Raw genomic sequence first — 114,053 nt, 5'->3', positions numbered from 1 at the left:
AGTGGAATCGCCGCCGCGCGTAGTAATGGCATCCGCCGCCATGGCCAGCCGAACATCATATAGCGCGTATGGACGATCCGCCTGCGTAGATCGCCGCCGTAGTAAGTGCATCGCCATAACGCGTGGCCGACGATGGGCCTCATAAGCGCTGGCCGTCTATACTTTGGCCGTCATATGGCAGCGAATCGCCGCGTATGGACGTTATCGCCTGCGCGTCGCAAAGTGCATCGCCATAGCGTGGCCAGATATCATCGCGGCCGCCGTATGGGCTCGCCGCAGCGCGATCACCGCCGCGTAGCCGTAGATATCGCCATAAGCGTAGATCGCCGCCGCGTGGCTGGCCGAATCGCCGCGTAGTAGATCGCCGCCGCGTAGATCGCCGCGTGGCCGTAGATCACCGCCGCGTGCATCATATAGCGCGTGGCAGCCAGATCGCCGCCGCGCCGTAGATCATATGGCGTGGCCGTGGGCCTCATATAGCGCCGTAGATCGCCTGCGTAGTAAGCCGTCGCCGCCGCGTGGCCGTGAATCGCCGCGCGTAGCCGTGATCATATGCGCGTGCCGTCACTGCTCGCGCGTGGCCGTGATCGCCGCCATGGCCATGCCGTGATCGCCGCCGTAGATCCGCCGCCGCGCGTGCACATCGCCGCCAGCGTGGCCGTGAATCGCCGCCGCGCGAGCCTGGCTCACCATCGCGCATGGCGTTCTCATATCGCGTGATGTCACTTGCCGCGCCGTCGATATCATATGGCGCCGCCGGCATCCACCACCGCGCCGCCGCCGGCGCTCCACCACCGCACGCCGCCGCCGGCGCTCCACCACCGCACGCCGCCGCCGGCGCTCCACCACCGCACGCCGCCGCCGGCGCTCCACCACCGCACGCCGCCGCCGGCGCTCCACCACCGCACGCCGCCGCCGGCATCCCAGTTGGTGGCCAGCAGCCAGGTGTGTGCCTGTATGAATGTGGGATGTCGACTGGCTGTAATATCTGACAGTTTGCTGGGTTTGCAACAACCTCCGCAGTAAATTTGGGCCTACGAAATCGGAAGACCGTCGTCGACTATGCCGTTTAATGTTGGTCGCCGCCGGCGCTCCACCACCGCACGCCGCCGCCGGCGCTCCACCACCGCACGCCGCCGCCGGCGCTCCACCACCGCACGCCGCCGCCGGCATCCCAGTTGGTGGCCAGCAGCCAGGTGTGTGCCTGTATGAATGTGTGGGATGTCGACTGGCTGGCCAATATCTGACAGTTTGCTGGGTTTGCAACAACCTCCCGCAGTAAATTTGGGCCTACGAAATCGGAAGACCGTCGTCGACTATGCCGTTTAATGTTGGTTTAACTTTTTTTTCATCAGTTGCTAATGTTGTGCGCATGCAGTAACGCAGCCGTGTTGTTGTGGATGTATTCTCGGTGGTGGGGCGTTTAAGGAGCGATTGTCTTTCGATGCAGCCTGTGTTCCATAGAGGTTTAGTTAATTAACATTATTTATTTTAGTATTTAGTGCTACATTTTCTATACGATCGCTAAATGCGGAAGACAACTAACAGCATACGCCAGTTATTAAAAAATGATAATACATTATATGATTATGGTCGGATAAGAGCGGCAAGAATACTCCATTATAATATTATTATAAGGAAGAAATGGCTTGGACATGGAAAGCAAAGTGCTAGTCGGAGACGATCGGGCTCATGCATTCCCTATAGGAAACCTAGGCCCAATCCTTAATGGTGGGCGCCGGACATAAGGAAGGCGCTGGTATACAGCTCTATCGCCAGCGTGGAGCTCCGCGAATCGCTTTCGTCGCCCTCGGGGTCGACAGAAGCGGCCGCCGCGGCGAGCTTTGCGTCCAGACGCACTAGCACTGTCACGATGTTATTGCTCGTTTAGTGTTTGGCAGTGGGGCCGGGCAGAAGCCGCGTTGCCAGCCGGCATGAGCGTGTAAGCGAGTGATCCGACAGCGAGCTGAACCAGCCAAAGCGCTGTTGTCCTTCGACTGGTTCCGGTAATACTGCTTGAAGAATGCTTTCCGAGCCGCATACTGCAGTACATGAAGTAGCCAGTTCTAGATAGAGCTCGGCATTTTGTGATTTTGCGCCACGGAATTACCGGCCAGGATATTCTCGCACATTCCGCGCTGATCCATAATTCGATCTGATACTTATCCGCCATGATCAATACTAGTACCTTCTCGGTGTATCCACGGTAACCTTTGCAATATCACACGCGTATACACATGAACTAACAGAATTTCCACGCACTCGATCCGTAATCCCGATCCATATCCATATCCGTCAGATCACAGCCGGCGTTCCAGTTCTGCTTCTCGAAGGAACCGCCAGCAGAAAACGATGCGCCGCGAAGCCGTTACTGTCGTATGGCGCGCAGGGTGAAATCCGCTGCTTCCCGGTACGGCGGTGCTCCGACTGCCAGGAGCCAGCCATAGCGGCGCTGGCGCTGCCAGCCGGAAAGCCATGTGGCACAACGACGTAGCCGCCAGCTCGGGGAGGCGGGACTCGGTATAGCGACGTTGGCCGGGTCGTACATCGTGATGTCCATGATGACTGCAATCTGCAGTCATGTCACTGGAGAGGCCGCAAGTCGGCCTCTGCCCACCCTAAGATCCTGGCGGATGAAACGATTACTGGACCAGAAATTGTTTTGTCTATAAGACACACGGCTGCTTCCCATGCTGGTGTTGAACGATGGTCATGGATTCGCCAGTAGTTGAACTACGAGCACAATGAATAATTTCTTAATGGCGTATATATACTTCGTATGAATAATTACTTTTATGTGAGGTTTCTTCTACTAAACCTTACCGAACGTCGAATTCGGCATACATCTGAAAGGGGGCCACTGTAATTGGCTTCATCGACCAATCTGATTGTCAGCACGATCCACAGCGGGCTTTTCCACGGACTGTGCCTCTACAGTTCTACTGTACAGATATGGGCCGGCATGCAGGGTGCGATGCCAGTTTTGCCAGCCCTTTTCAGGGGCTCACATTACCCTAGTTCAGCCATGGTGATGCCGTCATCATACAAAGCACCGGCGGAGCCATAATTGTAACTGCGTTACGCGGCGAAATGGCCGATGCATATGGTCCATTCCATTTCCGCCTTTCCGGGTGAAGTGTGCTGCGGTGTCCGTGTGTTGCCTGGTTTCTTAACTGATGACAATCTGCCTCTCCGTAACTCCGTTGTCATTTTGATGAGGACCATGGATTATCGGCGCTGAACGCGATACACGACAAAACTGGCTACATGTACAGTACACTGCAGAAATTGCTACGTAACGTTTAGCGTCAACACTGAAATAAAGTTTATGCAGCGGATAATCAGAATGTAAAGTGCACGGCGCAAAACACCAGCTTTATGAAATTATCCTTCGCCTCCGCAAGCAGTTTTTTTGCATCCGTACGCGTTATTCCGTTCGACGATAATCGGTGCTATCACTGCTATGTACGTACAAAGAAATTATTTTCTCCAGATCATCTAGGCTGACGGTGACATCGATATGATGCTGATGTCGAACAATGAGATAGGGAAAAGAATTATCATGGGCATGGGGAATCTCCATTCTGGGTATAAGAAGAAAAATAGCAAGTACTCGTATCACGAAAAGACCAGACAAGTCGTTCAGACATACGAGTATACAGTATTTGTATATCAGTCCAGTGGTGGCAATACAGATAAGTGGGATTAGATTCCGTGACCATGGTATGTATACATTATATAATTACGATGTACGAGCACCTCAGAGAACAGAATGTAACTTAACAACTCTTCATAACTCTTTAATAGTCTCTTCCAGAACATCATCACAAGAAAACCTAAAAACACGAGAAAAGAATACATCTTTCTGTGTCATGTAGCCGGCATTTCTCTTTCCGCGAAGTTAGACAAAACAATCTGGCAATGGGGTTTGAAGGTGCGACGGTTTGGCAATGAAATAGGCATTGAAATAGGCTGAGTTCCTCGGTATTCGCGTATTCGCAGAAAGGGCACACTCGGTCGCCGTTCGGAATCGCATTCCCTTCCCATCGTCCTGCATGTTTTTACCCGGAAATGGTGATCCGATAACAGCAAAGTCAACAGCGCCTTCTGAATTTGATAATCTGCCGAATCATGTTCTACTGATTGTCATTGGTAAATTGATGATGAATTAAGTGGGATTACGGTTGTCTGTTTCAAGCGGCAAGAGAAGATGGTGTGACGCACCATGCGGAAGCTGCGCAACGATGCGCGCAGGATGACATAATGCTGATAGCTTGTAGCTGTCTATGTGCATCGTCAATATATATGGGATAGGCCGTCGTAATGACAGACGCGCAAGTTGTTAATGACGATTGATGTGTTATTGTGTTTCACGATAGGTGCTGCTTAGTGGTTTCTTAATGGGCTCTTCATGGGATGAGCGCATGCACTAACTGGATCAGCGTCTTGGTGTCTTTTAAGTATTTAAGGAAATTGGTTTGCATGCTCTGTGGAGTCATTCGGTTATCTGACTTGTAAGATCGGTCTCTCAGTATCCTTGGACTAACACTTCCGCAAATGTTCATTAAGATGCAACTGAACTTTCGTGTTGCTATATAACTCGCACTTACACTGCGCCACCTCCGCTACAGGTACATAATCAACCCACCCAATGCATTTTCAGCGCAGCAATAAATGCGTCCCGTGGAACTGAACAGCGAGTCAAACGCGGGCTAGAGATGTACTGCGGGTTATCCTTGCCAGTCCGAAGCACCTGGCCTGTTGGATAAGGACAGCAAGCGGCCGGTGGGTATGACCTTGCTTTCTGTGCGCGATGGTAAGGCGACCGTGTGGAATACGGCGTGTTGAGACACTGTGACCCTGTCCCACCTGAGCGCTAGCTGGAAGAATTAAAGCCGGAAAAGAAGCGCAAGTGACTGACGACGGTAAGCGCCGGAAACATGCTTTCGTCAAGGATCTGGGGACATTTTTCTACCATTTGGCAGCTAGTCGAGAAGTTTGGTACGCTTGGCCCGGACGGCTTTTGCTGACTGGATCCGTTCCTGTTATTTCCGCCGACCAGAAGGCCCGCCAAACGCGCGTGCGTAGTAGCAAGCGAACGTTTCAACGATGCCGGGATGGACGCCGTCCATGATGGTCGTCGATCGGTGATGGTCGAGAAGGAGAAGAGGACGTCGGAGGAAGCCGATGTCGACTGGTTTACGGAACACGTGGACAAGCTGTTGAAGCGCGTTGTCTCTGGCTCGACTAAGAAAAGCACACCTCCACGTCCGGCGCAGTAAATTAATTTCGCTTATGCTCTCCATCTACACTGTCCTTTAACTGGAATGTCTAGTTTTCAACGACAGACGCCGTGCATACAACCGCACTGATGGTGAGGTCCGACAGCAAGTGCTGCAGCGCGTTACCTAACGTCGACAACTCGCCGAGCTGCGCAGCGCTGCGCACTGTGAGCGTGGTTTATTGTTTACTGTTTATTATTTATTGTAAATGTAGGCAGGTGACCCATTAAATGCTAGGATCGAAATCTAGCGTGGGCATCTAAACCTGGCTAAAACAGTAACAAAAATCAGGTTCATGAAATTTCAGCAAAAGCCACTCGAAAAACAGTATGTAGACTGTAGAGAACGAAGGTCATCAGTTAAGCAATGCTAACAAGCCTCAATGCATTACAAAAAACAGCAAGAGAACTGGGGATGGCAGCATTGCTTATTGCGCACACCCCTCCGGGCCGCAGTCCGCACGCAGGCACCGCGGTGGTGTGTCAAACCCAACGTAACGGTGCGTGTGCCGCTAGTCGACCCACCGCGCCGCCTGCGTGCGGACTGCGGCCCGGAGGGGTGTGCGCAATAAGCAATGCTGCCCTGCCATCCCCAGTGTCCGCGTGATCACAGGGCAATCGGCCGCAACTACTTAGCGTGACCTTTCCTGGTAAGGTGCTGCTGCCTGTGGGTTACCTACTAGTGGTGGAGAGAAAAAGGAAATTGAGACAATTTGAAGATTACTGATTGGTGTCGAAGTTATGGAGACTGATTCGGAAGGATATTTGTTTACGTCCTGGTTGCTTTTTCTGGAAAAAGGGCTACAGATTGGCGATCCTCGTTACTGGTATCGGTTACTCTAACCACAAGTGGGTTACGACGTGCATTACAGTTTTTTTGTCCGCTAGTCGCGATAAATTTTTCATGGAAATCACCGCAAATCCTTATGCAAAGTCTAAAATACACAAATCTCGGCAAAACTATGTCGCTCATTGAAGACAAATTTCGGAGATCTCGCTGGACGCGTGTGCGCCATTGCCTCGTCGCTCGGATCGGAGCGGTCGATTGTCCTCTCCGTTTCAGGTACGAGGCAAGCGACAACTCTTTCCCATCGCTTCAGTAAATTTTATCACTTTCCCTGCTGCATCTTACCCGTGTGCAGGCGCTCTCGTGATACTGATATCGTATCCATTGTAATCAGCGCTTACTGAGCCGGCGATAAAATCTCGCCTGCCATGCTATGTACTTTAATATGTTCTTTATCAGTTTGCACAATCAACTATAGCTGCAAACCGACTGAAACGGCTGAAATCAAGCATCACGTGAGCGCCTGCACACGGGTAAGATGCAGCAGGGAAAGTGATAAAATCTACTAAAGCGATGGGAAAGAGTTGTCGCTTGCCTCGTACTTGTATACGAGTTTTTCAGGTCTCGTACCGAGTCGTACGCCTCCCGCTCAACGTGCGGCAATAACGCCCTTACCATATGCACTGCCACTGCCCAGTGGCCCACATGCTGATACCCACTTGTCGGGCCTTACCGACTGTGGCCAGACTCTGGCCACCAGAGTCATGAGCAGTCGTCCGCTGCTATAACAGTGGGCGGGCGCTGCTGTCGCTAACCTGCCGATACAGTGGGCGGTTGGCTGCTACGGTCACACTGGGCGGGTGCCGTAGAGACGGTATAGTCGTAGCAAGTCGCTGTGAACTGCCTTCCCTCTTGCTACCAGCTGGAAGAGCAGCGCTAGCTAGCTGACGACCAGTAGTTTATGCCAACAGACTAGCACTTGTGCATCCGGGGGAGAGTCGTGTAGCCACATGGTTTTAGATTTTAGGAAGCTCGATAAGCTTCCTCTGAGTACGGTATTGTTTATCATCATAGCGGTTAGTTTAGTTTCAATACGATTATGATACGTACAGCACTGACAAATGTAATAGTGCTTATATTTATATTTTGTAATAACATTTTTTCTTATTTTTTTGTTGTCGAAATCTCGGCCACATACAAATTGTTGGCTATTTATTATTAATACGGTAAAGGCAAAGCAAGTTAATAATGCACGTCTTTATAACACGATTGTTAACTTGCCGAGGACATACTATAAAGTATTATACATAGTATAGATTATATGGGTTTCCAGGGATGGCGCCTGCTGTGGTATCACTTGTTGTTTTTGTTCACAGGAAGCCTGAGGTTTTTCCTGTCTCTTGAGACTGCTTCGCCTTACGAGAGCCAGACTAAGGTTTTCAATTTTCCGACTGGGTGAGTGAAAGTGGTTCGCAGTTCGCACTGCAATAGCCGAAGAAACTAGGAAATTTGATTAAGGCTCAATGCTCTACACTTGCCTGTGGTCTCGCAATCACTATAGCGATGTCCTATGTGTAACAATAATTGCTGTTACCTTATTCTGATTTTCGAGTTTTATGATTGGCAGTCATTAGCTGTTAAACCTTAGTTACGGCTGCTAAAAAATTAAATAGAGGATCCGAGAACTGGTGCTGAATAGCGCTAGCGCGAAGTATCTTCCTAGTATTTTTCTTCAGAAAGCAAACTCTTTTTCTAAACACAAACGTAAAATAATAATAAAATTTTGGTCCAGTTTTGACTACTGATTCGTGCACATAATATGGGTCGCTCTAACTTCCACGCTCACTTTAATACAGTAATTCGGGAGCTGGGGGGAGGCTATAGTAATATATTATCCTCACTCCACTAGTGTCTGGCCTGCTTGTGCGTAATGGGCAACCCCTGCAGCTTTGGTGTTTCTCAAACGTGTGCAGTTTAATCCGTTTGAAGTTTGACTAGTACTGAATATGTATATTTGTATTTCGATAAACGCATTACTATTGGAAACCTTTTCTTGCTTATTATAAAATACATAGTTACATAATGTCATGATTATTAATATTGGAAAGTTCCTGATTTCAGTGTGGTAAAAACGCTGAAACAGACCCTCTAGCAGTCTAGCGTGTTTGAATTTTGAAATTCAAGGCCACTGCCTTAGCTATAGACCTCCTCAGATGATAGTTAACTTTATTTTTATTCAGCTCGTTTGAGGGAAGTGGCCCGGTACATGGTACCAAATTCGTGTACATGTACGAAAACTTTCACTTTCGCGCACTCCCAAACACCTTTTTGCTTTGTTTTATGACATTTTGCAGCCAGATGATTTGTAGACACTGGCGTTAAAGCCGTTTGTGCGCGCAACATCCGGTTGGAAGGTTATAGGCGAATCAAAATTCCAAAAAGTTTAAATGCATTCCGGTGCACCAAAAGTCTCGATATCAACCGATCTTCTCCAAATTTTGACGCACATATGCATGAAGATAATTTTTCACCGAACCACGGTTCTAGCATTTTTTTTCAAATTTCAAAATAAATTTTAACATTTCTGAAATTTATTTGAAAAAAATGATGAAACTTTGGTGCAAGTGTAAAAACGATCTTCGTACTTACATGCTTTTATGTTCAAAATTTAGAGAAGGCCGGAACATAATGAGACTTTTGGTACACCGGAATGTATTTTAACTTTTTGGAATTTTCTTGCCGCCTTAACTCCCGAACCGGATGTTGCGCGCACAAACGGTTTTCACGCTTATATGTACTAATCATCTGGCTACAGAATGTCGTAAAACAAAGGAAAGAAGTGTTTGCGAGTGCGCGAAAGTGTTCGTGCACGCACATGAATTTGGTACCATGTACCGGGCCACTTCCCTTAACAAATGATAACTACACGTATAACGCCGTGCGTTCACATACCCCCAGAGTACAGAGTACAGATCAAGTAATGTGCAGCATCTCCTCCCCACAAATCTCTAGTTTAACGCGTGTACTTGGTATAATATCTGTAGGAAATTTGATACGGATAAGAAAGGCACTTATACGCGCGGAGTTCTAACATCTAACTGGAAATGGATTCGGTTAGTAATAGTGAAATGCAAAAGCAACTTCTTTCGCTGCTTTTCAAATCGTAACGACTTTATTCAGCTTGTTTACAATTAGCTGCGCCTAGGTGTAGACTTCATCTAATAAAAAAATCCATTACAGCTTTAACATGTCCAAAACACCAAAACCAAAACACTCGGGAATTATGATTGCAAATGAATTAAGGTCGATGTTGCGTGCACGGGTGTCGGGAATCGGTTTTGGCCGTCTGCACGGCTAGATTCTTTCTTTTTAAATCGCTTGAAATTTTAAAAAAATTCAAAGCCGATTTTTGGGTGGGAATATAGGGGCCAAACGAAGCGCCTGATTGATCATCTATCTGTAAAGTACTCTGTAGAGTAGTGAAATTAGATTAGAACTAAAGGGGCGGATATAGTGATTGTGGTCAGGAAGCGATGTCAAAAACAGAGGAGCGTCGAATACGGGTGTCCATGCTGCCATTGCCATGGCACTGGCCCCCGCATTTGTTTATGGGTTTACCCGGGAGTGGTAACATGAACCGGAAGTGATGCGAGGTTATCTGAAGGCCGCATTCGATGCCATCAAGACACCGGCAAAGTTGACAAAAACTTGACCAAGAAGACAAATTTTCTTTACTTACTGAATACCTGGATTGTGGTGTACCACAAAATACTGTTTTGCCGAGTCAACTTGGCCCTTTTTCGTACAGTAAGTCGTATCCTATTAGCATATCGCTGCTCACTGAACGAAAAAGGTGCAAATCTATAAAAATAGATTGTGAATTATAATTTCGCAAGTAAAATTCAAAAATACTTAATTGTAAATGTGAAATTCGTGCATACAGCCAAAACCCGTGCGGATCGGACCAAGAAATGTCACCCGTGCTGCGTGCACGCAGCCATAATGATAAATCAACTACTAACGGACGGTTTGTTGTCCTTGCAACAGAGCGCCTGCCCAGGCAAGCTCTTCCCCTACGAGTCATACCGCAAGCCTATTAGCACTTGCGTTCTGTATCAAACCTAAGAAACTTTTTAATTCAAGCAACTGGTAAGGACTGTGTGTTACAGATCAGGATGGTCGCCCCGGCCAGTCTGCCTCCATTTCAACGCGTGTTGCGTGGTTCGGATGGGTTCAGCTATCAGAACACAGTGGCTGTGTGGACCACGGACGGTGCTTGGTGGTTGGGATACATACAGGATATCGCTGCGGACGGCCAACATGCTTACATTGATTTCGACTCGTCGAAAACGGCTGCGTCGTGGGTCCCGACCGGTGCCATTTGGTCCCTGGCCTTCCTTTTTGACGATAGGTCACTGGCAGAAGGAGGTTGGGAGAATATGGCAGTGCAGGTGGCACTGCGCGACGAAATGGATGGACCCTTCCGATTTCGGCCAGCAACATTGCTGAACCGTGCATGTAAGGAATCTGCAGATGAGATCAGGCACCAGCTTCGGCAACCTAGACCTCGTCCCGGTTTCAAAGCGAATCTCGCTATGGTACGGTTGCTCAAGCGCACGAGGTGGCTGTATGCAGTGGCCACACGCCCACACCTACAGATACGCTACGCGAAGCCACCTCACGAGGCGGAGTTGCTGTATCGTAACGAAATGCGCTTCGAATTCGGGACGAGGCCCTAGTGACGAGTAGTGACGTCAGCAAAATGCGTACTCCGCGCAACTGCATTGTACGTCATTGCGCCCGCCCAGGCCCAAAGTGATGCGCAGCTGAGCGGTCTCCCGCGTACCATTTGAAAACTGAAGCCATCCCTCGAAATTATGTGTGAAGTACCGCGTTACCGCGCTGAAAGTGTTTATTATGCAGTACTGTTTACTGTACAGATATGTGCTTGTGTACTCTCCTGTCGTCATTCAAAGCGGTTCATTCAACCTGATATTCATCGTCAAAATTCGCTTCGAAACAAGGGTTATGTACAGTACAGTACAGTACATCGCAGTACTTATGTAGATACCTATACCTAGCCCAATAATACTGCTGTTTAACTGGGCTGTGCCTATACTGTGTAGATAAGTAGTAGATACCACTACTTGTATACGTACTGTCGGCTTGAGCTTTGATAACGCAACTTCAAAGCCGCCATGGCCGGTGGACAATACTCGAACTGCCAAGGATTTTGATTTTAAGACTGGAATAGAAGCTGTATTATAGAAATTGACATTCGTGCTAGATTTGGCAGACTGATTTTGTCCGTTAAGTTTATTCTTTCTTCACTGGAGTGGCCCGAGTCCCAGGCTACAGAATAATGCTACTTATTCATCACATTCACGTACGTACAGTCATTTGGGGCGGCTATCTCTCTCGCGCGAGCTGGGATGGACAACTTTTTATTTAAATTATTTTGTATAACATTAGCCAGGAATTATTTGGTAACGTCAAGTTGTGCACGTGCCACAAGGGGAGAGAGAATTCCCAGTCAACAGAATTTAACGTCAACTCCCCGTGTTTCCAAGCGGGTTGACATAATTGGGATTATGTTGTATGACTTTACTGTGCGCAAGTACGTGTGTTCCCTGATGTACTAGCGATGACGTACTGTATACGTGTTCTTATCGGTAGCCCCCGATCGGAAGCTGCGCTTCGTCGTCGGCTAGCATTCGGCAGTCTGTGTGTGACTTGGTCTGAGTGAACATCAATAAGATTAAAGTGAGTAAGATCATTGTAGTCCTGTTGGTGTTTGTGTTGTGAGTGGCCTTCGTTTAGGGAAAGCAGTAGTGTGTACCTAGGCGGAAGTTACTGTGTTGGCATTCCTGTAGTGTGGTAGTGAGTGTGGTGAGAGTGTGTTTGAGGCATCTGTTGTCTACGGAAGTAGGCAACAGAGCAACACCAATCTCCAGAGCTCCTTCTCTGCTGACTGCGGTCAGGTTGGTAGTAGTACACGCGGTGCGTGTATTACGTCAGGGTGAACTCCCGTTGACGACGAAAAAGAAGTAGTGTATGCAGGTCGCAGGAGTACAATATACAGAGTATGAAGGCAGATAGCGCGCTGATCGGGCACTGATTTTGTAGTCTGTCAAATATATTACGTGAGCACGGCGGTGCGTGGAACGGACAGTCAGGCTGGCTCATTCGCTGCCGTGGAAGTTGTGGACCGCTGCCAAATCGCCGCACAGCTGCCAACCGGCGAACTGCCTGTCCAGCATCTGAGCAGTGCGGTGACCTACACAAAGCACGTGATCGCGTTTCCGGGAGCAGCCTCTCTATTGGTGGAGGCAGCCGATGTTTCTCGCATCATCACGCACTTTCGACGGGCCTACCAACAACTGGATATAGACCCTTCAGCGAATTTCTTCTTGGATTCGTGGACGGATGACGACTCGTTGACGGACGGTTGCCGATTTCATCTGCGAATCGCCAAGGAAACGTGCGACTTTGTTATCGTTACGGGAAATAAGGACGCGCGTACGCGTACGCAGCAGCAGATATCATCGACTCTGAATGGAGTTCTGCATAGGCATTTACACAGCAGAGCACAACTGCCGCCGCTCCGCTGCAGGAACGTCGTCCATATCAGCAACGGAGGCCCGCATTCTGACAATGCAGGTAAGTACGTGTGCGTGCCGTTATTTTGCTGGTAATCTTATTATCAAAGTTAGACTATAGTCCGTGCGCCAACACGAATTACCTACAAAGTTTACCCTTTACCTACTTACATCGAAGCTCGAAAAGCGCCTGATTGGCTGGGCTTGGATGTAAGTCCATTTTTGCTCGAAGTCTGTCGCGGGGCGGCGACAAAAACCGTTACACAGATGGGCGTACCTTGTAACGGGTCTAAGCGACGCCCTGTTACTTACAAACTTCGCTTTTCTGCGCTTTTGATTGGAGGGCGAGCATTTTGAGTTAGATCGAGGCTGCCCACCGCCAATAGCAAAATTCGAAACCACGTGATCGTTTCTCCACACTTTAACTTTGCGGAGTGCGGACTTAACAGTTAACACAGTAGAATTACTAATGGGTTTGTTTTTCCAAAGTTGGTTTTTTTAAATCTACAACGATCACTTATTTACTCAAATTTTTAATTTTTAAAAAAATAGTATTATTGGCGATGTTGTGATTCACCAGGCAGCGAAACCTGTGTTGTGGTTCAAGCTGCGATTTGAAAGTCCTAATATTATGTGGTTCCTGCTTTCTACGTCTATCGTTATTTGTAAGAAACTGAGAATGCCAGTATCTTTTGCTTTGTGACTGCTGACAAGCGCATTGCAAATGGACAGAGAAAAGCCCATTGATGTCTAAATCTGCATTTGGGCTTTCTTTGGTAGTTTGTAATGTTCTTGTTATGAAATTATCCATTGATACCGTCGCAGGGAACCCTGCTTGCTGGCTATCCAGCTGTCAGTATTTTTAACGGGGTCCGGCGCTTGTTTTCGTGTTTTCGTTGTCGTTTTTTACTGTGTTCTGCGCTTGTTTTCGTTGGCATAACCAATGTTACTGGACAGTTTTGCATGGTGAGAATAAAGACTGGCTTAATTCAAGACGTAAAAGTAAAGATACAGTGCTCATGGTTAAATCAAAATTGAATGTTTTTTATATACTTAATTACTGTGAAGTCAATTTGCTGCTGTAGCAGAGTAGCGCAAATTTGTTTGCCTTTTCCCGTTTTACTGAAGCGGATTCCCGCATTAGTCTGGCTATCCAGAATGCAAGTTCTTCATCTATTATTTTAATTTAAATATTATTGTTTTTACAGTTAATTTTGTATGGTAGCGAGCAGCTCGGCGAGCGCGCTGCGTTAAATACAGTGCTCTCACTATAGTGCGAGAACTTGTGCTGAAAGTACATAAACTATACATCCGGTTGTATGTATGTGAGTACGTTGCACATATGCGCACGCGGTCCGATTTAGCTAGGACAAACTTACACAGAAACCGTGAAAACGGGCGCGGTTTTGCATACTTTGTATGTAAATGCACGCTGAAATCTTTGTAAGTAAGTCCCTGATGCGCCTATGCGCAATTACTATACTAATTCATCAACACGACTTACAAGACCGACAGGCTCTGAAGAGACCACAGAACCCGATGGCTTGGTTTTGAGCAGAGAAAATATAAATATTCGTGTGCTTAACTAATCAGTACTTACTCGTATGTATTATCAATTCGAGACTGCTTTCGTCCATAAGGAAACTATTGCTGCTTTATAGCGATCAACATTAACTTGTACATGGCTCCTGATTCTGAAGATTCCGAAGCCGGTACATGTATACGTATTTGCCATCTTCCGCAGTTAATCTTGATGGAAATATTTGCCAATTTGGATCTGCAAGCTCAAATGCTGATCAAACGGTAAGTTGCACATTTACCGTGATGCGCCGAAAATATTCCTTCACGTGATGCTACCAACTACAGTCTACAGATACTGTACCAATGCCATCCTGTACCTATACACAGCAGCGGCTTTCACCTTCACTGTCGAGTGTCGGCCGTTTTTGTACGACTGTAAGCGCGGACAGAATTTAATCATGTGCTACAGCCTACCGCACTGCTACGTTAACAACCACCCACGATAGGCTGTTAAGTCCACCGCCCATGGTTCGCAGCCAGCTTGCCTTGAGCAGCTATCAGCCTGCACCTCGTGGCTCGTACGAAACCTGTCGATCCTATTTAAACGGAGGTATTCACGGAGGCGGTGGTGGCCTCTGAAGGCTTACCGCAGCAGCTCCGGGATTCAATTTCTGACTCGCGGGCCGCTAGCTTGTCGAGTCGACACCCAACACTGGTCACCGAAGTGTCCGTAACACACACAGAAAAGTGCAAAGAAAAAACATTTTGGCAAAAAAACACGAGTTAGCCTTGCGCATACTGTGCTTTGTGCGCACCCCTTAATTCCTCGTAGCATGCACATCTGACACGAGCGCGACAAAGGCAACGAGGCTTGTCGTGTGTCTTCATAACGCGGATTCCTTCATCTGATCCAGTTGAAGAAAACCAGTATTAACAGCCCGCATGCAGTACACACGTACAGTCCAGATACCGATACCTATACTGGCTATACAGCTATCCTGTATTCGTGAATGCAGGATGTAGAAAATTGTACGCATAGCGCGTTAGTATAGTTTGAGCCGTTATTCTTTGCGTAGGGTGTGTTCCTTGTGGCATGCGATATTAAGCTGCAATCCTGGGACGCACAAGGATCACATCACAATCAGCTTGGAAGGTTGCTCTTTCAATACATGCCAGAACGATCATTGCTACAAAGTGGCGTCCATGTTGAATCGTGCAGTCAGCTGCAGCAGCCGGAGTCTGACTATAAATGGCAGTGGCCGAGGGCAGCAGCACGCCTTTTTCCTGGAGCCCTGGTTGCAAGTGACCAACGCGCAGCCCTAGTCGTCCTCCAAGACGCCTATTATACATCGGGCGGTACAACGAAGGCGCACTGCTCAAGCACCCCACAGTGTGGATGGCGCGGCGGTTCAAAGGTCACTGTCACACGCTGATACTGCACAGCTGCCGGTTGTCCCGACTCCTCCATGCACCGTTGAGGGAGGTGCTGTATCATGACCCGCATGAGCTGGGTCTGTTGTCGCTAGCCCAGCCCGCCTTAAGCTTACTGATCCCCGAGGCTGACCTTAGCCACAAGTTCCAGACAGCGGCAGCGACGCTGCTGTCGACGATGGAGGCCACCGAGATCACGCTGCGCCGGATCGTTCTGCGCTTTAGCACTAACGTCAGCAGCCGCTTTAACGAGCCGGCTGATGGCAGCAGTTCGCGCCTGCTGTCAGCGAGAAAGTGCGGGCCATCCACGCCCACTGGCTGGGCAACCTGCAGTATCCCGCGGAGTGGCAGCGCATCCGCCATCTACTGTCCATGTAATGATATTCGCGGCTCCTGCATAACATGTACAATACATGTACAGATATTGTATCTGTGCGCTGCATTAGGCATATCTCGATAAAGAGTGATTCCTTATATTTGCAGGCGTTAAGCAATAAACTCAAACGTAATAATTATGATGACACTGGATGGGACAGAGTGACTCTGACGTGCTCTCCTATGCATTGCAGATTCAGCGGATTCCAGGTGGATGGGACGCCGTTAGCGTGGGACGAGGTCGACCTCCGTGAGATGGATACTGGCCGGCTCAGCACGATGGCCTTGGTGGCTATAAGTGAGGCGTTCCAAGCGTCAGCGTAGCCTAAAAGCGCCGCGCTGCGGCTGCGGCTGCGGCTGCGGCTGCGGCTGCGGCTGCGGCTGCGGCTGCGGCTGCGGCTGCGGCTGCGGCTGCGGCTGGGCAGACCTTTCGCGAACGGCGCGAACGCTTTCGTCTAAGTTAGCGTTAACGTTACTGGGCCAGACAACAGCTGCCCGCAGCACTGCCGCCCGCAATAATTATATAGACGAGCATGCTGCACATACAATTACCCGCATCGGTTCCATCACTCGGTAATTTCCCAATAATGAGCAGCTGCGTATAGCTGTCCCGCCTCCGATTATCCGGGAGCATCGGTGTACATGTGCGGGTTTTGTAGTATAGATAGATTTTGTAGTATTAAGAGCTGCGTGAATCTGATTGGATCCGGCTGTCGGCTGGTTGTCATACACGGTAATTTCCACAGTGAAATCTAAGGACAATGAAAGACTGGGAAGGGGATGAGCCCCACGGTGTGCTGCTGCTTAGGGTAGATGTTGTCCTGCCCCTACGGCCCACGGGATGGCGGTTATCCCTGCCGTTCATGCCTTGACCTACTCTGCTACTCAGTACTTGTACAGATTCAGCGACTTGTGCTCTCCTCTGGCAGTCTGGCTGGCCTGGCCTCTCCACGCCCATAAATAAAACAAACGGATACTGAAGTTGGATACACGAAATTCAATAATGGCGTGCAAATTAGTGTACAATCAAGTCAAAATTATAAAGTCAAGCTCAGCACACCCGTCGCCGTAACACACAGCCACCTGCATAATATTATACGAGTGAGTATCTTCCCGTTGGCGCGTAGATCTAGTATTATTAAGCAGCCACTCGTATCGGTCAACAGAACTTTACAGATGCCGAAAAAAAGCTCTTGCCCCCATTGTGCTGCAGCTTGCCGGGAATGGAATGATTATTCTATTGTCTTGTATGCCTGACATGTCTACGGTCCCTGTCTTGGCAATAATCAGCGCAAAACTCCTCTTAATTCCTCACTTGCAGGACGTACGGGGATTCCTTTCCGGGCACGGGCACAGGCAGTATACCGTCGCCGGAAAGGCCATTTGGCAGTCCACATGCACAGCGCTAGCACCAACTCTCTACAAATTAAATTCCGCCTCCATTATTTCCTACCATAAGCACTCCACTTCTCCTACCAACTACTACTGTTAATCAACCACAGCACAAACGGTTTTCACGCGAATGTATACGAATCATGTAGCTACAGAATGGTGGTATTCGAAATTGAATACGCTGAATATTTTCGCCGCGATTATCAGCGGACGTGATTGTTGATGCATAAAAATATGAACCAGTAAACAAAAACTGATCATGCATCACACATTCCTTCACACACTTCCAAACACAAAATCATACAAAAATGTGTTGGGTCAGTTGGGAGTGCGCGAAAGTGAAAGTTTTCGTGCATGTACACGAATTCGGTATCATCACCGGGTCATTGCCCTTAATTAAGGTGTTATTTTGTGTATCGGCTACCGGTAAGGCTATTGGCATAAGCCAATAGCCTTACCGTGAGAGCATATCAGAACTACACAAAGACATCGGAATCGCACAAAAATCGTTTAAACCTTAACCTGACAAAGGCTAAAACATTATACGAAACTGATTACGAGAAGTTATTTTTCAAAATTTAACAAAATCTTATAATAAATTTTATTTTTCACATCGTTGCGAACTTGCGAGTGCCGGTAAAACTGCCGGAATAAGTATCGCAAGTGTCAACACTACCACTATTAGTACCATAACGTGATACCACTAACATAACCATGGCAATATAATATATCAGTAGATTCATATATCCTTAGCTTACGTCCTTATTTTTTGGAAGTTATCTCCTAAATGAAAATTGAGTTTTTCAATAAGTTTATAATTTTATAAAATTTTATAAAATAGAGCATCGCGCAAACGTTCCTACCTTTATCTTTAAAAAAATATTAAGTTTTGGAGAAGGTCTAAAAAAATTTTTAAAAGCTGTAGTACTTAAAGGTTGTTAGTAGTTAAAGGTTGTTAGTTTTGGAAATTATCTTCTAATTCGAGATTCCATTTGTGAAGCTTTTGATTATTTTATAAAATCCAGCATCTTCCAAAGCTTCCTACCTGCAGCTTGGAAAAAAATTTTGGTTCCGGAACGTTTTCAAAAACCCTTTCAAACTTCAAAAACCCTTTCCGGAAACCCTTTCCGGAAACCCTTTCCGTTTTCAAAAACCCTTTCCGGAATTTTCCGGAACGTTTTCAAAAACCCTTTCAAACTTTCAGCGCTTAGCGTTTAAAGTTCACAGAAATTTCCAGTAAATTCTAGAAACGTCTCGAATGAGCAAATACAAGTTTCGCAACTTAGCAACCTAAACTATGGTTATTTAAAATTGTCAATCCCATCAAACTTATAATTTTTTGTTAATTCTTGAAACCTTTAAGATGTTTTTAAATCTGTTTGGATACCTCAAAATAACTGTAAATTTTTCGAAAGCCGGCTCCAAAGCTTTTACATTTCAAGGATTTCTAAATATTTCTAAATATTTCGACTCGGCCCCGCGCAGCGGGGCCGTTACCTCTAATTTTTTTAGCCTCCAAAGTTTCGAATTTTAAAAATATCTAGAGATCTGAGTACCTCAATATCTCACGCTCTAAATTGTCTAATTTATATGTAATTTCTAAATATCTAAAAGCCAGCCCGCAGCCCGTTTACCGTATTCACTCAAATAGCGGCTCTGTGAAACTGATGGTAGCTTGGGTATTCACTAACCTCAAAATCTAATAAATATGTATTTATTTTATTTTTATAAATACTGAAGAGCTTGACTGAATGGCTGAAAATTCTTACAATTAGTAGCTTAGATGCAGCCTGCCAGGTCACTTTGGGCAACCGTTAATTGTTTCTCACAAGTTTCCATTAATTCTCGCTAAATGTCGGCTGAATGGTTTTTGTGGGCATTGTGTAAATGATCCCACTCCATTCATTTAATCACGGTTTAAATATTATCGGTCGTACAAAAAAATTCAAGTTTTCAGTTCGTTAGATCGGCAATATAAAGCTACATTAAAAACGTGAAAAAGAACCGTGAAAATTGCAAACAAAAAGAAAAATTGCGGAGGCTTTCACAGTTTTTATAATACTGGTCGAATTTAACCGGAAAGCTTGAAAACTGTCCGCATTTCTACATGTTAAAATATTTTCGTAGCTGGCCTCGCTGGGGTTTATATTTGAAATATTTCACAAAATCGTTTTTATTGCTGTACGAAGTATATTTTGTATTTTTTCATTCTTCCATACCTCGAACACAACTGGTCGCGCGCTAGCGCGACCGATACTTGTATTATTATTATTATTACGGCACAAGAGCAGACAACCCCAAGAGGACTTCAAGTCCGGTCGAACAAAAACAATTTTAAATGCAGGTAAAGAACTAAGACAGATCCACAGATTTGAGTATAAATTTAAAGACAGGTACAGAACTGGCATCGAGAATTTTAGAATGAACAGCAACAATTTTATCAAAAAAACGCATTAAACGCATTTCCAAAGTCCACCCTCCGATTATTTTCTTTGCTCGTGCAACCTCGATCCGTGCCGGCTTCCGCAGATTATGACGCATCGTGTTATCTTTTACTTGGACCATATCCAGGGGACCATGAGGTATGCCGGAAGTTGGAATTTATCTTTGTTCCAGATCTTGAATAGCCACACCGCAATGCTCTGACGCCATCGGTCGAATATGTGAAGAATACCCAACTTCTGATACTGTTCCGGAGTTACCGGCATCTTGTAATCAGTGTTGGTTTTCAGAGCTTTACGTTGCAGTCCGGCTAGCTGTAGCGCTCAGTCGAAGACGTTGCAGACCATACCGGCAACTGGTGCGCGATATGGCAACCGAAGCAGGCGTGATAAAGAGCTTGGCGCTGTGACATGGTGAGCCCTTGTTGTGCTCGCTTAATCATGGCAATGCCAAAATTCCCTTTCCGTTGTACCTTTCTGAACTGCTCATTCCACTTCAGGTGATTATCGATTTCAACACCAGATTTCCCGATGCCAGTTGCCGACCCGTTAATGACAACTTCTGGGTCCGGTTCTGTTTTTCGGTCAGAACATTTATACATCGCTTGGCACTTCTTTCCGTTAACGTGTAGCAGATTCTCTTCCATAACCTGATCAACCGGAACTAATCCACTGTTCAGCTTCGCAGTAAGCGAAATGGCCCGGTACATGCTGTCAAAAATGGGATACATACACTAAAACTTTTGCTTTCGCGCATTCCGAATCACTTTTTTGTAACACTTTATGTCTTTCTAAAGCTGAATGATTTGTATACATTGTTCGGAAAACCATTTGCGCGCGCAACATCCGGTTGCCGAAATATGGTGTATTACAATGGGACAAGACAAGGCAACTTTATTCCCCCAGATTTCTTCTGGCAGGGGCACACCATGCGTTGTGCCGTATGATAATTGAGGATAAGTTAAATCAGTGTTGGTTTTCAAAAGCTAAGCGCTCAGTCGAAGACGTTGCAGACCATAATATTGATAAAGAGCTTGGCGCTTATGAAATCATGGCAATGCCAAAAGTGAACTGCTCATTCCACTTCAGGTGATTATCGATTTCAACACCAGAAAGTTGCCACCCGATGACAATCAGATAAATAACGTGTAGCAGGATCTAATCCACTGTTCAAGTAAGCGAAATGGGTACATGCTGTCAAAAAATACATACACTTTTTTTTTCGCGCATCTGAATCACTTTTGTAACACTTTATGTCTTTCTAAAGCTGAATGATTTGTATACATTGTTCGGAAAACCATTTGCGCGCGCAACATCCGGTTGGCCGAAATATGGTGTATTACAATGGGACAAGACAAGGCAACTTTATTCCCCCAGATTTCTTTCTGTGTCGTTGTGCCGTATGATAATTGGAGTAAACAAGAAAATAAATCAGCAAAAGAATTTTAGATAACACATACCGAGTATGCTATGATAGTGAATGGGCGATGGTCGTTTATGAAACAGAAATAACATTTTCACAAAAGAATTTTTCTCATACGATTAAGATGTCGAGTACCGTTTTCTTGCAGATAAAATCAGTGACGAAAGCGTTTCAGCCACGCCACGACTGCCACTGCACTACGCTCAAATATTTGCAATCACCGCCATACAAGGGTGGCTGTACCATCGTCGTGTAAGAAGTTTATTTAAACCAAAATAAATTTAGTTTGAAGACACCAGCTTCAAAGAACGAAAAAAAAATCCGTTGAATATAAACTTACCTGAATTGAATTAACAGCCGCAAATGCGGTGATGGTACAGCCACCCTTGTATGGCGGTGATTGCAAATATTTGAGCGTAGTGCAGTGGCAGTCGTGGCGTGGCTAAAACGCTTTCGTCACTGATTTCTTTACGAGACATTTGCAAGAAAACGGTTCAAGCTTTTTTAAAAATTTCAAGTACTCTGTAAAGGGTACATTCTGTTTAATCGTATGAGAAAAAAATCCAAACGAAAATCGGTTTGTGGAAAATGTTATTTCGGGTGTTTCACTTAAACGACCATCGCCCATTCACTCATCATAGTGTTTCACTTAAACGACCATACGGGTAGTAGCAAAAACAGCACTTAATATAAAATAAAATTAACAAGTGACACAATTATGTTATACATGGAAGTCAGATTTAGTACATTCGGTTGCATTTGCATGTACGTTAAGGAGGAGGTAACAGTAACATTTCACCGCTAACGTACTTTGCGACCATCTTTCAAGATTTGGTTTAGAAAATTGCTTAAACAAAAGAACAAAGATTTCTTGTTCTCATTTGGTGTAGCTTTGCTTTGTAACACCTTTTTCATTGTTTCAGTTATCCCGCCGTCGGGTATCGTGAGGTCCAGCGCAGCTAGACGCTCCTTCAGCTTCTCTCGGTGTGGGAAATATGCCGGGCAATCGTTCAAAGCATGCTGCTCGTCTTCCACGATCTTGCAGAAGGTACATAATCGCTCCTCTCGTGGCAGATCGTTCCATCTTCCTTTCTCCACAGCAAGGTAGTGGTTTGAGGTCAGCAATTTTATCGAGTTTCCGCTGATGGTTACGGACGAGTCTTTTAGGAGGTCGACTTCTCTGCTTTCGGGTAGGCACTGAAACATAAACATCAACCTGCTGCTCTTGGCAGCATTATCCTGTACTGACTGAAATAAGTTCGTCCGGAATTCTTTCTCGAGTCTGGTCATGATGTCTACGGAATTAAATTTCCTTAATTGATTTCGAATGTCTTCAAGAGAATTCTTTAAGTTAATTTTTAAGTCTTCCGGTAATTGTTTAAGGGCGTTTGTAAGCCAACAACGTGATCTGCTTCTACCAACCAAACTACTTTCTTCAAATGCCGCTCGTAGAAGAGTGCCCTCATTAGCGTGACTGATCTTCTCGAGACAACGCATCTGCTGCCTTATTTGTCTAAGACTCAACGGTAACAGATTTAGGACGTACAAAATCGCCTGGGTGTTCGTTGTGTTTCTGAGACCAAAAACCCTTTTGGCATAGGAGATTTGCCCTTTGTCAGTTTCATTGTTTTTCCCGCATAGTTCCGACCCGTATATCGCAATGCTTCCCACGACCGCTTCAAAAATTGTTTGCGCAGTTTTCCATGTTTATCCGCTTTTCAAACCTGACAATTTCTGTCTGGCCGTGTTGTATCCCGTTTTCACTCGTTCTGTTAAATGGTTAGCCGATTTCTTAAGGTCACAGTGCTCATGCAGTATAAAGCCCAGATATCGGAACTCTCGCACCTGCTCTATTGTTCGCCCGTTACTAAATTTCGATACGACAAGGAATTACTTTTACAAGGAATTACTTTAGGTTCACTTTCGACTTTATGGCCATGTGTCTTTTACAGCAAAATTTCAAGAAGATCGGGTGATAACCAGACTTTTGGTGCACAACAATGCATTTAAACTTTTCACCTATTGCAATACGCCTTATCTCGGCAACCGGATGTTGCGCGCGCAAACGGTTTTCAGAATGATGTATACAAATCATTTGGCTTTAGAATAACATAAAGTATTACAAAACAGTGATTCGGAGTGCGCGAAAGCGAAAGTTTTAGTGTATGTATCCAATTTTTGACGCTACGTACCGGGCCATTGTCCTTAATTTGCCATGACATAACCAGTACCACTGCCAGTACCATTACATAGTATCACTACCGGTAACACTACCAGTATTAGTAACATTAATTAGTACTACTCTGCGGTACGAATCGCGGTTGGTCTACGCCTGGGAGCTCCAGTCATCACCCTCGATCACCGCTGTGTTTGCGATGATTGGGCGGATGTCCGTGGTTACCATGGCTTAAGCTGCAAGAAAAGCCGCGGACGAATCCCTACGCATAAATGTCCGAACGCTATTGTGAAGCGCAGTCTCACATCGGCTGGCTTCGAAAGCGAGTTAGAACCACAAGGTATTTTTCCAACAGACAACAAGCGCCCAGATGGCGCTACCTTGACACCATGGGAGAGAGGACGGATGTTGGCATGGGACGTCATTTGTGTCAGCACAATGGCTATATCGCACATCGTAGCGACATCCGCACGCGCAGGAGCTGCAGCAGCACAAGCCGAGCAGGCTGAGATCGAGAAATACCGTAATATCGGCCAGGACTACCTATTCCGTGCGCTGGGTTTTGAGACGCTCGGACCGCCCGGACCGGATGCTGCCCGCATGATTACGGAATTAGGACAGAAAATATGAAAGGAAACCGGCGAAAAACGAGCCACGGAATATCTTCGCCAGCGGATCAGTATCGAAATCCAACGTGGAAATGCGGCATCGATCTTGGGGACAGCGCCGATGGGAGCGAAATTAGATCAATTTTTCTCTGTGATTAGGCCGCCTCATGTCGATTGATGCTTAATCCTTAATGAGTGATCGATTATTGTAGCACACTGTGTACAATTACAATGAGATCGTACTACCCATTGTCCGGGTGCGTCTGCTGTACAGAGTACGCACAGTAACGCAATCGTACGTACAACACATACACCACAAATAGAAGCATACTTGAGTAACGCAAAGCATATACCATATTAATTTTTCTAGTGTGCAATTATGTACTTACTCTACTGTCGATCCTACAGCTCAGCTAGATGTAATTGAATACAGTTGATGTTTCATGAACTTTTTGTGAAATCAGTAAAATTTATTGTGAATCTGTTTTGTGGAATTAGTTTAAAATTTAATATTAATTTATTTATTGTGATAGTCTTGAGGATTTTGCAGTACAGTGTAAGCAACCGCGCATGCAAAGTTAGTTATTCCGGCGGCTCTACTGCTCTTTAAGTGATGGTAATTTTCTCATTGGAATTGGTCTCACCGTCTAACATGTGCACCTGTGGAGCATGTTAGCGCATATATATATATATATCTGTGGTATGTTTGTGTGCGTTGTGTTGTATATATACATATCATACATATTGTGTTGTTGCTGTAGAATAGGTTTTCCGATAGAAAACTTGATAGGTTGAGTGAGAGTGTATGCCAGCCGTATGGCAAGTAGAGTCCGTAAATCGTCACAATTTTGGCAGCGAAACGAAAAATTTTGTCGTACTGAGCAAACGTAACGAAACTTAACTGCACGCTTCCTGTCCCATAAAATAACGAACCTTGACGAATTTATAAAATATTTGAGCGCAACTTAACGATAACTTTCGATATTTTTCCGTAAAAAAAACTGAACGCAACGAAATCGCAAAATACAAATCACAGTAGTAAGCGTTCCTGGGATTAATTTTATTTATCTGAATTTTCTATGTCGTTCCACATCAAAAATAGTAGATCAGATCATCAAGCTTCTATGAAAATTGCAGCTTGCACTTTTGCAGTTCACTAGTGCCGTTATGATTTGCAGTGCTGTGAAGCTATAAACAACATGTGCTTGCGAAACACTAGTGCAGTGTCTAGAACTGGGAGTTTCGCAAAGCGTCAGATTCACTGTGTACAATAGGTTGCAGCTTCCAGTGTGCGCTTATGAAGGAGACCCTGTTCCGGGCGCCCAAAACACTGAATTATTTGTCCAGGCGCAAGAGACGCACGCACGAGTGCGGCTGGCGTACAATTGGAAAATAATTTATTTTATTTTCTAAATTCCACATCGGTATCTTTTTGACGAAGAGAAAGCGACTCCAAAATTTCAATATAACTTCGCGAAGCGAGAATACATTTTCTTATAACGAAACTTAACGAAGCGGTGCTCAGAAGTCCGTAAAACATGCGCGGGGCTTGACGATTCGTTTCGTTAACGTTCGTTAAGCTTCGTCAAAATGACGATTTACGGACTCTAATGGCAAGCAATGCCATCGATCGCTGTCACATATTACTGTACAATCTAGCGAAGAAATGTACGAGTACCACAATAATAATTGTGTATCGGTACAATGTGCTGTGCGTGTGCAGTGGAGCGTAGCGGCGGTGTTCGTTGGGAACTGGGGAGAGTGGGAATATAAGGCGGAAGGGCAAGCGGCTTGCATTAGGCATGTGCCCTGGGATACACGCCAAGCCGGGCCGGGGTATGCATGCAGTACATGTACAGCTAGTGTCTCCTGATATGTGTCCCGATTCCCGACCCGGGCCGAGCCGGCAACGTCATGGCAGCAGGCAGCGACACTGTCTCCATACAGCCACATCAGCTGTACATGGAACAGCTCAGCCGCGCCGGTCGGTTGTAGCATACTGTGTGTTTGCAGCGAGTGGAGCTGGTTATTAGCTGATGGCATACTTCCCTCATTATCATCCTAACTGCCGCTCTAATTTCCTCCCGGCCTCCCCGAAGACTTGCTCTCAGCGAGGCCGTGCGTCACTCGTACAAGTACGCCGCTGAGTACTGTATTATTCGTCGCCATGGGCCGGATCGACAAAATACGTGTGCCCGTGTCCCTTGCATATATATATGCAGATATACATAGTGTACTGTAGATATTCACCCGTTTATTGTACAGGCAGTATTACAGCGGGTACAGCTGCCCTGCCTCGGCATGAATAATACAGCCGCCCACTTCATATAGGCAATACGTCGTAATATTCTGCAGCGATGCAGCGGCGGGCGCAATTGCAAGTGGGACAGGACCGAACGGGACAGGATAGATATATGGAACAGGACAGGAAAGATGAATGATTTATAATCACACTACTGTACATGCCGGCTCGCTCCGCAGCGGATCGGATCCCTACAGCCTGCAAGTGCTACGTTGCAGCTGCTGTACAGGACAAACGTTAGCGCTCAGCAGCCGCGCAGCCCTCATCAACCTGTTCTCTTCCGCGAGTACCATTCAACCGACACAAGCATATGTGCATTGTGCAGCGCCGTAGCGTCAGGCTAGCCACTTCCGCCCGTTAGCGCTAGTGCCAGCGTTGCTGTTCCTATCATTCGCTGACGGCTATTGACGCTTCTGTCGATATAAAGGATTTATTATGTTTGCGGACGCTCACACGTGGATAAGGCGTTTGTATTTGTTTTCCTCAATATGACGTTGTTGAGGATGTTGTGGATATAGAGGATTGTCAGGAGCGGGCATGCAGCAGCAGTCGAGAGGCACGGCCGCGGCGGCGGCGGCGTCCAGCGCCCTGCTGGAGGTGGAGCTGCGGCGGGACTCCTTCCAGGAGAGCTTCGGCCTGGAGATCTCGGGGGGCCGCGACGCGGGCCCCGGCCGGCCGCTGCAGGTCTCCGACGTGTACGTCAACAGTCCCGCGCAACGTGCCGGCCTGCAGCCGCGCGACATCATCCTGGCCGTCGACGACATCGCCGCCCGCGGCCTCTCGCACGCCGACACCGTTGACGTAAGTCCCTAACCTTTTAATCTACCCTTGCACCGCCCGTTTAACGCGCTTTAAAGCTGACTGGCTTGACCTTTAACCGCTGTAATTAAGGGCCGCTCAGGTGACTGCACCAAAATTAAATTATATTTCCGTCGCTTCGTTAAGCAATAACCGGTTACTGCGTTCCTAGCATACAATTCCCACGCCGTAGTTAGCGTGGGAACGCGCTGATTATCGTGGCTAATTAGCTTCTTTGCACGGGCGTCGCGGCGGGTTAATTGCAGAGGGAAGACGCGTGTTAGTTTCTGTTGGATGGCTATATTGGGTAGATAAACGGGGTCCGTTTAGCATATGTGCTCTGCCGGCTGGTGATTAGCCGGATCCAATCGGGTCGGATCCAATCGATAGGAAGACAATGTTGGAAAGCCGTGTGTGTAGTGTGTTCGGTTGTGTACGGTATCCATGCGCGTTAGCGTCCGCGTCAGCGCTGCCTGCCGCTGGTCGCCTGCGCCGCGGGAAGCGAGAACGGCGAGAACGCCGGGAACGAGTGAAGAGGCCAATACAAACGTTGCCAGCACAAGCACGCGGGAAATTAAACCGCCTGTGCATGTGCAGAGCTACCGGGATGTACAGATATACATATGTTACGATATGTATATGCGCAGTATCGACCTGTTTCCATAATCAAGTGGCGTCCCCATTCAGCCGTCGCTGCCCGGGCCTGAATAATTAACCGCATATCTACCTGTCGGTTATATTAACGAGCGGCACCTGAACACGACAATGGGCCGCGCCAAGTGGCTCCTTGCGCTCTCGACTTAATCAAAACACGGCCATCGACGCCGCTCATTATGCCGCCGCTGCCGGCGTCAGCGCTGCCGTTCCCGCTTAAACAAGTGCAGGCAAAAAAACAGGAGTGTCTGGTTGTGTTGATCCTGACCAGGCATCATACCCATCCATCACGGATGGATAATGCGGCTAAATGAGCGTTTTATGTGGCGATTTGCCGCTTGGCAGGCTGCTGCGCTTCCGGCCGGCGTTTGACGCATCTGTCGCTGCCGCACACTCGGTATCTGTACACGTAACGAGGCAAACCGGGATGCAGCCTCAAACGAGACGGATGCGTAAATAGCCATTATAGACAATGCACAGCTGCTGCCAATTGGCGAATTGGCGAATGGCGGCTGTCAGGCAGCCTGGTGCACAACGCGCGTTACGACGCTGCAGCCAGCACAATCACTCATTTGCCGCAACGAGGATGAGTGGCCGTAATGAGCGGCGTATTGATTGCGCCCGTGACGACGCGGACGAACAACAGCGTCCGCGTCCTCATCGCATTTCCGCCCGGCGGATATTTGCCGTATTCGCCGTATTCGCCCTATTTGCGCACTCGGCCCGGCCGCGTTTTTTATCGGCGCCTAATTTCGCCAGACAATGTGTTTGCGCAAGGGAAAAAATCGTTATTGGATACGGGCTCTGTTCCGGCTGGCCGAATGCAACAGAGGAGAACAGGCCGTTTAATGCGCTGGCACTCTATCTGCTGCGCTGCAGCTGCATTATTCAGGAATCAGGATGTATCCAGTGCGCACTTATATAATATATACGCATGTATGCAGCGCCGGTACACAATGCCAGCCTGCGATATCGCTAATCCAATTAGGCGCCAGAGCACAATGCCCGCCCGCCACGGACACTGCTTCCGGACAATTAGATTAATCAGTCCGCGCATATGCATCCGCGTCCAATACATCCGCGGGCGCAGTGCAGCGTCGTTTCTTGTTCTGTGTGCAGTCACGCACTCCACGCTTCTTAGCGCCAGCTGCTCTACTTAATCCCGCGAATTACATGTGTGTATATATGCGTCTCTTGGCTAGATCATCCGCACCGCCCTCGACATCCGCCTGAAGATTGAGCGCCCCTTCCGCGGCCCCGACGACGACGACACCGAGGGTTTCGTCCACACCGACGCCGACATGACCGATCTGGAGGCGGCGGTGTCGCGGCGGCGGCGCACAAGCGAGCGCGGAAGACCGGCGCCGCGCCGCCATCGCCGCTGGCGCCGTCGGTGCCGCTGGTGGAGCCCATCGTCAACGGCACCCCGCGGGGCTCTTCGCGCGACGGCAGCGTGGCCGGCCGCGGGGCGACGACGCTGAACAACGGCTCCTACGCCTGGATCGACGTCCAACGCCAGCCCTGCTCGCCGCCGCCCGAGGAGGCCGACCTGCAGCTGGCCGACGACGCCGGGATGTATCCCACCCGCAAGGCGGCGCTCCTGGTGTCCGACGACGTGCATCTGGGACTACTGATCCGCGGGGGGTCCGAGTACGGACTGGGCGTGTACGTGACGGGACTGGATAAGGCTTCCGCGGCGGAAAATGCTCAACTCAAGGTAAGGCAGTTTTTGCCCACGCTAAACAACCATGGGAAACGTGACTATATTGTGCCAGGTCGGTGACCAAATTTTGACGGTGAATAACTACGACTTCCGCCACATCAGCCACAGCCGCGCCGTCCGCGTCCTGCGCACCCACCGCCACATGACCCTCACCGTCCGCCACGTCGGGAAGCTGCCGTACGCGCGCCGCCTCAGTCCGTCCACCACGACGCAGAGTCCCAACAAGCTGGTGGCCCCCGTGGCCTCCGCGCCCATCTCCGCCTCCCCGGTGACCCTGTCACCCAAGCCGGCACCCGCCGCCGGACCAGCCAACCCCTCCTTCGGCCACTTTTACGACTCCCTCCACGAGGAGATCATCCGACTGACGCGGGAAGCCAACCAGGACCTCCTGACCGAGTACCGCGAGCCGGATCCCACGTTGGAGCTGCTCCGGAGTCTGGGGCTGCACGATGTGGAGGTGGACGACTACAACCACGACATCCAGGCCCAGCTGGAGATGCTGGAGTCTGATTGGTCGGCGACGGCCATGACGGCTAACCGTCACGGGAGGACGAAGCAGCAGAGGGGTATAATGACGCCACTGGTGACCTTTGTGCCGGCTAACCTTGTCTCCGTTGCAGAGAAATCGGAGATTAATGAGCACTGGTTGCGGGTGGTGGAGAATAGTGCGGAGACGTTGTTGGACGACGACAGCCAGAAGGAAGCGTTGATGTACTTCCTGAACGAGTACATCAACGGGACGGTGGAGGTGGACGCCCTGGTGCTGTCGCTCTTCCACCTGATGGACTCCACGCATAAACTCCCCCTCCTCGACGACATCCGCGCCGTCATCGCCCCGCCGGACATTGCGCGCTTCGACTCCCTGACCTCCGGGATGAAGGCCGAGTGGATGATGTCGCCGGCGAAACTCTTCGCCAACATCACGCCCTCCACCTCGCAGCTGGCCTTCATCACGCCAACGGACACCACTCCACCGCCCGCACTCCCCTCTCAAATCCGCACTCAAATCGCCCAGTGTCTCCATGTCTTTCCCGGACACCCCGGTCAATCCCTACTTAATGGGACTACCGGCCATTCCCAGCAATAGTCAGGTCAACCTGGCGCCGCCCTCCCCAGCCAGTCGGGGCGCTCCTGGCCCCGTCCAACGGACTGGGCTGGCCCACCGAGACGCTCCTGACCCCGGCGCCGGTCACCCAAGTATTAGTGCACACGCCGGTGACGCCCACCGTCACCAAGTTCGTCTACGACGCGCCCAACATCGAGATGGACATGTTCGGCCAGCACAGCCACGCTCCGGTGATGACCAGCATCACCGCGCCCACGCCTACGCACATCCCTCCTCCTCACGGCAGTCCGCACCACCTCCCGGGAGCGTACATGGCGCCGGGTCCTTCCGTGCCGCCACTGATCCCGGGGCGGAAGAGCCACTCCACGGAGAACGTTCCCTCGCAGGGAATGACCAGCGCGTCGGCTTATGACTTCCGGGGCGACGGCTTCGGGCGGTACCACCACCCGCAGCGTCCGGGATACGCGGGAATGGCCGGCGGGAGTTCCTACAGCATCCACGATCCCTACATCCCGCCAGGTTCGCTGGAACTCCGCCGGTCACCACAACCGCCTCCCGGTAGACCAAAGCCCGACCGCGAATTTCCCGTTAACCGCGGACGACGAGCCTCGCACTTCCAGCCGGAAGGCATCGGCGGACGCGGCTCGGTGGCGCACCTGTACCCGCCGCAACTGTCGCACACCTCCCGCTGGCACAACGCCGCGGCCCACAGCCGGGAGCGGGACAGCTCGGAGGGCCACATCGAGTGGGAGCGGCGCCCGGCCAACGACGGGTCCATCTCGCCGGTGTACTCCTTCCGGAGTCGCAGCAACAGCGGCGATCTGCACTCCGAGCGCGACTACCCAGCGGGAACGCACCGCAAGTTCTCCTACGACGACGACATGATGTCGACGGTGGACATGCTGCCGTACGCGGCGGCCAAGCAGCGCCCCTTGACGCTGCAAGTGCCGGTAAATTCTGATTTAACTAGTACATAAAGGTCAACATGTAAAAAAAGGTGCTGTTTAGCTGGAGAACAAGATCGGGCCGGCGAAAGGCGACGCCAAGACGCCGGTGGTCATCGAGACGGTCACCGTCAAGAAGAACGCGCCGGTGCTGGGCATCGCCATCGAGGGCGGCACCGAGACAAAGCAGCCGCTGCCGCGCATTATCAACATTCAGGTAAGCGAATAATATGCGATAAATATTATCATTTCAATAAGGTCATCGTTTGTATTAAGAACCATCTGATATGTATAACGTTTTTAGCCGAAAGGGTGCGCCCATTTGAACGGACGGCTGAAAGTGGGTCACGTGATCCTGTCGGTGAACGGGAAGAAGCTGGACGGCCTAAACCACGCCCAGGCCGTCAATCTAATCACGGAGACCTTTTGGACAAGGCCATCGACAAGATGGAGTTTGTCGTCAAGGAGGTCAACAAGCTGGAGTCGTCCGGTTAATTGAATGTGTTTTTTGTACAGTGACTCATGTTGTGTTCCGCTGGAGCGGAAGAGCGCCACTGCGGCCCGCTCCCACACTGTCGAGGTGATCCCGTCATTCCCGTGGCGTTCAATTTATTTTGTGTTCATTTGCGTCGTTTCTGCTGTGATCGATTGCTCTCGTCTGGCTGGCGTATTACGCACGTACTGTAAAGTATACTCGCAGCGCGATTAATTTCACGGCCAGATGTGTACATTGGGTAACGTTTTATTGCGCGCGTTTTTTTTGCTGCTTGTATCCGCGATAACACGAGGAAATTGTCTTGTTGAGTAAACATGACGATACTGATGCTAACGGGCCTGGGCGCGCCACTCTGAATAATCACCCCATTCCCATGAATCCCATCGATCCGTATTACAGCTCTACCTACTCTGTATTATGGGAAAAAACTGTGCGCCATAAGCCACGCCTGCGGCTGCTTTCCATTGGCAACAAGGGACGTTATTGTATGTACATGATGCTTTATCGATTTGTTTTCATTACGGCAATCAGTTACAGTACAGTACTGTATCAGTTGTGGATTATAATATCTCACCGGTCAACCGTTTCAGTACTTTTAGTCAAAGCATAATTAATTAGTAAACTGAAAATTCTTACCAAGTTTAGTGATTAATAATAAAATAAACACTGAAGTTTATTAGCACCCTAGTACAACTACGTACTGTATAATGTATATCGCACGCAGAAGCAGGTACTGCAAAGTACTGTACAGCTGTTCGTATCTGTACACACAAAGTAAGATTATTGTACTGTACTGTAATCCAATCAGCGAAGCGGAAATGATTAGGCAGGAAAGACAGCCGTTCAGTGAGCACTGAGCAGCGTATGAATGAGAATTAATCATAATGAGCGGAATGATATTAATGTCGGGCTTCGGTAGAAACCTTGGCACTGTGCGAGGATCTGCTGCAATAGTGCCGCTTCGGAAAAGGCGGGTCGGGTCGGCTTAATTTCGCAGGTCACGTACAGTCCAGGTATCGACTTATTCCAGCTCTCATCGCAACGCTGGACGACGTGATCGGGAACTTTCATAGCCTTTACGCTGTTCTCCTCTTTGAGGTTGGGCTGCGCTAGTGCGCATGCGGCGCCATGCGCAGCGGAGGCCGAATGCGCAGTGCATAAAGGTGAAGCGCATCCAAGTTGAAAGCTGAGCCAACTGAGCCAATTAAGGCCGTGGAAGGGAGCTTCCGTTGTCGGCAAGGGATTTTCCAGCTGCGCCACCCACGCCCCTGCGGGCTGACTGGACGGGGGACATAGCTAATTAGTCAAATTACAATCGGATAAGTAAAAAGAGCAAATTACAGGAACAACAGAATGGATCAGAGGCGTTGCGAATCTGCGATACTGGAAGCTGCAGTTGCCTTGTTGACTGCTGCTGGATTCGAGCGACTGGATGACCTTGTGCGCTGCATACTGGTGTTAAGACTAAATTTTGCGGAATGCTAGGAGTTTGGGCGGTCGTTGGTGGCTGTCGCTGACAAAGGGATCATGCGCTAACGCGGGCAAGTTCGTGGCTGTTCAGTTTCGAGGCGAGCGTACTCAGCGTAGCGGGACAACTAGCCAGCCGCCCGCGGAGCCCGCAGTAACCGAGCCCCGCGCTGTCTCCCGTCCCGCTCGGTACATTACATCCAACAGATTCCTCAGTATTGAAGTGACTCGAATTCGATGTTGATGATCAATTTCCATTGGATACCTATTACCTACCGTACTCTATCCGTTCTGCAGTACAGAGTCGCGGTGCCAGCGGAAGACGCCGGCGGTGACAGCACGCCGGAAGCGGATGGCGCTGCGTTGAAGCGCGCCGAGCTGCAGCGGCTGGTGGAGCTGTATGAGAATCTCGGGACGACCGGTGTTGCTCCGCCGATGGATGCCTGGGAGCCGGCCGCGGTGGGTAATAGACTAATTGGTACCGCCATTGGCATAGCCGCATAGATGTCACATTGTCACTTCCTTTGGGCTACTCATCCTTTACTGGCTGCATTCCACATCGACAACATCATGACACTTTTTTCTGCATTACAGGGCGTTGAAATCAACATGTGGGACATCAAGCTGGCGTTTCGGGATCGTCGACTGGAGCAAATGCGGGCCGAGTGAGCGCCGTTCGGAATTCATTGCCTTGAACGTAGCGCATATCGATGCTGGCGCTTAATTGGTGCTGTTTGTAGGGAGACGGGAATTCTGACCCGGGCGGCGCGGCAGGGCCTCCAGCAGGCGGCCGACGCCTCCGGTCCGCTGCACTTGTCCGAGGCCTGGCGCACCGCGGTGCACAGCGTCCTGCGCATGGAAGCCGGCAACTGCTGCTACCTCGTCGAGCCCTGGAACAACGCCATCAACGAGGAGGCCGACGGGCTGCGCTGGCTGCGGCCTTTCGTCATGGTCTTCCAGTGCACCGCGGGCCGCGCCCCGGCTCGCAGCCTGCAGATCGTCCTCGTCGTGCTGGGCGGCCCGCGGTGCTCCCGGGAGACCTTCAGCGACATGGAGGCGACCCTGGGCGACGTGCACGCCTTCCTGGCCGCGAAGGAGCACGCCGCGGACCAGCTGGCCTACCTGCTGTACCGCGGTGCCCACTTCGTCTGGGGCCTCCATCGCCGCGGTCAGCCGCCGTCGCGCCGCTGCGACGAGCCGAGCTCGACGCCCGCCAACCCACTGCCGACGAGGCGCTGCAGCAACTCTACCAGCACATCACCGCCGTCACATTTTGATCGTTTTTGCAGCGACTCCTGTTGTGCGTTCGTTGGAATGGGAACGCGGCAGTGTCCACGTGATCCCGCCATTCTCGCGGCGTTCGATTAATTGTGTGCAGTTTACTTCCGTCGTTGCGGCTGTGATCGATTGCTCATCTGGTTGGCGTATTATGTACGTACAGTATTGTATACTCGCACTGCGATTAATTTTCACGGCCAGATGTGTACATTGCGTGTTTTATTGCGCGCCTTTTTTTGCTGCTTGTACCGGCTGATAACATGAGCCAAGTTTTGTTGAGTAAACATTACGCTCCTGAATCAGTCCTGATGATGCCGGGCCTGGGCGCATCACTCTGAATAATGCCAAATCGATCGGTTATTCGGTTTTATATAACCGTGCGCCACAGGCCACGCCTACTTCCCATTCGCCCCACAAAATGCTTGATCGATTTGTTTACTTGTTTTCATTATTGCTATCAATTCAGCGTATCTCACAATATCTGAATAGCTAAAATAAATGCAATAAAAATCTGTAAAAGATAATGAAATTTTAAAAAAAATTAAAAATATGGATAAAGTTATAAACTATTGTAACTTAAACACAAGCAGCAACTTTAACTTTTACAGCAAACGTGTGATTGTATTGCAGTACAGTAAATCGCTAATTTCAATAAATTTACTCTGACTGAATAACGTGACAAAACAAATTGCATAATAAAGTCACAAACAGCAAGAACAAAAGTGGTGTTTTCGTGGCGCCTGCTAAAGTTTCCAGTACCAGCCAACGCACTGGAAAGAGGCAGTGAGCCATTTACTGCGCCGTGGAAATGGAATCGGTCAACAATGGAATTGTCAGCAGCAGCCAATGGGCATTTCGCTGTGCCTCTGCCTGGCGCCCTGGCCTACTGCGGGTACAATACAAAATAACAGGGGATTTATTGGCGTGTTCATGTCGCAATGCATTTCCATTTGGCAGCGGCGTGTTGACGTTTATTTTGGCTGTTATCTGAATATCGATTCCCGTTGACGCGCTGCATGACTGCATCCATCTATCGCAAGACAAGAGCGTGTGCATCGATTTTCCAGCGAGTACTTGACTAGTGGGCGCAGTGTTTTCTTGCCGAGAGTACAGATAGAGTAGACTCTGTGTGTCAGTGTTCTGCGGCCGGGAATAGCTGAAGGAAGAGGGAATCCGGGATGACAGATGCCCGCGATGCAGATCCGGATGGGATTAATGCGTCGTCCACGCAGCGTATTCAGTGCCTGACACGCAGGCAGCCAGCGACAAAAGCCCTTCCTTTATTGATGAATCATGAGCAGGCAGGAATAGTTCTGCGCGCTCTCTCCTCTCATTCTCATCCGCAAAGTTAGTTGTAGCGCCCGCAGCTGAACACCAGCGTCAGCCTTTTTATTGCCGCTCTACTTCCGCGTTCCCTTTACGCTTTCCCTGCTGTATCTTGAACTGGTTGGCCCAATCCGGGCAATCCCGCCAAATCTGTTTCCCCTGTTTGACTGAGTACGGAGCTAATTGAAGGAGCTCTAATCTGAAGATGAATCGGTGAAGACGGTATTGAGCCGTGATATCTGTCTGTCAATCTCTCGATGGAGCAGAAGAAGGACGCGCTGTGTCCGCGCCTGCTGGACTACGTCGTCATCGCGGGCAACCGGGCCTGCAGCGCGGCGGCGGCGCACTTCCAGCCCAACATCACGCGGCCGCTGCTGCTGCGCCGGTGAGGAGCGACATGACACTGTCATGGCGCTGATCTGTAATCTAATGATGCTCGTTTGAAGGTATCCCGTGGAGGACCACCGCGACTTCCCGCTGCCCTTCGAGATCGGCTACTTCTGCCAGCCCGAGGGCAACGTCAGCTTCCGGCCCAAGCTGTCGCGCGACGTCCGCCGCACGGGCTCCTTCACCTTCACGCTGGTGGAGAAGGACTCGGCCAAGATCCGCTACGGCGTCTGCTTCAACTTCTACCGGCCCCTCACCACCAAGCAACCGCCCCGCCGCCGACCCAGGTATTTACACTTAATTTACCTACCCATCCTGCTTTAATTCCCAATCAGTTTATTTCTATTTATTTGCATTAAAATTTAATGGAATTCTTGTTTAATCGAATTAAAAGAAAATCTACAATGATTAAAATAATTAGAAAATTAAATTAGCTAAAAAAAGTGAATTTTAAATAAAATAATTGAAAATAAATTCAATAAATCGACGACCGATGAAAACTGACGCTGTGTGAATGAATGGCTTTGGCAGTCTGCTGGACGCGGAGCAGCGCGTGCAGCCGTCGCCGGGGTCGCTGTTCACGCTGACCTCGCTGTGCATCCTGAGCCACCACGCCTTCCTGGCCACCTTCCGCCAGTGCCTGGCCGTGCTGCACACGCTGATCGACGCCTGTGATTTCCGCGCCGCCCCCACCGGCTACCGGTATTTGAATTAAAACGATCTACAGTTGATTAATATTAGATAATAAGAGCTACATTTTAACATTGCGGCGTTATGTGCAGGGGCCAGGTGTGGGAGCTGCTGGCCGGCAACGTCACCTCGGAGCAGGTGGACGTGTCGGTGCTGCGCGAGATCCACGAGATCGAGACGTGGATCGTGCGCTTCCTCTGCGCGCCCGTGCCGGTGCCCGGACGCACGCGCCTGGAGGTACGTCTAATGATGACTGTCTGCCACGTCATACTTGTCCCGGTCAGGTCTCAGGTGTTGTTGACTTGGTCTAGGTGGAGCTGCTGCCGCTGCAGACGGCCCAGTCCATCGTCCACTTCGCCTTCCCCGACCGCACCCGCTTTCCCCTCGTCGACTTCCCGCTGCACCTGCCCTTCGAGCTGCTGGGCGTCGACAACGGCCTCAAAGTGCTGACCTGCATCCTCCTGGAAAACAAGGTGATTGAACGTGCGTCTTGCTGTAAATGGTCGCCCAGCTTAAGATGCGCATGGATTCGAACAGGTGCTGCTGCGCTCCAAGGACGTCAACGCCGTGTCCATGTCGGTGATGGCCTTCGTGGCCATGCTGTACCCCCTCGAGTACATGTTCCCCGTCATCCCGCTCCTGCCCGCCTGCATGCCCAACGCCGAGCAGCTCCTCCTGGCCCCGACGCCCTTCATCATCGGCATCCCGGAGAGCTTCCTCGTCATCAAGGGCGACATGGCGCTCCCGGAGGACGTCTGGCTGGTCGACCTCGACGCCAGCCGGGTACGTCCTCGGTCCTTTGTCAAAACATCACCGCTGCAGGGTTATGCTTTCGCAGATATATCCCCCCAACGGAGGGGCCGCGGCCGACGATCTCCCGCCGTTGCCGGGCGGCGAAGCCGGCACTCTGCGCACCCACATCGAACAGGTACGCTTTCGTGTTTATTTCTTCTTCCGGCTCTCGGTTAAACACGGACATCCCCGGTCAGGCCATGCACACGGTGAACACAGAGCCCAGCGCCAACGCGGCGGACACGGACGGCGCGGCGGTGGACGTGGCGACGCGCGTGGCCGTCGTGCAGTTCCTCAACTCGCCCAACGTCCTCGGCAACCTCACCGAGCACATCCGCACGCTGCGCCTCTACCCGCGCCCCGTCATCGCCTTCCAGGTCTACAGTTTCCTGCGCTCGCGCCCGGCGCGCTCCCAGTTCGTCGACCGCTTCGCCAAGACGCAGGTCAGTGCTTTCCGCCGTGATGACCCTCGTTCCATCCTGACCTCCTGTTTTGTCTGACTTACTGTGACCTTTTCCATTCAAATCAATTTGACTTTTTGCCGGACTGAACAGGCAGTAGAGTTCTTCGCGGAGTGGTCGCTGAGTCCGACGAACGTGGCGTTCCTGCGCGTGCAGACGGGCATCGCCGAGCCGGCGACGCTGGGCGACAAGCTCAAGTGGTTCGCCGACGAACTGCAGCCGGTCTACTTCCAGGTCTTCGACCCGCACTCCACGCTGAACCACGCCATCGCGCGCTCCCTGTCGGCCGACGACTACTCATACTTCAATCAAATCTCTTGTGGTAAGTACTTCCTGGTTATTCAACTAACAATAAACTAAAAATTTTAAAAGCTAATCAAAATAAAAATTAATAAAGCTATAATTACTATGTATGTATGTATAACTTTTTTAAAATTGTATAATTTTATCTACATATATTCTTATAAGCAATTTAAATAAGTAAATGAATGACTGGTAATAGATGTGCCGGATCTGGATCGTTTCTCCGACGAGGACTCGGTGGACCGGCAGCCGCTGCAGCACACGTACAGCAGCCTGGACTACGCCCGCGCCGACTTCCAAGACTCGCAGGGTGCCTTGTCCACGCCTTCGCTATCTCACTGTCTATGTATAATCGCTGGATCAATTTGCAGATGTGGAGCGGCTGACGTACCACATGATCAGCCGCGACCTGGAGAGCCAGCTGAAAAGCTACTACCAGCCGCCGCAGCAGCTGCACCTGCCCAGCGGCGGCGCGCCGGAGACGGCGCTGAGCCACAGCAGCTCGGCGCAGTCGCTCAACGACATGAACAGCGACGACGGGCTGTCCAGCAGCGGCGCCTCCTCGCCGGGTATGGGCGGCGGTCGGCATTCCGCCCAGGAGGTCATCTCCCCGCCGGAGTCGCTGCCCGCAGCGGATGTTGCCGCTCAGAAGATCCGCCCGCGTCTGGAGAGCCTCAAGGTCACCGGGTGTGATTTGCTTTGGTCGGGGATGGTTGGGTGATAAAAACGTGTATGTAGGTGGCGGAGAGCGAGCGGTTCCGCGGCGCGGAGGGTCCGCTGAGCGGGCCGCCGCTGTCGGCCAGCGCCAAGCCTTCGTTGATGAACTTCCGCTTCGGCTCCTCCGGCAGCACCGCCGACCTCTTCGACAAAATCAACCCCGAGCAGGTGGCCAAGTTCCAGCAGTCCGTCACCGAGTTCGCCGACAAGGGCAAGCAGAACTTCCAGAAGGCCGCCTCGCTCTTCAAGGTAACACTTCGTGACATAATAATCATAGTCTCTACAGGAATTATTTGAAGCGCTTAAGCTTGTTTAATATTGCACAATGCAGCGATTTCGCTCTCTACTAGCGTAATGTCGTGCGCGAATGTAGTAGAGTGGCCACTTCATAGCAAAACCGGATTAACCTTTAGAATAACGCCCATTGCTGCTAACGGAGCGACTGTAGTAATTTGGTGATATTTTTCTCGCAGCAGCCAATTTTTACTGTGTTTTGAACAGAGTCTGAGCACGAAGGACAACGGCATGGAGGGCATCCCGTCGTCCCTGCCGCTGAAGATCTCCATCACGGGCATGGGCACCTCCACGGAGACGGCGGGCACGGGCAGTCCGCCGCCGGCCAACGCCAACTTCGTCACGGACCTGGCCAGCAAGCTGCGGCAGGTGGGCAAGGAGCTGGAGCTGGCCAAGCACAGCAAGCCGCAGCCGTTCGGGCCCTTTCCCACCGGTACAGTTACCTGAGAATCAGCCCTCTCTTTTCATATACACATGTTGTTAATCAACAGGCCGGCTGAATCCGCTGGAGCGCAACAACTTGATCCGCCACGACAGCACCTCGGCGCCCTCGCCGCCCCTCCCGCGCCGCCCCATCCACATCCTCAACGGCGACGCGCCGGCCGAGAAGAACCGCGCCAAGCCGCCGGCGGTCAGCAGTGCGCCCGCCCCCGCGTCGGCGGCCAACAACCAGCTGAACGCGGACAACCAGAACTTCCTGAAGGAGGTGGTGGACAGCGTGATCGCCGGCGAGGCCATCAGCTGGCTGAAGTTGGGCCGGCTGAAGAAGCTGCTGGAGGACGAGAGCTACCGCAACTTTGCGCTGGCCCGCCTCAACGAGAACAACAGCAAGCAGATGCCGGACGACCAGTACATTGAGGACGTGGTCAGTTCCCGTTGCTTCCTTAACCCTCGTCGTTTTCGTTTCTTATGTTGTGGTTGACTTGCAGATGTTGTCGCGGGAGCAGTGGAAGGGCTATCTGAAGCTGCTGCAGCTCAGCGTCGCCGGTCTGGAGAAGACCTTCCAGAGCTGGGGTCTCGGCGGAATGGGCAGCGCGTCGCAGCTGTTTGAAATCGCCTACACGCACTACTGCGATTCGGCCAAGCCGGTGCCCGCCCCCGGACAGGCCGCCGGGTCCGCCTCGGCAAACTTCATGCAGCTCTTTCAACGGGTCAGTTCATAGGCCTTCGTCCAAAATAAAGAAAAATCAGTTTTTAAGTGAATATTGTACTAATAAGTTGCAATTTCTTTGCAGCCGGTGTCGGCATCGGCCACCTCCTCCCCGACCCCGACCGCCCGCCTGGGCGTCCACGAAGTGCCCTCCAGCGGACGCCTCCGCGCCTCGGACAGCGGCTCGACCTTCGCCGGCCTGAACACGGACCAGCTGGCGCTGGGCTTCCGCTCGGTGATGCACAGCGCGGTCAAGTCCTTCACCAACAACCCCACCTCCATCCTCATCAGCCACCACGACGAGCCGCCCACCCCACCGACGCTCCGACCGGCGGCGGCGGGTGGCGGCATCCCCCACAGTCCCCGCAGTTCCCCGACACCGCCTGGCGGCGACCTGCCCAGTCCGCTGGTGTCCCCGCGGGACATCCCAGAGTCCCCGCCCAGTTCGCCGGACACCGAGGGTCCAGGTGAGAGCGCGGCGTCCCCTCCGCCCGTTTCTTGCACTCCCTCTGATTTGTCCCCTGGTCACGCACTTTCTCCTGCAGATTCCCCTTCCCTCTCCCGCCGGAGTAGCCAGTGTAGGCTTTCCCGCTCCCGTTCATCCCTAAATGAATTTCCCGTCCAAAATGTCGTTTTATATTTGCAGCGGCCGATGGACCGTCGGCGTCCATGCTGCAGAAATCCTACGAGCGCGATCGGCTGTCGCTGACGGGGACGAACGCCGGGAATGGCGGCGGCGATGAGCAGCGGATGGGGATGATGTACCTGGACCCGGAAGTATGTCGCCTGATTTACCTTGCGTCAAGGAAAAGATATAAAAAACTATATAAAATTAATACGAAATTTAATTGCAGCGCTCGCCGTTCGCGTCGCCGAACAGCAGCCGGCGCAGCAGTCGCAGCACGGACGACGGGCACAGCTACACGGGCGGCGCCAGTCCGGGTTCGAGTCGCACGCGCAAACTGATCAGCCACCAGTCGATCACGTCGCAGAGCGCCGCCGTGACGCCGACGTTCAACGCGCACCGCAGCGTCCTCGACGATGTAGGCGACCGCCCTTCTCGCTGTCTACATGACACATTATTATATGATTGTGGTTTGTATTTATACAGAGCAGCGTGTCGGTGGCCGAGCTGGGAAACCTGAGCCGGAAGAGCAGTCTGAGCTCGGAGTTCCGCTACCGGCACGGCCACCTGCACCTGGTGTCCTCCTCGTCGGCCAGCAACCTGGCGGCGGCCGCCGGCGGCGAGCAGTGGGAGCTCGATTCGGTCAGTGTGCCGCCCACCGCGCACCGCAGCTACCTCTTTGAAGGGTTGTTAGGGAAAAGCCGCTCCAAGATCCTGGACCAGGCGCAGTTCTGGGACGACGCCTTCATCGACGCCGTGGCCATGGAGCGCGACCTCATCGGCATGGACCAGGGCACGTCCGAGCTGCTGGAGCGGTAGGTGGCGTTGCGGCTTACCTGGATTATCGTTAATTGAATGGAAATGACAGGTACCGGCACCTGACGGACGTGGACCGCAAGCGCATGGAGCACGACGAGGACCGGCTGCTGACGACGATGCTGTACAACTTCACGGCCTTCATGGTGGCCGTGCAGGTGCGCAAGCCGGAGCTGAGGAAGACCACGCGCCGCCTGTTAGGCAAATGCCACTTGGGCCTGGTCTACAGCCAGGAAATCCACAAACTCCTCGATCAGCTCGACGTCCTGGTAAGCGCCGTACTGCTACTATCTCACTGAACGTTGAGTTAAAATGTGTAATAACTGCAGAGCGGCAACGAGATCGACTTGAAGCCGCCGATCAGCCGGCAGTCGCGCAAGCAGTCCTTTACGGTGCACGCCGGCACCGACGGCTCCGGCGACATGTCCTTCATGGAGGCAAGCGTCTCCCTTTCCCAATTACCACAACAACCTGTTAACAAGGTTTCTGCAGGTGCGCGACAACGGCCTGGTGGTGCGGAGCGTCAACGGCGTGACGCTGGAGCGCATCTACTACAGCGCCCTCATCAACATGACCTACTCGCCCAAGACGCGTGTCCTGTGTCTCTGGCACCGCCAGGAGAAGCGCCGCGAGCGGGACCGGCGCGGGTCTAACCTGAGCCTGGCCAGCAGCAACGCCAGCGGGGCCTCCTATAGCCACCACCACGCAGGGGGCGCCCCCCTCCACGGTGGGCGGGGGCGGCGCGGCGGGGACGGCCAGCAGCACCAAGCTGAACCAGTACTACTGCAAGAAGAGCAAGGAGCTCTACCACTGCATCAAGGAGTCCATGGAGCGGGCGGCCGCGCGAGGGAAGGCGCCCGTCGCCGGTCAGTCGACGGTTTAGCGTGGTTGAGCATGTTGGTGACCTTTCCCCTGGTAGGTCCCGACGTGGGCGGCGACTTCCCGATCCAGGACATGAAGAGTGGAGAAGGCGGGCTGCTGCAGGTGACGATGGACGGCGTGGGCCTGCTGTTCGCCGACAGCAAGGTACAGGTACAGAGAAGACGCCTCCCGCTGCACCCCTTAACCAACTATCCCCGCGACATGTTCAATTAAACAGATCACTGCCTCTGTCTACTTGCAGTACTTTATGCCGCTGGGCCACATCCGCAAGTGCTTCACGCAGAAGGGCGGCATCTTCGTCATGGAGGAGTACAGTACGTGCTTCTGCTCTTCCACACCTTTAGCCTTCTTTCAGCGTGTTTTCTTACAGACCCGGACACGCAGCAGGTCATCCAGCGCAAGTACAAGTCGCTCATGGTCAGTAGCATCATGTCTTAACTAATCATTTTTGAATACTGAATCCTATCATCGGATGGATTGTAATTTGTAGGCGGACCAGATCTGCTACTCGGTGCTGTGCCTCTTCTCCTACATCGCCGCCGGCCGCGACTCCAACGCCGGCGCCAACATCGCCGCGCAGCCGGCCCCCGCGGGCGGCAGCGGCAGCACCAACAGCAAGGCCTCCAGCTGATGGACGATAGCTGTGCTGGTGTCCTTGTCGTGCTTATGTGCCGCTTCAATGCTGATCAAACCGGTGCCCAGCTCTGGTGCGCAAAAGCTAATACTGTATCCGTGGCTGCACTGTTTGTTGCTGCAAGCAAAGCATTCCCGTCGAATTCGGCGTTTGGTTGCATTGATGTTCTGAGCTGTGAGTCGCGTTGCGTCGAGTGTGTCTTGGCCCTGGTTTGCATTATTATATTATGTGGCTATTGTGGAGGAGAGAATGGAGCGAATGGACGTTATACAAGCGTCGCTATTAAATGTCACTGCTTTGCGTAAGGCGCATTCAGGCCATTCAGCGCCAGTCAGCCGTCCGCTCAACAGCGGCATTCACCGTCATTCGACTGCATCCACTTGTCTGATCAGATTGCCGTTTGCCGCGCGCATCCTTTGTCGCCCTCGGCGCATCACTCCACTGCAGCCACGACACTCCGTCAGCGTTTTTTTCAGCAAACACTCCGCGCCCGCACCGACCGCCAAACAGCGGCCGGTTTGCGTTGTTTGTGTTGTGTTGCACACACAGCATACAACGCCGGCCAATCGTGACGGGCATTTACACAGTGTCGTCCAGCCGACCAGAACCGCACCGCCGCCCCCGACCGGACCCGCGAGGGCGAGCAAACAGCCCGGAATAGCCGCCATCATAGTGACGATCTGTCCGTCAGCCAGCGCAAAACAATCGCCGAATGAACTTGATCTTTTTGCAAATTGGCCAAAGTGGCGATGGCTGTTGTGTCGGGCGGTAAAGTGATCCCGCAGAATGTCCCGTTCACAATCGCGCTGCTCGTCCTCAGTCCTCAGCGAGCATTTTCTTGAGCAGCGCTAGTGCACTGCGTGCTTAACATTCCGTGGCGCATCAAGTGATTTAAACAGTCGACACATTTCTTGTTGACACACTACAAAGTCAACGCAAAATCCAGCCAGCTCTCAGCTGTCTGCAGCCAGCAACTGCAAGCCTAAGCTCAAATATATACACTGCATACTTTTACAATTCCCCATAATCACTGTCTGCAGCTTCCAATTCGGCTGATGTTTCCTTTCGAATTTAGAAATGTTTGCGCATTCCCCTGAAACACAAAATCAGGGCATCTATTTGCACAGGAAGCCGGGGAATTTTCGCAAAGGTCACGGCGCTTTTCACTCACAGTTCGCAATGACAATTCGTTGTAGCGAGTTGCAGCGTGTGTGTTGTTGCGTTGTGGCAATGAAAAAGCTGGAAATGGAGCAGTCGCCGTCCATTGTGGCGGTTTGAATGGGATGGAGACGGTGTTTGCGGCCGGTGCGGTGAGACGCGTGGGATTGGGTTACCGGTGCGGCCGTAATTTCTAAGTGCCGTTGCACCGCATCTTCGTCTGTACAGTGACGAGGAATACGGCAGGTACAAGTATCCCCGGCTGCCGTCAAAGTCTGCAGCGACCAGTTCAACTGGTCGCCGAATGGACGGGACACGTTAGACACGTAGCCGCCACTTGATCCACTTACACCGCCACTTTCCCCACCTCAACATTGGCCACTATCTCTCCGGCTTCACTCACGCCGCACCGCTCCCCTCCGTCAAAACTGTACACGGCGTACAAGCACTTTGCCGCTGAATCATCGCTAGCTTCCTTTTGTCCACCAGACCGGCTCCATTAATCCCCAACAAACATCACATTGAAACATTACAAATACTCCCGTGTACAACTGCCGGACAAATTATTACACATAATTACTTGAGAAAATGACAGAAATTCTTATAATAAAATAAACAATAATGCGTATGTAATAAATAACGCGAGACATTGTAGAGTGTTTTTATAGCCAAATCATTACTTGTTTCGTCATTAAATCGTTTTGATGAAATTAGCCGATAAGATGATGGGTTGAGCCGGGAATATTGATTTCACTTGTGTCAGCCAGTCTGGCTCTGCTATTGCCTGTGCTGCGGCGGAGGTATTTACGCTTGGAAAATCAAATTGACATTGCTCGAAATGTATCGGATTCTAATGAGCAGGCAACCCGATCCGGGCTCAGTTGGCTCGGCCGCCGCATTAAGTGCTGTTGCTTCAGTGTGACTGCTGACCGGCCGGCAACAGCGCTGGTCTGCCTGTATCGCTTATTCAGCCGGCGCTGGTATGTACTATGTACGCTCATACGATGGTATCTTGTTGGTTTGAGTTTAAATTGTGCGACACAATTAAAATCTTGGCCCGTTTTCCGTATCAGATGATGCGGCTAATGATCCGCTTCCCATCCTGCTCTTCGCATGCCCCGCATTTTTCCTGCAGCGCGGCCTCTTTGAGCCGGCCGATGGGCATCGGGCTCTCACTGTCGCTTTAACCATTTTATATAATATAAGAAAATCAGATCGCTGCTTAAATAACGCCGCTGCCATTCATCAAACCGGCAACATTTCATTCTACACTGCGCTGTCGTGTCACACTTCCGCTCCTAACGGCGCCGTTAGGGGGAAGTGTCTCTGTACATTCTGTAATTGGCAACTAATTGGCCGGCGCGGAAAACAAAATAAATGGCGCAACGGCGAATTAGCGTTTAGCGGGATGATATTAACTGTAAGTATTGCGTGGATGGATACGCAAGAGCAGTTGGAACATGCGTAAAGCCGCTCATTAACATTACATACAGACACGCCTCGTTGGCTGGCTATCGCGCAGCACTAATCTCCGCAAAACACTGTACAGACGCGCGCGCTACAAAAAACCCGCGATCACATTGCCGCAGCTCGGATCGGATTCGGACGCCGCTAGTTGTTGCGTGTTATAGAGATCGACGCTGGCCAAGTTATGGAAAAATATGTGCTTAACGCGCTGATGCGCATCAATTCCCATACATACTTTCACTTTCAGGTACATTCTGCAGCGTGTATGCATTACCGTGTTATTCAACGGAGGAATACTAGTCAAAGATGTGTAGCAGTGGCAGCCGGTCGCATTGTTGTTGGCTTTTAAGTTAGTCAAGCGATGGCCAGAGTAAACAAAACAGATTCTAAGCCGATTACCTGCCAAATCGCTAATCTCCCGGCTGGACCACACTCGTACCTGCGCTATATGGCGGTCATCACCGCATTACACAGCGCAGACAGAGCGCTTCCATTCACAGCGCGCTGCCTCTGTCTGCGCCCTTCTACAGCATATCCGCTGTGCGTCTGTCTGCGCGGTGGCCCAGTGTCACACAGCATACGCTGGCTGACAGCTGACGCCGGCCAATGGAGATGGATGTTACACGGCGATGGGCGTGGGCTGCTTGCTCAGAGTGTGCTAACTGTTGACTGTTAACGGAATGGAGTAGCGTCTTGACTAATGCGGAAAGTGGATGGACAGCCGCGTTGTGCAGTTAAGAAAGTCAAGTAAAGCAGCAGCCGTTTGTTTCTACACTGCTCCGCAATCGGTGCCGCCGTTTCGATTACTCTTGTATCTGCATATTACTAGACAAATAATTAATCGAGGGCCACGACAGACTGCAGAGGCCCCGGTAAAGTGCAGCAGCAGCGGCAACACTCGAAAAATTATCCATTCTCAAGCCGCGCACAGTCGGCTCGCTGTTTTATCTCGGAAGACGGCTGCTTGAGCATTCCAACGTTAACATTAACATTAACGCTGTCCAATGGAGCCCATTCATTCCCGTCATCCGCAGTTGCAATTGTCTGTACCGGCCCGCGGCTAATTAACGCATCGATCATGTCCAACAGGATGGCTACTTTGTCGCACTCAGCGGCCTAATTGTGCCCTTTTACATGGAGCGACAATTAGTTTATTGACGGTTTCTGTAATCATTTATTTTCATTCACCTGTGTCCTTGATTTACCGCTTATTACTGGATTGTAAATGGGTAAGTAAAGCATTGTAGAAATCGACGCATATAAGGATAACTTGTTGCTTCGTTATGTTAAGCATAATTATTTCACGGCATGATCAGCGTGCCGATATATTGCATAAAATAAAGCGCACGGAAGAATTATACACTAATTTGAAATGTGGTTGCAATTAGCGTCTACGACGGCGAAATCATAGATGTACTAATTGCGCATAACTGCTTGCACATTAGCCTAGTGACAAGTGACGCATGCGGGCGTCGTTAACGTTATAACGCTTTTTGATCGCCGCGTTCAAACGTTGGCGCGTCTGTGAGTTAGTTGTGCGGGTGAAACAAATCGCTGGCTAATTCGCCCGATGTGTTTTTGTGTCGAGGCTATTCTTGGCCGGTCTAAATTTACCATCAACTCGCGGCGCAGCAGCGGCGTGCGCCGACGGTGGTGACCTTTGGTTTCTGCGGAAGCCGAAATTAATTGCGAGGGATTTGCGGTGGTGTTATGGTTATCAGTGGAACGACACTGCATTAACATTGGTTGAGGAAGCGGAAGGACGTTAACGTGCGGTAGCGGTGTGTTCGGACTGTGTTGCAGGCAGCGAAGCGTAGAGCGAAGATGGTTGCCTTGTCACAGCCCAACGCTATTTGCCCAACTAGCTGTGCAATTATGCTAATCAAGTATCTCTGCGCGCATGTCCCTGTTCATGTGCAACCGATTTACCGAATATCTTATGCTACGTCCGCATAACACGATGCGCCGTGTGCAGCACAACATGTGCGCCAGCGTTTTGATGCCCATCGTTTTCACAGTACCTGTTCCGATCTGAGTAAACACTGCTGGCAGAAGCAGCAGTTGCCAGCCTGAGAAGGATAAATACTTAGTTGCTGATTTCCTAATGCGCCTTTGATCGCCCGCGCATTGCATTTATGTCGCTGAATGCGGCCGATTTGAGTGTAGCGCCAGTACAAGTACAGTACACCAGTTGCGTCGTAAAGACAACGGCCATCGTCGTTTTCACTCTACGCGCCAATAATCGATTAAGTAATTAGTTAATCACTGTTCTTGCTTTGAAATTGCACATCTCCTTCGCTAGAGTGCAGCGCAGATAAGTAATGGATTTTAATAATTGGTGAATTGTGCTGTAATCGGCATCTTCGCAATGATTAACGGTGCGAAAGGCCGAAAGCCATAACGCCAATGCGCCAATGCGACTGCATGTGTACCGGTTTCCTTGTCGATAGCCGATAGCAGTCAATTAATTAACCAGTAATTAAAGCACTGAGTTATCCTAAGAGATGGGATAAATGGGAACCGGATCGCTGCCGGGAAAACCGTGCAGCGTATCAAATGAACAATGTACCTGATTGTCAGTTATAATAAGTGCAGTAATAACCGTTAACCAGTAGGCACATGATACCGACTGCAGACTAATGCATACAGACGTATATGCGGTAGTATGCGAATGTAGCCGGCCGCGGTGATTTTCGCTTGTACAAAAAATGAGGAGATACCGCACATACAGTAGGTTGACAGTATTAGTGGGGACACAATGGCTAAAAATTACTGTAAGTCAGGCCAACATAAATCGGGATAGCTGCGAAACATGTGTCTCTGCTCTGTTTTAGCGATTTTTGGCCAGCTACATAAACCATGTATGCATACGGAACGAAACTGTGTATCTGTATATGCTGGCAGTCGCTCTTAATTTTCCGGCGAATTGCGCACTGTGTTGAGAAGAAGCCCGAAACTGAGCAGTCGGATGAGGAGACGTGCACGAACGCTCAACGCGACTGGGCAAGTTTCTACGCTTATTCCAGCAACTGAACAACTGCTCGCGCTGATTAATAATTATTATTCACAAAGCCTACAAACATACATGTTTAATGGCTGAGGCATATGAATACTTCTATGTGCTTGTGCCTGCGTAAAGGTAAACAACATAATAAATAAAAATAGCTACCCTAGTAGTACATTCAGGAAAGAAACGGCTGTCGAATCGATCCAAGCGAACTAAATTAAAAGAAGAGCCCATGAAGATCTTCATTGCTAGCCTAATATCTACGAGTAAATCTACATAATTATATGATTATAATAATCACGTAATTTTCTACTCGTACCATTTGTATAATATGCCGATGAATGGCTGACCGGAAGTACTGTTATACACAACATGGTTGCCGGTGTGCCGTGTCGGCCTTTCGGCCCGCGCGCAACAAGTCGATCATTCTGTGTGGATTATTTATCCGGGTATACTTCCTTTGGCATAATTAATACTGGTATAGAATATTATTTACGAATACTATTATTATTATTCACGACTCGGTACGCACTGCGCAGTTACATCCCATCGCCATCGGCCCGCTCTGTCTGTAAATTAAAGCGTATTGCTTTGCATGTATTGTATGTATCGCAGTTGAACTGTTATACATTCAGTGCGTCTCCAGCGGGTCATGATTATTGTTGTATTCAATTTCCAATCGCAATTAATCAATTTATTTTGCTTGTATGTGTATTTGCGGCCTTCGTAGTTAGTTTCCACTCACCATTCGCTTGTTGGCGGCACAATTGCATAATACTTAATATATATACTCGTGCACAGCTGATTATGAGCGCGTCTCTTACTGTATACAGACATGTACAAATACAGTACTAATATAAAATAATGGCATTTATACTTCATAAGAAAACGCGCCAACCTGTATATTACTGGTTTTCAGCCTTTTCAGGCCAGTGCAGGTCTGCAGGACCACGCTACCCTAGGTGTGCGCTTTCCTTGCTGTACAGATAGATATGGCGAGTACATACTATATATGGCGTAATTAGGCGCAATTACGCGCAATCCATTAACCATTGATTACTCAACTGCCATCCAGAGTTTATAGCATTCGCTATATAATTAACGTGTCGCTGACGCTGCAGACGCCAACTGCAACCAGTCCAACTTCGGCGAGGTCAACCAGCTGGGCGGCCTCTTCGTCAACGGGCGCCCGCTGCCCAGCAGCACGCGCCTGCGTATCATCGAGATGGCGCAGTTGGGCGTGCGGCCGTGCGACATCTCGCGGCAGCTGCGCGTCAGCCACGGCTGCGTCAGCAAGATCCTGGCGCGCTTCCACGAGACCGGCAGCATCATGCCCGGCGCCATCGGCGGCTCCAAGCCGCGCGTCACCACGCCCAAGGTCGTGCAGCACATCCGCGACCTCAAGCAGCGCGACCCCGGCATCTTCGCCTGGGAGATCCGCGACCGGCTCATCGCCGACGGGGTCTGCGACAAGTACACGGTGCCCTCCGTCAGCAGCATCAGCCGCATCCTCCGCAACAAGATCGGCAACACCCTCCCGCTCGGCCTGCCGCTGCAGCTCAACGCCGTCACCGCCAGCCAAAGCGCCGACGCCGGTGAGTCTCCGAGACGGTCTTTCTTAACTTCGCGGTGGTGACCTTTCCGTTTTGCAGGGTACGGGACCGCCGCCGCCGCCCGGCCGCGCCCCTCCGACCTCCCGCCCCTCCCCAGCGCCCCCGACGACTCCCTGTACAGCTCCCTGTACGCCTACTCGGCCGCGGCGGCCGCCGTGCAGGCCATGCACTACGGTCCCGTGGCGCCCGCCCGCAGCAGTCACTCGGGCTGGATGGGGGCCTCGCCGGCCTCCCTGATGCAGCAGTACACGCAGTCGACATTCCCCTACCATTCCGCGCCGCCACCGGAAGTGGCCAGCTGCAAGCCCACCTACAGCGCGCCGTCCGCCCCGGGCGGCGGTGGCGGTGGTCAGTTCATGTCCTTGCCGGCGGGCAAAGCTTTCACCGGCTACAACGGCTTCGCGCCGCCCCACGCCCACCCGGGCCACGCCCACTTCCACGCGCACCAACAGGTGCTGCAGGAGGACAACGTCAGTGGGACTGCCAAGACGGCGGGCCTCGACGCCCTCATGTGACCGTCACGTTGATTGCCTTAACTCTGTACACGACCCGGACCGGATGGATTAAGTAGAGGAACTGTATTTTTCTTGCATTGTTCCAGTGCGCATGCGATTGGTTATAATGGTGTAAAAAGCGATAGAGCGGCTCTGATGCCACTGCTGTATTATCCCACATTGATGTATTCCATGCGTCGACTTCACTAATGATTAATAAAATAATACAAGTACAATAATTATCGAGTACAGATACCGAAAACAGCGCAATGTTTTACATTACATGAGGTACGAGTAGGTATCTACTGCACAGGTACATCTGCAGAAGCAAAAGTGACCTCAACAAATTACATTAATTCTGCAGTTGATGGACTATGTTACGAAGTGGTACATTTTTAATATTATGTAACTTTTTATACGAGTACACATCTGATCGTAATACTTATTACCATTTTTATATGCATATAATGTGGTGTACGTACACAGTCAGACTGTCATTATAACTGCCGGGCCGTTAAAAACCGTTAAAAACATCGTATTGCTTTCGCTGTACATTATTAATTTTGAATTTACGATTAGCAATCACAGCAGAGCGTATACGCGCATTAATTTAACTTGCAATACGAAGTAGTGGTACTGTAACATGTGCGCCAGAAATTGATACGGCATCCTGGATCCACCATAATGATTTGCAAATTAACAGGACAATGAAATAGACCATATACTTCCGGTTGTACTTGTAACTGGTAAAATAATAAGAAAATCTTTGCAGTAACCTTCATTAATTTTCATATGGACGTAATTGGCAGCGAAAGCGGACTGGTAATAATTAAGAAAACAAGTTTCACAAGCTTATTGCCGGCGGCGCTGCGATCGCCGCAGAAACAGATACGGCCAAGCACAGTTCAGTTCAGCGGAGCGGTCAGATCTTCCAGCGGATCCAGCGCCGCGGTGCTGCGCGCACTGTTCTGCCGGGACGCGCCGTTGCCGGTTCGTTTGCTGTACAACGGCAGCGTTTCCGGCGCCGCCGCCGCCGGGGGGTTGCTGGTGACGTAGGAGGACGAGCGCCGACGAATGCCGCTGTCCGGACGCCGGCGCAGCTTCAGACACACGTAGAACATGAAACTGAAGGCGAAATAGGAATGCCGCAGGAGATCGCGGAAGGGGTCACAGGCGTAGGTGATCTCGGTGGCCTTGTCGGTGAGGCACAGCGGATACATGCCCAACACCGAGACGAGGGACAAGGCCAGGTCCAGACTGTTGGTCACTAGGTAGAACACCGAGCTGCACAACAGGATAAGGTTGGCCGAGCGGGAGGTGCGGAAGGAGGCGCGGGAGGGGCCTCCGGGGGCCGCGGGGGCCACGGGCGTGGAGGCGGGGCCGTTGGCGGCAAAGTAGCTGCTGGAGCGCGGCAGGTGAACGCCGGTGGGGGTCCGCGGGGCGCCGGCGGCGGGGTGGCCGTTGGAGAAGGCGCAGCTGGTGCTCAGCGTGTAGTGGACGTCGCGCTCGGCGGGGTCCGTGACGGTCAGCTGCAGGTGGAAGGCGGGGACGACGCGCGGGCCGCAGTTGTAGGTGGGCGGGGCGCCGGCGCTGCTGAGCAGGCTGGGACTGTTGGACAGGCCCGGCAGCCGCCCTTGGGCGCCGCTCATGCGGGCGCTGCACTGCCGCAGTTTGAGGAAGATGAGCCGGTTCAAGACGATGATCACCAGCGCCGAGCCGAAGCGGATGATCACCTGTCGAGAAAAGATGCCGGTTATAATTGAACTGAACCGCCAGGGTTGTTGTTCAGTCGGACACGCACCTCGCCCCAGGCGTCGACGATGAGCCAGCGCAGAAAGACCTCGGGCAACGGCTGGAAGCTGCTCTCGTCCGGCAGGGGGTCGCCGGGCGCCGGGAACATGGGCCGGTGCGTCAGCGTCCAGTAGTAGAAGATGGGGATGATCGTGGAGCAGCCGGCGTTGCCGGCGTAGATGACGCCCACCACCAGGAAGCTGGCGGCGCGGCCCAGCGAGCGCTGCGTCTTGTGGCGCAGCGGGGAGGTCAGCGCGTAGTAGCGGTCCACGCAGAACGCCACCAGAATCCTATTCAACAGACACGCACTGTACCCAGAATACATGCTGCCTTGGAATTCTATTCTATTCGTACCGAGGAACGTGCTCCTGGATATATACCTAGCTCGCTGTATATACAGCGAAAACAGCAGAAAGGTCACAACACGCTTTTTCCCATAATTCTTTTATAAGCTGCACATAATAGAATTGACTAGAAGAAAAAGCGTGCGGTGACCTTTGTCTATGGTGTCTTAATTCTGAGTACAGATGAGTTTCGAGTACCCCTGCGAGGAGAAGCTGAGGAGCGCGTCGACGAAGCCGAAGAGGCCGTGCGTGTACAGCGCCAGCCAGGTCTCCCCGATGGTCCGGCTGCTCTCCGCCGGCGTCCACGCGTCCGTGATCAGCAGGAAGATCAGCCGATTCCACCTGGAAATACAGTAAATAACATTATTCCTGATATATCCAGCACGCAATTTGTCCTGGCCGCTATTCATAATTCCTCACTGCTTTATTGATCCCGTTCTTCCCGGTACTGTATCTGTACGTACCATCAAATCAAATTTCCTGCTCGAGGCATTATAATATTTTGATACGGTTAATACTTTATTGAGCGACATACGCTAGACCGGCAGAATAGCAATATTTATATGTGCGCGGTCACTGACAGACGTAATTAATCTTATAAAATCAATGCCGTAATCAATAAAGCATGCAATACCGTACTCGTACTGAAAAAGACACTGCTTCTTGAGCAGCACAATCGACAATTCACTCCATTAATATTTAGTTTTGTACCCGGTTGTTTGCAGTACTATATATACCAGTGTTGTATACTGTACATAGAATAATTGATAAAACTGTTGTTTGTCTCTGTAGTAATTAACCACAGCCATAGCCCTACTCAAGGGGCTTTCACTGTATTGTATACAGTGTGTGTGTACAGTGTGTGTATTGTCTGAAATACAATACAGTCAGAGAACCGCGTTGCCACAGCACTGCATTCCTTAATTTCCTTTACAGATAATACCGTACATAAGAAATACTGTAATATCTATAATAGATATATCTGTATTGTACACTAACTACAACCACACACACATAATATTATTACAATTACAAATGTATATTATAGTTATGTGTAATTATGACTTTTGTACCGCCAGTCTGAGTGTAAATTGCTTCTTACCTAAACAGCATAATGTGTACATAAAATATAGATAAGTTAAAATATATTGCACGAGTATAATATAATTATATCATCTTATTTTTTTTATTTATTATAGCTGTTTATTATTGATGAGCGAATACAAAATAATCTAACAGTCACAAGAAAAACATTACATTTCGAATTTAACAAACAGCGGAAACAGGCGGCCGAATTACAGAAAACATAATTATCATCTTATAGCTGCAGTTGTTATTTACTCAGCCCTCAGGCAAGTTACTGTACCACAAAATTGTAATTATATACCATAATTAGCAATTACTCGATGATTTTATCGAATATTCGAGGTATTTTTGTTTTCGTGGTTTACATATTTATATATGCGGGCCGTTGCGAGGCTAATAAAATTTAATATCGTATTGTACAGTAAAATAGTACGATGCCGCTGCGGCCCGATCATTCCCGGCGTGGCGGCCATGCAGCGACTAACTCGATTACAGAGTACTAACTGCGCAGCACGCGCATATAAACTACTTTTGCTTATTACGACTACTTCTGTGCATATTTATCTGTGTATGCCTTCACGCAAGTATCCAGGTGCAAATACAGAGTATCTTTCACGCAAGAAAAAAACCGCAGCACATGCACATGTAGTGCAAATCCGACTGTTGTGCGGATACAGTAGTTGGAGAAATTGATTAAGGAGCCAATGAAATTAGCTGGCCGGGGCGATGGCGATGCAGCGGGAGAGCTGGCGGTGCTCGGCCTGCGTCAAACGCCGTTTCCGGCATGATTATCTATCTATCTATCTATCGGATATCCTGCCTCTTTACCATACGAGTACGGGAAGGAATCCCGGGAGGGAACCAGAGGCCGTCGCGCTAATTGTTGACGAGGAAGCGGTACAACAAAGATCGTATAATATTATAGTATAAGACAAGACAGCTGATCTATACGCATAGGTGCTTTGTCCACAACAGGGTACGGTCACTGTGTATTAATTTCTGTGTTGGAGTAGCCGGCCAGCTGAACTGCGGCAGTACATGTACAAATGACAATGAACGCCCAATATTTTTGTGTCGGCATCCGCTGGGCGCTGGTGTGGCTCTGTTTACCGGTAAAAATGGCTGCACATACTCGCATAATCGTATACCGTATAGTGCAATTAAACGGGAAGAATAACGTGCAGGTGGACGGTCGTGCGCCACCGAGAACAACTGCCGTCGGCTGCACAATGCACGTATATATTATACAGCATTAGCGCCGGAAATGCCGAGAAGACAAGGAACCACAGCAACAACGCTCCCTCAGCGAGCAGCGCCGAGCCAACAACCGCTTTAACGCAATTAGGCTGTCTCACGCACTTAACTTCCGCCGCTAATAATAATCTACTCCAGGTAATTATTACTCTGTTTATTCCCGGGCAGGCATCGTACGGATCCCTTGTACGGCATCGCTGCTCGACATTTCCGCGGCCAAACAATGCCGGCAGGATCAGGCATCAGACGCGACGCACAAGCACGCTCATTTAGCACGTACAATTAATACGCCTTATTTCACAAATCACAATGCGCAATAATGAGAATTTGTCACGGTCACGATTATATTATAATTATTTTAACTAGAAACAAAATTGAAAAACCTCCGCATATATAGTCATTATCAATGATTTTCGAAGGAGTACTATCGAGGAAATAATTAATCCGGACTACTATCAGCGCTATCTGAGTTGGTTTTGAAATATTCTGCATGGATTTTTCCGCAACAAATTAAAAGTGCAATACGAGTACCATCTTGGTATGAACACCGGCACGACAACCTAACTACGAACCACGTTCTTCGTCACATTCACGCACGTGGCCGGAAGTGAGAGTGCGTTTAACCGTTTGGCTGAGTGCAGCAATAAAACACGTAATTACCCGGCAAGACGACACCACAAAGGCGGGCGGCAGTACCTTTTCTCGATAATTGTACTAATAATTCTACTGTGACTCACAGGTAGCAGAGATCGGAGCCGAAGAGCGCCAGCAGGAAGATCTTGCGGGCGCGCGAGCGGTCCAGCGGGCGACTGCCGCGACGGCGGCCGTGGCGGCGCTCCTTGAGGACCAGCCAGATGCCGAGGGAGTTGCCGAGGGTGCCGACGAGCAGCAGCACCGGGAAGGAGAGCCGCGTCAGCCAGATGGCCGCCTCGTTGGCGGACACGAAGGGCGTGGCCTGCGTGCGTCCGCAGCTGTCGTTCACCGCCGTCCCGCCCAGACTGGCCCACGTCCACTCCTCCGTACTATCGGCAACCGGTGGTAAGTCCGGGCTGGCGCGGCCGCCCAACCGGCTGCCGTTCACGTTAACGCCGCTCATTGTCCACGCAGGATAATCTTATTCAACAATAATTATCGCCAGTCAACAACTCGGCAATTATCGCAGTAAACGCTTGCAGAATGTTGCAGATTCACCACTTCCGGTGCGACTAGATTCTAACGCCGGCATATTCCTGGTTGACCGGTATATGTAAATAGTCAAGCGCACCTTATATGCTCAACGGCGCAACTGTATAGATAGATCTCTTCAACGCCGGCGGAAGTGCATTAAACTCACACAGGAATTGTCTCATCCTCCTTCACAATTCTCCCGTGGTTCCTTTCCTGGATTACATACTGCGTATGCCTGTATATGTACAGCGAAGCGTGACATATGCGTACACAGGCAAAAAAGAGCTATACTTCTAGCCATACAGACAGGCACGCCAACCTTAGCGCGGACGCAGCATGCTAACCCAATTAACAATAAATCCAATCCCGGCTGATGCAATAATACCGCATCGTCTTCAGTTCCGCCAATGAGAAGCAGCAAAAAACATCATCCTTCCTGTTCGGGCCGCACTGCACTTGGCCGACAAATTAAATAACCGTGTGCTCTCATATAGCCGTCTGTACATACATATAGACGGCGTTACCGGCATCGTACCGGCACTGCTAGCGCTGCGTGCAGTAATTTTATTACTGACACGAGTATGGTACACCGTAGCGCACTTGATCCAAATAACCATATAGTTTTATACACATATCCATGACACAGCAGATGCACTTGCGAAGGGCGACATTTTAATGATCCCCCCATCTCATCATTAATCGATCTGGGCAAATCTGCCGCCAGTTTCTTAGAGTTGCCTATTGCTCACGTACGACATATACCCGGCCTAACTTTCTCAGCTTTTACGACATAATCATGCAGCTGTCTATCAATACTCGTATATCAGCTGAGCCGGTGGTGGCATCATGGCAGTGGCGGGTCTTCGCCGAGTACAACAAAACAACACTGCCGGCTTTCTAAACAGTCGTGCCCTTTGCCAGAAATGCTAACGTACAGTATAGTACGCACTACGCAGCTAGTGAAAAATGGAAACGTTGCCGGTAATAAAGATTAACGAGCGGGAGGGTTTTACGGCTTCTTCAGAAGCTGGCCAGAGACAAACGCCGGCTCAACTACAGCTAGAGTAGACGAGCCTATCAAGTACGAGTAAAGTAATTGAGCTCCTGCAACGGAAGCCATAACACAACACAATGCACTAGGCTCTAAATTGTACATACATATCAAGGAAAAGATCCATATTACAACGGAAAACCCCGTACGATCTGGTCAGATCAAACCAAAAATTTAATCGAAAAACTGCTAACGCCATTCGATTCAGCATATTTGGAAACTGTGTCACATGCATTTTGATTTGATAATTATCCGCTCCGGGTCCCGTTCACAGACGCCGGTGCCGGTAGAGCTGAAAGCTCAAGGTGACCCTGAAACTAATTTCAGAGTTCGGTTGCATGGAATGATGGAGCCAAAATCAGTAAATTTAAACTGGCACCTTTTTAGATCAGCAAATTAAAAGGTTTAAACTTTTACTCACTTTTTATTAAAAGGTTTAAACTCACCTTTTAAAAGGTTTAAACAGCCACTCACTAGCCAGTTAGCTCAGAACTATACTCAGTACACAAACCATGCTGCTAGTGGATGGCTTCATTTCAACAAATCGTTGACAATTTAAAGCGCTCAAAAACATAACTTAGAATGATATAAGAACGCTCGTTAAAAGCCATTTAAAAGCAGCTGTAAAAGAAACTGACCATAGTAATCGCCAAACGGGCTGACCTTTCACAATCCGAGCAAAACTAAGGACAGTAATTAAGGCTAATTTTGTATATAATTATATTAATGATCAGAATCAATGCCAAATAGGCTGTTCACGTTGGAAATAACCATATATAGAAAACAAAAATATTAATTACATAAATTACAAAGTATTACCACTGCCACGCACATCGACTCAAAGTACAGTTTAGAAAAATAAAAATTGCATCATAAATACCTATCATTCCTCAGAAAACGGGTATTGATTTGGAGACTACGGTCACAGGGGTTCGCTTCTCTCCAGTGATCAGAGCTCGCTAGGTGAGTGGGTGAACAAACGAGTGGTAACCAACGAGTAACTGAGCTACCACTACTGGAACTGCACATAGTGAGTGACCGAAGAATCAGTATTCGCGGGTGCAGAGGCCGGTAGGCGAGTGGGTGACCAACTTACTGAAAAATAACCATTGCGCCGCTCGCTTGGTGGGTACGTAACGAAACGAGTGGTGGTGAGTAACTGAAGTACCACTACTGTTCACTTCACATAGTGAGTGACCAATTTTCATTACTGTCCAATGCGCAGAGCCGACTGAGAGTGTGAGCAACCAAATTACCGTTATTTTCTTGAGCGCAAATCGTGATAGGTGGTGAACAACTAAAGTAATACCACTGTTTAGTGCATATAGTGATCGCAAATAGTGCACGCAGCAGTACTAAATAAATCCTAATCAAAATCATTCGAGAAACCGACCGCAGACCACAAGAAACGCGGAGGCAAAGCCGAAGCCGTTTCTTGTTATTACATACTATAGATATATGTATATAATACAGTACAGTTTTGTTTATATCGATCAAAAGGCTTTTACCGACCCTGCACTTTTACCAAATGGCATCATTTGCAGGACTGTAAGCACATGTACGGCGCGTTACACGGTGCAAGAAACGAAGGAATCCACAGCGGAGGGCGGTCGCTCGGCGACTGTATGCGTTGCGCTTCTCTGGACTCTGGCATTTCGCCCATCCCGCTTTTGCCAGTCTGCCAGACACTGACCAGTGAGACACGGTCCACCGCCGGTGCTTCAGTGGCATCCATCCAGTTACTGCCCAACAGAACCACGGACTCGACCGATTTCCGCTCAAATATGATTATCCAGCAGATGCTGTATTCCCTGCACGAATACGAAAATTACGCATCTAAAAACTGGTACAGACGAAAGCAGAGCATACTATTACTGGGCGGTGCGCTGCAGCTCGAGTATAGTGCCAAAGTTGTCATGATTTTCTTAGCTGCTCATTGGTGTGCGACTGTACTCTAATAACTCTATAAGAATTTGCACATTTTTCCCGTATGACGCTACTTGTTTCTTGTTTCTGGACCAGGTGAAAATCTCATGCTAGACTGTCACCCTAACCGGAAGCCAGGCTAACTGCTCCGATGCGAAGTAGATTATAGTACTGTTTCCTTTCATTCGGAATATACGTTGTAATTTGTTGTATGCGTCTTAGCGTGTAAATATTTTATATAACTGGGACAAATGGATTCAGCTGTGCAAGTTCTGTAATAATTTTGTACAACAGTAAAAAAGACTGACAAGAAAGATGGAAAAAAGCTTGCAATTGGACGGTTGCACTGCTGAATACATGTAGCACAAATACTGGCTTGTCCAGCCCTCCCGAGCTGGCGGTTACCACTGCCGTGTAAACATGTCTTTGCATGCTTCTGTCAATGGCCATAGGCCAGTTGGCAACTGGCCTGAACCTTATCCGCTGTGCTGAGAAATTCCGAATTTGACTTTCTTCGTCGGCACTACTTTCCGTTTTCGCTTTTCCCTGGCAATTCTGCCTGTTATTCTAAGCAGACGTAATCGCCGTGCGTATTTCTGTTTCTGTAAATTTGTGCTAGTTGCGTTGGGTTGCACGATCAGCGCGAGCAAGCGTGTGACGGCGTTGGTTTGTGTGGTTGCTGGCTGGTGTGGACTGTGGAGGCTGTCAGTTGTGTCGCGTTCCCGTGGAGCCCGAAGTGCAACTGCATTTGCGCCATGCTGATTTACACAGACGCTGTGGCCGTGTGGAACGCCGTGGACGTGCAGCTGGACGACGGCCCGCTGCAGCACGGTTACGTCATCGGCGTGGTGGAGCAGGGCCTGATCGTGGATCTGCAGTGCAGCCGTCAGCGCTCGCAGTTCGTGGAGTACGGGCGCGTTTTCCGCTACACGGAGTACGAGCGCGCGCCCGTGCAGCGCGGGACAGCGAAGGCGCAGGTGCTGCTGCGCCGGCAGTTGAAGGCGGACGCGCCGTGGGTGTGGTACGCGGGCCGCGTCGTCCCCCACGTGGGCCAGTATGCCGACGGTGCGCTCCTCGTGCAAGTGCAGCTGCCGCACGGCACCGTCCAGGAACTCGTCCCGGCGTGGCAGGTGCGCGCGCCGCCCGCGGACGCCGATCTCAGCCAGCGGCGCGTCAAGAAGGATGATTTTGTGGTGCGCTGCTGCCCGCTGCCGGCCGCCTACTGGTCCGCCGGGATGCCGCAGCTGGAGAAGATCTTCAATGAGGAAATGGACGAGTCGTGCAGATTGTTCATCGCTCGGCTCCACCAGACTGTGCTTTATCTGCAGAAGGCCTATTACAGAGACCAACTGGACGCTGAGCAACTGGTAAGTACAGATACAGTACAGTCCGTACAGTACAAGTATTCATTCGATCAGTAATCTGCATGTTTAGATTTACTTCAATTAACTTCTAATTCTCACGGCTACTGCCAGACAGCACTACTGCAGTTATAGCAGGAAGCACTTGTCCTTACGTGTTTCGCAAAATTCGCATTACAAACATTTTTGCAATAGTAATAATAATTGGATTACTACGTACGCTATCGGGTCTGTACAGATGTGGGGCCCGGCTGCAGAATTGCGCTGGGAATTAAATCAAGCAGCACACCACTGCAATATAATGACGACCCAGTGTATGGTGGAATAACTGAAGACTGAAGTTGTCTTGCAGGAAAAGGTATGCCAGATGGCGACAGCGGAAGGCAGCAGCATCGCATCCCATTCCCAGCTGGGACCAGCGCAGCCGGTGTTGGCGGTGACGGTCAGCAGCGGGAGCAAACGGCGCAAGGTGCTGGACAGTAGCGCCGGGTGTCTGGCGCTGCCGGCGGTCGTGCTGCTGGAGATGTTCCGCGCGCTGGACTCCATCGAGCGCGTCCGCTGTCGGCGGGTCTGCGGACTGTGGAACGACCTCCTCACCACGGAGGCCCACTTCCCGGAGGTGCGCGTGTCGGCGGAAGTCGATGATTACGGGGATCAGGAGGCGTTCGATGAGGACAGCATGTACTGGGCGCTGGCCGGCATCCTCAAGGCTCTCAGTCGTCGCACGAAGCTGCTGGTCATCACGCGCCGGTTTCTGGGCAGCGTGGAGGCGCTCTTTCCCGCCATCAAGCTGCAACTGAACGGCGGCCGTCTGCCGCTGCTGGTCTTCTACCAGTGCGATTTCGGCAGCGACCGGCTGAGTTTCCTGGACGTTATCGAGCTGGCGGCGGGCGTGGCCGTCCAGTGTCCGTGCGAGCGACTGCTGTGGAAGGACTGCTACATGTACGATGGATTCCTGCAGGCTGACATTGCGCATCACGAGTTCAGCGTGCAGTCCCGAGACTCGCAACAGACCATGGAGCTGCAGCTGTGGGGGCTCTTCGAGGCCAATCTGGTCGTGGAGCAGCCGGTGGATCTGCCGGCCTTGCAGGCCGTGATCGCTGCCACCCATCCTCCGGCCGGCACGGGCCAATGCCAGCTGAGTAACCGCCGCGTCAACATTCTCTCGCAGGTACAGACAGATTCTGTATAATATATAGTACACACGTGATACACGTACTCACGGATGCGCACTGACGCACTGTATTTGTTCCATGTATTCCAACAGGGTTTGGACGCGGAGGACGGATACCAGGCGGCGGATCCGCGCCCGACCACGGCGCACTACCGCCACTGGAACTGGAGGTCCGACACCATGGCCGAGGTGGACGTGCACCAACTGAACAAGCTGTCGGCCGCCTTTCTGGCCAAAGTGTACCGCGAACCGCAGTCCGATGAGTGGAACGAGTAGTGACGCCAGCCAGATGACGCTGTTGACCTTAGCTGGCACTGTTGCAAGATATAACGCAGCGTCGGCACCGGCGGAGTACAGAATCGGTATGAGCCTGTTGTGCCGCGGAATTCCTCTTTACAGTCTGTAGTGTCTGTGTCGCAGATAAGCGGCTGTTGTTTGTTGTCGATTAGTTAATATTCTGGCGGAGTCGCTGTTCCCTGTGCAGAAAATTGATTCCATTTCCGTCAAATCTCCTTTGCCTCACGCTAATTGTTTCTGTTTTACCGGCGTCAGACTCGTGTCGCAGCCTTACTTTGCCTTTTGTAAGAGGTTACATGTTTCGCTACTTACCGAGGTGTTGCATTCGTACGTGTTGACAACTATTAATTATGTAAACTTGCGTATATTCACTTTGGATAGAAATTGTTGCTGCTCACTTTGAATAAACCCTCTTGCCAAGACGCACACGTCGGCGTGATAAGTCTCCCCGGCCGGAAGTGCAACCTCTTTCCTTTTCAACTTTTACAATGCAAACGTTTACACTGAATTTTATGGACGATTTGAAATACTGCAGAAATGTTACAAATCCGGCGTACCGATACTTGATTATCGTATTAATTTTATTATCCTACAGATAAGTACCTGGCATGAAAATCAATAACACCTCTTACTGACACCGGAAGTACGTTCTTTTCATTTTCAAAAGAACGCACAAGCATTTATCATTACAAACGCTTCACAGTTTTCTTTCAAAATGTTTTTTCTCAAACCGGATTAATGCTTGTAATGTTGTTTGAACCGTGCAAATTGTTACAGATTTTCAAAGTTATTGTTGGGGATTTGTTCCGATAAATGTTCTCTTGCTGTGCTGCAGTGACAGTGTGGCTGTGCAGTCACTTCGAGTGACTACTGTGCGGCCCGCACGGGATGGCGGCTGGCAGTGGCAAGTGGTTTTTAGCAGGCTGGTGGGCCGTACATTTCTTAATTTTCGAAACTGCGTTTCGAAAATTTCGCGTTGTTTTTGTTTTATTTCTCATGTTTCTGTTTTGTTATTGTTTGGCTTTTTGCTGATTGGCAGATTTTAGCGGAGAGTTCCTTACTTTCTTGGGAGAACTGGGTGGTTGTGGATCGTTGTGTTGTGTTTTTGTTAAGAATCCCAAAGTCTGGAGAGGAATGGTAAGTTGTGCATGTTGAAGCTCGCTGACTTTGAGTTGACTGTAGAGCATGAGCATCCATCATTCCCGATCGAACCTGTCATCCAGTTGTACCTGCAGTGGATTTTGTGTTGATTTGCAGGCGGAGAACCTGAAGATCTGTGAAATCGATCCTGATCTGAAGGTAAGCAGGAGCTGTGAAATGTCTAGCAGTAAGGCGGGATCTCGAACTTGGAACGAAGCTAGCTTTGGTGTGTTGCTTAACCGCACGAGGTGGCTGTATGCAGTGGCCGTGCCTACAGCCACGCTACACACAGCCACCTCACGCCGTGGAGTTGCTGGATTGTAACTCGATTCGCTGCGAATCCGAGACCGACCCTTACGAGTAGTTTTATCGTATCTGGATCTTGGCTAATGTACAACTATTAAACAACGCCACCAGACCTGTATACGATAGATACCTGTATATCGTATAGATACTCGTAATGGATTTTTACTACTGTGATTATGAATCGTGGTCATTTCACCGAGAGTTTGATGGTTTTTGTTTGACGGTGGTGATTTGAGTGATTTACTGGTTGACTGGTTGTTTATTTGCAGAAAAAGCTGAAAGATTTTCGGTGAGTGTTGGTTTGGTTGGTATTTGGCCTGTGCGTCTGCATGAGCTGAAATGCAGTTGAAAATGCACCCCGCGGGATGACTAATCACTAATGCATGGGTTGGTTGGATGTTGACAGGTTCCGCAAGGAGAAGAACAACGCGGCGCTGATCAGTAAGTGGTCAAGAGCACAGGATAGGGTAGGGTTGGCCTGGCCTGACCAGACACTATGGGTCCGGCCCCACGCCGAGAAAATAATGAACGCCGTTCAATGCTGATGAATGGAATAATTATGACGGTGCTGCATAATGCTGAATAATTGCCGTAATGAGTGATTATGGTTGTGTTGATGTTGCGCAGTGAAGATCAGTAAGGAGGCGCGACTGATCGAGTGCGAAGAAGAGCTGGCCGACTGCCAGCCGGAAGACGTGCGCGACGCCCTGCCCGAGCGCAATCCCCGGTACGTATCGGTATCTCAGTAGCTGACTCTGTACCGCTCCACGACCAGCATTTCAGCACCTGTGGCTGTAGCCGTCCTATAGCTGTTATTACTTGCAGGGCAGATCTCAGTATTGAGATCTGCCTTGTTACTTGTTAACTTGTCTTTATTCTGTATCCACTATCCAGTAATTTCTGTGCAGGTTCTTCTGCTACAGCTTCCGGCGCGAGCACGCGGACGGCCGCGTCTCCTACCCGCTGTGCTTCGTCTTCAGCTCGCCCCTCGGTGAGTCAGAGATAGACAGACCTGTCACGCGACCCGTCACCCTTCCCGTTCTGTGCTGCATTTCTTCCTTCCTCATGGCTGCTGTATCATTGTGTTTTGCAGACTGCAAGCCGGAGCTGAACATGCTGTACGCCGGCTCCAAGACGGCCCTCATCAACGAGCTCCACCTCACCAAGGTGACATCCGTTAGTCACACCACCTCGCCGTACCTACACAGACTACTCTCCTTCTTGTCTCTTGCAGACCTTCGAGCTGCGCGAAGTGCACGACTTCACCCAGGAGTGGCTGCTCGAGCAGCTCTCCCGCTACTGACCACGACAGAGCAGGCAGTCGGTCGGCAATGACATGACAGTACATCGCACTGCATTGGCCGGTACGATGCCATTCACTACTCCTTCCACAACGCCAGTCACAACAATTCCCCACGCATTTCCCTTTCCCTCTCTCAACACACACCAATAGAAGTAGTGATAGTGATTTGCTTGTTGATTTCTTATGCATGCCGTTTCTGCTCTCTTTCACACACTCCACAACTCCAACACTTTCCATTCCTAGACCTTTTTTTTAATTATTTTGTAATAATGTTATCCAAATTTTATTTATGTTTTTTGTCCCGTCAGTTGAACAGTATTGTCTATCTGTGTTGTATGCATTCAAATTCAGTAAAGGAATTCAGTCTGACTAAGTAACAAATTGCACGCTGAAAGTGAATGGATTATGCTAGTTGCGCCGACACAGCACAGCATATCGATACTAAGTACAGAAGGAAAACAAACGCAAAGGAAAGACCGAGCTATTTATCGGTGAAGGCTCTCATTTCTCAGCAACGCAACGGGTTCAACGCCGCTCCTCCACGGACGCGTTGACAGGGTGGAACAGTGGAAAACGGCGAATGTTTCCCCATATTATCTGACCATGTGCGGGTAGCGCCAGTCCTGCAGCGTCGTCAGGCCCTCCTTGATGCTGCGCGGCGACGTCCAGCGTAACAAATACGCCGGCGAGCCCGCCTTGTCGTTCGTGCCTGCAACATTGCCGCCAATCCATCATTTGAAGGCGAATCAACAAACTCCTCAACGCTGCTTAACGCACCCGAATGCCGCGCGCCGCCGAAGGGCTGCTGGCCGACGACGGCGCCGGTGGACTTGTCGTTGATGTAGAAGTTGCCGGCCGTGTGCAGCAGCCGCTTCTTCCAAATGTCCAACACCTCCCTGCAGCACAGCCACAGTCATCCAGGATTAATTCATTCACTAGACCTTTAACACACTAATAACAGCATTGACTGGCACACGTACTTCTCGCCGGCAAAGATGGCGCCGGTGAGGGCGTAGGGCGTCGTCCTGTCCACCAGCTGCTCCGCCTGGCTCGGCTCGGCGTGCTTGTACACGTACACCGTCAGCACCGGCCCGAAGATCTCCTCCTTCATCAGCCTGTCGCTGGGGTTCTCGCTCACCACGATCGTCGGCTCCACGAAGTAGCCCCGCCTACACAAACACATTCATCCCCTTCAGAGTGTCCACAGAACAAGGCAGCCATTCATTCGCTTACGACTTGTCCGTCTTGCCGCCGGCGATGACGTGCAGCGTCTTGGAGGCGTGCGCGTAGTCCACGTACTCCTTGATGCGATTGTACGACTATACAAAATATTTCTTTTTATTTTTTGAATATTTTAGGCTCTGTATAATTCATTTGAAAATTTAATGAGGCAATTAATTCCATTTAATGACCTTCTCGTCGATGACGGCGGACATGAAGGTGTCGAACTCCAGCGGGGATCCCAGCTTGATCTGGGCGTGCTGCTCCAGCAACTGCTGCTTGAACTCGGGCCAGATGTTGTCGGGGACGTACAAGCGCGAGCAAGCCGAGCACTTTTGGCCGCTGTACTCGAAGGCCGAGCGGATGGTGTTGTTGACGGCGTGCCGGATGTCGGCCGACTCGTGCACCAGGTGGTAGTTCTTCCCGCCCACCTCGCCCACGACGCGCGGGAAGTTCTTGAAGCAGGCCAGGTTCTCGCCCACCTTCCGCCACAACCACTGGAACGTCCTACAGCGGCATCCACAATATTAATTAAAAAAATAATAATAAATCAGAAGATGTAATCTTACGGGACGCTGCCGGTGAAGTTGATGGCGGCGAGGTGCGGCGAGTAGGTGATGGACTGCCCGAAGACCTTGCCCTCGGCCGGGACGAAGTTGATGACGCCGGGCGGGAGGCCGGCCTCGCGCAGCACCTTGTAGACGATGTAGCTGGACAGGGCCGCCGTCTCCGACGGCTTCCACACCACCACGTTGCCCTGTCCACCACATCAGCCGTTTTAACGTTAACACAATCCTCAATGGCAGAGCCACCGGAAACTGACCATTAACGCCGGCGCACACGCCAAATTCCCGCCGATGGCCGTGAAATTAAACGGCGAAATGGCCGCCACAAATCCCTGCGCAATATTTGTATTCAAGTAAACACATTTTAAAATAAATAATACTGGAAAAATGAAATTAAAATAAACGTGATGAAATAAAATAAAGCAGAATTAATTATAATTCAACAGACCTCGAGAGCGCGGTATTCCATGGAGTTTTTGGCGGTCTTGGTGGAGATGGGCTGGTAGCGCGTGACATCCTGCAAGAGTAGCACGTGAGCTGTCTCAGCAAACTGCCATTCAAAGCAGACAAAGCGCTGTTAGGCGTACAAAGGCGAACTGCACGTTGAAGCGGAGGAAATCGGCCAGCTCAGCCGCGGCGTCGATTTCCGCCTGGTACACCGTCTTGCCCTGGAGAAACAACAACAACACTGGTCTATTCAGCGGCGCGTCAACGGTGTTCAACTGTTCATTGTGAAACAGTCAAGCACCTGTCCGAGCATGGTGGCAGCGACGACGTCGGCGCGGTACTTGCCGGCGATCAAGTCGGCCGCCTTGAGGAAGATGCGGGCGCGCTCCTCCAGCGGCGTCGCTTCCCAGCGACTGCGCGCGTCCATCGCCGAGTCGATGGCCGTCTGCATAATGTCCTAAACGGCCAACCAACCTTTTCTTATTACCCTCATCAGGCCATTTTTCATTTTGCCATCCAGATTAATTGGATTAAACTGATTAACTGTACCGGCGAGGCGCAGTAGAACTTGGCCACTTTCGACTTGTGCTCGAACGGCTGCAACATAACAACACACATCCACGTCAATCATATTGACAGTACGAGTACTCGTACCATTATTACTTATTATTTTTAACCACATTTTTATTTTATTTTTTTACTTGTTGTTTGAATTCAGACCAGAAACGAGAAAGTTAAATATTCGATTGAATTTATATGATTACATTCAATAAATACATACTTGACAGGAAAACTGAATAAACTGTCAATATAACATTTGTCAAAGCGAAGCATCGCTAAATAATCCTGAAAAAGATTAGTAAGGACAGGAATTTGGGAGAGATAAGCTTAGCAGAACGTGTAGGAAGGCTAGTGCTGCAGCGGCAGACTGCGTGCAGTGTACACTAGGAATTGACGACATGGACGTACCATGGACTGGAAGCGGAAGAGCGCGTTGCCGCGGACCTCCTTGTCGCCGATGACGATGGGCACGTCGGTGATCTGGCCGCCCAGCCGGCGCAGCGAGGCCTCCACCTTCTTGCGCTCCTCACTGCCGGGCAGGTACTCCAGCAGGGGCTCGTTGACGGCCTGCCAGGCGCTGAGGGAGCCCGGCGGGGATTCCTCACTCTCCACGCTCTGACTGCTCTTCAGCTGCATGTGCAACTGCACACAGCGCTGCGACTGTCTGATGGCCCTGCTCACACCGCGCAACATTAACTAACCCACATCATCACCAGCTTCACTACAGATTGCAATCCCATCGGATTGGTATCGGATTCGGATTCGGGGTGTCAACAAAGCCTCAAAGCTTATCTTCCAAGCGATCAGCTGCGCTAACGTGGCCCACGGCGCTGTAAATTTGACTTGTCACTTGCCTCATGGAATTCCATGATAAACAGTTGGCTGCCACTGACTTTCTCCACCCGCGCGACAGCATTTTCACTTCAGGGATGAACCAACAAAACCCAAGGCAGCATCGATCCTCCCTGCTGATAAGACTCTTATCACCAACGATCAAACAATCAAACTTAAAACAGGCGAAGGCAACTGACAAGCAGTCACAAGTTAAAAAAAGGAAAATCACCGTCGCAGTCGAGCAGAGCAGAAATGTGGCGTAGGATGCCAACCACCCTCACGACGGCGTTTACGTTGACAGCAGTCGGCCTGAACGATTTTGCAATTTGGGATTTTTTGCCTTGCGTCAGCTTTTCAGTTTGAACGGTTTATTTTTCTTTCTGTTTTTCATCTTTCTGGATGGAGAAATTCCTTTTCCATTAAAAGTTAAGATTCCGTAGAAAAGTAGAGACCCAAAGAAGCGTTGTCAACCGTAAGAAGCCGCTGATAATCTTCGCAGCTACCTCATCAGCGTGGCGTGGCGAACCTGCGCGTCACTGCACATTGAGCTGCGCGAGCTGCCTTCCTTGCATTTTCTCTCTGCTGCTGGAGTAGGCCGTTGCACTTATCGGATCCGCCATGGGCAATCGGCTCGTCGTTGAGGCCAGCAGTGGCGCCGTCCCGCTGCCGCCCCCGCCGCTGCCCCCTAGCCCCGTCGCGGCAGGCAGCGCGAAGAACTCGGCGACGGCGTTGAGCAGCGCCAGTCCGCCATCGGGGACCCTTCAGCCTCCCGCGCCGCCCCGCTTCTCCCTCAACAACCCCGGCTCCTTCGAGGATCTGCACAAACGCGCCAAAGGTCGGTCTCGCTCTGGTTGCTGGCCCTTTTGCGTTGGGGCGGTGGGGGTTGCTGGAAGAAGCCTGTCGCCGTTGAATATTTGAGCTCTGTATCATTTTGATTGCAGATGTCTTCCCCAGCAACTTCGAGGGCTTCCGGTTCATGCTGAACAAGCCGCTGAGCAACCACTTCCAGGTGAGCCACACCGTCAACGTCGGCATGATGCAGTCCGGATACCGCTTCGGCGCCACCTACATCGGCCACAAAGTCCTCTCGCCCAGCGAGGTATGCATACCCAGCATTTACAAATTATTTGTTGATTTCCTTACGAGGGAAAATTAAAAAAAAATATTCCCAAATTACTCTGTTAAGTGAAACTTGGGTTGTATCAGGTTTCCTTCGTCAACGGTGATTTTGTAATTATTTTATCGATTTTTTCTTGTGATTGATGATTGATGGATGAATGTGGCAGGCGTACCCTGTGATGCTGGGGGAGATCGAGGCCAACGGCAACCTCAACGCTCAAATCATTCACATGTTCGGCACGCGGCTCCGTTCCAGGCTCATCGCGCAGGTACACTAATTAATCGAGTGTTAATAATTCCAGTCAAGACAATTTTAAATTAATTATTGCTGTAATTAATCGGTACCCGTTCAGTCGGGGGGAATAGTCAGAAGCGAATTGATTATGGATTGATTGATGTTGTCCTCGTTTGGCAGTACGACGAAGGGAAGCTGGCGGGTCTGCAGCTGAGCAACGACTACCGCGCGCGCGACTTCACGGCCTCGCTGACGCTGGGCCAGCTGGACATTGTGCGCGCCTCGGGCATCGTGGTGGGCCAGTACCTGCAGTCGGTGACGAAGGCGCTGGCCCTCGGCGCCGAGCTCATGTACCAGAAGGGCACGCAGATCCCCGGCGGCCACATCTCCATCCTCTCCCTCGGCGCCAAATACACCGGTAGGCAGTTAACGGCTCATCACCTTTACCTCCCATTAGTTGCCATTAAATCTCACAAATTATTATTGATTTATTCGCTGCTTCTCATTTCATCTTCAGTTGCTGCTATTGATTTCCCTGTTTGTTTAATTTATTATCAAATTTATAATTGTAACTTAATTTAAATTATGTATCTTTTAATCTGTAAATTATGGCCGTTGTATGTTTTGTTGTGTGCAGGCAGTGACTTCCAGGTGGGGGCCTCGCTGGGCCTGGCCGGCGTGCATCTGTCGTATCACCAGCGCTGCAGCGAGCAACTGCAGGTCGGCGTCGACTGGGACACCAGTCTGCGCAGCGGCGAGAGCGTGGCCAGCCTCGGCTACGCCGTCGAGATCCCCAAGGCCAACGCCACCTTTCGCGGTAAGATAACTATTCTTCTTTTTCATCTTTTCCCTGTCTGCAGCGATATCCTTGCCGTTGCAGGCTCCGTGGACACCAACGGCTCGGTGGGGGCCATCCTGGAGCGCCGGCTCTTCCCCCTGCCGGCCACCCTGGCGCTCAGTGCCTTGATCAACCACAAGAAGGCCGCCTCGCAGTTCGGCATCGGCCTGATGATCGGCGGATGAGCTCCGACTAATTCTGACTTGTTTTTGTATGTATTTCCGGGCGATGACGACAGTGACGGGCGCCGTTCGAATTTGATTGCTGTTAATTGTTTTACTTACTCGTATCGGACACTACACTGGCTTTCTGTCTGCATTTCCTTACAATAACTGACTAACGGTTGGCAATAAACACCAACAAACGAACAACACGAAAATACACAAATTCCCCCCTTATTAAATCCCTAAAAATCACCATGTAGGATCTAGTTGAAGCCGGGAATGAGGTGGCCCTTCTTGATGGCCTTCTGGCGCTTCTTGGCCTGCTTGGCCTCCTTGCGCTTGTCCAGATTCTTCTGGCGCTTGTCCTGCCGCTCCTTCTGCTCCTTGTGCACGTGCCCCGTGCGCTCCGTCCACTTCCGTTCCGAGCGTTTCTTGCGCTTCTTCTGCTCCTTCAGCGCCTTGCGCAGCTTGTCCGGGTCGTTCTTCAGCTTGACGCCCTGCGCCTTCAGCAGCGCCTCCTGCCAGGCCTTCTTCTGCCGCAGCTCCTTCCCCTTTTCCTCGTCCTCCGCCTGACAACATAAACAAATTAATAAAAATTAAAATCGATAATAATTCAACGCGGACCTCCGCTTGCTGCAGTTTGCGCTGGTCGGCCTCGGCCTTGTTGAGGAGGTGCGTCAGATTCTTGCCCTTGGCCTGCTTGGGGTGCACGGCGTCGGCGTCCGTCTGGAAGAAGTCGAAGCGGCTGAAGATCATGCGGCCCTCCTCGCTGACGATGCTGGAGGAGCGCTGCGAGCTGGGCGTGGCCGTGCCCGGCTGCGAATGCGAGGATCCGTCGGCCGGTTTCTTCTTCTTGTTCTGGCTCTTCTTCTCGCGCGTCTTCTCCTTCTTCTTCAGCTTGCGCAGTTTCCCGCGCAGCACGTGCGCCTCGTGCGACTCCTCGGGGCTCAGCAGGGCCTTGCGCTTCGCTGCAACAATTCACCAATCAAAATTTAATAAAAATTCGGCTCTATATTATCATTTTTATGAAAATATTTTTCGGCTGCGGGGTGTGTACCTTTGAAGGCGAGGAGTTTGTCGTGGAGGCGCTGCTTGAGCTGCAGCCGCGAGGCCTCCGCCGTGCTGATGGTCCCGTTCGCCAGCGATTCCTGAGCGCCGCCCGCCGCCGCGGCTTTCTTGGCCTTTTTGGAGGAATTGTGGTTGGCCGCCTGTTCCGGGCGGGAGCGCGGCGGGCTGAGGGGCCGCTTGAAGGCGTCGGCGCTGGGAGGCTTGGTCTTGGAGGTGGGCACCGGCGCGTGGTACAGGCCCGTCTGCAGATGGCGCAGCAGTTCGCTGGTGGGGCAGTGCTTCAACTGGCTCGCCTCCAAGTCATTGCGCTCTGCAAAAACAGACGCTTTTATTTTGGCAAAAATCTACAATGCACTGACGGCAGGAAACCACTTCGATTAATCGACACGCAAAAAACAATTATTACAGAATTTAAAAAATTTAAATCAATCATAAGACCTAAATTAATTTAAAGCGTAACACGAAGATGAATTAAACATAAAAATACAAACGAAGACAATTTAATTTAAAAATAAATACGAAAACAATTTAAAAAAATTCAACAATAAATACGAAGGCGGAAGGCAACTCTTGAAATAAAAAAATTTTAAGCCGATTATTTAGTAAAAAATTAACTGTAAAAATTAAAAACTGCAAACAGTAAAGTGGCAGAAGTTACGCAAGATTACAGTCGCGTGTTGTTGAATGTCAGTGTCAACTGTAAAAAGCGCGAACTCACCGGAGTAGTTTTGGAAGAGCGGATTGGCTAATGCGGGGGAAAGACTTTCGTCGGCGATGACGAGATCGCGCGGCAGCCGGTTGACCAGCGGCATGAAGGCGGTGAAGGCGCTCCTGCAGCGCTCCATCAGCTGCGTCTGCGCCTGCACGTCGCTCTTGGAAGGGTTCTTGGCGCGGGGACTCGCGCGCTTGCTCAAGGACCCCGCAGGCTCCACTGCGCTCTCCGCCTCCACCACCACCGGCGGCATGTCGCTAACATCTTTTTTCTTGCTATTTGACGCCTTTTTCTTGGCTTTCTTGTGGTTCTGCGCCGACTCCGGCGTTGTTCTGCTCAGCGCCGTCGCGGCTCTCTCTGATTTGGCCATTTTACGATTTTCGGTTAACTCTCAAACCACTGCAGCGTTTTTCACGAAAACCATCCCACGACAACTAGAATTCTCTTCTACAGAATAAATTTTCGAAACCGTTGGTAAAATTTCCAGCACAGCGATTTTTACGAACTCAAAACTTCAACTGAACTTTTCAAATAGAATAAAAACAAAATTATTATAAATTAAAATCGGATGAAATTCAAAAAATGCATCCTGGAAGAAGCCAAGACATGGTGGTGGACGGCAGGGGCCGTGTAGCGAGGCGAACCTCGTTAATCCTTCCGAAACTGAAACTTCGCCACTTGCAGTGCGAGAAGCGTGAATTCCTCAGCATCCCGCTTGATGTTTCTCTAATCGTGAAATTCATTAATTTATGCAAATACAAAATTTCTTAGCTGAAGATTTCTACCATGCAGGATTAAAATGTTAGCAGAATAGTCTGTCGCAGCAAGCAAGAAACCGATGTGGATCCGTATTCCGTAACAGCGTCGCCAGCCGTGCATCGTTGGCGGTGACCGGAATTTGCGTGCCAGACTGCAAGTGCAGTGCGTCTCGAGTTCGATGTGACTGCGCCAGTCAAAGTCACAGAGACAGTTCACTCGCTTGCAGTTGTCGCTGGCAGAGCACGCTGCGCTTCTGTTGATTCAGGTTGTTGTTGTTGTGCAGTTGTTCCGATTTGGGACTCGTTATCGGTTATCAGGGATGTTTGCACGACGAGTGATTTAATTAGGATTATTGCGTTCTACACTGTGCGGAGCAGACTAACGGGGAGCGTGTTGAGTTGTTGGTGGAAAGACTAAAGAGGAAGCAGCGAAATCGAAGCTGATGAAATTTGTGTTGCTGGCTGTGGAAAACCGGATAGAGCAGATTCGAAATTCAGCAGTTGTTGCGTTCTCCTTGTCGTTACGGTACGTTACCTGCTTTGAATTCTTCATTGTGTGTTGGTGGATAAAGCCTTCTTGTCGTTCCTGGATTGCTCATTTCTGAAAGCGCTTTGGTAAGAGTAAAAGGTTCTGCACTGTAAAATAAATGGAGAAATAATGAAATGGATGATTTAATACTTGCAGGCAGTTAATTAATTAATTATGGATTATTAAGGCTTAAGCAGTAATAATAATGTAATATTGGTAAAACCGCAATATAGGGATATGGCCAGTTTTGCAAAAAATGGGCTGATTATCGACGTATCCTACTCAGAATTTTTTTCTGAGTCGAATGGACCGGGACAACGATGGTTCCGAAGTCACGTGACCGAGCTATGGGCTAATTTGCATATGGGCGCCTTACCATAGTAAAGTAAGCAAATACCATACAAAAGACGGTGCATTACTTGTTTTGTTCAGAAAAATTCTGAGTCGAACAGTACCCATCTCAGGTGAATAATAAATCACGTGACCAAATTCTAAATTTTTTTAAATTTCGTCAATTTTCGGGCCTTTTAAACTAGTCATTCTCGTGCTATTTAACCACGGTGACGTACAAAATGGTAAAATGACCCACGAAAGCAGGACACGCTGATGACGTCATCGACTCCGTTCCTCTGAAATGAATCGTCGTGACCTTTGGAGTAAAGGTCATCTGAAGGTCACAAGCTAACATCTATTTTGGCGAATCACATTAAAAATAAAATCTAAGAAGTACAGGATATCGTAAAAACAACGAAATATAAGAATTACAAGAAGCATAAGACAACACAAAAATTATAAGAAATCATAAGAAATATAACGAGGAAACATAAGAAAGAGGTAACCTAAACTGCGAAACAGTGAACGAAACCAAATCAATTCTGGGGTGTCAGTTATTCATGTATCGTTTAGAGAAAGGAGTAGGCGTTGCGTTTGGTTGTTCCTTCTTCTGCCTTCTTCTGCGCATAACATTGCTGTGAGTTGTTACTTTTCCTGTCTCGTTTAAAAAAACGAGTAACATTGCTGTGGGGTGTTGTCACTTCTGTCTCGTTTAAAGAAAGAATTAACACTGCTTTGGGGTGTCACCAGTTCTTTCTCGTTTAAAGAAAGGAATAACATTGCTAATGGGTGTTATTAGTTCTGTCTCGTTTAAAGAAAGGAGTAACATTGCTGTGGGGTGTTACCACTTCTGTCTCGTTTAAAGAAAGGAGTGATACTGCTGTAAGGTGCTACTTCTTCTGTTTTGCTTAAGGAAAGGAGTAACGTTAGTTTGAGGTTCTACTTCCTCTGTTTCGTTAAAAAGAAAGGAGTAACACTGCTGTGGGGTGTTACCACTTCTGTCTCGTTTAAGAAAATTATGCACTGCTGTGAGGTGCTTCTTCTGTTTTTTGCTTAAAGGGAAGGTATAACATTGCTGTGAGTTATTACTTTTCCTGTCTCGTTTAAAAAAGGAGTAACATTACTGAGGGGTGTTACCACTTCTGTCTCGTTTGAAGAAAGGAGTAATACTGCTGTGAGGTGCTACTTCTTCACTTCTTCTGTTTTGCTTAAAGAAAGGAGTAACATTAGTTCGAAGTTCTACTTCCTGTCTCGTTTAAAGAAAGGAGTAACGCTGCTGGTAGCTGTAACCAACCCATATGTCTCTTTTAAAGAAACGAGTCACCTAGCTGTGAAAACACAAATTGTCTGAGAAATTACGCGAAAAAAGGTTGGCTAAATAATAGCATTACCGCTAAGCAACTATTATTTAATTGTAACTGTTTTCAGTATTTCAGTCAAGTGACCTTTGTGACCTAGTTTGACCTTTACGAGTGGAAAAAAATATGAGTCGAACGTGTCATTTATGACGTATATATGACGTCATCAGCAAGAAGGAGTATTAAACTCCTTAAATCCAGAAATGATTGAATAAATTCATAACTTGGTCATGCGATCTCTGATCGACGTGATTCACGTATCATTCGACTCAGAATTTTTTCTGAGTCGAATTTTTTTCATTCGACTCAAACTAGCTATAAAACGTGTGTTTATCACAGGTATTACATAAAAAACTATGACGAAGCACCTAATATGCAAATTGACCCATAGCTCAGTCACGTGACTTCGGATCTGCTCCTGTCCCGGCACATTCGATTCAGAAAAAAATTCTGAGTAAGGAGCATCATCAATCTTGCCATTTGAACCTTTTTTGGCCGTATCCCTATCTTGCGGTATTGCCTTTTAGGTTTTATAGTTTTATTTGTAGTTTAATAACTGTTTAAGTTACCTGCAACTATTCTATTTGTTATTGGTGGGCTTCTTCTTGGAGCTTCGTTATTTGAATTTATTTCTGATATTAAAATCATCAGTTAGGCAGCGAGCGAGTTGTGCATTTTTGTGGCTGGGGATGTTATGGAATGGCGGTGGCGGGAAATGGTTGTGGTAGCATTGTGTCGACCTTGGCATTTACGCGATGCACTCGTACAAATATTTATTACAAAGAGGCCCGCACCGTAATCGCATTGTTGTAGGACATTACAAACGGAAGAGAGTCGAGAGTTCTGGCAGCGTTGGCGCGCAGCTGTGATGTAGACTTTTCACGAGCAAATACTGCAAATTCTTTTTTTGGTAACGACTGTCAAGGTAAATTCCAATTTTAATATCATGCTCGTAGCAAATTAGCCATGTGTGTTTTCTCTGCCCGGTTCGGACGTTCGATCGGCGTCGAGTATTTGTTTTTCTTTGACAAAAAGAACATCTCGCCGTGACACATTTGGAGATTAGCTGTTTTTCGGTACGCTTCACTATCATTTTCTGTCAGAACAATAATTAGGTTTCGAATTTTAAATATTGATTATAATTGTCGTTATGCATGCGCCACGCCGGAATCAATATCCGCTGTGTTTTGATAAGTTCTGAAAAGCTCCTTGAAGGTAAGAAAATTAGATGACTGTTGAATAAAGCGAAAGATGGTTGTTTATGTTGATTAGACATAAATATGGCTGTTTAACTGTCGTTTCTATTTCTAACCGGAAGCAGATAAGACTCTGTTTGCTCGTCAGTTTGAGATTAGTGGATTAGCGCTTAATGTGTAATGCGTGAATCAGCGGCGCGGAATGGGCAGCGGGGGCGGGTCCATCGGTGGAGATTGCAGATTTCGCAGGTGGGGCGGTGCGCGGTTAATTTATGCAATGGCAGGCCTGGCATTAGCTATTTTTACTCTTTACTTTCCTGCAGTGATTTATCGCTCTCGCGTGGTAGCATATTACACTAAATTGTAAGAATACGCTGCTGACTGACTTTCCATTCCATCATAACCGCGACTCATCTCGGACTCGACCGACTGACCGCCACTGCTCAGTTGCACAGCGCCGACTCACTCGGCTGATAATCATAACTGTCTTTTATCGCGTCCACCGCGCGACACAATCAGCCCATTCATATTTGATATTGCCACTGTCCTGATTTGTGTGCCGGTTATTATTGTTATTGCCTTATTGCCTTGATCGATGGGCTACTTGTGATGGTCGTTGCAGGAGTAATGGCGTTTTTTGACGGGGGATGTTGAGCGGGAGAGGTGGCGCGAAGAAGGCGAAGGAGATGGCCCCCTCCGTCGTCAACGCCAATGGGAACGGCTGGAGCCGCGCCGGCTCGGAGGCCTCCTCCTCCACTTCCGGTCGCTCCCTGGCGCGCGGCATCAGCTTCGGCGGCCACGGACATGGACACGGACACGCCCCCCTCACCGTGGCGGCGCCGGCGCCCGCCCCGCCCGACGACGACGAGGTGGAGCGCCGGCTCAACGATATTCTGGTCAGTGCATCCCTTTTCTAACCCTTCTTCTTTAATTATCCTTTTTTTTTTAAAGAAATACGTTTTTTAATGAATTTTTTGTTGAGGAAAAAAATTGCATGTATTTTATTGGAAAATTTGTTGAACGCGTTGCCTGTGATTTGGATGAATTGGTTGTTGATGGTGAGATGAGTTGAGTGTTGAAGTGGCGTTGGGTTTCGTGTTTGAAGCGGACCAACCTTGAGGCTGAGCCGCATTCAGTTGAACGTTAGATGCCCCGGACTCGATAACATGACGCGTTGCGTAATGGCTGCTTCAAACGCCGATCGGATCGGATTTTATCTGGTTTAACTGCATTTTTGCCGCCTTCTTTTATCATTTTTGGAAAATCAGTAACGGTTTTCTTTTTCACATTTCTTCCGTGTTTTGGAAAATGGATTTTCAACGCTCGTTTCTTTGATCAAAAGATTTGTTTCGAAATAATCAGGCAATCAAGGAAAAATTAAAATAGAATAATATTTACAAAAAAATGTTAAAGCATCGCTATTTTGAAAAATTCTATATGCGTTAGTGGTTGAAATTAATTAGTTTGACTCTATCTGTCACATAAAAAAGGAATTAATACTGTATTTTGAAAATTTGTGGAAAAAGACTGTGTAATGGGTGAACTAATATTCCCGATAATTTTGTTTTGTTTCGGTGATTGAGTGAGCTTTTTATTTCTGTGCCAGATTTTGTAATAAAACTGGAAGCAAAACTCAATAAACGACATGGAATGTATAAAAATGATTGCGGAATTAGACCGCACAGATGGCTGTTTTTATAGGAATGTGGAATATTCAGGTTGCATTAAATCTGGTTATCGGTCGCGCATTGCCTGCTGGTTGGTGTAAATAGTGGTTAGTGATGGCGCACTCGTGACTCGGCTACCGGACAGTTATTGCTGTTATTGTCCAGCATTACAGCGTGCATCGTAAACCTTTGTTGGAATGTTTGCACGTCACTCACGATGGAAGAATTCAGCGACATGTTTTGTTAGCATTTATGATCTGAATGGCGCACGTGCAGCGAGAATAGTTTATAGCCCAGTTGTGCTCGATCTAGTTTGTGATATAAATAAATTATTATTAGTAAAAATTATTTTTGTATGTCCGGATGTGAAGAACAATGTGCTGATTGGTTTGTTGTTGCAGAAATTGATGGATCTCCCTCCGGACAAGGCCAAAATCCTGCGCAGTTACGACAGCAAGAAAAAGTGGGAATTGATCTGTGATCAGGTAGGTCTGCATTCTGCAATTGCGATGAAATTATCGTGCTTGTCGGTGAGCGCCTTGCCGGTTGGGCTGATGGGCTGGAAACGGTGCAGTTTTTTCGTTGCTCTAATTGCGTGCCATGCGTCTCTGTATTTGCGTCGGGGGGAAATTGTCGCGATGCGATCTGTCCAGTTTGATTTGATCGCGTCAGAATGGTGGATAATGGCGGCGCGTTTGCTTTCGCGTCGCGGCCCAGTGCGCCGCGCTCTTGTTCGTTGCTCGCTTGGATGGATGGACAGTTTGATACGATGGAGAGTTGAGTTGGACGCTTGGCGGCACAGTTAGCACGGGCGCTGAAGCGCAGCAAAGGCGGCGTTTGATCAGTGTTTGATGCTGCGATCAGTGCGATGCGGGATCACTCTCATCTCGCTCCGAGTTCAAGGTGCTCTCGCTCAACCTGTCGAAAGGCTGTCAGCGCCGCTCTCCTCGCCTTTCCTCTTCCCGATGCACCGCCCTTCCTCGTATCAATTTTAACCAATTCAGCAGCCACTTTTTTATTCGATGAATTTTCTTCTAGAACATTTTCTGGATTTTATTTTGCTTTTTTGAGATTGTTTTCATCGGAATCTAATTTTGTCCGTAGTTCAAAACATGCAGTTAAACTAGACTAATTTTTACAAATTATTGTAAGTCAAAACAAACGAACACGTTTGTAAAATTAATCGTTAATTTTTTTGAAAAATTTTTCTTTGTTTTTTGTCGAGTTATTTAGAATTTTCGCCAGGCTTTCTTTCCTCTTGGCTGCGGTGTTTACGCCGCGTTCCCATGGCCGCCAGTGGGCATTTGGGGTTGTTTGCGGTGTTGTGTTTGGCGATGATGACCGGTTTTTTGTTGTTGATACATCGCCGCGTTGGACTTAATGCAGCTAAGCGGATGTTTGCTGGTCAGCTTGCGCGGAATCGGCTTTCCGCAGATTGCCGGCACAGCACAGCACAGCGCAGCGTGCCTAATTGACGAGCAGTGTGTTGTCGCCGGTGGGAACTGGAAGCGGCGGCAGAAGAGAGTATCGCTGACAAAATAAGCATGCCGGCTGTGTTTTCATTAGCCTGTATCTCGAGCGCGAAATGCCGTGTGATGGCGGAGCAGTGAGCAGCGGCAGCTGTCTCGGCTGCTTGTTTGGCTTATTCATGCGCTGATCTACTTGAGCATCTGACTTTTATCGCCGCATTGCTTTCCGTCGGCGAATCGCGGCGCATCTAACCGATAACAGTAAATCGTTGACGGGTCTTCTCTCGTTAATCACGGCCGACGTGCGACATGTGGGTCAGGCACGAAGAACACGACAGCTAATTGATTAATCGCCGGACAAGCGATACAACACGGCGCTTTGTTTTTTCCCGATGACACCGCCTTGTCGACGATGTAGAAGAAGAATAAAAAAAGCAATTAACATGCAGATAACTGTGTAGGAGCGCGTGCCGCAGCAGGACGCTCCGGCGGTGTATCTCAACAAGCTGCGCCAGCTGATCGACCCCAAATTCCTCTCGGTCCGCGCCAAAGCCTTCACGCTGGGCTCCAAGAGCAAGTCCAAGAGCAGCAGCAACGCTTCCGGTCTGGCCACCTCCACGCACACCCTCCGCAACCTCGAGACCTCCCTGCGCACCAACAGCATCGAGTACGTCTCCCATTTCTCATCCTTTCCGCCAAAATAAATTCTAAATTTTCTAAAAAAAATGGAAAATTAAAAAAATTGTTTAGGTGGGTGCGGGAGTTTCTCAACGACGACAACTGCGGTCTGGACGTCCTGGTCGACTACCTCGCGTACCGGTTGCACCAGATTAAAAAGTAGGTTTCTTAGCACATATTGCAACGAAACACCGCGTTGATCCTTGTTTTTGCAGTGAAAACGGCGGCTCGGTGTCGGGCGGGAGTCTCAACGGGAACGGGCACGCCCCGGACGCGGCGGAGACCCCGGAGCGGCCGGCGCGGCACGGCAGTCTCAGCGGCTTCCACCTGGGCGGGCTGCAGCACAAATCGCTGCGCCTGAGCCGCTCCTCGGCGGCCAAGCGCCTCGGGCAGCCGCAGGACGACGTGCACGTGTGCATTCTGTGTCTGCGCGCCATCATGAACAACAAGGTGGGTTCTCCGACAGTTCTCCGAGGTCCTGACTGACGGAGAGTGTTTATACAGTTCGGATTCAACATGGTGATCTCGCGCGCCGACACCATCAACTACATCGCGCTCAGTCTGGTGCACCGCAGTCTGCGGACTAAAGCGCTGGTGCTGGAGCTCTTGGCGGCCATCTGCTTGGTCAAGGGCGGCCACGAGATGATTCTGGCGGCCTTCGACCACTTCCAGGAGGTCCATCACGAGCGCCACCGCTTCCAGACGCTGATGCGCTACTTCCGCGGCTACGAGGAGTTCAACATCGACTTCATGGTGGCCTGCATGCAGTTCATCAACATCCTCGTCCACTCCGTGGAGTGCATGAACTACCGCGTCTACCTGCAGTACGAGTTCACCATCATCGGGCTCGACGAGTACCTGGAGGTGCGTTCATTGGTGGGATGGGGATATTCAGGTTCAGAAATGAGAAGAAAGTGTTATTTTTCAGAAACTAAAGCACCACGACAGCGAGGAGCTGACCACGCAGATCGCCGCCTACCTCGACAACGTCTTCGACGTCACGGCGCTGATGAAGGACGCCGAGATCGGGCACGCGGCCATCGAGCACGTCGGCGAGCTGCAGGACCAGTTGTCGCATGTATGTCTTCTTGTGTCATTGTAAGTTGGGCTTCTGACATCGCTGTCGCTCCGTGCAGGCGCAGGAACGCGTCAAGAACACGGAGAACGCGGCGCTGGCCAAGATCGCCAGTCTGGAGAGCCGGCTGACGGATGTGGCGCGCGAGCGGGACGATCTGCGCAGCATGCACGAGCGCACCGACCACGAGCTGAACACGCTGCGCCGCACCATGTCGCAGAAGGAGGAGGAGGCGCGCCGCCTGCTCACCGTCAAGAACGGCGAGCTGGAGAACCTCCGCCTCCAAGGTACACCTCCCCGGTTCAAAAATTGTTGAATATTTTAAAAAATCGGTACATTGCAGCGAATGGTGCGGAGCCGCGCGGACTACTTCCGGCGTCATCCGCGCCCGCTCCCCCGCCGCCGCCACCCCCGCCCTTCGGGAAAATGGGCGGCGGCATCCCTCCGGCCCCGCCCGTGGGCATGGCCGTCAAGCGGACCGGCATGGCGCCGCCGCCACCCGCGCCGCCCGTTGCCGGGATGGCCGAAGCCCCGCCCGGAGGTAATTCGCTTCCTTTCTGCTTCTGCGACGGTGTCTAATGGATTTCTTGCAGCGCTGACCATCAAACGCAAAGTGAACACCAAACACAAGCTGCCGGTGCTGAACTGGGTGGTGCTGAAGCCCAACCAGGTCAAAGGGACCATCTTCAGCGAGCTGGACGACGAGAAGATTCTGGCGGTGAGCGTAATGTGATTAACGGTGAATAAAGCGTATTTAATGGGTTGTGATTGCAGTCGCTGGACTTCTCGGCGTTCGAGGAGCAGTTCAAGACGGGCAGCGGCAGCGGGAAGGCGCGGGAGTCGCTCGGGGAGCACCCGGAGGCCGGCGGGATGCTGCTGGCCAACGGGCACGCCGACGGCGTCGACGGCGGTGGTTTGCAGGCGCCGCCGCGCGGCCGCTTCAAGCGCGTGGAGAAGGTGTCGCTGCTGGAGCCCAACCGGCTGCGCAATCTCGGTAGGCAGAGGAAGAAACAGTCGAGGAAGGAAGAACTAAGAGCGGGGTGTGTGTTGCAGCGATCATGCGGCGGAACATCGAGCTGAGCACGGAGGAGGTGGTTATTGCGCTCAACGGGTTCGACATGCGCGCGCTGAGTCAGGACTACATCGAGGTGATGCTGCGCATCTCGCCCAGCGAGGAGGAGATCAAAAAGTATCGGGATTACCAGCGCGAGAAGCCGCCGCAGGAGCAGGAGATGTTGACGGACGAGGACAAGTTCCTGCTGCAGGTGCGCCGTATTTTTTGTCTAATTTTGGCTAGATTAATTTGTAATGGCGGTGTTGATGTTTGTAGTTGAGTTGCCAAGTGGAGCGGCTGGGCCCGAAGCTGCAGATCATGAACTTCATCAACACCTTCCAGTCCAGCGTCAGCAGCTTGACCCCGCAGCTGCAGGCCATCTTCACCGCCTCGCGCGCCGTCCGCAAGTCCGACAAGTTCGGCCGCGTGCTGGAGATCGTGTTGGCCTTCGGCAACTACCTCAACAGCAGCCGGCGCGGCCCGGCCTACGGCTTCCGGCTGCAGAGCCTCGAAGCGGTGCTTTTGCTTATTCCCTTTTGCGTATAGTTTTGTCGGGCTGCAGGTGCGTGTGTTGCAGCTGCTGGATCTCAAGTCGACCGACAAGAAATCCACGTTACTGCACTACATCGTGCAGACAGTGGAGGACAAGTATCCGCAGCTGCTCGACTTTGACGCCGAGCTCATCTTCATCGACAAGGCCGCCGACGGTGAGGCAGTTCAGTGAAAAATCAGAAAAAAATACAGTCAAAATTGGGGACGGTTGCGGAAATTGGATTGAAAACTGCCCAAAATATTCACCGAACTTAATGGAAAAAATGCAGTAAAATGAGTAGAAATTGGGTGTTGAATTATAGTGGCGCTGGAGAACGTGGTGACGGACATTCACGAGCTGGAGAAGGGCATGGAGATGACGCGACGCGAGGCGGAGATCAAGAAGCCGTCGGGGCCGACGCTGCTGGCGCGCTTCCTGGAGGAGCAGGAGGCGCGGCTGGGGCAGCTGCAGAAGGAGAAGAAGATCGCCGAGGACGCCTTCGTCGAGGCCGTGGAGTACTTTGGCGAGTCGCGGCGCACCATCCAGCCCAAGGACTTCTTCAGCAGCGTTCTGCGCTTCGCCAAGGCCTTCCGCGCGGCGCTGGAGGAGAACACGCTCAAACGCTTGAGGATGCTGGAGGCCGCCCACGCCGCCGGTGAGAAGCAGACCTCGCCCAACGGACTCCTCAAGACGCGCGCCAAGAAGACCCAGGTGAACATACATCACACCAAAAAAAGAAAAAATTGTCCCGAAATATTTTTAAATTTTTTTGCCCGTCAAAACAATGGCTGGAATTATTTGCAAAAAATATTCCCTTTAGAAAATGATTGAAAAGTTGTAAAGAATGAATAATTGAATGTGCAGTGTGTTGTTTGGTTAGGATGCGGTGCTGAACGAGCTGAAGAACAAGGCGGGCAGCATCAAGGAGAAGAAGCTGATCCCGCAGGAGGACGTGTACCACGGCGTCCTGGAGGACATTCTCCTGGGTACGCCCACTGTCAAATGATTAATTTTATCGGGAATTAATTAGCCTTACGTGAATATTGCATGATTTATTTGGCGGTAATAATGGGAATAATGTTTTGATTGCAGGACTGAAGAGCGAGCCGTACCGGCGGGCGGACGCGCTGCGCCGCTCGCAGCGCCGCAAGGACGGCGCGGCGCTGTCGCAGGTGATCACGGAGCTGGAGCTGTGAGACGAGAGCGGGAAGGGGGAAAAGGGCGGGACTAGTCAGGCAAAGGCTTCTCGGTGCGGAATGGAATTGCAGATGGATAGGATACTCGCTTCTGGACGAATTAATCTGGCCGTTGATTGTTGCTCACGCGGAATTCAAATCAAAAATGCGGGACCCGTTTTCGGTGGACCATTTTGTTAACGTAACGTAACACACCCTCACTCGTGCCGTTGGATGCTCACTTTTGTACACTCTCACTCGCTAATCTTGTTAATGAGGAGCCGGTTCCGTTTAGTCAGGTAAAGTTGCTGTTTTTTTGTGGACTGATTTTGTGCATGCGAAGAGTTGGTGTTATGTTTTTTCTAAGCGATGTTTCTTACAAATTTAATCTTGATCTCCGTTGAATTTGGATTACGCGGCAGTCTGGGCGAATTGCAGCGGGCGACATACAGATAATTATTTATCGCAATTACATATTATTAATTTTTTGGTCCGTATATTGCTATAATGAAATCATTGAAAAAAGAAAAAACTCTGCAAAAAGGATTTTAATGTGAAAAATCGGAAAAGCATTTGAGACGGCAATTGAAGTTTTCATCGGTTTCTTGTTGACTGCATTCCAAATTTAATGGAAACCGGTATTGAAAAGCAGCCCGCAGATAAGGCCCGCGGCCGGTCGACTCATCTGCGGCTATTCGGCGGATTACATATATTCACAGCGCCAATTTGCTCTGAATTGAATGCCGGTGAAATCACTGAAATGGATGATGCGGCGCATAAACGCGGTGTGCCAAACCGCAGACAACTTGTTCACCGTCGTCTGCTTTTGTTTCGATCGTTCTCGAAAAATTTTTATCCGCTCAGCCGCAATTACGATGCCTCGCGGCGAAACACAGAGCTGCTCGAATTTTTACACTGGCTTCAGCAGAAAATATCCGATAAAGTTCAGTGCGGGCGTTTGCGATTACAGCGTGCTTTAATTTAGGCCAGTTTTGATCGGCGCCGGAAACGCGTTAGTATCGTCGTTGTATAAACTACAGATAGTGGTAGAAATGGTGGGTCACGGGCACGGCGAGAAGATCGAGGCCGGGACGACGTTCGCCCGCGAGACGCTGAACGGGCGCGGCTGCGAGTACAACTACAACGACGAGTACTTCCACGACTTCCTGCAGTTCGCCGCGCAGTGCGGCGGCACCGTCGCCGATCTGGGCTGCGCCTACGGGGCCTCCACGAAGCGCCTGCTGGACGCCGGCGCCACCAAGGTCATCGCCAACGACATCTGCAAGGAGCACCTCGACATCTTCTACGACTCGCTCAACGAGATGGAGAAGAAGCGCGTCCAGTGCATTCCCGGTACAGTAACGGCATAGTTGTTAATCAGCTGAAAGCGTTTAAGTTAACCTTTGATACTTGTACTTTAATAAGGATCGTGATGCGAGTACAAACTATGTACATACCAAAGATAACGGCATTTATAACAGAAAGACTTTCTCTGTGCTATCCTGATCGGGGATCGTACCCATTACACAAATCGCGTTTCCCCGTTGTATTTGCACAGACAATCGCTGCTTAAAAAGCTCTTTCGCGCGCTTGTGGCCAGTGCAAGTCATTAGCCGGCTAATTACTTATAGTTATTAGCCGGCATAAATAAATTAATAATTATTAGCCAATTTTCCTTACTTTACCGGCATTTTAGCAATAAAACCACAAATTTTGTTGAATTATTTTTGGAATTTTCCGGTGTTTTTCTAAGAATAAACTGTTTACCTCAATTTACTTGATTTTGAAAAACTTATGAAAACTTGCTAATGGATTTTTGTTTAACTAACCGGGATTTTTAAGATTAGAAGATATTTTGTAGGAAACATATTTTTCCAGAAATTAAAAATAAATGCTTATATAGAGATAAATGAGTAATTCTTGGTAAATTTTTCCTGATTTACCGGCGTTTCTTGTCTGAATTCTGTGGATGTCATGATCAGGTGACGCGTTGGAGCTGGAGAAGTACATCCCGGCGGGCTCGTTGGCCGGCATCATCGCGGCCAGCTGGCTGAACTTTCTGACGCCGGAGCAGATCAAGGCCGTCTTTGGCGTCTTCTACAATTTACTGCAGCCGGGCGGGAAGCTGTGCATTTTAGCGGCCAGTTGCTACAGCGACCTGATGGAGAGCCAGCACGCGCAGGACGTCGTGGCCAAGCGGAAGGCCGCCGGCGACCAGTGGCCGGGGCTGTGGAACAAGGCCGAGCTGTATAAAGGCCCCTTTGCGCACCACCTGCCCGACTTCATGCACTGCCTGGACCCCGACGTGCTGTCGCGCGAGGCCACCGCCCGCGGCTTCAAAGTCGACAAGGCCGGCCACTTCGACTTCGGGAGTGTCTTCCAGGCGCTGAAGGTGGACGGCCGCGAGTGGACCGGCATCATCGCCACCAAGCCCAAATAAATCAACGCAGGTCGGAGGACAAGGCGAAAACACCAACGTTGACGTCCACTTCCGTTGTGCCTGTATGAATGTATCGCGTCTATATCAAGTCACAATGTCACATCACAATCCCTATCCCACCGACACCGACAGTACACTGGCGCCATGACAATCTTGCCATGCAGTACAGTTACTGTAATAGTGCTCATTAGTCTACAAATTATGTACACGTAGGCATAATGCCTGTACAACAAATTAAATCAGGGAATCTGCTACCTCTGTTGACAAATAGTTCACCTGCTGCGCTGAATTGCGCTGCATATATGATATATCCCTTTGTCAGTCGCTTTCGTCTGCTTTAACAGGAAGTACAATATATAGTTACAGATAGTTAATCATTATACGAGTACAGTATTCTGTATACCTAAACGGCAAACGCGGTTGTCACTGTACGAATTCCGCAGCAAATATAGATATTCAACAAACTTACGAATACTTAAGTACATATACATATTATATGCGTTGCTGCGCCAAGTTGGACATTTACTCCTAATTATAAATATAAAATTTTAGATACGTATATCAGAATAACTGCTAACTGTTTGCGTCGTAAGCTTGTTGGCTTACGACGCAATTGTTCGTCGGGCAGCTTGTAATTTGTTGTCGTTTACTTGGTAGTTTATCCAATCAGCTGGCAAACCACAAGTCGAATCAGTATCATAGGAAGCAGGAAGCATAAGACTTAAGAAGATTACCAGAGATTTGCAGATCTCAGTGAAGACAGGTAATCATTTCCTTAACACTTCGTTGACTAGCAGTTTTGAGCAACGCGGCTGACTTTCTTGGTGGAAGTCACCAGAAGCATCCTATTGGTCATTAAGATCTTCTAACCAGTCATTCTTTTTGTTTTAAAGAGGTTTGACCAATAACATCGAGCATTAAGACAAAAGAAATACACTCGCATCTGCGCCAGATTTACTGGCGATGAAAGAACTTGGGAACATCTTTTAATGAGATGTTCTGCTTATCTGCTAATTGATCGCATGGCTCCGCAGCTATTGTCTTTGCTTGGTCTACGCTGACCCGGATTCAACCTTTTATTGCCCTAGCGGTATGCGCGCGCACCTGATTGTTAGCTGCTCTGGTCGTTTTCCATGTATGCCTATCAGTCGAACAGCGGCATCATTGGGCAGTCTTCCCAAACCTCCCAATGCGCCCGAATTTTTTGTAAGCCATCGGCAACACATACATCGCTCAAAATTTTACAGTAGCGTGCTAATAGTGTTCAGTACATGGCCTGAATTTTTCGACATCTTTCATTTGCGCAATCGAGCGCTGTAACAGCTTGAATGTGAGTGTCCCAAAAAGATGGTGACTTCCACCATCCCAGTTCTGGACTTCCGGCTGCATTGGGTGTGTTGTAAAGAGTACCATTGGAAACTAGACGTTTTTTCACTCACACAGCCCAAAATTTGCTGTAAAATTATTTTTTTGAAATTAGTTAGTGATTTAATAAGGCCGGTTGTGGTGTGAGTAACCATGCTAGTCAACGAAGTGTTAAGGGAATTATAAGTGGCCCGGTACATAACAATTTAACATGGCAGTTGGCACCAAAGTCCTGTGTGTGCACGAACACTCAAATTCGCACACTCCCAGACAGCTTTTTGCTTTGTTTTATGACAAATTCTGTAGCCAGATGATTTCTACACGCAGGCGTGAAAATCGTTTGTGCGCGCAACATCAGCTTAGGGAGTTATGGCTGCAAGAAAATTCCACAAAGTTTAAATGCATTCAGGTGCACCAAAAGTCTCGTTATCAACGGATCTTCTTCAACCTTTGAATGGAAAGGCACATATGCATGGACATGGTTTTTACACTGAACCAAAGGTTCACCATTTTGTCCAAATTGTAAAAAGAAGACATTTAAACTCGTTCGATAATAACTGTACTTGTGTAATTATATTATTATAACCCGGTATGCAAGATATAAATTTTATAATAATTATTATGCTGATAAGTGTGAGTCTGTTACAACTGGCAATGGTGATATCGCACTCTGTATAAAAGCGTTGTATTAAAACGATACAGTAGTTGCTGTCAAATATACTACGTGTTGGGACTCTGATGCGAATTGTATCCAGGTCAAAACTCTCGAGTGCGCAACAATTCACGCACTGATTTGTGAGTCAAGCAGATTCATTGATAACGCCGCGCGCATTGGTCAGATGGAGAATCAGTTGCTGAATTAGAAAACCGAGCTGTTGAGCTCGGTTTTATAATTCGCGCTCACATTCATGAACGCTTGTCAACTCTTTTAAATTATCCTGCGCTGCTAATAAACGTTCGTAGTGATCCAGGCTGCATTAAATTAAACTGTATGTAATAACGCTGTACTTACTGTTCGTCATTAAGTTTAAGGTTTAAGATAATAAGGTTTAATTAATTAACCTAGTAATTAGTAATTGAGCGAAAATTTGATGAACTAACTAGAGTCATTGACGCCTAATTATAATTGGCACATTTAGCAGCTAATTAATTAGCGAATCTGCATCTGATTAGTAATTTCGCACCTGGTTTTTTTAGCGCCTAATTAGCAAATTTATTAAACATGAAAAAAAAAATAATTACATGTCATTAAGCTATGTGAAGTTAGTTTTCTTAATAAGTTTGCGCTTGTTGTGTTGCGTTGTCCATGGTAGTGAATGGCACTGAAGGCAGATTTAATGCAGAATTCACGGTGCTGTCGGATTTGGTGTTTATTTCTACGAGTGTACGAGTGTACGAGTATGCGTTATCAGTGGTGGGGAAATGTTTCAATTTTTTTCTCTTAGTCATAGCGGAAAAATGAGTTACCGATACGTGCGCAGCAGTCGTGCCGCAGATACAAGCGGGCTGCTGATATTTGACAGTCCTAAGTATCTGCCTGACAAGCAACGCTGATATCTTAGAATCGATCACTTCATAATTAATTAATTGACCGTTGACTGTACGCGTACGGTTCATGTATTGTACGTATGGTACGAGCAGTGCTATGAAAAGTACTGCACAAGGTATCTGTACGCATTACTATCAGATTCTATAAAAGTACTGTAGTCTTATGAATGATTTGACGAGATACTTGTAGAATTCGCGCATGCTTCCGACGGCTCGCAATCGCCGGCAACTGGCAAGCGTGTACCGCACAATACAGCCAGTCAGCCGCTGGTTGTAAACTTGCAGGAACGAAGCTGTAGACTTGACTATTCACAATCATATTAATTTTTAGTGGGCTCCCCGTGACGTGATCTTCCAAGTGCGCAGTCTGATGATACTGTAATGACTGTCTGTGTCTGTGACTGATGAACGGAGCGAAATTAGCTGACCACGAAGCAGCTGTGTAACTATTCCGCCATTAGCACGTTGCATGGGAAGCGGACGTTTCTGCAAGACTGGCAACACCAACATTAATTTAATGTAATGTCGATGCCACGGCACAGCGTGCGATTTGGCAGCACATGTCAGTATCGGTACGATGACAGTGGCTTCATCGGACAAGGCAGCTTCGGCAACACTTGCACCGCCAAGATTACGCAGCGCGGTAATTATGTCGGGGCGGACGTTGTGGCTGTGAGGTGCTTCAGTGTCATGGAGCAGGCATTTCTCGACAACCCGGACAACTACGCCAAGCTGCAGGAGAGATTCCACACGATGCTCCAGCTCAAACACAACCACTTGGTGGACTACCATCAAATCACCATCATTCCCAATATTGGAGCGGCGACCATTGAATTCATGATGGACTATTATCCTGGTAAGACCTGAAGACCACCTAGGAATATTAGCGATAATCAAGTGATCGAGTGTTTTTGTTGGGTTACACAAATGATGGTTTAAATTCGGTTTAAGCCAGGTTTAAATTCCCATGCTAGATTTCGATCCTAGCTTTTAATGGGTTACCTGCCTGCCGTTCAATAAACAATAAATAAATAAACAACATTGGTTAAAAGCTAAATCACGCAGTACATTATTTTAGCATATAATAGTGATAACACACTTCATCCAGCCTCCTCCCGATTAAGTAACTGGGATGTTGTATACGACAATACTCTGTGTCGGACCTGGGCCCGACACACCATGCATGGTCTGCTTGTCTGATCTTTGGTTTGGAGAAACTGAAACATGCTATACAAGTCTTTAACCTACTCTACTGACAAATCAAAAATGGATTTTTTTTTTTTGCTTACTTGTATGCTATTCTGTTATTCTGTAGTCTGTAGTGGTACTCGGTAGTTGCAGACGGGATAGAGTCGTAACAACTAAGATACAAGAAGACTTGATAAGATCTCAACGAAACTTTCGATGGAATTCTGGATGGATGTAATAAACTGGATGAGGCTTTGTTGTTCTTCATACGTAGTTACAAGTTACGCATTACTCGTGCCGCTCTACAGATACAATGCTTACTTCGAAGTACAGATAGTGCAGTTTACTGTTTACTGGCGTATATCTAAATAGATATTGTAACAGCAGCCGATCTGGCTGCTGTTCTAGAGTGGGTTGGCGTGTTGACCGTACCACGATGTTGTGTGGGCTCTTGGGATAAAAGATGGCACGGCCGGCAACGATGCTGGCCGAGGACGCTCTTTCTGACGTAACACAATTACTGACCGTAAGGTCCGTAACAACGGAAGTTAACGTTCACGGCATGTTTAATGACAAGAACAATGCCAGACAGGGAGCAAGTTTGGGCAAGAGTTTAACAAGCGGATCCCAGCTATAGCAATCTGAGACAAGAATTGAATTGTAAAAAATGTAAAGAAGGACAGCTAGCCGGTAAAGTAAAGAGAATTCATAGCGTAATGATGAATCATACAATAATTATAACTGGATGGTCTTATTACTCTTATGCCTGTACACTTCTATCGCTGCAATATAAAGGTACTCAAAGTCGACTTACTGTATAATTATAGGCGCAAAGCACATCCGTGCAGATTAATCAAAACTCAACCCGAAATAACCGAAAACGTTCTAGAAAGTAAAAGGATCCGAAACTAGCATTTTCGCGCAAAGCCTGCGAACACTTAGAAGTTAGAATTAATATTTTAATTAACATTTTATTTCTCCTTTCTCCCGTTTTTCATCAAAACAACTTGATTCTTATTTTCCTGGTTAGTTTACATAATTGCTTATTTAACAAAAAATATAACAGTTGTATATTACAGGCCTGCTACTCCAAGTTGGGACACTTTAGAAAATAAATTCTAAAATATTCTTTTTTGTCGTCTAGTGTCGCTTTTCGCACTTTTCTAGTATAACTTTTTGTTGCGCTTTTCTGGCAGTACCAAAATCGGAATCTCATGGCACGCCGGTAGGGACTAGGGAGACAGGGGCAAATTAAGGGGATGGGGTAAGGGTCACTTGTGAACTGCTAATATCGGCAACTCTCGTAAAATCCCCAATCATTATTTTTGTGCGAACCTTTTTTAAATCTTTTCAGTGACCGACAAGGTATCTGGGACGGTTAAACGAAAGAGCCTTACGCGATCAGTCCGCTGGGTGAGCTCGAAGGAAGATCTGTCACCCATAGACTTGTATGTTAAAAGGTACCTAGTAACTACCTACCGAAGAATGTGGTTGCCTAGTGCGCGGATCGCTTTGGGGAAGATGTTACTGCTTAGACAGATGTTAGGAAGGGACCATTAGTAAATCGTAATACCAATTGGAAGTTTTCAATTATCCAGAATATTTAAACTATTATTGATTGAACATGATAATTTTTTTAGTAAGCAGTGCGTGTTTTTTGGAAAAATTGAAGGTGAAACTTTTGCACCCGTTCCCGGCATGGTAGCTTTTTGCATAGAAACATATTTTAGAAAGTTTCTACTGATCATAATCTATCATAAAAAAATTACATTAAAAGTTTTGATATCAACGGCCGTAGATGACAAATTTTTGTTACTGTCCCAACTTGGCGTAGCAGGGCTGTACTTCAGATTGCAGGGAGGCAAAATACGAAACTTACTTTTGGAGCGTCCCTTGTCGTTCGCACGTGACCTTCGTGGCGGACGGTTTTGCCGTTCCCACTTTCTGGTCATTAACTAATGCTGTTGAAGAAAATTGTACAATTGATCTGGTAATGGATTGTAGGTGGGAACTTGCAGACGAAGCTGGAGAGGGTGAAGGACAGCGGAATCCTTCTGGATGTGCGCAGTGCCATCAGCCACGCCCTGGACTTCGCTGACGGACTGGCGTTCCTGCATGAGAAGGGCATAACGCACGGCGATTTGAAGCCGGAAAACGTGCTCGTCGATGTGTCCAGCGCCCAGGACCAGAGCGAGACTAGTCTGCGTATTGCCGACTGGGACAGTCTGGCGACCGTGCAACGCTGCAGTGTCAGTTCGCTGAGCGGCAAACATTCCCGCGGCAGCGAGCGCTACATGTCGCCGGAAATGCTGGCGGCCAGGGGACCGATGGTGACGCGCTTCACGTGGCCGCGGCTGCCCGGCCCCGCCACGGACCTGTGGAGTGCGGGCTGTATCCTGCTGCAGCTGGTGCGCGCTGTAACGGGCGACTACTGCGAAATACTGCGGCATCCGGTCAGCGGACAAGTACGCGGTGCGGATCGAAGCCTCAAGAATATGGCTTTCTCAGCGGCGGTTATGCAGGGCTTCATTCCCGTCGACCCTACTTGCGCGTCGATATATATACCTGCCGAGCTAACTGCCGGCATTCGCCAATGCCTGTGCACCGCCGCTGACCAAAGAATAACCGCAGCGCAGTTGTTGGATCACTTGTCGTCAGCCAGCGGAAACTGTACGTCTTCGACGCGGTAACGTTGTGTTGGCAACTTATCTTGATACAGCAGATATCCATGCCAGATGTGTCGCTGAAAATTGTGCAACGGCTGCATGCGTGCGAGTACGCGTACCAAGCAGGAAATAATCCATTTTCAATGTAGATAGCTGTGTTAAGGATTTGGCTGTGAGGATAATAACTCCTCGTGTTGTGAGAAAATCATTAAAATTCTTTTTATAAATTACAGCCCTGCTCAGTCCAGCTGGGGGAGGTTTGTTAAATAAGTCATAAAATAACTGTGTACACTGTTTTGTTTTCTTTCTTTTGCAGTTGCCTACCAAGTGCAACGTTTTACTGCGAATTTATGAGTGTCATAACCGGTACCCCTTGATGTGCCAGTATAATGAACCGAGCACTGGTTAAGGCAAGGGGATAATTATAAGAATCTCTTCAGACTTCGATTAGATAATAATTATTATGTACTCGTACATATATATTTTTATTATATATATATTATACAAAGCTAACTGAGCCGTTTTTTCGGCCAACTTCTCCTCCTACACCCTTCGACAATAATTTTTACACGATAACTCAAAAAATCCCTAAAATCAATTAGTTTGCGGCAACGACTTTCGTTTTTCAATCTTTTTATCCTCCGATTTACGAAACGGCTGTAAAACGAATTTCGCTGATTGGTCGATAACTAGAAAGTAACAGATGATTGGCGGAAATTCGTAAGCTAACTGAGCCGTTTTTTCAGCCAACATCTCCTCCTACAACGTTTCATACTTATGTTTACACGATAGATCGAAAAACGCCTAAAAGCATGTAGTTTGCGTCTTTTGGTTTTCGATCTTTTCGTTCTCCGATTTACGAAACGCGTTCAAAACGAATTTCGCTGATTGGCTTATTTTTAGAAATTAAAATAGGATTGGCGGAAAAACGGAAATTTCGAACGAAAACCGCTGAATAACGACATGCCGTACAATAATACGTTTGGTCAGGAGCACTTATCGCATTACCGTGCTGATGAATCGAAATGTACAGAAACTAGAAAGCTATCAAGTATTATACTCTTATTATTTTGTGTTATTGTCATTATTATTATTATGTACAAAGCTAACTTCGCGGTTACTTTCTCCCGTTTCTCCTTCGCCGTTCGGCTCTAAATTTCGTACGACAGCTTGAAAAAACGACTAAAAACCTGTATTTTGTCCCATCAACTTTAGTTTTTCGATCTTCTCGTCCTTCGAATTACGAAACATGACTAAAACAAAATTCGCTGATTGGTTTATCATAAAGTAATTACTGGATTGGCGGAAATGTATATATTGTCGAACGAAAACTGCTGACACAGCATAGCATATAACTAAATAACAGTTCTACTGTATCGATAATTTTAATAACCAATAATTTTAACATAAATATTATTCCTATAACACAAAATAAAGTTCTTCACTCAGTTTTGAAAACAAAAAGGTAATACTCAGAAATAAGGAATAGTAAATACTACCATTAGAAATAAACAAATTATAATAATAATGAATAACAATATTTATAGTAATAAAATTCAGTATTTATAATAATTGGCTCGAAAACCGGTTATTCAGTTAACACGCGTGATCATCAAATAAAAACAAACCATGCCCACTTAATAACATTTTAGTAAGCGGACGCATTTAGTCATTGTTACAGACGGAAATTTCCGCATTCTGATGGTTTTTTAAAATAAAATCATTTCGGTAAGAAAAAATTTAGCAAACGGACACAGCAACACAGAATTTTGGCCGGTTAAACAGAGTTTTAGGTATTTTCGCCGGTCACGCAGAGGGGGAGGGATTTCCGCCAGTCGGGCAAAAGGGCAGGGATTTTTGCCGGTTAGACAAAGGGGAAGCGAATTTCGCTGGTTAAAACTCGCACAATTTCACGTTCGATTTACATCGGCTTTTCCTGTGCGCCGGCCGGGCAGCACCAATCACGATCTCGCAATACGCCCATTTCCGGCTGTATTACAAGACATCAAGCCACTTGCGCCAAATTTTAAATTCAAATTCGAATTTCTATTTTGCAATATCTTCGCTATTTGAATTTTCATGTTGGACTTGGCTGATCATTACGATTCTAACTTTTATTAGATTCCAATAAAAATTTAAAAATGCTTGGGTCGACCCGATTTGATTTCAACGCATTCTGATCATTGACACCATCGGTAAACTACAATTCCAATGCTGCAGCACGTTCAATGCAATGACAAGCGATTTAGCAGCCCCAGCAGTTTCGAAGTGTGTTCAGGTTCTTTCTTTTGATAGCAGCTATGATGTCGTGCTATCTGGAGACTGGAGTCGACTCCCAGATCTGCAAGAAAGGTTTCGAGGTCTGCTGATAACTGAAGGCAGTCCAGGATAATGTGGGGAAAATTGAGGTAACAACAAGGTATCGACACAGCAGTCTAGCCCAGGTTAATCCTCGAACCCAGCAGAAGCTGGGATTAGAAAATAGAAAGGGGTCGACTTCAACGCTATGGCAGTCGACAATATGATGTCTTTTCAAAAAAGTGAGATACTCTCGTGAAAATCTGGAGCCAACTAGAGAGCATAATCGTAACGAAGGATTCCACTGTGCTGTTAGGGCGAAGTAACCGTGATAAACGCGAAAATCGTCATCCAGTTATTATGCCACATGAGCCAGATCACAATCATTACATTATGTAGTGGTTCCGAGGTCGACCTCGCGAGTAGTTGAAAATTTCCAAACGTAAAATGACTGAAATCTTAAAACTAACCAGAGGAAATGTAAGTATGCGAAACAGCGAAACTTAATCAAAAACTGAGCAACGTAGAAAAACCGAACGATGAAATGCTGTTGCAACAAGCGATTTAGCGCATTCAGTGACAAAATCTGTTCGGAGAGACGAATGCTGCTCGGAACAAGTGTTTTTTTACAGTCACCCTCTTTCGGGACTTCCCTTCCAGTTTTCAAAGAAAATTTATCCCAACGCTTCTATAGGAATCAATTTGTGTAGGATAACAAAAACTAACATCGTACGTCGACAGAATACGAAAACAAAATCCTGTTCTTCCGTAAATGCAAGAAACAGGATTACGGTGCGATTCTACACGGTTCCCTTTTTTGTTTTCTAACGTCACAACGCCAACGTTTTCAAGGAATTCTCTTACGCTGTTTTGTAGCCAATAAAATTCCCTTGGAATACATAGGTAGTTAAAGAAGGTAGGATAAAAACTGAACTTTCTGTGAATTTTTTAAGCATTTATTGCGCCTGCGCGGCAGTAGAAATTGTGCGAGTGTTAAACAGAGGGTAGTAGTTCATTATATTACAGTAGAGTTTGATAAACAATAGTTCAATAATCATTATTATCCTTTAAAATAATTAAACAATAATAAAAATTCAATCCTACATTCTCCCAACCGAGGCCGTAGGCCGAGGGTGGGCTTGTATATACAAGTGCAAGAGGAGCAGAAGCTGTGGTCACAGGCCGCCATGCCGCTGTTACAATTGTGATTGGTGAGTAGCCAGGAGCCTAGGACTCTGCTATACTGTGATGTACATAATACATATTTTGCACCGAGCGCGAAGCGCGAGGTGCTGCAATAAGTCTTCGTCAAGAGCATAAAATTTGTCTGAAGCCACGAAGAGCGACGTCACGCTTTTCCATTTCCACAATCCCAATACCATTTTTCAGTGGTGTTGGCGCTCGCGCTCGTGCAATAATGTGGTTCGCAACCACCGCTAGTATTGCTTATGCAGGCGAATTTTAACTCATTGATTTCGTACTTCCTTCCCATAGAGATCGCTGTTCAGCACGGCGCTGCTGTACAGATACAACCTTCTCACACCCATGGCGACAACGTACCTTGCAGGCCACAGGATGGGGACTCTTACAGCAGTCTCCCTTTTGTTGTTCTTCGATCAGGAAAATACCTGCATAGTGCATACGTACACTGGTCGGAAGTACGATACTTACGATTAAAATAATAGGACCGCTTTACTACGGTACGAGTATGTACTACTGCCATATCACACTCTTGGAATTGTTTAATCCGCGCTCAGAGGAATCATTCAGTTTTATGGGGAACGAACGCAAGGTTAACCTACGCAGCTGCGATTTCCGCTTGCAAAGATCAAGAAAAAGCGGGCATGACGGAAGCACATATTATATTATTGCACATCTCCGCGTAATGCTTAATTGTATTAAACCGCATAAGGGCCAGAAAACTTGAAGAAAACTGAGAATTACATAAGAAAGAATAACCTAAGAAACCTAAGAAACCCAAGAAACCTAAGAAAACCTGAAACCTGAGAAGACCTAACATGACCGAAATGTCCACTTGCCCAAATGAATGTTGGCCGAAATGATTCTGTAACGGTTGCAAGCAATGCCAGTATATATACTTGATACTTCTATGCACGCAGTACACAGCCAAACGACATTACGGGACTGCAGCAAGTCGCCATCAATAAAGCTTCGTGTCCTGTGCAATAAGCTGTTCTGTCTTGTATGACAAGTCCATCTGGTACTGCCGTACTGGTATTCGCGGTGGCCGGATGACCCAGGTGAATCGTGCTCCCGTTTTCTACAATACTGCAAATCGCGAATCCGATTCGGTGATCAGTGCTGTTAACGTTTAAGAATGCCTTGAGAATCACAGTACACATGTTTAGTTTATGAATACAACGTTGTTAACGTGTGTTTTGCGCTCACAATTGACACTATGTTCGGTGATGACCATGATTAGAATCTGGTTGGACGGTACATATTTTGCCCGATAGCGTTTGAAACAATGGGCCCGTGGGGACCTTCTGCCATAGCCATCGTTAAAGAATTGGGTAAGCGCTTACAGCAATACACTGGTGAACCTCGCTCTCACGAATATTTGCGTCAGCGGCTGTCGCTGGAAATTCAACGCGGAAATGCAGCTTCTGTTCTTGGCACGATGGAAGGAGCGAATAAATTCAATGAAATATTGTTTTTGTGATAATTACTGCCCATGTTATAACTGTTCCATTCCCATTGCTGTAAAGTGCGTGTTGGTAAAATCCAATAAAAAGCGATATACCAGGAAAAAAATGGTTGGAATGGTTTCTCGTCGTTCATAGAATGTTTCTGCCACGCAGGTGTGTGGTCAGTCCAAAAAGAAACAATCAAGCAAGCCTCGTTTTCTCCTGTTGTGTGCGAACAGTGCTGTATTTTAATTGCACAGCATGGGATTGGCCCGAACATACAGTAGTACGTTACTTACAAAATGATTACGACTTCCAGTACACAACACAAAGGTACGTGACGTACTGTGAGGAGAATAACTTCCTATTAACAGTTATATTACAAAAAGCTAAACACAACACGGCTTAGAACTACCGGCTACATAATTATAGCAGCAAGTAAAAGTGCAGTATCGGTACTGCTGCTGTGCCATACTTATACAGTACTGAGTGAGTACTAGCCTACAGTAGGCGGTTGGCCACGTGAAGTAAACATGTTGACGCAAACGTTAGTCGTAGGTAACTAGGCCGTGTGAAACGTATTTGCTGTGACAATCTGCAGCACCTGGTTAGCCGAGATGCGCTGATGCGGGTCAAAAGTTAGGCACTGATGGAGCAGTTGTTGGATAGGGAGCGGAAGGGAATCCGGTACAACGAGGAGGTATCCCTCTGCCACTAACAGGGCGCAACCGCGATCACCCGGCCTCCATATTCTCCGGCTCCGTCGAGCGGAAGTCGCCCTTTTCGTTGGTCAGCAGCTCCACGTGCTGCGGAGCATAAAAAAGCACCGCCAGTCGGAGGACAATGCAGGCAAAACTGAAAATATCCGTCATCTGGTCCGGCTTGCGCAGCACCAGTTCGTCGTCGCCCGGCCGCACGTCCATGGCGTGGCGCAGCAGCTCGGGACTGGCCCACCGGCGAGTTCCTTCTCGGCGCCCGACGTCCGCCACCGCGGCCGGAGGATCCCCCAGGAACAGGCTGTCATCCAGATCGCCGATGACCAGCACCTCCTGGCTTCCCGCTTGAATTGCCCCCTGGACCTGGATGAACACGTTGGCAGGCTTCAAGTCGCAGTGAACGAAATGGTTCTCGTGCAGGAAGAGCAGGCCAGTGGCCAGTTGCCGGACGTATCCGTATAGACGCTCCGTATCCCCGCTCGTCCCGCTCTTCTGCAGGTCACGCATTTTACACGCAGGTCTCCTCCTAGCAAACGAGCAGCATCGTTTCACCACACCGGCATTTACGCTCCATCGCGTTCAGTACGCGTGCAATATACTACATTATAGTTATTATTATGTACAGTACGTGATTCTTCGCACAGCCAGCGCCTTCGTACACCTACCGCTGCAAAAGGGCATGGCGAACTCCACGGAAAGAGCATCCGGCCCTTCAGCTTGGGCGGTGATCTTCCAGTAGCGGACGATGTTGGTGTGCTGCAGTTGCAGCAGCGCGGTGTAGCGCTGAGCGTTGGCCGCCGGTAGGCCCTGATTGGCATTCCGCGTGCGAATCCTGGTCTTCTTCACCACCATCCCATCGGCCACCGCCGGCCCGTCTCCAGCCAGGTCCGGCACGGTTATCCGGGCTCGGAAGACTGTGCCAAAGCCCCCACGACCGATTTGGTCGGCGCTCGTGTATGCATACACAAACTCGGCTCCCCCATGCCACACGACGTCCATGTCCAGGCAAATTAATCCAGCCGGGCTCGCGGCGAATCAACCTTCCAGTTCTCAACGAACGGCATTAATCCTCAAAGAATCTCCGTGTGTACGCAGCGGACGGATTATAATATTATTTTGCGTCGTTTAACCGATCCTGCACTAATATTATTAGTGCTGGTGGACAGCTCACTGATCGCCGAGCGCAGATCTGCCGTGAAGTAGCGCGCCCGCGACGGCGAGACGGCGAACAATACAAAGGCGGATGGATTGCGCAGTCGGCTCAGCAGTCCGCTGTCGCGTTCCGGGGTCATCGCTGGTGCGTACTACCGAGTACGCTCCAGTTGGAGTACAAGACCACGCCCCATGGTATATGCATGCGGCGCAGTGATGCCGGATACAGTCATTAGCGTGCCGGCACTGGCAGACGGCAGTGCTATCAACGCACACTATTCATCGTTTCGCTGCACTCTACCGTCGTACAGATACTGCAGTTGTTCAGTGGCTGTGCTGCAACTTCGCGGGCTACTCTGTACTTCGTCTTCAGCCAATGGTGTGTTAAATTCCGCGGTCAACGGCTGTGTCGTTGCGGCTTTATCTGTACACACGGCAGCGCTGGTCTTACTTGGATGCCTGACTAGTGACTTTAGTTGTGCAGTTACAATAATTAATAACTATTGTAACTGCAAAATTGACAGTCAAAAACTGCAAAATTGACAGTCACTAGTCACTACAGATGACCCTTTGTACGTGTACAAATGCAGCATGCAAACGCCAGCAACGCGACACTGCAATGTGGCAATGTAGCGTAACTAGCGTACCCAGTGAAAACGTTACGTTACGTTGCTAGTCAAGTATGTCGGTGCGATAGTAGAGATAAAGGAAAGCTACATTGTTATACAACTAAATAGTTGCAACAGGTTGCACTATAACACCTGAAATGAAGCTAAGTGCAGCACGTTGCTAGCACCATTTAGGACACCTAGCTTTTTACGTACAATAACCTTATATCCAGTTCACCTACTCCGTGTCCACTAGCTATAGTGAGGACTTGTACATGTTTCATAACCAAACTGATTGTTTACGGAAATTAAAGCGGAGAAAGCAGCGACCAGCTAGCTTGTAGTCTTTGAGTGCCGCGAACTCGGTTGGCCGGCTCGCGATCGTCTGCCGATGAGCAACAACTCGGCTTGACGCCAGCAGTGTTAGTGGCTCGTCAGACGAGCCGAAGCTCGGCTTTGACGAATGGACCGGGAATGGGATCGAACGAAGGAGTCTGCGAAGTTCAGGGCTGGAGTAAAATATCGGTAATGTCGGTGCCAGCTAAGTTTTTCCGTTCGATGCAGTATGTTGAGTTGGACAGGCATCACGCAGACCCGGGGGTCACGGGTACTCCCCGTCACAAAAAACCTCAATGTCATCAAGGAAAAACACCGGCTAGCTTCGCTCGCCCACATAAAGAAACCATAAAAATTCCCCTCCCTCTTCCTGACCGCTCAGAATCCCTTCCTTTAATTTTCCCTCCCCCGTTTCGACCCTGGCCAGGCCGTCGCTGAAGCATCCCCACACTGAATATGGAATGACTACTATCGCCATCGCGTAGAAGTACACGTAATCCAGTCCTGGTTTTGTGGATCATGGGCGAGTGACTCGCATGTAGTGAAGGTTATCATTGGCATGCAGGGAAACGCCAGCGACTTGGTTCCCGGGACGCCAGTTCGCCAGTTTAGTCTACAGGTCAAAGGCGCTTGCTGGATGATTTCATTTGTTAATTGGAGTAAATTTACAGTGTGCTCAGTCAATAGAATTCAACTCTGCAGATTCTGGAAGCCTACCAAACCACAGTGAATGGTATTCGTGGTAGATTCTTCTACAACAACCAGCCCCTTTTCTGGTTTATATATTGCGTCTACTTTCGGTGACCTTATTGATTCCAAGTTGCTTGTGTGTGCTTTCTTCATGTTTTTCCATACATTTTCTCTACTATGTCAGGCACATGAGCCTGTGCGTGGTGCGTACGGCTCAACATAGAGCGTACTTGCACCCACTTACATGCCATATTGCCTCTCTCGTGTACGTATGTGTGACGCTGCACTGCACTCATCCACTGAAGTGGATATACCGCACAGCGCACACACTGAGCGTACTTGCTCTCTCGTTCCTCTTTCGCAGTACTACTCAGCGTTCATACGCTCGCGTTGGGTAGAGTCCAGTCTGCGCATCACACAGCTGATTCACGTCTTGGCCTGCATCACCACGCACGTGTTTGCCGCCAGGATCAATTGACACTTACTCGCCAACGAGACGCATCAAGAACCCTTTTTAGCACACACTTGCTATTTGGCCAGACGTGCCTTTGTTCTTTCTTCCTGCTATTACGCAGCATTGTCAGCCTTTATAGTCTAATAAAGACGCATCGTTAGCTCCTCGCCATAGTCTGTTACATGGTAGCAGACCTATAAGGTTTTCCTTCCTACGGACCCTTTGAGGAGACGGTGGAGGCTTCATTTTCGGAGAACTCGACAGGAGTCCTTTTCAGTCACTGTCAGGAGACTGCTGAAGCAGCCACTGCTTTGACTGTCGATCCAACTGATCGCATCGTCTTACAGCTGTGGTGAAACGGAGATCACTGAAGTGATTTCTGCCCAGCTGGTGAGCACAGTTTTCTTGTCTCTTCCACACTGAAGAGCGCCCGAACGCACGGCTACTTTCTCTCCCAACTGACGGATCAGACTCGAACGAGAGTCTGCAGCGCGAACGGATTACTCCTTTATACGGGGACCATCGGTTTGAACACCGACCCGCAACTTTACTCGCGGATTTCCATCGAGAAACGACGGATATCCGACCTCGGACGGAGTGCAACCGACCATAACCGACACCGACACCGAGACAACTCGCCGATGTGGAAAAGGAACTGGCCGACACACAAACGGCCTTGGTCGCCTCGGAACAAGCCGCGGGACATTTCCACGAAATTCTCAACCGAGCTAACGAAGAAGCTGAAGTGTACCGGAACAAAGTGGACCGGTACATAGTCGAACTACGGCAGGCCGACAACGAGGTCGACCAGCTTCGACTATTAGCCGACCGACTCCAAACCGAGTTGGAAGTGCTAACGAGTTGGAAAAGTATATTTATATGTATACGTAGATGTACAATGTAGACCATTGTATATTATATAGACACATGTAGGTGAGTACATGCTCATCCACTGTGCCGTCTGTGCGTACGAATAAGCGTTGATCAGTTAGCGGAAAAGGATAAAACAGCAAAGGCAGGCAGGCACTGTTTGGCCCAAGTCCAGTTAGAGCTAGGCCTAGGTCTGACGCATGCATGCTGGTGCAGCACATGTGCGCGTCAGCGCGCATGAGTTGTCCGCGTGTGAGTCGCATCATCAGCAATAAACAGCTCCGTCGTTTGCAGAATCCATTCGTGCACGGCTGGATGCGGTCGGAGGAAGCACTCCACATAGCCAGCATGTTCCGGGGTGACGGATGCAAAGGTGAACGTGATGGGGTGCAGCATTCCGGGGCGGTTGTCGGGCGGTTGGCGGTGACGCTCGCCGCGCGGACTGGCATGCGCCAGGCCCTCGCCGGGCAGCAGCGGACCGTAAGGCGGCTCCGTGGGCCCGTGCAGCAGACGCCCTTTGTGGCGCCACAGGACGTGGTTGAGGATGTTGTGCAGGATGGCGTCCGGCAGGGGCAGGCGGAGGTCCAGCGTCAGCGTGACGCTCTGGCCCGGGGCGGCGGTCAGGTGGGTGGCGTTGGGCGGGGCGAAGACGTCGGTGCGGCGCGTGACCAGCGGCAGCAGCATGTACCGCTGCAGGACGCGGCGGTCCGGGGTGTAGGCGGGGCCGGAGGGGGCGGCGGCGCACTGCACGGAGCCCCCCGAGCGCAGGGTGACCTTTAGGACGGTGAGGAAGAGGGTGTCGTGCGAGCGGGTGAACTGGTACTCCTGTCCCGACACGTCGTCCGCCGGCAACGGAACTGCTTGGTCCGCTTCGTAGACGGTGCGGTCCTGGTGCAGCCAGAGCACGTCGCGCCCGTCACTGCCGGCCGGCACGACGCAGCGGAAGGTCACATTCTCCCCGAGCCGGGGCCGGGATACCACGCTGTCCCTCACGGCCTCACTCACTGCCAGCCGCGTCAAAATGATCCGGTCGTCCTGGAGGTGGTGCTTCAGCGCTTCCGACACCATGTCGTTCACTAATCAGGAAAAGAACATAAGTAAATAACAACAACTGTACTGGGCTTCTGTCAGCGGAAGATCGATATACTATATATCGATATCCTCGTATACATATACTCGTATATAGATATAGATATGCATAATTATATCGAATATAATAATTATTATGTCTATAACGCAGTTGCATGTAGGTACGGTACTGTATTAGGATTGTGACTGGCCCACGCGTACCCTTTCCAGCTACTCACAGTCACAGACTCACAATCGGGAGAGTTCACTGGCGATAATGTGGTGGCCCGCGCTGTCGACCGATCAGATGTCGATGGTGGTCTATTCGGACATCCCGCACATAGCTGTGCTTGCCGCAACATCCCGATCCAGCCGGCACAACAGAGCCAAACACTGGCCAACCGCCGTACAGCTGGCGCGTGCATCGTCAACCGCTAGTGCCACTGCTAGCATAGCATCGTTAACGATCAATATTATTAATCTATTAATATTATTAATATTATAATATTATAATAATATAATATTATTATATAATAATATATTATATTATAATATATTAATATATTAATATATTAATATACAAATATATATATATATACATATATATATATATATATATATATATATATATATATATATATATATATATATATATATATATATATATATATATATATATATATATATATATATATATATATATATATATTAATATATATTAATATATTTATATTAATATATATTAATATATTAATACTATATTATTAATATTATTATATTATAATAATATAATATTATTATATTTTATAATATTATTAATATTATTATATTATTAATCTTTACATGCATCCCACCACCCTTTTGGCAATGCAAATGTGCAATTGCTAAACTTACTGTAATTATTCACAGTGCGACAAATTCATCGGTGGATCGTTGCATGCGCAGGAGCTAAGCAACCGCAGCTCACGTTGCTCAACCACTTAGTCTTAGGCAATCAAAACCAGTTAAGGACCGCGATGTGCGGCCTAGCTGTGCGTGTCTTCACTTACCATTAATTTAATGTATAAATACCAAAAAATCATCAAATAACAATTTAAATACTGTATTTCGTACGGGAAAAAAAGTGACACCTGATTCTAAAGTTTGCGAGCTGGGGCAAAATAAATTTTCTAGTGGTTAGGTTCTTCTGAATTTTCTAGCTTAGCAGAACGCGTTCTTTCGAGGTGACCTTTAGCCTGTCTAATCGGATTGCCATTGCCGTACGTATCGTGTTAACACGTACATTGTGCTGCCGTTACTATTAGTAAGCATACCTGACGGAAACAGTGCGGCGGGGCGGGCCGTGGTATGGCTGGAGTTTAAGTTAACCCATGAGTTTGTATTTCACGCTGTATCTTTACGTAGGAACGAAATTATTCACCGGTCAATATATCTGAGGTGTAACAACGGACTGATCACAATTTTAAACCTTTACTTGTACACGTTTTAAGAACACTTAAAGAAACAAGAGCTCATTAAACATTTCCGCTCTCTCAACGGTACCCATAACAGAAGCGGCATGACCCCGTTGTATCTCTAGAGACAGTCGCTGGCGAAGAAATTCGTGTGAGCGGGCTTCTCCTGAACGAGCCCGTAGATGCTTTCTCAATTCTTTTATGATGGCAATGGCCGAAGGTCCCCACGGGCCCATAGTCTCAAAAGCATAAGGTGCGGAAATGTACCGGCCGTTTAAGTAAAAGTATAACCTCGTCTCCTTTTCTTCTGCCTGAGTGGCGGCCGATCCGGCGTGTGCCGAAGTAGCTTGGATATGGGAAGCGCAACTTTTAACGGTATCGACGCATATATGTGACATCCCAAGCCAAACACATCTTCCTCTGCCGCGCGAACGTTGGACATCCGTCTGGATGTACAACTGATCCCAACTGAAGATGCACTTGTACAATTTGGACTGGACTTGTCACCGAGTTCAGTTGATGCGTGACAAACACTCGCACAACTGCCGTGCCGTAATTCGCTGGTCAGCGGCGGTGCACAGGCAGTGCCGAATGCACCCGCTGAGCTCCGGTGGCACGGCTGCGGCATCCGGGACCAGGGGCACGTAGCCCTGCAGGACCGCGGCGGCGACCGCCGCATCCTTGAGGCGGCGCTCGGCGCCCCGTACTGCGCCGCTGACCGGATGCCGCAGCAGTTCGCGGTAGTCTCCCGTCACGCCGCGGACCAACAGCAGCAGGATGCAGCCCGCGCTCCACACGTCCGTGGCGCAGCCGGGCAGCCGCGGCCAGGTGTGCCGGCTCTCCATCGGTCCGCTGGCCGCCAGCATTTCCGGCGACATGCAACGGGCACTGTTGCGGGAATGCTCCCCGCTCAGCGAACTGAGGGTGTTGCGTTGAATGGTCGCCAGACTGTCCCAGTCGGCAATACGCAGCGTCTCGCCTTGAGCGTCGGAGCTATCGACCAGCACGTTTTCCGGTTTCAGGTCGCCGTGGGTTATGCCGTTCTCATGCAGGAAGGCCAGGCCATCAGCCAGGTCCCGGGCGTGGCTGAGAGCGCCTCCACAGGTCAGGAGGATTCCGCTGTCTTCCAGACGTTCAGTTTTGCCTTCACGTTGCCACCTACCATCAGTTACTCCATCATTATTTTTCATTTTGTCAAACATTCCGCGATTTGCGCTGGTAATTGTATGGCATACAACTAAGGATCTATCTATACAAGTTGCTCTAAACCGGCATTAGATGAGATGTTCTGTTTTATTAGGCCGCCTGTTTCTGCTGTCGGTTAAGGCTGTGGAATTAGTACATCCTTATTATGGTAGGATAGAAAAAACAGTTTTGGTAGGATAGAAAAAACAGTTACAATAAAATTATAACGTACAGAATTAAAACATCAGATACAGAATGGAAGCCTGCCAAGTTTGCGCGCAACATTGATCGCACCAAAACGACTACAACCGAAGACTAAGCACAATCAATAAGTTCTTATTTTAATAAATTATTTAATTTTCATTATTTTAATCATATTTTTATTTTATTTTATTTTTTTTTATTTAATAATTGTATAAAGTTTTTAGCATTTTATAAAGTAAGTACCATCACTCCCATTTAAGTGCTCGTCATCGTTATAAAAATGCCATGTATGTGCTCTTCGTGAACTCTGTTTGGGCGGTGCCCTTGAGAGCAGGGGTCACGCGCAAATGAAGTTTCCCCTTGTAATTACATATTAATGTACCCATTAATGTTATGACCTTTCTCCGGCTTTTCATAGCTTCCTAGATTCCCTGTTTTTTTCTATGTTTTCACGAAACGCAGTAACCGCCAGCCAGAGTTGAACAATATGGTAATATAACAAGAATAGTGTGCTGTGCGCATCAGGATTAAATCATCGCCTATCTGTGTATAAATCTACAATTCGTTGTCGGGTGAACTTACTAGGATAATAATCCATCATAAATTCGATTGTCGCAGCCCCGTAAGTTGGAAGGATGGTGATTTGATGATAGTCCACCAGATGGGGGTGTTTTAGCTGGAGCATGACTTCCAAGCGCTCCTGCAGCTTGGCATAGTTGTCCGGGTTTTCCAGAAAGCTCTTTTGTTTTACACTGAAGTTTCGCACGGCAACAACGTCATGACCAACGTAACTGCCTCGCTCCGTAATGCGGGCTGTAAAGACTTCGCCAAAGCTTCCTGACCCAATCAAGTTACTGTCATCGTAGTGATACTGGCATGTGCTGCCCAACTGCTGCCACACAATTTGACGTTGTACGGACATTAGGCCGTACAGACTGACAAAAAAACGGGATACTCAATAAGGCAATCGTTGGCCATGGTTAGCTTAATTGTGTCGGTAGTTCAGTTATCCGTTAAGCACACGATGCCATAATATAATTCCCATTCTCCCGTTCGTCAGCGTTTGCATTAATTAAACTGCGTACTGGTCAACACAACAATCACGAGGTACCCGTTCGATTTCTCCACAGTTTCATTCGTGAAAATGTTTGACTCGCTACAGTATGTACATACTATGCAGCTGTGTAGCAATTACCGGCGTTACCGCAAGCTTGTTGACAAGCCGCCGGCGGCATGCGTGAAATGAATGCGATGGGCTGGCAATCATAATGACGTACAATAATCTCGTATCATCGTGCTGTAGCTGCGCTCTGTACGATACTTGTCGAAAGTACTGTAGTAGTATCAGTGCTCACTGAGTCAACAGATAACGGACTAACCGGTAAGGAGTGCCGTACGGGCAGATTATAAAGTTAAACTACAGCAAAAGAAAAAATAATGATACGAATAGGTCTTATTGGCTGTCATATGAGTTAAGTTGTTAACCATATTCCATAATTGTAGTACTTGATGCACTTTACAAATGCTTATGCTTCTCGTATGTTAGTGTTACGATGATTGTAGTCGCTGTAAATAATTTAAATCACGATAAAACTAACGTAGTGGCTGTTTGCCGCAGTCATAAATTCATAATCATGCACTGAAAGCGCCCTTATAATTGTTGTTTTGTAAAAACGATCTCAAGAGCGCCATTGAATCAAACGGAATCTCACATATGCCACAATTACTGTAATGGAACCAGTCCCGTGTTGCGGGACGGAATTAAGGACACAAATGTGCATTCCGTTTCCTTCACTGCACAGTAGCCAGGACGTTTATAGCTTGCTAGAAGTGACCTTTATGACGGAGTGAAGTGCTTCGCTGTTCGAGGTTGTTCGCCATATCCCGGTGCGTTGGTGAAAGACAAATATGCCTGCCTGCGAAGGAGCTTTTACCAGCTTCGCCACGCGTGAAACAGGACAGGACAGCTTAAGACTGGTTTTTTGAGAGGGACTTCGGCACTTCCCTTAGGCGACGTGTCTGCACCCCGCATAGAACACACACAAATTAAATTTGTGTTTCCCGTCCGAGCTGATTTAAACAGGTTATAGATGTTAAACGAACTACGGACAGCACGATACTACAAGATCTAGAACGAAACTAAATTTCCGGAAGAAGAACTGTCCACGTATTTGCTTGCATTTTTGAAGCTGCATAGGCTGTTTTCAAACTTTTCCTTCTTCTCACGGCGTGTTCTGCAGTGCAGCTACGTAGTATGAAACGTTTGGATCGGGCAGCTTTTATATCGGCATTTGAGTAAGTACTTACTTTTTTAAGGGAAGTTGATGCAGGCAACCAGCAACCTGCAGGCTGCGGCTGCATATGATAGGAAACCGATGAGTGAATCGGCAGACGGCAAACAGCACTTATACATGCACAGCGTAAACTTATCATACATACAGTAGTATTGCACGCAATAGATAGGGATATAAAATCCCGTATTAAACATCAATAATAATTTAATGTCCTTATGAAGAAACAGCCCTTCCAATGCCGTGATAGTCTGTAATATTGTCGCTGATTCTAGTACAGTATATAAATAAAACTTCGTCAATGTATGCAATTGTGTACTCGAACTGATTGCAGCGCAAAAGGAACTAATTGTCAACCATCAGTCCTACTGTTAATGAAGTTTTAACGCCTTAGTTTTGGCAGTACAAAGCCCTGTTATACAGCTCCATTTCATGATGCAACCGGACGTGCCGGCTTGCGCTCAACAATTAAAGATATCAAGTTAGACATCCATTGTTGCGCCGGACCGGTTCGGCTAATCTAATGGACTTCCTGTAGACAACACATTGGGTCGGGTCGGCAGATGTATGGGAGGAAATCCACTTTCCTGCCGGGCCGGGCTCGCCAGCAGTCAACCGGCCAGTAGATCTGCCGGCTACAAGCGCGCACGTACGAGTTGTCCTCGTATTATCAGAAATTAACACAGCTCCGTCGTTTGCAGAATCCCGACCTGCGAAGGCGAAGGTCGGGCGGTGCAGCTTCCCGGGGCGGTTGTCGGGCGGTTGGCGATGATGGTCGGCGTCGGCGGACCGGGCAGGAGCGGAGCGGAGCGTCGGTTGAAACCCGTCACCAGTGCAGTCCGCAGTCCGCACTCGTTACGCGTTTCTAACGATCGCCACAACGAATCCACGATGATCTTGGATGAGCCGGGACGTTGGCAAGTTGAGACAGGCCGGACTGGCCGAAATCATTCAACGCCATTTCAACAAATACCGCTAGTGGGCGGAAAAACAAACTGTGCTGTACATGTTTACGAAATCGGCACATTTACAAAAACAACGTGAGGACCGACGACGAGATGCCCAGGTGGCCGTATTGTCGCTCCGCAGGATCCAGGCCAAGCAACGTATAATTGTCGCAGCGACAATTATACGCAGTCCTTCTGCAGAAAGAACAAAACTGGCATCTGTCGGACTGCCATTTCTACATGTAATGCCACCACTACGCGTTAGAATTTCTTGGGTTATAGTTATACTCGTACATACGCCGTTATACAGACGTTATACATACGCCGGGTTATAGTGTTTGCTGTGCTTCTAGTCAGCGACTCAGCGTGTAGAAAATAAATGTCAGCACTGCCGCGGAAATTAAATGCTGAATCAAACGGGTACGTACGCGATTTCACAAGTGTTATTATCTCAACAATTACTTAGTGCTGACATCGCACTGCATTAATATTCTGCTGCTGTACGTTCACTACGTTGCCGCCTCTAACTGCCTGGGCCCTGTTTTCATTTCCTCGCACGTCGCTGACTGGCAGTGGCGGCACGGTGGTAAGCTTAAGTGGTTTTCTTAGTCACCAGGTCGTCCATGCAGCCGGAGAACTGCGTTGGCCAGTTTTCTCCCAGTCTTGGACAGCTTTTACACTTTTACAGCTGCTTCGTAGGACATAAACAAGCTCCAGTTCCAAGCAGGGTCCATTCCATTTAAGAGGAGTAAATAGCACTTACAAAATTAACAAGTATAACCGAATACCGGGATATGAAGGTAGCCTAACTGTGCCGGCGTGTATCACAAAATTATGCCGTATGTGCACACTACACAATACCGGTGTATTACAAGTATATGCAAGAAATTATTATTTATAATAGGACAATTTCGTAGTAAAATATTTGATCTCAGTTGTTATGGACCTTATGGCATATTCGTGCTGCGGACCCGTCAGTACATGTATTGCTGAGTTAATTCTCTCATCATCAGCAATAAAATGCTGGTTCCCAAATCGATAATTAATTTTCTAATTGGATAACCCTCGAGCGTAGTGAGTTATTTAATGGCAGGAGTTATTTTTAATAGTCTCTCATTTTTGTTGATCTTTTATGCGTTGTGCAGATTATAACTTTATAAGGAGCATGCCCTGTCGGCTAAATGTTCCGCGACGATATCTCGCGCAGCGAGATGACCTTGCGGCAAAATGTCTGCGACCGAATGTCCCGCGACTAATTGTCTGTCCTCGGCGTGATGTCGCGGTGCCGATTTCTTTATATGCCCACCCTGTTAATAAGGGTCTTCCGAGTGCAGATATGCAGACATGCAGTGCGCACTATACGTACTCGCACCCGGCTTCTGGAACGCTGTCATAGCTTGCCACTTCGAAAATCACGGTGTTTGAACTACAGTACCGTGTAGCTCGTTGTAGACGGCAATCTGGAAGCTGATGCCGCTGGAAATTGAAAGCGGGAGCAGCGCAGCGCTGACGAAAGTGACTAGTTTTAGTGTGAACAAACAAACAGGAAGTAAACAACAGCAAAGCACCAATCTGGCGCTTGAATCTGAAGAAATCTTGTCAAGTGGTAATGAGGAAACGCGTACCCACTACTTTGGCTCCCAACAACAGGCCGACGCTTATGCGGTATCACTGATCGTCTAGTCAATTTCCAACAATATTTTTTGAAGGTAGAGCGTTTAACCCCGCGCCGGCATACCTGCAGCTAATGGCGTTAAGGCGCGCTTTACTTCGGTAATCGTTGCCTGTCGCTCTCCAAATTTTCTTTTGTATCGTTTTCCAGACTGCGTGGTCCCAAACACACTGGTGTACACGAGCGGGTTGTGCGTGGTGGTATATCCGTCTGACGTCTGTACAGATATGTGATATTTATGTTGAATATCTAGCAGCGATTCGCTAAGGGATTCCACTGGAGTGTGACTCGTATGCCCTGTCCACGATCCGGCAAAACATGGGAATGCCATGCCGCCGACGTGGCGTGAACAGGGTGTACATATAAGCTGACTGCCGGGCCAGCTGGCGGCGGTGTTGTCCTCAATAAAATGGACGTTTGCAGACAAAATAGATCCCACTGGTTACAAGCAGGTGATCATTGTCCACCGCTGAACGGCGCATCGCACCGGACACTGAGGATCGCTGTACAGTTTGAACCAATCTAAGATGCACCGGAATGACCTTTGTATATATTATGTGCTATATTATTGTGCGCTCAGCTGCGCGCATACTGGTCGACGGAGCAGGAAGTGAAACGACTTCCAAATTCATCGGCATCGGTTGCTGTTGACTAACGGCCACGGGTGTTGTCTTTGATGCTGATGACCTATTGTAACAGTATTTCGACGAATAGTGATCCCATTGCCTTTGACTTTTGTGGGACCATCTATAAAGGAAGCACGAAAAGACTCATGGGAGGAACGCGAGTTTCGACGAGGCCGGCCAGTTTAATTTGGCGAAACAGCTATTCCGCATCGGCATACAGATACAGGCCGACTTCCGACATCGCATTTCTTATACGAGCA

At 49.0% G+C, this 114,053-nt stretch overlaps 16 protein-coding genes, 1 long non-coding RNA gene and 1 pseudogene across 28 annotated transcripts; 13 read left to right on the top strand and 5 right to left on the bottom strand.

Annotated features, from left to right (window-relative positions):
- Window positions 1–7,042: 7,042 nt before the first annotated feature.
- On the top strand, window positions 7,043–15,850 carry LOC129598300 (uncharacterized). 9 transcript variants are annotated; one of them, XM_055496130.1, is made up of 7 exons: window positions 7,043–7,144; window positions 7,445–7,523; window positions 9,113–9,181; window positions 10,238–10,586; window positions 12,195–12,728; window positions 14,329–14,470; window positions 15,265–15,850. In XM_055496130.1, the coding sequence occupies exons 3-7, from the start codon at window positions 9,173–9,175 to the stop codon at window positions 15,509–15,511; spliced, it is 1,281 nt and encodes a 426-aa protein (XP_055352105.1). In that variant the 5' UTR covers window positions 7,043–7,144; window positions 7,445–7,523; window positions 9,113–9,172; the 3' UTR covers window positions 15,512–15,850. The 9 variants fall into 9 exon arrangements, with proteins under 9 accessions (XP_055352105.1, XP_055352112.1, XP_055352110.1 ...); XM_055496133.1 differs by having other exon boundaries at window positions 7,056–7,118; XM_055496131.1 differs by having other exon boundaries at window positions 7,056–7,191.
- A 48-nt stretch (window positions 15,851–15,898) lies between these two features.
- LOC129598314 (uncharacterized) lies at window positions 15,899–18,053 on the top strand. Of its 2 annotated transcripts, none has more exons than XR_008691683.1 (3): window positions 15,899–15,993; window positions 16,189–17,095; window positions 17,171–18,053. It is a non-coding gene; the product is annotated as an uncharacterized LOC129598314 (long non-coding RNA). The 2 variants fall into 2 exon arrangements; XR_008691682.1 differs by having other exon boundaries at window positions 17,161–18,053.
- A 7,761-nt stretch (window positions 18,054–25,814) lies between these two features.
- Window positions 25,815–32,536, top strand: LOC129598284 (uncharacterized; annotated as a pseudogene).
- Window positions 32,537–33,493: 957 nt separating this feature from the next.
- Window positions 33,494–35,042, top strand: LOC129598320 (uncharacterized). Its single transcript, XM_055496161.1, has 4 exons — window positions 33,494–33,673; window positions 33,787–33,943; window positions 34,079–34,149; window positions 34,225–35,042. The coding sequence occupies exons 2-4, from the start codon at window positions 33,920–33,922 to the stop codon at window positions 34,850–34,852; spliced, it is 723 nt and encodes a 240-aa protein (XP_055352136.1). The 5' UTR covers window positions 33,494–33,673; window positions 33,787–33,919; the 3' UTR covers window positions 34,853–35,042.
- A 677-nt stretch (window positions 35,043–35,719) lies between these two features.
- Window positions 35,720–43,963, top strand: LOC129598334 (MAP kinase-activating death domain protein-like). Its single transcript, XM_055496189.1, is given in 28 exon segments — window positions 35,720–36,473; window positions 36,535–36,762; window positions 37,007–37,177; window positions 37,258–37,402; window positions 37,477–37,638; window positions 37,703–37,948; window positions 38,004–38,110; window positions 38,112–38,400; window positions 38,512–38,740; window positions 38,921–39,031; window positions 39,093–39,400; window positions 39,460–39,687; window positions 39,940–40,165; window positions 40,224–40,597; window positions 40,662–40,883; window positions 40,968–41,349; window positions 41,428–41,460; window positions 41,529–41,659; window positions 41,737–41,925; window positions 41,994–42,322; window positions 42,376–42,592; window positions 42,653–42,760; window positions 42,816–42,986; window positions 43,033–43,189; window positions 43,243–43,349; window positions 43,447–43,519; window positions 43,576–43,622; window positions 43,696–43,963. Coding segments are annotated over 28 exon segments (5,259 nt in total). The 5' UTR covers window positions 35,720–36,345; the 3' UTR covers window positions 43,837–43,963.
- On the top strand, window positions 43,946–45,584 carry LOC129598333 (uncharacterized). The gene has a single exon (XM_055496188.1). It carries the CDS (start codon window positions 44,089–44,091, stop codon window positions 44,614–44,616), a length of 528 nt encoding a protein of 175 aa, XP_055352163.1. The 5' UTR covers window positions 43,946–44,088; the 3' UTR covers window positions 44,617–45,584.
- A 1,602-nt stretch (window positions 45,585–47,186) lies between these two features.
- Window positions 47,187–51,764, top strand: LOC129598289 (paired box protein Pax-1-like). The gene is made up of 3 exons (XM_055496112.1): window positions 47,187–47,693; window positions 50,593–51,066; window positions 51,124–51,764. The coding sequence occupies exons 1-3, from the start codon at window positions 47,690–47,692 to the stop codon at window positions 51,597–51,599; spliced, it is 954 nt and encodes a 317-aa protein (XP_055352087.1). The 5' UTR covers window positions 47,187–47,689; the 3' UTR covers window positions 51,600–51,764.
- Window positions 51,765–52,119: 355 nt separating this feature from the next.
- On the bottom strand, window positions 52,120–57,777 carry LOC129598288 (uncharacterized). 2 transcript variants are annotated; one of them, XM_055496111.1, is made up of 5 exons: window positions 57,540–57,777; window positions 56,791–57,455; window positions 53,912–54,055; window positions 53,380–53,659; window positions 52,120–53,311 (listed from the first exon to the last, which is right to left on the bottom strand). In XM_055496111.1, the coding sequence occupies exons 2-5, from the start codon at window positions 57,147–57,149 to the stop codon at window positions 52,484–52,486; spliced, it is 1,611 nt and encodes a 536-aa protein (XP_055352086.1). In that variant the 5' UTR covers window positions 57,150–57,455; window positions 57,540–57,777; the 3' UTR covers window positions 52,120–52,483. The 2 variants fall into 2 exon arrangements, with proteins under 2 accessions (XP_055352086.1, XP_055352085.1); XM_055496110.1 differs by having other exon boundaries at window positions 56,791–57,777.
- A 2,918-nt stretch (window positions 57,778–60,695) lies between these two features.
- LOC129598307 (uncharacterized) lies at window positions 60,696–63,328 on the top strand. Its single transcript, XM_055496145.1, has 3 exons — window positions 60,696–61,564; window positions 61,911–62,729; window positions 62,826–63,328. Exons 1-3 carry the CDS (start codon window positions 60,953–60,955, stop codon window positions 63,006–63,008), a joined length of 1,614 nt encoding a protein of 537 aa, XP_055352120.1. The 5' UTR covers window positions 60,696–60,952; the 3' UTR covers window positions 63,009–63,328.
- A 642-nt stretch (window positions 63,329–63,970) lies between these two features.
- LOC129598337 (glia maturation factor gamma-like) lies at window positions 63,971–66,069 on the top strand. The gene is made up of 8 exons (XM_055496191.1): window positions 63,971–64,166; window positions 64,287–64,328; window positions 64,745–64,764; window positions 64,882–64,916; window positions 65,103–65,202; window positions 65,384–65,466; window positions 65,569–65,642; window positions 65,710–66,069. The coding sequence occupies exons 1-8, from the start codon at window positions 64,164–64,166 to the stop codon at window positions 65,776–65,778; spliced, it is 426 nt and encodes a 141-aa protein (XP_055352166.1). The 5' UTR covers window positions 63,971–64,163; the 3' UTR covers window positions 65,779–66,069.
- On the bottom strand, window positions 66,065–69,629 carry LOC129598336 (delta-1-pyrroline-5-carboxylate dehydrogenase, mitochondrial-like). Its single transcript, XM_055496190.1, has 13 exons — window positions 69,428–69,629; window positions 68,982–69,246; window positions 68,562–68,609; window positions 68,314–68,469; window positions 68,153–68,233; window positions 68,014–68,082; window positions 67,823–67,897; window positions 67,569–67,756; window positions 67,191–67,506; window positions 67,012–67,097; window positions 66,759–66,947; window positions 66,556–66,674; window positions 66,065–66,487 (listed from the first exon to the last, which is right to left on the bottom strand). Exons 1-13 carry the CDS (start codon window positions 69,487–69,489, stop codon window positions 66,372–66,374), a joined length of 1,770 nt encoding a protein of 589 aa, XP_055352165.1. The 5' UTR covers window positions 69,490–69,629; the 3' UTR covers window positions 66,065–66,371.
- A 116-nt stretch (window positions 69,630–69,745) lies between these two features.
- Window positions 69,746–71,972, top strand: LOC129598317 (mitochondrial import receptor subunit TOM40 homolog). The gene is made up of 6 exons (XM_055496158.1): window positions 69,746–70,242; window positions 70,349–70,506; window positions 70,694–70,795; window positions 70,942–71,179; window positions 71,399–71,578; window positions 71,642–71,972. The coding sequence occupies exons 1-6, from the start codon at window positions 70,026–70,028 to the stop codon at window positions 71,782–71,784; spliced, it is 1,038 nt and encodes a 345-aa protein (XP_055352133.1). The 5' UTR covers window positions 69,746–70,025; the 3' UTR covers window positions 71,785–71,972.
- Window positions 71,894–74,757, bottom strand: LOC129598316 (surfeit locus protein 6-like). Its single transcript, XM_055496157.1, has 5 exons — window positions 74,329–74,757; window positions 73,550–74,269; window positions 72,821–73,141; window positions 72,388–72,731; window positions 71,894–72,332 (listed from the first exon to the last, which is right to left on the bottom strand). Exons 2-5 carry the CDS (start codon window positions 73,911–73,913, stop codon window positions 72,027–72,029), a joined length of 1,335 nt encoding a protein of 444 aa, XP_055352132.1. The 5' UTR covers window positions 73,914–74,269; window positions 74,329–74,757; the 3' UTR covers window positions 71,894–72,026.
- Window positions 74,501–85,957, top strand: LOC129598315 (formin-like protein). Of its 2 annotated transcripts, XM_055496155.1 has the most exons (19): window positions 74,501–74,827; window positions 74,892–74,916; window positions 78,340–78,613; window positions 79,786–79,869; window positions 81,315–81,520; window positions 81,604–81,690; window positions 81,747–81,981; window positions 82,036–82,395; window positions 82,460–82,609; window positions 82,668–82,893; window positions 82,950–83,147; window positions 83,200–83,324; window positions 83,381–83,600; window positions 83,660–83,871; window positions 83,937–84,176; window positions 84,238–84,367; window positions 84,515–84,903; window positions 85,073–85,178; window positions 85,285–85,957. In XM_055496155.1, the coding sequence occupies exons 3-19, from the start codon at window positions 78,365–78,367 to the stop codon at window positions 85,386–85,388; spliced, it is 3,321 nt and encodes a 1,106-aa protein (XP_055352130.1). In that variant the 5' UTR covers window positions 74,501–74,827; window positions 74,892–74,916; window positions 78,340–78,364; the 3' UTR covers window positions 85,389–85,957. The 2 variants fall into 2 exon arrangements, with proteins under 2 accessions (XP_055352130.1, XP_055352129.1); XM_055496154.1 differs by lacking the exon at window positions 74,892–74,916.
- Window positions 85,527–95,010, top strand: LOC129598318 (uncharacterized). The gene is made up of 3 exons (XM_055496159.1): window positions 85,527–85,666; window positions 91,052–91,576; window positions 93,913–95,010. The coding sequence occupies exons 2-3, from the start codon at window positions 91,243–91,245 to the stop codon at window positions 94,596–94,598; spliced, it is 1,020 nt and encodes a 339-aa protein (XP_055352134.1). The 5' UTR covers window positions 85,527–85,666; window positions 91,052–91,242; the 3' UTR covers window positions 94,599–95,010.
- LOC129598319 (uncharacterized) lies at window positions 86,301–88,124 on the top strand. The gene is made up of 2 exons (XM_055496160.1): window positions 86,301–86,720; window positions 87,350–88,124. Exons 1-2 carry the CDS (start codon window positions 86,420–86,422, stop codon window positions 87,805–87,807), a joined length of 759 nt encoding a protein of 252 aa, XP_055352135.1. The 5' UTR covers window positions 86,301–86,419; the 3' UTR covers window positions 87,808–88,124.
- Window positions 95,011–104,574: 9,564 nt separating the features above from the next.
- On the bottom strand, window positions 104,575–105,855 carry LOC129598306 (uncharacterized). Its single transcript, XM_055496144.1, has 2 exons — window positions 105,668–105,855; window positions 104,575–105,422 (listed from the first exon to the last, which is right to left on the bottom strand). Exons 1-2 carry the CDS (start codon window positions 105,837–105,839, stop codon window positions 104,575–104,577), a joined length of 1,020 nt encoding a protein of 339 aa, XP_055352119.1. The 5' UTR covers window positions 105,840–105,855.
- Window positions 105,856–106,944: 1,089 nt separating this feature from the next.
- LOC129598331 (uncharacterized) lies at window positions 106,945–109,371 on the bottom strand. The gene is made up of 2 exons (XM_055496186.1): window positions 108,840–109,371; window positions 106,945–108,026 (listed from the first exon to the last, which is right to left on the bottom strand). The coding sequence occupies exon 2, from the start codon at window positions 107,744–107,746 to the stop codon at window positions 107,381–107,383; it is 366 nt and encodes a 121-aa protein (XP_055352161.1). The 5' UTR covers window positions 107,747–108,026; window positions 108,840–109,371; the 3' UTR covers window positions 106,945–107,380.
- Between the last annotated feature and the right edge of the window lie 4,682 nt (window positions 109,372–114,053).

This window comes from Paramacrobiotus metropolitanus, unplaced genomic scaffold (genome assembly GCF_019649055.1).
Source record: "Paramacrobiotus metropolitanus isolate TYO unplaced genomic scaffold, Prichtersi_v1.0 Parri_scaffold0000119, whole genome shotgun sequence".
Taxonomy (NCBI): Eukaryota; Metazoa; Tardigrada; class Eutardigrada; order Parachela; family Macrobiotidae; genus Paramacrobiotus; species Paramacrobiotus metropolitanus.
The sequence above is the reverse complement of the archived record's forward strand: the minus strand, read 5'-3'. Positions and strand labels throughout refer to the sequence as shown.

Coding starts and splice junctions, on each gene's coding strand:
- LOC129598300 (XM_055496130.1), top strand. Junction 12,729..14,328: donor CCCGCATTCTGACAATGCAG/GTAAGTACGTGT, acceptor GCTGCTTTATAG/CGATCAACATTAACTTGTAC. Junction 14,471..15,264: donor GCTCAAATGCTGATCAAACG/GTAAGTTGCACA, acceptor TTCTTTGCGTAG/GGTGTGTTCCTTGTGGCATG.
- LOC129598320 (XM_055496161.1), top strand. CDS start 33,920: ATGGATGCCTGGGAGCCGGCCGCG. Junction 33,944..34,078: donor ATGCCTGGGAGCCGGCCGCG/GTGGGTAATAGA, acceptor TCTGCATTACAG/GGCGTTGAAATCAACATGTG. Junction 34,150..34,224: donor CTGGAGCAAATGCGGGCCGA/GTGAGCGCCGTT, acceptor TGCTGTTTGTAG/GGAGACGGGAATTCTGACCC.
- LOC129598333 (XM_055496188.1), top strand. CDS start 44,089: ATGGAGCGAATGGACGTTATACAAGCGTCGCTATTAAATGTCACTGCT.
- LOC129598289 (XM_055496112.1), top strand. Junction 51,067..51,123: donor CAGCCAAAGCGCCGACGCCG/GTGAGTCTCCGA, acceptor TCCGTTTTGCAG/GGTACGGGACCGCCGCCGCC.
- LOC129598288 (XM_055496110.1), bottom strand. CDS start 57,149: ATGAGCGGCGTTAACGTGAACGGCAGCCGGTTGGGCGGCCGCGCCAGC. Junction 54,056..56,790: donor GGCTCCGATCTCTGCTACCT/GTGAGTCACAGT, acceptor CTGTATTTCCAG/GTGGAATCGGCTGATCTTCC. Junction 53,660..53,911: donor CTCAGCTTCTCCTCGCAGGG/GTACTCGAAACT, acceptor TCTGTTGAATAG/GATTCTGGTGGCGTTCTGCG.
- LOC129598307 (XM_055496145.1), top strand. CDS start 60,953: ATGCTGATTTACACAGACGCTGTGGCCGTGTGGAACGCCGTGGACGTG. Junction 61,565..61,910: donor AACTGGACGCTGAGCAACTG/GTAAGTACAGAT, acceptor GTTGTCTTGCAG/GAAAAGGTATGCCAGATGGC. Junction 62,730..62,825: donor GCGTCAACATTCTCTCGCAG/GTACAGACAGAT, acceptor GTATTCCAACAG/GGTTTGGACGCGGAGGACGG.
- LOC129598337 (XM_055496191.1), top strand. Junction 64,329..64,744: donor AAATCGATCCTGATCTGAAG/GTAAGCAGGAGC, acceptor GTTTATTTGCAG/AAAAAGCTGAAAGATTTTCG. Junction 64,765..64,881: donor AAAAAGCTGAAAGATTTTCG/GTGAGTGTTGGT, acceptor GGATGTTGACAG/GTTCCGCAAGGAGAAGAACA.
- LOC129598336 (XM_055496190.1), bottom strand. CDS start 69,489: ATGCTGTCGCGCGGGTGGAGAAAGTCAGTGGCAGCCAACTGTTTATCA. Junction 68,610..68,981: donor TCTTCCGCTTCCAGTCCATG/GTACGTCCATGT, acceptor GTTATGTTGCAG/CCGTTCGAGCACAAGTCGAA. Junction 66,488..66,555: donor CGGCGGCGCGCGGCATTCGG/GTGCGTTAAGCA, acceptor GCAATGTTGCAG/GCACGAACGACAAGGCGGGC.
- LOC129598317 (XM_055496158.1), top strand. CDS start 70,026: ATGGGCAATCGGCTCGTCGTTGAGGCCAGCAGTGGCGCCGTCCCGCTG. Junction 70,507..70,693: donor AAGTCCTCTCGCCCAGCGAG/GTATGCATACCC, acceptor TGAATGTGGCAG/GCGTACCCTGTGATGCTGGG. Junction 71,579..71,641: donor GGCCAACGCCACCTTTCGCG/GTAAGATAACTA, acceptor TTGCCGTTGCAG/GCTCCGTGGACACCAACGGC.
- LOC129598316 (XM_055496157.1), bottom strand. CDS start 73,913: ATGGCCAAATCAGAGAGAGCCGCGACGGCGCTGAGCAGAACAACGCCG. Junction 72,732..72,820: donor CAAACTCCTCGCCTTCAAAG/GTACACACCCCG, acceptor GAATTGTTGCAG/CGAAGCGCAAGGCCCTGCTG. Junction 72,333..72,387: donor GCAAACTGCAGCAAGCGGAG/GTCCGCGTTGAA, acceptor TTATGTTGTCAG/GCGGAGGACGAGGAAAAGGG.
- LOC129598315 (XM_055496154.1), top strand. CDS start 78,365: ATGTTGAGCGGGAGAGGTGGCGCGAAGAAGGCGAAGGAGATGGCCCCC. Junction 78,614..79,785: donor GCCGGCTCAACGATATTCTG/GTCAGTGCATCC, acceptor TTGTTGTTGCAG/AAATTGATGGATCTCCCTCC. Junction 81,521..81,603: donor CTGCGCACCAACAGCATCGA/GTACGTCTCCCA, acceptor AAAATTGTTTAG/GTGGGTGCGGGAGTTTCTCA.
- LOC129598319 (XM_055496160.1), top strand. CDS start 86,420: ATGGTGGGTCACGGGCACGGCGAGAAGATCGAGGCCGGGACGACGTTC. Junction 86,721..87,349: donor GCGCGTCCAGTGCATTCCCG/GTACAGTAACGG, acceptor TGTCATGATCAG/GTGACGCGTTGGAGCTGGAG.
- LOC129598318 (XM_055496159.1), top strand. CDS start 91,243: ATGTCGATGCCACGGCACAGCGTGCGATTTGGCAGCACATGTCAGTAT. Junction 91,577..93,912: donor CATGATGGACTATTATCCTG/GTAAGACCTGAA, acceptor AATGGATTGTAG/GTGGGAACTTGCAGACGAAG.
- LOC129598306 (XM_055496144.1), bottom strand. CDS start 105,839: ATGCACGCGCCAGCTGTACGGCGGTTGGCCAGTGTTTGGCTCTGTTGT. Junction 105,423..105,667: donor GCCAGTGAACTCTCCCGATT/GTGAGTCTGTGA, acceptor TTTCCTGATTAG/TGAACGACATGGTGTCGGAA.
- LOC129598331 (XM_055496186.1), bottom strand. CDS start 107,746: ATGTCGCCGGAAATGCTGGCGGCCAGCGGACCGATGGAGAGCCGGCAC.